This window comes from Scatophagus argus, chromosome 23, assembly GCF_020382885.2.
Source record: "Scatophagus argus isolate fScaArg1 chromosome 23, fScaArg1.pri, whole genome shotgun sequence".
Taxonomy (NCBI): Eukaryota; Metazoa; Chordata; class Actinopteri; family Scatophagidae; genus Scatophagus; species Scatophagus argus.
Window position 1 is genome coordinate 13,362,297 of NC_058515.1, and position 109,185 is coordinate 13,471,481.

Consider the following 109,185-nt stretch of genomic DNA (forward strand, 5'->3'; position numbering starts at 1 on the left):
TATGCATGCCAATGACAAGATGGTCAGGACCGAGTGGCACCCAACAACCTGTTGGGCTGTTTCAGAAGCACATACAGCACCGCAGATTCACCAATAATGCTCAAATTTCCCCTCACATAAAGGATAAAATAAAGATAAAAACAAACAGTAAGTCAGACTAAACTAGCAGGAGAAAAGACAAATGAGACAACATTTAGGCTAATGTTATACAGTCAACCCACACATGACACATGACTCACCGATGCCATTTTCATCCAGCGGTTGTCAGTTTGAATCCAATCTGGCAAAAATGACATGAAATCCGCAGTAGCCTACATAAACGTGATCATCATCCGGGTAGCTTCCCTGCGTATTGACCTGCTAGCTGCGTGCTCCTTGCTAACATTTCACTTTGCTAGCAGCAGGACACTTGACAGACATGTTGAGGGTTGAGTTGCTCAGAGTGAGAAGTTAATGAGCAAAACACAAGGCCAGAAGATTCTTCCTCTGTTCTTCAGTGTCAAACAACGGAATTCCCCCCCTATTTTAGCTAACACTGATCGCAAACCGAACCCGCCCGACCCGCAGTTAGTGTCGCGCATCACTGACTATAGCGGCTCGATTGTTCGAACGCAGCTGTCCAATCAACACGGAGGTAAATATCGCGCGCCAATCAAAGAATGTAAGCACTCATACTCCGAGAATCTAGGGTTACGTAGGTAACCAGCGTTCCTTTGGTTTCTATATCAGCGTTTTGACCATAACAAATGAATAAATCTCACAAATTTTTTGTCGAAAATGTGTAAATTAGAGCAGTAAACCAAACTATTTAAATTATCATGCAGTGTTTTGTGCTTGTTGACAGGACAGGTGACCTTCTCCTAACCAAACCTCACCTGAAAGGTCAGCAGAAGAGTCTTGTTAGATTGGTTTTCGCTGGTGATGCTGAGCAGCTCCCAGGTGTGACGGGAGAGAAAAAGAGAAAATCAATTAAGCAGACAAATAAAGCGTACAGAGACGAGAAACCAAAAGGCTGCGCTTCACGAGCATGAGGCCCAGACGGTTAAAAATAGTCCAGAATAATATTATTCTGCTCATGAGAGAGGATCAGCAGGGAGCTCGCATGGTGATAAAATGTCTGAGCTAGCAGAGAGCGCAAGGCTGTTTACACAACTCTGTGTTCAAATCCCTCAATGGACTTCATGTTTAAGTTTATGTTTTTATTAAATGTATAAATAACATGGAGGCATTAAGGCATTCAGAGAGCTGAGACCTTTCTGATCAGACTACTGTTTTTCACTTATCAAACGCTAACGAAAAACAAGCAAGGTAATAAACGATTCAGTAAGAGACTCACAGGCACTAATTCACAGAAAAGAAATAACGGAGGACACAAAACAACATTTAAGTCAGTGAAATAATTTAGTGAGACAAACGATTTTTACATTTACATAAATTAATTTGCGTGTTATGATTCTTTCTTCTCGTCATTGGTAGCCCTTCGGCAGCAGCCTTCGATAAGGCGTGACAGGGTTTATTCAGCACTGTCGTTATGTGTGTATGATTTCTGTATGAGAATATAACTGTTCATGTCGCCAACAGGAGGGCCCATATGGCAAGACAACACTGCATAGTTCCCAGGCTGGAGTCTCCCGCCGTATTACAAATCTCAAGAGTCTATGTGACAAAAAACACATTTCTGCAGAGTTCCCAGGCTGTCATGAAGTCTTTATGGAGTGTAAGTGTGTGTATTAGATCCTCTTCTCACACTCCTGTATGCTTCACCCCAGGGGCTACAGGAAACCTCACAGAAGGAGGGATGGAAGTGGAGGAGGGTGGGGGTTTGGCTGGGCATCCATCAGCTCGTCTCACAGTGCTCTGCTCAGTCTGGGCTCGCCATGAGGGGCTGGAGGGCAGGCACGGAGCTCCCCAAACCTCCCCTTCATCTTCCCTGATGTCATTATTTCTCCTCCCGTCCTCCTGTCAGTATCCATAACAGAGGATTACCGCTTCCCACCTCCTCCTAAAATGTTTTTCTCTTAGGTGTAACGGAGAAGCCAAAGGAGAATGGAAAAAAGCCAATAGAGGCCGTTGTGAAATAGTCCTTTGACTTAATTCTCATCTCTACGTCCATCTGAGCCTCGCTTCTAAAGCATGAAGTTGCTGTGTCAGTCAAGATGAGTCACTGTTACTGAGAGCCTCCCCATTGTTCTCTTGTCACCTGTGCAACTGGAGCTCAACATACTTGGCTTTCACGTTGGAGTCTTTTAAAGTAAAAGAGGTAAAGGCGCATGTCGTTCGACTGTGCGAGCTGGTGTCTTTTCCTGTCCCCTCGTCTACAGAGGAGCGAAGGAAGGATGGGGAAGGACGGAGGCGTTCAGTTGAAGAGGATGGAGTCAGGGTCTCTGTTGGCTATCTGCGCCATGTGTTTCAGTATGTCTTTTTTGGTGATGATTCCCAGCAGCCTCCTAATGACACAAGAGAGGGAGAGAGAAAAGAGAGCTACTTCAGAATTCTTATGTCATGGAAAGTCACTGACAGAAAGCAGACACACACGCAGAGTGGAGGCCTATCCTCCTGTCTTGAAATAGCAGCTACGTTCAGTTTTATTGCAGTCGAGGAGGAAAACCGGCTCGCAGCACAAGATCCAAGTAAACAGAGCGAAAGAGGCCCTCCATGTTCACACTCTGGGAGGTTAGAGGCAAGAGCAAAACACTAAGTCTAACTCTTCAATATGTCCACTGCTGTGCTACCATCAGGACTGTCGGACCACATTGCCAGGAAGTCTGGCAGAGCATTGGACCTGTGTGCAAAGGTTTGTTTGTTTTCATACATGAATAATAATTAAACTAAATATTTCTACAAAATGTACAGCTTCTTGTACAGAATATGACCAATGAGAGACCTTGAGGTCCCCTTGGAAGCATCTGTTGCTGAGCAGACATCACACAAAAACAAATGTTCTGTCAGGACTTATTCATTGGCCCAAACCTGCAAATATGAGCACGAATGGGATAACAATAACACAGAGGAAAAACATGAAACCACACAAAATAACCACACTCTTCAGAAATTTCAAGGCTGTAAGAATGTTTTCATAATCTCTGTCATAATCAAGTGTCCCATTTGTGAGGAAAGCTCTCTAACAGGCCTGTTTTGCAAAATACATTTTAACTAAATTTAAGCTGACAAAAGAAAAGAAACAAACCCGGATGACAAGTGTTTTTAAGTTACGACTCCTGCCAGTGAGGCAGCCTTGAACTAACGATACTAATCAAAGATAGCCTGGGAAAATACCACTGTTGCCAGTCAGAGTGTTAAAATTAACAGCATCCCACAAGACGACCTCAGAGATCATATGCCTCAAGGTCTTTTGGTTTTTTTTTTTAAATAAATGTGTCAAAGTTATCTTCAGTCCCAAATGATGAGTGATTCTCAGGATCTAAAACCTCACATGAAAACACAAATTCTACCCGGTCGTGCAGAGCTGGCAACAACATCCTTCAGATGTATCAGTTCCTTCTTCTCGCCTGAAGCCCAGAGCTTCCCTTCACTGCCTCCTGCCTCCTTTTGTTCCCATTTAGCCGCCGTCCTGTAAAGCAGCTGCGATTCAACAGGAAAAAAAGTTCCACGTGGACCTGCTCTGGTCTGAGCCTCATTCTGCTCTCATTGGACAATAAGCAGCCCATCTGAAGCAAATATGTGCAGAAGTCACTGTGCCTGTCAGCAGCTGCATGCGATGCCAAACATGTCCACGGGCAAGGCGGCGAGTGAGCCTCAAACGGCCCATTGGTAATAAGATGTTCTGGTTGGGAGTGGTGGCCGAATGTGGAGAAGTAAACATGTCGAACTCAATTCAACAGCGCTTGTTAGAGTTGATTTTTTTTATTGTCTTTTTTAGGATCTATTCCCTCTGGGATCTTAGTTTCTACTCCTCTCAGATGTGGTTCGGATTACAGTCGATCCAACCACCTCATTTCACCTTTGGAGCTTTCTCAAAGATCCTCTATAACACAACAGGACCCATTACTGCACAGGTGGTTTTACGCCTCTTCTCTCCTGAGTGGGCCCAATCACGTCTTTCCCCTCATCCTCATTGGACATTTTCAACATGTCAACGTCTAAACAATAAAATGCGAGATACAGTACAAAGTGAATGTTTGAGCCTCATTTTGCTGCTATGGAGTTGCATTGTGGGAAGTGTAGGCTCCGGTGTTGGAACCTGTGCTGTAATACAGAATGAAAGTTAAGATGTTTTGCCGCCTTCAGCCTTTAACTTTCAATCTGGATCTCACGAGTCAAAACCCACAATGTGTTAAATTCCTCTTCCTGTAATCTCTTACCTCCCTGATCAGTATCTCTCTGCTTTCTGCTCTGTCATCATTTTCTTTCCTCAGCATTCACCCCATTTCAACAACAGCTCGATCTACATATCCATCCACGACGGTCCAATGACAGCTTAGTTTAAGACTTAAGACAAAAGTCTGACAAAGAATAAAGAGTCAATAGCCGCCACAGATGAAGGATTGGACTCCTGCGGGAAAATGAATACAGTTTATCTCAGCAGCAGAAAGTGACCAAGAGAAACCACAGGATATACTGTTACATGAGTGTGCAAGCTACTATAATCCAGTGTTTGACAGCATTGGTTAGATATGAAAATATATATAATTCCACTCCCAAATCCCTGAGAGCTGCGTGTCTGAACCTGTCAGAGTGTATGTGTGTGTGTGCATGAGAGACAGCGAGGAAAAATGAATGAAACACTGATTAAGTTTACTCTCGCTGGGAGTATCTTCTGCTCTGCCCTGTCTGGATGTAATCCTCCACACCAACGATGTACTTCTGCCATCAGAAAGACAGTTTTAAGGCTAACAGACTGTGAAATGCTGGCCTCTGTGGAGCCACTAATGATTTTTGTGGATGGAGATGACTTCGAACTGAAGTTGAAAAGGTGAAGTTTGGTGGAAAATATCTCAAAGACATTAAAGCATTGTTTTCAAATGACTGAACGCAGCCGTTTTAGTCTCAGCTTCTAAATGACTTGTGGTTGTAAATTAAATCTGTTCAAGGTTTCGTGCTGTTGGATGGACAAAACAAGACATCTGAAAACGTCAACTTCACCCTGGGAAATTAAAATGAGCAGTTTTTACTATTTTCTGACATTTTATGGACAAAAAGCTAATCGACAAACAAGTAGAAATAAGGAAATAAATAAAGCAACTTCAAAGGAAACATCTGCAGCGCTCTCTAACTTCCTTTCTCCTTTAATAGATGCTCACAGCAAATGGCAGGGCTTTAGAAGAGAAAAAAAATACATCAATAAGCAGAACACACACTCGTTCTCTGCTCAGTTTCCCAAACACGCCATAAATCACGCCTTGATCACAGACATGACTTTGAAGCAGTGGATTTAACTCTGAAGACAGACTTTTTACGAGCTACATGATATACCAAAAATGGCATAAATTTGGTCCGGCGCCTCAATTTTAGAACTGTTCTTCTTCTTCCTGTGTTGCCTCGTCATGTGGGCCTGATGCCAAACACCCTGCAAGCTTGTTTTCCCATCAGAGAGACCCACATATGTGAAAAGCCCGAAAGCTGTTACGTCAACGCATGGATGAACCCAACACCACATCTGAGAGGTTTACGAAGAGGTCAGTGGCAGCGAAGATTTATGCAAATACACCTGAACAACTTTCTTTCATCCCTCTCTCCTCCCTCCATTACCCATTCACGTCTTCCTCCCCAAACTCCCGCGCCTCCTTGCTTTTCCTTTAATGCATGACCCGACAGCAGAACGACACAAAGAGCTCCCGCACATCCATCTGTCTCACCTCCCGTCCGTCCAAAAGAACAATTTCCTCACGATATCTCGGTTTAACACCTGAGGACGTGGGAGTGTGCTCAGTTTATGTATCCATCCGTCTTTCTTCCCATCTATCACCTGCTTCTCCCCTGTTCTGTTCTCGTCCTTAAGGCTTGCGCCACAGCAGAATTTCACGAATGGTCTTTCCAAGGATTTAAAGGATTTTTGGAGTAAATCCACCTTAAAAAAAACAAAAAAAACATGTTTGTTCTCACCCGTTATGTGTAACCAGACACTGGCGTAGCCCCAGCTTCCTGAATATGTCCACAGTGATGTCCATAGGGGTGTGGTCGGTGACCGTGAAGGGGCTCAGGTCCATGATGCCTCTGAGGCGGAGGGGTGACGGGGCGTCGGGAGGCTGAGGTGGAGCATGCTCAGTGAACACCACCTGAGAAGCGCTGACGACGCCCTCCTGACGCTTCCTGGCGTTGTCTGAAGGTGAGACAAATTACACGGGAAAACAAATTAGGATGTCACAAGATTAGCAGCACTTTGAAAATAAAGGAGGGACACCAGCTGTTGGCTCCACCCCTGCTTTCCATGTGTGCACACACAGCTCTGACCTATTGATATGAGCAGGTCTCTTCTGAGCACAAATCCCACAAGCCTCTGGGACTCCTGGGAGACGACCACAGGGAAGCCGCTGTAGTGAGTGCTTTCCACCAAGGCCTGAGGACAAATAACATGTCAACAACACGTAAGTCCTGTGCAGTATGGCCAGCAACAAGCAGAATTCTTGGGATTTTTCATTTTATCCCCTTGTCTTGACAGCATTAGGACTTGTAATATTTATCTGTATCCACATCCACGCACATTTTGCTTGAATCTACCACACGTGTTTCCACATTACTCTGCATTTTTATGCCTTTTCTGCATTCCTGTTGCCATGCCATCGTGTGTGTGTGTGTGCATGCGTTGTACCTCCACCTCCCCTACGGTCATGCCCTCCTGCGTGAGCACAGCCAGCGTGGGGTCCGACCTCCTGGGCCTCATCACGTCCACGGCCAGGCTGCTGTGCTCAAACTCCTCCTTAGGCTCCAGGAACGGGTATCCATTCAGTCTGATGTGAGCCTGCACAACCGGTGAAATGTGAGCCTCTTAAACTGGATGCACGCTGCAGTGTGTTTGCGTGAGTGTTTATCAGACTTTGACACACACACACACACACACACAGATAAATCACCTCATAGATTCCCTCTCTTCCGAAAGCATCTGCCACCCATTTGCTGGTCATGGTTGCAGCCATGAGGGGGACGATGTACTCCAGACCGCCGGTCAGCTCAAACATGATGACTACCAGCGACACCGTCATACGGGTCACCCCACCTGGAAGGAGACAGGAGGGGGTAAAATGTTAAAAAAATACAGTGGAGTAAGGCATCTGAAGGCCACAAGTCATTTCCCTCGATGAATCAGTGTCTGAAACGTCTCGACTTTGAGGCTGGAAGGATACGTTTCCTGCTTGGGAAAAAACAAAGGATAAACACTGCACTTATGTCATCCTGTAGCCATTTAAAGTTTGTCTGGTTAGACAAAACAGCTCCAGCGTTTTGACACTGCTTTATCTGAAATCTGAGCTCTTCACGCAGCCTCATCTTCACATAGAAATGTGGCAATTTGGGCCTGCAGTTTCACTCTGAATCCAATTATAATCACACTGAGGGGTGTGGCCAGAAAATTCAATTCTTCTTCTTCTGTGGTTTCATTCTTCTAAACAACTAACTAAAGTGAACCAGACAGTGTTATCCATTAACCACTGTGCATCAGTTTTCTAGAAATATCAAAACAAGCTCTCTTTTGTTATTTGTTCAGCACCTCAAAAACGCTGGAGTCACTCTCCAGTTTACATTCCTGTCTGTTGTTCCCAGTGTGAAGTGCCACAACTAGAAAAAGCACAGAGCATCTTCTGAGCAAAACATGAGCCAAGTCAAGATGTGCTCTGAGGGCACAGAAAATAAAACATCACACATCGAAGCGAATCATCATCACCCAAGTTAGACGACATGAGGTCGTGGGTACTTCCTCTGACTGGACCTCTTTTAATTTGCCTGTGAAGCTCTTTACATCCGTGCCTTCTGTCACTTTCATTTGCTCTATACACATTCTTGTGTATACAATCGCATACATGCCATTAGAGTGCCATAAGGACAAGAGCTAAAACAGCACGGTTTTAATTTAGGGGTGAAGAACACAAACGGCCTTGGGGTAACTGCCTTTTTGAAATCCTAATGAGTGAAATATGACACAGTAGTAAAGAGAATGCGATCTTTGGCGTCGATATCAGCTCATTGCTGGAGGTAATTCTTGGCTGCTTGCATTAAGTGCCCCTTAACGAGAATTATTACAAAGTACAGAGCGTACTAAAATGGGTACAAAGCAACATAAAAATAAACCCTAAACTTCGTCCCAGATCTAATAATCCAAACGAACATGGCCCATTACCCCGAACGCTCCGAGTAGCTCAAACTCTCTCCTCATGGTAAGAGTTTAACACCCATCTGTTTTTTATAGAAAACATTTCCTGAGTGTGACGAAGTGCGCCAGTAATCTGTTGACCGTACTTGACTGTGTACTCAGGCTCTGATGAAGGACTTCATCACTAAGGGCCCAAGAAACCCTCAAACTTAATCCAGCCACAGGCTTTATAATAACGTGAATGCGTTTCCAGTGCGTCGTATGGAGAACTGATGGGATGAATCCACACGAAAAAAACACTAATACTAGCTACTCCTAAGAGTCCATAATAAATAAATCTTCTGTTGAAAATCTTACACCACTTATCTGGTCCAGACCTCCTTCTCCTCACCTCCATCCAGCTGCTCGTTGACCATCTCGAGATGTTCCCGAGTCAGGCCGAACATGTAATCCCCCTGGCATATTGCCATCTGTAAACAAAGCAGCGTCTCACCTAAACATGCGGCGGCTCCCACCATAGCGTAGAGCCCGGGGGTGATGCAATCTGCTCCGGGGGAGCACCACCCTTTGAAGATGAACCAGTCGTGGTTGTAGTAGGCCAGCTGCTCCATGCCGACACCCAGCAGCCGGCCAGCTATGGCCCCGACTGCCATACTGGGGATGAAGAGCCCAGAGGGAACCTGCGCAGATGGAGATCGAGTATTAGCCAGTGCTGCTCAGCAAATGAATTTGTTTTTGTGTGCTTGTAAAAGACTTTTTCCTCCACAGTTTGCACAAGCTGAGGTTCAGGTATGATGTAAGGAGTTTTACTGACTGTCACAAGGTGATTGGGTTGATGCAAAACAGGACACACGGAATTGAAGATTAAAAGCAGCAGAACGGAAAGAAAGATAGAAAAGGGGGACTGTTCTTTAGTCCACTGAACTGCCTTTGTGTTTAAAGACAATACACAGAACGATTGGATCTGATGATTTTAGAGAGGCGAGTTAAAGACAAATACGTCCATTTTCAGCCTTATGAAGTGCACCGTCACTCAGCTTAAGGCTTCTGTAATAAAACCCCGTCTAGACAGCAATCTTTCTTCATAAGCATGTCAACCCCACACTCACTAACTCAATCCCCCCCAGAGAACCACGACACTGAGTCACGCTGCCCTGACTCGGCATATAAACTATGCGAAAAGGCTCCAGAGGATCGATTTCACTTCATCCAAACGGCAAAAAAAACAGGCCAGATGAGCAATTTCAGTGAATGAAACTGTGAGGGTGGTTCAAAATCTGGTTCCAGACAAATCAGAGACAGCTGTCTCCATGGCATTTTCACACGCAACGTTACACATAAGAATCCAGCATCGGTCAAAGGCGCCTCATCGGTAACGGACTCCAGAGGAGGGTGGCGACGCTTACTGTGTCACATTTGTAATGTTTCTGTGCGGCGGGACCAACCTTCATGCCAAAGGTTATGACAGTGATCAACATTTTGAAGATTAAGGCCAAGGCCAGCTGCCACAGAGCGGTGTACAGGCCCTCTCCGGCAGGCCGGTCCGCCAGGCTGTTACCCACACCTGTTTCTGATGTGTTGGCTGGCTGGAAAGTATGAGACACACAGAGAGAGACACAAAACAAAAAGGGAGTCAGACTGACACGGAGGCAGAAAACACATTTGAAAGACAATTTATCTAGTAGTCCTCTTCCCTCCACGCAAACAGATGATTCAACCTCTAAACATGAAGATTCAAACAAAGAATCCTTGTCACACACACACACACACACACACACACACTCAGCTGGTGAGAGCTGACCTGCATGTAGCCACAGAGCTGAGACGAGTCGAGCAGGGAGCAGTCGTTGAACAGCTCGGAGATGAGCTCGGCGCCGCTCATCCTGGTGTAGCTGTTGGGGTAGGCGAGCAGCGCGGTCAAAGCCGTCACCGCCAGCACCTCGATGACGGGGTAGTGACCCAGAAGAGTGGTTTTACCTTTTGGAGAGACGGATTAATGGGAGCTCAGAATGGGGAAAAAAGGGCTTCATTTAAATCAATGAGAGCACACAGATGTTCTGCATAACTTCTCCACTCACGTATCCTGCACCAGGCGATGTTGGCCTTGATGAACAGCGCCCCCCAGAGGCCTCCAAATATACCCAGCAGGATGAAGGGGGCCAGCTCCACCAGGTGCCAAGGGGCATGAAACTCCACGTAGAACAGCACCAGGCGGCTGTTCCCAAACGGGTTGATGGAGCGCAGGGTGAAGGCAGCGACCAGGGCGGCGAAGAACGACCGCCACAGGGTCTTCAGAGGGAAGTAATAACTCACCTGAAGGAGAGAGAGACAGCGAAGGACACAAAATACAAACACAGACAACCATAAGGATTCTGTTTTAGTAAAGGCAACAAACCCGGTTGGTGTATGAATGACAATGAATTTAAAACTACAAAAGCCGAGTATCTGCCTCAAGAATAATAATGTGTAGTCATATCAACAAGGTTTACTACATTAATGAAACAAAAATGCAGTGAAATAATCTTTCTTGCAATAAAGCCTACATTTCCCATCATGCCATGCCGGACTGAGTAACCTGGATTCTTTTTATTATGCTCCAAAATCCAAAAGCTTCTATACAGGACATGGTGGTTTATTCTGGTAATTGTCAATTATGTGCTGTTTATCCTCGACTGAGCGATATCAAATTGCAGACGACTGCCCAACCCTGCTCCGAATAACCGTAACTCACCTCCTCCAGGCTGAACAAAACTCCTCCAATGGGAGCGCCGAAGGCCACGGAGACACCGACCGCCGCCGCTGCCGATAACACCTGCACGCACCAAAACAAACATCTGGATGAAGCTGAGTCGTATCGCAGCACAACTGAGACAACGTTAAACTGAGATACCGATCTGTGACAAGAGTTCAGTGTTTGCTTGCTTCAGTTTTAATCAACTCAGGATTTAAGTTACCACACTATTCATCAGAAAGAGCCTGATCCGATTCTCGGTTTACCAGAGCCGAGTCAGAGTGGGTTGTCTGATCGAAATCAGAGTGCATCAAAGCTGTGCGCCAAAGCTGTGATTCTAATCTAAAAAATTAAATAAGACTGAATATTTGAGGATTAACTTTCTTGAGCTGCTTGTTTTTTCTAGGATTTCACATAATAAACTCAAAGACTATGAGACGCCAACAGCCCGTTTGGTTCGACATTTCATTTAACAAATTCACCAAGCATTTTCCACCCAGCTTTTTGAGTCTATTGGTAGCTGCACAACCTACACAACAAAGAGAATACAAAAATAATAAGACATCAATTTCCTGCTGAACTGTCTGAAACTATAACACTCAAAACATAAACAGCAATAAAATCCCCTAACTGTTTGTCACTTGAGCCCAGCCTCCCCTACCTCTCGCCGTTTGGCCTCGTTCTTGCGGTACTTGGTGAACAGATGACACAATATATTAGCACAGCAGCAGGCCACGTGGACCAGAGGGCCCTCCTTTCCTAAGCTGAGCCCTGAGGAGACGGCTAAAACCAGGGTGATGGTCTTGACGATCAGGGTCCACTTCCCCAAGTAGCCGCGGATGATGAAGCCGCTGAGGATGGTTTTAATCTACAGAGAAAAAGAGAGAAAGAGTGAGTCTGTGTGGATCTGTTTACGCTGGGGAGGAGCAGTTTAGACATGTGAGCGTTTCAACTGAGCGATTGTAAGATTGTAAACACCGATGGAAGGGAAGGAGAAAAAATGGGAGTTTGTGCCGTAGATGTTTGTCTTTCAAATAAGCAATTAATCTGGTGTGCGTGGGCCTGCTGACCACCGGCTGACCTTTCAGTGACGAAGAACAGGATTCAAGTTCCACGAAACCCAAGACGAGCGCGGGAGCGAGAGGGGAAGAGTTTATGTGTGCAGGCTAGAGTTGTGTTTGTGTGTTTTTGTACTGCATATATGAAAACGGGTGAATCAGCTTGCATGCATTTGTCCTCAGTTAGGTTTTCCACTTGTATGAACAAAGACGAGGAGAAAGTAAACACCGACGGCAGGAGAGCAGAGAGGATCCGGAGACGAGTCCGGCTTTCAGGTTTAGTTTTGCTCTATAAAAAAGTGCCCGTATTTGTAAAATCCCAGCATTTGTGACCAAAGTATACACCAGATGTCACTGAGCATTTATACTGTTTAAGTCTGAATGTGAAAAAGGGATAAACTAAAAGGCAGCAGGAAAAGGCAAGAACACACAAGTAACAGGACTCATCTACCAGAAAGCTAAAGGAAAAAAATGTGTGTATATTAGAGAGCTTTTTTGAGTTACTGTCCAAACACTCCGTTTTTTCCTGCAGCGATGCTTCATTGCCAGACACACAAAATAGAAAACAATAAAACCCGCAAGAATAATTGCATGTAATCGTGTGCAGTTGGAAATCCAGCTCACCCTGTTGAAATCCTGTCCATGAACAAACATGCAGTACTAAAGCAAACAACAATGAATTGAACTGGAAAAACTCAAAAGAAAGAAGAATGTGAGAAAGTCATAAGACACTGTCCACATGCTGATTAATGTGTCAGGCGTTGAAGAAACGGTCGTTTTAAATCGATAATCACCAGAGTGCGGTTTTACCTCAGGTATTCCTGAGCCACACGCATACGGAGCGAAGGCCCTGACCAGCGTGACGGCCAGGAAGGAGAAGAGTAAAGCCCAGAACATGTACATCAGGTAATTCATTACGTAGGCAAATGCACCCTGCAAGGACACACAAAGACACACACATGTATAAAATTGAATTACAAGAGCAGAAACCTTTAAGTTACAAATTCTATTGTTTAAAAAAAAGCTGTTATTTCATTCATTTAGCGTCCCGGCTCAGCTGTGCTGTCATCCCGTGTCATGACAGCTTCCAACCAGCAGATGGAACCAGAGCACCGTTGCAACTATTGTTACTGGCACAGGAGACTGCTGAGTGCATTTTAGTTGTTTTTAATGTATGAATTGATGATTGAGGGGCAGCATGGCTGCACATGATTTTGCTTGCTGGTGAAGATGCAATTGGTCCCTCTGACGACAAGTTCGTTTCCAGGTAAGAGTGACATCGTAAAGTAGGTCAAAGTGCATAGATAAAGATGTGGAATTCATTCATTCAGGTTTGGACTACAGTACAGAACTACAGTATGTAAACTTCATGAGTGCCACGTTATTTCAACTCTGGATTCAATTCCCTGCACCGTAGCAAAGCTTTTGCAATGTTCTCCTACCTCTGACTTCCCCGTTATGAGCTCGCCCCAGCTCTGCCACTGCGGACAGTGGTCCCTCTCCTGAAACGTCGTCTCGTTGGACGTCCAGCAGCAGTGCTCGTGATTGAACCAGAAGCCATTGAGACAAACGCCGTCCTTCATGTCTGTCAGCCAGTGAGCTGCGATGTCGATGCCGCCGGCTAGAGCGCCTGGCTCGAAGAGAAGGGGGAGATCAGGGCAAAAGGGAAGACGGAGAAACAAGCAGATTTTTTTTTTTTTTTGCTCTGTCAAAACAGAATCTTCTGTTTCAGGTTAGTTCTGCCCCTGTGCCGTGTCTAAACTTAACTTTTTGGCTTGCCAGGTGGAACAGAACAAAATCATCTGCCATGGATTCTAGTCAACGCAATAAATATTCACTTCCTTTAGAAATGTCACCCTGCCTATATCCAGCTCCACACCTGTCACCATATGGGAATTCCCTTTCAGCTGATGCAGACAGCACAGACACAAGGGGAAAGGGATGAACAGGTATCTGTATTTTTGTAAGACCATTTATGTTTATAAAGATTAGCGGCCTAACTGACTAAAACTTTCATGCTGTTGCAGTGGCATAAATTTTTAACCACACATGAAGTGCAAAACGGACAAAGTGCAACTCAATGTGCTATCAGTTTTGGAGAGAAAAATCTCACTGGGCAGATGTGAACTCTACCTTGAAAGGATACTGAAGTATGTGCGGATGAGGAGTACCTGCCATGAGTCCCACGAGCAGCATGAGCAGCCATCCTGAGAAGGCGTCGCTGACGCTGTGCAGCAGGGCTACGGTCGACTGTCTGCTGTTCTTGGTGATCTGCATGGGCACACAGATTAAGTTTTCATAACTCTGATCATGACGCAGGCTGTCAGTCAGTGATGCTTCATGTTGCTGTTTCAGTGCTGAAACAGAAGTCATTATATTGCTTTGCTCAGATTACAATCATGTTCTCTGATCCCACATTATGCACTTCTACTTCATACTGACTCTCCAACTTTTTTGTGTCACTTTAACACTTGCATCTCCCACTGAAGATCATAGACAGATCGCAACTTGCCTTGCAGTGGTTGTAAAAACAAAACAAACAAAACTTCAATGAACCATGTAGAAAAGTTTAAAATCACTTCAGCTCAAAAACAAAGTTCGCGACCTCAGTTTCCCAGTTTCAGTGAGTGAATCTGTGTAAGTATAAACATAAACTCTCAGCAGGGCGTGAAGAGCAGGACGATAAGTGATGATACAAGGTGGTTGTTTTCTGTTGGAGTGATGACAAACTGGCCATACATCCTGCTAAAGACTGAGTGAGTGCTGACCACAGCTATGACACCCAGAAAGGATTCCTCACTTCATTACAGGTGCTCTCTGTGATCTGGTTGAGGTTTCTACACTCTTTCCCTTCTGCACACCTCTCTGTGTCTGTCCCGGTCCTTGCTCTTCTCCCTGACCCAGTCGATGGTGTTGAAGTCTTCGTAGGTGCCCAATCCAGGCACCGGGTCCTCCAGTGGGTCCACAAGTTTGCTGGGGCCATTGCCGTTCATACCGCCGGCTCTGCTGCTGTACTCCTCATAGTATCCTGGGAGGGGGAGAGGGATCAAGAAGGAAATATGAGACACAAAACACTGGCTTCTTGCTTGCTATCAGACTGCTGATGCCTCTTGTTTGCTCTGTTGTTTTCTGCCAACATGTTGTCTTTTGGAGTTATTCACATGTTTTGTTTGAGACTTGGACATCAGTTGTGCTTGCATCAGGCTCATGAGCAGGGTTTCCATCCGCAAACTGCATGTCAGATCATTCAGCTGACGATAATTCTTGTATAAAAGTGGAAAAAAGCTCAGCAGAAGCTTTAATTCTCTATGGACAGTGGATATGAACATCGGTGCTGGATGTGAGCTCATTCTGGGCCACACCTAAATCGTAGGAAAGCATCATGTAGAAACTCTACTCTGTAAGGGCTACAAGGATTATTTTTGTGACTGATTAATGTGCCTCTTTTTATCACAACAAACCAATTAATCATTAAGTCTGTAGCAGGTAAAAAGAAAAAAAAACTGCCCACTTTAAAACTGAGCACACAAACACTATTCTTAACCACACTGTATTAATAAGACACACAAAGCTCACAGCAGAAAAGCCTGACTACGTGGCAAAGCCTGAGCTGCAGCCTGCAACAATTACCAGAAAGCAGCAGCCAATCAAAAACAGCCCCTGGCGGAAGCAGGAAACATCACAGGAAGTCATGCCTCTTCTAAATCACGCTGTATCCATGCAACCGACAACAGATCTGAGCCGAGTCGTTATGGGAATGAAACAATCGTCTGAGCTGAAATAAAAGCGTGTTTTCACTGGAGCATTGATGGAAGGCATAAGACACATGTATGACTTATTGTGCCTTATTAAAGGTTTGCAGGAAGATGCACAGACACGTTTCAGCGAGACAATAGCGTTCAAACCCAACCAGACACTGAGCATTCCTTCACACTTCCCATTATGTAATGCTAAAATCTTTGCCTCACCGGCAGCAGCCACATTTCTAAAGGTGACAGCGAGGGAGGGGAACACTGGCATCCATTCAGGAGCATTTGTGCCCAGAGCTAACAAGTCAGGCCGGTTTTAGACAGCAAGAATCCTGCGTGACACGTCTCTCTGACCGAGATGTCAGCGAACGAGGACACCTGTCAAACACAAGCTAACCACTCCTGATACAGCTAAAGTGAATGCTTTTTGTACATTAGCTGAAAAAAACAAAACAAAAACAGTTACTGTGAATACATCTGTACATAAAAACTGTATATATATATATATATATATATATATGTACATATATTGTCATAAACAAATCTCCCCCAGTACAACCTCAGCCATGTACCCGGAGCAGCTGAAGAGGTCATCCGACCTTTCTTACAAAACTACTTATCTACCACTTGTCTACTTATGCAACACATCACCATCTACAGGTTTACAAGGCAGGAATCAGCTGACGGTAATGAAAGCTAACATGTAAATGGAGGCAGGCGACAGCCAGAACGCAGTGGAGGCATTTTGTGGTGCTGCTGGCACATTAACAGCTGCTATATACCTGCCCATCTCAAATCAGTGAGCTCTACTGTAAAATGCATGCAGAGGCGTTCAAACGTTCAATTCAACAAATGAATGAATGCATGGAACACGTCCAGCTTGTTCTGGCTGCCATTGGACATACAAACACCTTAAGACCATTTAAAAAAATCAGCCACTGCAGCCAGATTTTCCCAGTCTGGTTAGAGTTCTCTGTTCTCCAGCTTTGGATGACAGAAGTGCATGTGACGAATAGAGTAAACAACTTAAACAGAAGGAGTTTGCTTTAAAGCTTTCAGCACAATGTCTTTAATCACTGCTAATCTCATAATTATTCCTCTGTAAATCCCAGACATTTACTACCTCACAGTAAAGAAAGAAATAACTAAGCTCAATAAGCGATCATGTGCTGTTACGTTTTCAGTCTGCTATACTTAAATATAATAAAACTACCACACATGATATCTAATTCTGAGTGATCAATAATACAAGATTAAGCCCAGTTAAAAACACAACACCTGTGCACCTTGCAGTCACATAACCCAAACACACGAGTACAAGAACTTGTCATTTTCAGAAATTAAAGTCACATCAGACACAAGGACACACAGATAAACTAGACACTTACACTGTGTGTAAAGTGGAATAAAAAGCAAAGGACAACACTGTCTGACCTCAAACATTACGTCAGGACCTCGAAGAAAGGGACAAAATGGCCTCTGGGACCCCAAACATGCAAGTAGGAAACAGACACCCACACACAGATAAGACTGTTTGGAGTCCATTATGTGTCTGTTGCTGTAGACCTCTGTGTCAAACATGCTGGCTTACACAGCTGTATACACACACACACACACACACAGCAAGCACCAAAAAGACCCATTTTTCTCATGCTAGCTGCAGTACAAAAACATTAGCCACATGACTCAGAGAGTCAGCTGACTGGTTGTAAATGGTCTTAATGATTAAAGTCCTCTGTGCTAGGGTTAAAGGCATCAGCAGAAGCAGAGAAAAGCCTGAATGCATGTAAAAGCGAGACACAGGCGCACATGGAAGCTGCACTGAAGTGTTGAAGAAACGCACATAACTTGTTATACGAGCGACCTGAGTCAGCAGTCCAACAGGACGTGATGACAGCCTCAACCACATTTAAAGCCCTCTCATGTTTACGACAGCCGGAGAGCTGAGTGCACACTTCATCAAGGAGCCAAAAGAAGAAAGAAAAGAAACTGCCAAGCTCACCATCTTCAACCAGAACCTCCTCATCCAGCTGCTTAGTCCAGAACTCCCAGTCCATCTTTCATTCTTGTCCCCCCCCTACCCAACTGAGCACCCACAGTCAGTGCAACAACTCAAACTGGAAATCTCTTCCCTCTTCTGAACTCCACTAGGAAGTGGACTCCAGCAGAGCACTCCCTCACTGGACAGAAAGCTCTGAAAATGGGCAGCGGTTGGCTTGTCTGACCAGGAAGGAGTGGACGATTTGCTGAGCTGTTGGGAACTGGTTTTTAAAGGTCCTGTGTGTTTGTGAGCTCTCTCTGATTGGCTGAGAGAGCTTGCTGCATTTAAATAAAGTCATTTGTGTTTATAAGGTCTTGACCTTTTGAATCCTGTGGGACCCTGATAGTTTTCAGGAAGAAAGGCTGTGTGATACAAACATGTGTGACAGGGTCAGTCTGCGGGTCTATTTACTTTCAATTCAGTCCATTCTGGGAAAAATGAATGTAAAATGACTGACTTACGAAAGAAAAAGGAAGAATACATGATGCAATGGGGAGTAGAAGAGACATTAAGTTCACTGAGCAGAATTTAAAAAAACCAAACTGCAATTAAAAGCCGTCGTTTAAGCCATGAACTTCTGATAACAGTCTGGTTGCTATTTCAGAGACTCCAAAATGAAAACTACACTCATCCTAACCCTGGTACGACCTCAGGGGAAGTGTGTTTCCTTATTTCCTCTCACACAAAAGGTCTGACTTAGACCTCGGTACAGGTGAGGGCTTGGTATAATACAGAGCTCTGTATTTAAAGTAGATAGCACTAAACCACAGTGAAATTCTTGGCCGTGCTGACTCATTGAAAGGGTGGGACTGGACCGTGGCAACCATATTACTCTTTATTTCCTGTCTGCTGGCTCGATTTACTTGGAAAAGTCTGTCTACTTGGTCCTTGATGCACATAAAATAGTGAAACAAGTTCTTTCAGCTCAGGCGGAGTTTCTGGTTCAGCTTCCCCGACTTGCAATTTGCACAGAGAAGGAAAAAAACAGTCTTAAAGGGTCACATGTCCAGCAGCAGTCGTCGTACTGAAATGTCGCCAGCACAAAGCGAGAGGCGGGACACAACCAGGACAGGTCGCCAGTCCACCACGGACTAACGCTGGCCCGTGGCACGAGCACAAGAATCTGGTCTACGACTTCAAATGCCAAAAGCAAAACAGTCCCAAGTACTTTCCAGTGTGTACAGTGCAAACCTGAACCAGTATTAGTGCTCCTCAGAAAATGGGTCAGCAACACTCGGCGCCTGAAGCAACTCTGCTCGTTTTCCAGCAAGGGATGTCATGCTTAGCTCAGCACTCACTCTGTGTGTGTGTGTGTGTGTGTGTGTGTGTGTGTGTGTGTCTAGAACAGACAGAACAGACTATAATCTTACATTTTCACATAATACTGACACTCACCTTCCCATCCTCCTGCAAAGAAAACTGGAAAATTCGACTCGCGCTCTTTGTCACATGAGTACGCCTTGGTGTGCCAAAACCTCCACAGTATTTTATCTGTCTCTAAGAGATTTGCGCACACACACTGTGACCAGTGAGGATCTGAACCTTGAACCCCTCAGGTCTTGTTGCCGTGGAGGCTTGCGTCTCATGTGACCCCCGTGAACTACATGAACGTGCTGCTGTCGTGGAGCGTCACGACCCCGTCAAGCCCAGGATCTTAGGTCATATTTGGGTGGGTTGAAGTTGAAATTAAGTAAAGAAGAAATGTACGTCTATGCAGTTTATTCATTTTGTTTTCATGTCCTCATGCTGGAAAGAAACTTAAAATATGAGGACGTGACTGTCCGGAAAACATCACCACAAAATGCACTCAAACTTTTGATTTCTCCAGAAAATAACCAGCAGCTTACCAGACCGTAACACACAAACGACGCTTCACCCAGAAGCGTGAAGTTTTATTTATCTCAGACAAAACTTTTCAGTGACTCATTCTGTGTTTGAGTCACACCTTTTCATGACCACAGAGCTGCCACATGGCCGTCTGACTTTGACACTGTCTTTCTATAAAGAGCCGTCACTGGGGATTATGCACATTAGGAGCATTTAATCTCTAATACAACCACTGGATCAATTTGGGGCTTACCAGCAAATCTGTGTTTCTACTGGTGGCATCTAACTGTATGAATGTGAAGAAGGGGCTTTGCTGTGAATGTGAGCAAATCAGCTAATCCCTTCTTCTTAAAGTAGATAGCACTAAACCACAGTGGGTGTAAGGAAGCACCCCTGGTCATCACAGGTCGGCCCCGTCTTTAAACTCTCCGCTCTTGGCATTTTATTCATCTAACCAGTCAAATCGACTCCCCTCTTTCCTGTTTCACACAGTTGCCACATGTCGTCAAGCGGCGCAAACAGTGTGGCATTACAAAAAAGGCAAAGACACACTGTGTACCCTGAGCTGTGACTCACTCCCTGTCAATCATTACATCCTGTTGACACTCCACTGCCAGCAACAGCAGCAGCGACAGGCTAAAATGGCCATATAACTCGTAATAAAAACACGATTAGCAGAATAATCTCAAATAATAATAATCTGTGCAAAGTTGGTGGTAAAGCTACAGGAATGGTTTTAACCAAATGAAACATCCCACACTAAAAAAGGAGCCAAATAAGCAAACCACAAAACATAAAAAAGAAACATTTTCCAGGGTTGTTTATACATGACACTGGTGTTTAGCTGGACTGTTTTGCTTTTGTGCTTTATCATCTTGGTGGGAAACTCCTTCTCGTCCATGTTTTTCCTTCGTGGTGTTTGTGGGAGTTTGTTCCCAGCCTTTTAAAAGTTGCTTGGTTTCTTCACCATATGAGGCTTGTCACAGGACAAACATTAAAGAAAGAGAAACTTCCATCTTGCTCAAACCAGGAGCTGAAAAAAAGAATCTGTATTATGGCTACTTGTTTCAAAAGGCTGCAGCTTCCTTTGCGTCTCTTCCTCTTTAGAAAACATAATCACAATTCCAGAAGTCAAGAGTCGACAGAGCAGAAAGTCAGCACATGTTGAGATTTAGGTGCATTAATAAATTACCAAATTATGTATGAGGCAGTATCAGCAGCAGCAGTCAGACGCTTCGTATGTCAACAGAGCAGTTTTAGCCTGAATGCATTTTTGCTGTTATCAAGCCCTGCTATCAGCCACTTCCTGACTTTTTGTTCAGGTCTTTTTGGACATGCAGTAACATGCTCACTTTCCCTACATCGCAAAGAATTTCCTGGAAATGTGCTTTTTACTTTGATAAAACACAAAACACCACACGCTCCATTCATCCCTAAACCTTAGCCAATTCAGAGCACCTTGATAAAGAGCACCTTCCTTGTACACTAGTGGCTGACCAATCAGAGCAGCTGGATTTTAATCCCAAGCCATTATTTGGACCGGCAACACCTCCTAGGGCCAAACTCTCCTCTCCAAACACTGGAGGCCAATGAGTCGCTGAGCAACAGTTTACACAAGGCTAAACGATTAAGAGCGGCTTTGAAGCAGACTTGCTTGGCAACAAGTTCAAGTGCGTGCTAATGAGCAGTTAGGGAACCCAAGAGCACTCTCCTCAAACAGGAAGTGTGAGCTGAAATACTAAACAGGCCGGACATAAAACGAAAGGCGAGATGATCTGCATCGAAAAGCTTGGAGAAGACGGTTTACTGCTTTGGCCTGGAGTTCATTCATTTATATCTGCGCTCTTCTGTCCTCATAGTCAAAACCACCGTCATCCCAAACATTCATGATGACTTGCAACCGAAAGCCTCCTCTGTTCCCCAGAGCCTGACAAACACGAGGCCGAGCAGCAAAGCACTTCTGTCAGACGTAAAACCTCGCAGCTGCGGTTTTTGCTGATTCTGGTGTTTCTACTAGAACTGAATCACCACACACACACACACACACACACACACTCTGGGTTATGATTTTCCTTCAAAAACCACCGTGTAATTTTAAAAAATACACGGCTGTCATTTCAAAAATGAGGCTGTGCGTTTCTTGACTCGCCGAGAAAAGCTGACAGAGTGGAAACACACACACAACTCAAACTCCACAGAAGCTCCATCCACTGAGAGAAAATCTCGTCTCCAGACTTCCTTCCTGTTGGCACAGTTTCATCTCTTGACTTTTAGCAGTGGGCGTGACGATGGGCGATGTCACAGTGACATCAGCAGTAACCAGGCAGCTGATATGACTGTCTGTCAGTGAAATCCAGATAATTAGCAGTCATATTTTTAATGCCTTGTCATATCTTTAAAGTTGGGAGTAATGCTCTTTTTGATCATACATTTTCCAATACATGAAGGTTCCTCAAGTTGCTTTTAATGTGCTGTGAAAAATGCTGTGGCTTTTTTAAGTGTGTAAAAGGGAAATCAGCCGGAGCCTTGAAAGCACCAACGTGTTTCCTTGACTAATTTGAAACATCTCCTCTGTGAGCCGCTGAGGTCCTGCGGTGACGTCTGGCTGACACAAGCAGAGCAGCCGTCAGTTATTAATGCAAGACAAATCGCTCGTCTGTGTGTTCGGAGTCATGTCCGAGAGTCACTGACGTTAACGTGACATCATCTGTAACCGGGAAGCCCTTTCGCAGATGTCACAACTACTCCCACAAACACTGCTGGCGCTGTAACTCACTTTAATGGTTGTCCATGTGTCCTGATGTGAAGTCACACCAAAATACATCAAGTCAAGTTGAGATGGTATGTTTCTGTGTGTGTGTGTGTGTGTGTGTGTGTGTGTGTGTAGAAAGAAAACAGAGAAGCTGGTATGGCTCCCTAGAATTGAATTCAAGAATTATTCAAGCAAGTGGGCCATTACTGAGCTTCATGTAGATAATAAAATGGCAAAGTAAGATAGATGACTTATGTTTATGATTTCACTTGTCTGACTTTCTGCTGTACAAGCACGACTTCCTTCCTCCTTCCCCTGTGCCCTATTAATGCTCTGCTGGTGTACAACTCTTACAACAATGTGCGCAAATGAATGAAAACTACTGTGTACTGTCACAGTAAGCCTGTCATGTGCTCACCTGTGCACTGCAAAATAAATGACACCACTGGGCGTGAGGTTTGACTTTTTAAGAAGGGATTTACAGCCTTTATAAGTGGGTAGAAGAAAGCATGCATAACTGGATATAAATAAGACCTATGACAAGCAACAGAGCTGGAGCCGAACAGGAGTGTTATCCACTCTGTGCTTTGAGCTTTAGGTGACCCCTGAATTGACTTTTAGATAACTTAGTTTATGGATTTTCCTGGTGTCTGAGGGGCTTGGAGACACTCCTAATATCCTCAAGGGGTTTCACTGTGTCTGCTTGAGCGGTTTAAACATTTGAACAAACACATATTAACTTTTCACAAGGTCTTGAAGCACAGTGTGTGATGTTTTAAACCCCATACGTTGCGTGCAACAAAAACCACAGAAATATTTTCCACTTCTGTCCTGAATTACCTCTTCGTGCCAATCGCGGGTAAATCATTCATTTGGACCGTGTCTTCCAACAATAACCGGCACAGTTACCTGAGCTGAGAGGGGGGACGTCGTCCGTGCTGGAAAAGTCCAATGTGGCTCCTGCGATGTCCACCAAATCATCGTCATCATCGTCACTCGGGCGATGAAGGCCATCAAAGCTCCCGGTGGAGTAGTTGGGGTTCGCCATCATTTTAAAGCCTGTTTGCGAGACAAGAGGAAGGTTTATCACACGGCGACAGCTTCTGGGGTTCAGCCCCGTACAGCCGCGGGATGAATATCAGCTTTACCTCTGCTCGCCCATGAGTGAGACATTATCGCCGAGAACACACAGCAAAGCCGGGCTGGGCTTCTTTAACAGCGGCTAAAACCTTCACTCTCCTTATTTTCCCGAGGGCTGCATTTCATAAAATACAATTCTTGGAAGTGTTTGTGAGCTCCACAGAAACGGGCGGACTGGGACACCCACCGCTGCTTCATCATGAACCGTAGTGACAGCGCATCTCCAGTTACAGTGCAGTTTTCGCAATTATTTCCACTCTTGTTCTGCGCGTAACCGTGTTGGTTTGAGCTGTAAACCCGCAAAACAAGCGCCTCACTGGAGGAAAGTGCACTGCGGTCGACGGGAAAACAGCTTATTAGCCTAGCTAATGCGTTTAGCCGTCACTCTTGCGAAGAGGACCAACCAGTCTAACCGACACACTACATATAACCTTTGAGCTAACTTATTCAACTGCGCCCCGCGCTTTAGCCCACTTCCATTTGGGCGTAGTTTTCTAAATGAGGAAGGAAGGTGACTTAAGGCCCGACTGTACCTGGTGGAGAAAACAGCCGCCCAGTTCGGTGAAGAAGTCTTGTGACTCGGATTTGCCCCGCCGCCGTCTACTACTGTAGGCTGCTTATGTCAACAGTAGGCAGTGTAAACTTAAAGCTCCGCAGCGGCTGCTCCGCGCAAATCCTGCGTCATTCTCCGTCCCAGAAAACGGCTGTTTTAAATGAGGGAGACCCACTAAAAGAGCGCATAGGAGACTGTTGCCAAGACTAGTCACTCAAAGTAATAAAATAGTGTGAAATTATCCGCATTGCGCGTTGTTTTGCTACTTACAGCGGGAAACTGCCAAGTTAGCGTCACGTTTGCCATAATTAGCTACAACTTCCGTTTGGGCAGTTGTAAAGCTACGGGGCTTGGTCTTGTAACGTGGCACATTTAACGGTTTTAGTCGGAGTTTAGTCACTTCTTCATTTTACATAATCCAACTTCTACATCTGTGTTCTTTATATTACAATAAACTGTTACTCCTTTTGCAATACATTGAATTCTGTACTTTTTAATTTGAAGGGCACATCACTCCATTTCCGTTTTAACTGCCTCGTTACGGTTGCCTTGACGTCATCACGTGTGCGCTAGGAAGATCAATCGAGTCAAGAGCTATCGCCGCTTCTCTAACTGGGTCAGTGGAGCAGTTCGACTAATCGGTTATCAATATTCAATCGCTCCTCAGTTGAGAGAATAATAATCCAAAAAAAGTTGAATCACACATGAACATCATATATTAGATATATTAATTCTTTCTTTTTTATTTTACAGGGTTAGATGTAATAAATGTAAGAATAAAAATTTGTTCTGTATTTGTTTTTGAGATCAATAGATTTGAACTTTGACAAAATACACAGAGGGTTTATTCCAAAGTGGTTTTAGTGCTAAATAAAATGTCTGGATGTAACACTCATGAAGGAAAAGGTCTCTGTGTGTCCGTGTGGCGTGTGGTGTGCTAACCACAACATCTGGAAAGCAGACACGATGCTGAAGTACAAAACAGGCTTTGACAGCGTGTGGGTTAAATTAAAAAGAAAAAAGACGACGTAATGAATCAAGTTTACGACGCAGACATTTTTCTGTGTGCACGTTAACTGGGAACAAACTTCCCTATAAGATGCTTTTATATTGTGTTACTGTTCCGTCGTGCTTCTGTGTAAAATATTTTTATTTTGCTCTCACTATGTGTTCAGCAGTAATGATTCCTTTATATTTGGTACATGAATATCAAATTTATATCATTGTGCCATGCGATGTCATGCTGACTGGACCACTTTAACGGGATTTAAACCAGTGAAAGGGAGACACCTTGTGGCCAAGTGCGAAAATCAACAACAGCGAAAAAGGACCTTGAATACATTTAATCCCACGTATTTGTATTCCTCATTTTACTCCACTACATCTCAGAGGCAAATATTGTACCCCCCAACCCACTTCATATATCTGATACCTTTATTTACTTTGCACATTCAGCTTCATCGTGCAAACTGTAATCAATAAATTAGGATAATGGCTGAAGTCACTGTGGATCCACAATGTCTTGACACAACGACAGCACGTATTGTACATATTTCTACACTTGTGGTATTGCTAAGTAGAAGATCTGAGTACTTCCTCCACTGCTGTCACAGAGTGGTATTACTACATTTACCCAAGTATCTTTTACCACCCTTAACAAAGTGTCACAATATTCTGGTTTCTGTTTCCAGCTCTGAATTAACTATCGCTACACCTCCCACTCATTCAGCTTCTTCTTTCTCTCCACCCCGCTGCTTGACTCCCTCCAGCCCAACGTAAAACATTCCTCCACCCGTCCTCCACACGGCCTCCACATGGCGTTTCTCCTCTCAAATCCCCCAGTGTTTCATCTTTCGGCCTCCTCTTCCTGTTCCCGTTTTATTTGTGTGTGTGTGTGTGTGAAATAAGAAGTATTGATTTAAAACTTTTCTGTCTCCATCCACCGCTGCTGTTGGGGCTTTCAGTGGCTCTCCGGCCTCCTGCTGATCAGTCCTCACACCACAAGGTCATCAGTGTGTTTTTAAAGACCATAAGATACACCCTCTCACCACCCCGCAGCACATTAATGACACAAGCACAAACTTCCCTTAAACGAGTCTCTTCGGGATGTCTCTCTGCTGAGTACCTCCACCCTCGGCATCCCACCCATCATCCGTCAGCCTCCGTTTGCCCTCGGCCATATTTACCCAACAGTTTCCTCTTCCTCCAGAAGAGGATGGATTTTGGCACCAGACACTGAAGTGGCATAAAGAGACTTGTTCACCCGGGAGCGTATGAATCACAACAGGAGACGTAAAGCTAGTTTAAAATACTATTATTCTTATTATTTATGGTTCTTCTTTTTCCTCGCTGGCGTGTTTTTGCAGTTACAAAATCTGTAATGCATTTTACCAAAAAAAAAAGAAAAAAAAAGAAAAGAAAAAGGGTTTTGCAATAAATCAGAATTACATAGGAAAACACAAACATGAGGAATATGCACTCCTGCTGGTCCTCTGTCGTCAGTAGGTGTCCAGTCGCATTAGGAAATCCAGCACAAGAGTAAGCGTATTTTCCACAGAACAAAGCGGGAATATGTGGACTTTATAAGTTCAGTTGTTTGGCATTAAAACAGCAGGAACGTGTGGGAACAAACTTAAGAACATGAACAAAAACTGTCATTTTTAATACACTCTAAGCTGCAGGTTTACCAGACCACAGTTTAATTGATCAACAGCTAACCAGTGAAACACTTAAGTTCAGCAAGTCCACCTCTCAACAGCCAAAACAACCCCAAAAGACATTTTGGGCCGATCTTCTCATCTGACCCTCAACAATGAAGTGTTCTTTAAACAACGGGCTCCAGTAAATATTAACTGCATAAACCGAAGGTCAGCCGGAAGCAGCATGAGACCAAGTGGGGGGGAGGGGGGGCAAATATCTGAAGGAGCTCCAGAGCAAAAACTGCAGCCGCTTCAGAGACAAACCAAACGCTGCTCGGGTTTCAAAAGAAATAAACAGTAAACGTCGACTCTTCCCGGACTTCTCGTTCATCTTTTACAACCAATTTTTCTTCTTCTTCTTTTTTTTTTTTTTTTTTTTTTACAACCATGTCCAGTCATTTCACAAATCAGAATCACTATATACACATCGTATACATTATAAACACACGTGTCTTCTGTACAGTTAATATGTGACAGTTAAACGAGCCGGTGGAGTGTCAAACTCCACGCAGTAAAACATGTTACAGCCGCAGACATTACAGTAATGGGAGTACAAAGGGATATGATAGTAGTACTACGGAAGATAATACAGTATATGTACTGCTGAATGCGGGTGTCAGCCAGCAACAAACGTGAAAACAAAAAGAGAAAAGACTTTTCTTCCCAATGGCAGTTAATAATGCAGCAAACGGCATCTCACGACACTGACTTTAGTGTTGCTAACGGAAACACAGTCTCTTAGTGTGAAGCACCGCACCTCGATTCTCTGAACCGGGAGATTTAAATACAAAAGAAAACACACACACACACACACACACACACACACACACACAAAAGCAGCGTCTCGGCGACACATTCATCAAGAGAAAACATCTTTGGCAACATGGTGTGATGCTGGTTAGATTTAAGTGTAGTGTCGTTAGTTTTACAGTACACGTAATGTGAAGCAGTCCTTTCTGTGGCCTCGGAAACTAAACATGTGGTTAACAGGCAGTGTTTTATTTATTTATTTATTTTCTTTAGTATAGGGTTTTGAAAAATGATGTGACGACCTCAACTTGAATCTTTGCTCCCGTTTCATCTTTTCACTTGGGTGAAATCTGAGAAAACATCCCCTTTTCTTTCCATCTGAACATCATCCAGATCCTGTCATCCTCTTTTCAAAGCACCAACGAGCTCTCCGCTCTCCAATCACAGTTCTGGGGGGATGAGTTGTAAATAACGTCTCTGGCGTGTTTGCAGATTTATCTGATTTCTGAAGTCTTTTGTGAGTCCACGCTCTGTTTTCTTCTTCTTCTTCTTCTTGGTCTTTTTTTGCTTTTGGGAAGTGGCGCTTATGTCCAGTATTTTTTTTTGACACCTCCTGTGTTGGTCTTGGCCTTCACTGGGTGTTGGAGTCAAGTTTTCCCCACCTACCTAAAAACTCTTGTGGGTGTTTGAGTTGTTGAGTTGCAGACCGGGACCAAATCCAGATATCAGGTGTTAACTCTTTCACATCTTACACTGGACTCGGCCCCCGCTTCTTCTTCTTCTTCTTCTTCATTTCTTTAGCTTCTCTTTTCAGTAATGTCCGTATCCCATGGACATTCCCATACCGATCCCCAGCCCCAGGCCCAGGCTCTCCCTCAGCCCCCTCAGCTGCTCCTCTCCCAGCCGGATCTTGTCCTCCAGCTGCCTCTGCTCCACCAGCAGGGCGGCCTTCATCTTCACAAAGTGGCTACCGAGACAAAAACAGAGACAAACACATTTTAAGTACATTTTTATCCGTGTTGGCTGTTTTACGCCATGTAAGTAATATTTATAGCACATTTATGTTTTTAATGATGATTTTTGCCAATAAAACATCCGCTGAGATCTTTGTGGTAATAAAATGAAAACGAGATGCTGGCGTACCTGTAGTCTCTGTGCTGCTCGGGGGAGAGGCAGCGGGCCAGCACCCGGCTGACGGCCTGCTCTCTGCGGTCGACGTGGTCCTTCAGGTCCTGGGCCTCCGACAGCTGCCTCATGAGCTGATGCTTCTTCTCCAGCAGGGGGAGCTAGAGGACAAGAAGACAGCAATAAAGAGAGAGAGAGAGAGAGAGAGTTTTGTTTGTTTAAAAGCATCCCAGGAGGGGATTTTAAAGTGTTATTAGTAGTATTATCGTTTAAAATCCCCATTCCTTGTGCTGTGTTTAACCCGTTTTTCCTTCCCGTTTTTCCCTCCCCTCCTCACCCTCTCGTGGTGCTCCGTCTCGGGGTCCAGCGTATCCAGCGTGGTCTCCACTCTCAGCAGCCTCCCGGACAGCGACAGCAGCAGGCTGACCACCTTGTCCAGGTCGCCGATGAACATGCGGAACTTGTCCACCTCGTTGGGCTTGCACACGGCCACCACCATGCTCTCCACCTGAGGACACGCACACAGAGACACGCGAAGTCAACAACGTGGTTTGGCTTATCAGCTGCTTCCTCCATGGCTGAATGATGGTGTGAAGTTTGTTCCCCACCTCCTCTCCCAGCTGTGCGTTGGCTCTGATGTCGTCCTGCAGTCCCCTCTGAGCTTCTCTCAGCACCCCCAGCTTCTTACGGAGGCTCTCCATCAGCTGTTTCTGCACGACAGAAGGGGGACGTGTTCAAACGCCTCGGCAGCGACAGGCAACGCGCCTCGCGTCATCATCGCGTTAATTTTGGCGGGAGGATACTAAAAACACAGCACACGTAAAGGACTTTCCAGCTAAGTGGCGAGACAGTAGCTGCGTGTGTTACCTTGTAGGTGAGCTCATCGTCGCCGTCGTCATCCCTCTCTCTGTTATCAGCGAAGTCCTTCATCTGCGACAGGAGCTGAGCTTTGGCGGCCGACGTGCTGTAATAGGACGAACAGCTGGAGCTCGCGCCGGACCGCCTGAGGGGGGCACCGAGAGGAGAGGGGAGTTTGTTTTATTTACACAGTGATAAAGTACGGAGGCTAAGCAGTAAAACAGACACACACACACACACACACACAGATTAGAAAAGTACATAAATAATCAACGCAATCAGTTATCTGGGTCAGACAAAAGAAAAACAAAGGAGCAATGATGGAAAACATCTAGCAGTCCAAACAGGCAAATAAAGCAACAAAAATGATGAGAAGCTGCAGAAGCTGACGGAGCAGACGATGCCAGACAAACAAACAAACAATCTGTGAAAGTATGAATGAGGTGAAATAATTCAAATCTACTGCATAGCAAGGTCAGTGCAGACTGCTCGTATACACGTATATTTACTTTTAATGGCTCGCAGGGTGCACTTATAATACATCCTAAGTTTAATGTATGTATCTGGCTTTCTTTATACTTTTAGATTTCCTGTGAACACTGCTATATAAGCTCACACGATAGCAGATATTCAGAGGCAGGCTGATCGATTGATATCAGCAGAGCCTCAACAGCGGCTGATGGCTGCGCAGCTTGAACCAGCTTCAACCGCTTCACCTTCACCTGCTTTCACTTTCACACAAACGTCTGCTGACACTTCGACTGTGTTCGGCTACTTTCAGCTCTCGCCGACACCTCGGCTGCCAACGGGGCTTAAAGTTCCCGTACAGCATTTTTGCCCCTGTAATTTTCAGCACACGCTTTAAATTCTCGTCAGGAGCTGCAGTTTCTTGTTCTAGTATCAAATGTGTCTCTCACACCTACACAGACACAATGAAAGGAATGAAGGACGGCGTTAAAAAGCAAAACGAATAGAGAGGGCGGCGTCACTTTAAATTCCTAGGAAATAAAACTACCTTAATTCACTGTCAGATACATTTTCCTGCGACAGTTTCTTAACTCTCTGTCATATGTGGTAACGATTACCCATCTGGCACCTGTTTCTGAGAAACAAAGCGAGTGTGAATGTAACCAGGAGAGGAAAAAAGAGGAAATCTGGCTGCAGCGAGGTGCTTTGGAAAGGTTGTGGGAAAGAGGGAATGAGCTTAGTGACAAGAACAGTTAAGTCTTGTACAAATCAAATGGTCTGTGTAATTAATGCGCAACACACACACACACACACACACACACACATTCAGACTTAAGCCTCGTAGTTCCCTCCCCTCCCTGCCTCGTGTTACCTATCCAAGCTGTCTGTGTTGTGCTCTGAGGGGTGGTAGGCTCCTCTCCAGCTCTCTGTGCCCGACTCTCCCTCACTGCTGTGGGGGAAGAGCTCCTCCGGGCTCAGCCTCTCCCTGCTGCTCTCCCCGGTCTCCTCCTCCAGAGAGCTGCTCTCCACTCTCATCCTGCCCGACGGCGAGGCATCGGAGTCCGGCGAGGTGTCGATGTCCGTCTCCAAGACCGTGACCGGCAGCGCGAAGCAAGGGAGCTCGCTGGTGATCGGCTCGTGGTCTGCTGGAAGAACCTCGTCCTCCTGGAAATCATCGATGTCTGTTTCCATAGGGATGTCCAGGTCTGCGTCCAGGCTGTGGGCAGGACTCGGGCTGAGGGTCGTCTCTGATTCTGTTCCTGGTTCAGGCATCTTCTGCGGATCAATGCTCTGAAAGCCTCTGCTCATGAGGAGCTGCTGCTGCTGCTGCTCACAGTCAACTTCGAAGAAGGACCGAGGAGGCAAAACCGCACCAACGCCTCCATTTTCTAAGACAGGTGGACATGTTGTATGAACTCTGGGAGATGAAGCCCTCGCCCACTCGGCTCCTGGTCTCAAGCCGGACTGCTGTTTATGAGGTTTCAACGTTACTCTGTCCTGGTCGGGGCTGCGGCTGAAGTTGGCTTCAGATAAACTGCAGAGACACAAAGGAATTTTATTATTACAAAAATAAAAAACCTGAGGATCTGAAAATTGACCTTTCTGATCTCCAGACTGTAAACACTTCATTACTGAACATTTATATCCTGCCCAGCTCACCTGCCTACACTGTTCTCTGTCGGTGGTGGAGGAGGAGGAGGAGGCAGAGATGAGAAAAGCTCCGCCCTCTCCTGCTGTCCACCATACGTGCTCCTCATGTCCCTCTCTCTCTGGGGCGGAGCCACCGGTCTGAAGGCCCTCCTGGAGAACATCGGACTGGGAGGGGCAACGGTAAAGGGCTGTTCCTGAAGTTGAGCTTGATTCTGATTGGACGGAGTGTGGGAGAATGGGTGTTCCTGGATCTGCAGCTGATTCTGATTGGTTGAGGCGTGGGAGAACGCGTGCTCTCGGGTTTGAGTTTGGCTGCAGCTGCAGCTGCAGCGTGGGCAGCTCTCTGACACTTCCTGCCTCTCTGGAGGAAGGCTGTAGGACCTCTGTCTGGACATCTCAGCCGGAGGGACGTATGAGGAGGAGTGTGTTGAATAGTGTCCCTCTGCAGCGTTGATAGAAGGAGGGATGGAGTGAGGAGCAGTGGAGGAAGAGGAAGAGAACAGGGTGTGATGAGAAGCTCGCCTGCGGTGGAACTGCTCCCACTTCGGTGGCGGTGGTCTCGGGGGAGGCGGCGTCTTCTTCCTGTTAGTCTGGTCATCCTTGGCGGCTACTCCGACTCTGACGCCACCAGCTCCTTCCTCCACCTCGCTCAGAGTCTGGCTGGTGGCTATGGATATCGACGGAGACCAGCGGTGGCTGCTGTCAAAGCGGAGGTCGTTTTCGGACATGGCTCGTCCTCGGTGCGAGAGAGGAGCCGGCGGGGGGGCAAACGAATATCCGTTGCGGTCATCGTTGCTGCTGTCAGCCTGTCTGGGGCCCCATCGAGCCTGGTGGGGGTGCTGATGATACTGATTAAGGCTCTCTGGAGGTCTGGACTCCCGTCTCCAGCTTGAGTAGTCCCTGAGATGTGGAATCACAGGAAAATAAACTGATTTCTTTGTCAACAAACAAATACAGAGTTAAAGGGGGCACATTATTTACAATAGCAAAGAATATTTAAAGGTTTCGTTTTCTTTTCAAGGGGAACACGAGAACATTAACATCATTCTCATGTCCGTGAATGGAGTCAGAGGAAGGTCTAAGTGCACTTTCTTATCTACCTCATTTTGTATTTTGTATTTTATATTTTTATATTTTTGTGTGCAATTTTAATTTTCTGTTGACTATTTATAAGTGTGTTTTTAAGCCGAGAATCTGCACAAAATTTTGTTATGCTTGCATAATGACAATAAAGACTCTTGAATCTTGAATCTGGAATCTCGAGTCATGGTTTGCCTAGCTTAGCATCAGGACTTGGAAGCTTTAAAACAAAAATGTGTGGTTTTAGGTAGTAAAAACTTAAAAACTTAATATAAACAGTAAAAAAGGTTTTTCAGGGAACTGAAGGTAAATCAGGACGCGTGGCTGACATGTTTGCAGGAAAAATCTCCCCGTGAAATATTACCAAACCTCATCATTCAGATGAAAAAAGTGGTTAAATTACAGTAAACGTTTCCGTTGTGCATTCCAGACTCATTCAGCTATTTCTGTCGCAGGTCAGAAAGTTATTTTCGCAAGTCATGCACGTTCTAAGTGCCCCCTCATATGTCCTAACACACAGGAATCATCATCCAACCACATATCATTATGGCCACATTTTAAGCATGGATGATTGCTCAGCTCACTTAGAGCTCATTACAGTCAAATCACAGCCAGGCATGACTGAGTAGGACTTCCGCCCGTCGGTCCACAATGGACCGACCCCACCTAAAGTCTCCAGAGACGCACTTAGAGACAATCAGACCGGAGCAAATGTGTGTGTGCACTGCTGTGTCACAAAAGCAGAACCAATCAAGCCAGAAGAAAGAAGGATCACTTCTTTGTATGAATGCATGTGTCTGTGTTCACACTGTTGCCGCAGGAAGTGTCTCACCTCTCAGTCAGGCTGTACTTCCTGTTCAGCTTGGCCGTTTCCTGTCGCCGGGCGGGATACGTCTGCGGAAGAGATTTAAAGCCGGTTAATAACACTGAAGGAATGAAGGAAGGCTTCAATCTGGTGCTAAGCGCTGGTGAGCACAGGTCTCTGCTGAAGGGAAGTGGGTGTGTCACCCCACCCTCCATATACTTCAATGGTGATAAGGTTAATTTGGGTGGAGGTAATTTCTGCTGCATTCAGGACATTTTTTACGACAAAAACCTGCCTGGCAAGGTATAAAGGTTTATTTTTGCTTTGAAATGGTTTAAGCTTCTCCTTCTATGACAGCATCTAAAACAAAAAAGTCTACAAAATGTCTGTAGAATAAATAGTGAAAAACTCCTTTTGTCTCACCATCGGTCAAAAACAAAAGCATATTTAGCTGACTATCATAAAAGACTAATAAATCCGTTTACTACCCTGTGAGTGGAATGCTGAACAAACAAAGATAAGCTGCACAAACACACCAGTGGGGTGCAGGTGTTTCTCTGAGCGTCTACTATTTAAAATCTGAACATTCAGACGGCGTCTTTGTTGGAATGGTGGGAAGTGAATTTGACATATTTAGCTATCAATTGCTGTTAACGTAGTGTAAAATAATTCTGTGATAATTAACTCGAAAACACGCTGCATTCTCTGGGTCATCTGGCCTCGGCTGGTGAATAACTGGGATTAAATCTGATTTTTAAGGCTGGATGCAATGACTGTTCAGGGTCTTGTCTAATCCTTTAAGCACACATCTACATTTAAGACAAGCTTTTAGTTTAAAATTCATATTCTTTCAGTTGTACAACATATACAGCATCATAATGTTCCTGAACAGGGAAAATTACAGTCAGTCCAGTTTCAACACACTGAAAACCACAGAGGAGCACCAAGTGTCACATAAACCAGCAATCAATAACCAATTATTCAATTAAATACACAATGTGTTTTACTTTGAGTATCATGTGCATTAGTCACGCATTATTCATGTTTAATAGCCTTTAAAAAATGAATGTCCTCTGAGAAAAGAGCAAATTGCATCAAAGTGTAGATTTAATGTTCATATAATGAGGTGGGATGTAAAGAATAATAAAATCTAATAGTTTAATTTTGCCAGCAACAATTGAACTCAACTATTTCTTAACACAGCTGGGCTTCTCAAATGGGACTTCACTGAGTGAGTGACTGACCATCAATAATATGACAGCAGCCAGTTACTTTTCTATGTTTTCACATTCAGATTCCTGCCTCTGTCCAAAACACACACGCACACACACACACACAGGAACATTAAAGTGCATTAAAGCACACAACTTTATTTAAAAAGCGTGTGTGCTTGACCATTAAAGTGGACTTAATGGATTTACATGCATGTATATGTCTGTGCTTACATGTACACTTTAATACATGTGTTTCTCATTGCACGAGTGAATTTTCCTGTGTGTGTGTGTGTGTGTGTGTGTGCCTGTAGAATATCTTATCACAGCCTTCTAGTCCATCCAGCACATCTGTTACCCTTAAAGATGTTGGACGTCGTCAGATATGAAACAAGAATTCAACGCATGGGGTTATCGTCGTGGCATCAAACCAACAACCTTACATTTGAAAAGGATCCCAGCGCGGAGGAAGCGAGGGGGGATCAAAGCTCCCCCGAGGCCTCAGCATGGCAAAACCACACGAAAACATCAAAACAGTGTCAGCTTGGACCAACTATCTGCTGAACTGAAGATACATTTAGTCCAAAATAAATGTCAGTTCAGCTTTGCTCAGTATCTAATGATGAGGTTACTGATATGTTGAAGTTCACAGGACTTTCGAAAGTTCAGACGAGGGGCTGCACCCCCTGCCAAGACACTCGAATCAGTTTGTGGTAAAGATGTAACCCAACGCTGCTATTATCGCTGACACAAATGTACGGCGCTGTTGCCCAATCTCCCTCAGTTCCACGAGCTATTTCAATGATTCTCTGAATTTTCAGTGAGGATTTCAGAGTTTGACCACATGCAGGATGCAAGGCTCAACTTCAAACCAACCATTCAACCGCGGAGCACTTGGACCAAGCGGCCACTTCAGCTCCGACATCCAAGTGCGGCCACTCGATCCCTTTCTGGTGCTGGTTTTAAAAGAACCAAGATAGTTTTCAGTCTCCAGCGTTCCCTTCAGCTCAGTCCAAACCTGCGGTCTGATTTCAGCGAGCTGCAAAGTTTATCTTTCACTGTGAAACGCGTTACTTGGTTTCAGTGCTGTTGGGACACAGGCTGTTATTTAGCTCAGAAAGCCGGAAATTAATTTTGATGCCAGCAGGCTCGTAAACGCGCCTGTTAATGTTGATGCAATTATAACTGCAGACATCCTTATGAAATGAGTGTTAGTTACCTTTAGGCACACCTGTAGCAAGCACTTCATGCTTAGCCCAACTCTCGGCGAGCTGACCGGCACTTCAACTCAGTTCAGATCACCATCACCTAATCTTTCAGCCAACATCTCACTTGCTGTCTTTCTTCGTCTATTAACCTGACAAAAGCAAGTTTATAATCGAGACCCCAGCAGAACAGACTCCACTAACCTGGCAACCCCTGACTTTTTCCTCCCCATATAAACACAGTGTGTGTGTGTCTTGCTGTGTGTTCATGTGTGAGTGGCTCTGCACTATTCAGAAAATGCGTGGAGATGCCCACACAGTCTGCACGCCCAGGACGTATTGCTTTGCACTTTACAACACATGCACAACACGTGTATGAGCACATGTTCATTAATACATCTAACTTGTGAGTATTGCTGAGCGACAGCAGCAGTCTCACCTCTGTAGGTGTGCAGCTCCTCGCTGTGTGAAGAGGTTGCCAGTTCTCCAGGGGCTGGGAAGGGGCGTTTACAGGATAAAAAGCGGATCGTGAGGCTTGATTCTGGGTTTGGGCATGGGGGAAAGCCTGAGGCTGAGGCTGGAGGCTGTGGAAGTTGTCCTCACGCTGGAAGTCTTGATCTTCTTCTGTGATGCCACGACCGCCATAAAAGTCTCGATGTGATGCGAGCTGAGCATCGTCTTCCCTCAGCTTCTCTCTTTCTCTCTCAAGCTCTCTCTCTCTTTCTTTTTTGAGACGTTCCTTCTCTCTGGCCCTCTCCATCTCTTTCTCTCTCTCAAACTCAAGCTCCCTCTCCCTCTCCCACTGCCTCACCCTCTCCTCTCGTTCCCTCTCCAGCTGAATCTCCCTCAGCCTTGCCCTCTCCATTTCTAATTCCCTCTCCTGCTGCCTCTCCCTTTCTCTCAACCTCTCTTCCATCTCCCTTGCCCTCTCCTCCCTTTCTCTCGCTTGTTCCCTCTCCTTCTCTTTCTGCCTCTCCCTGCTGGTACTCACAGACAGCCTCCGGGGTTCTACAGTATTTGGAAGCAGGGCTTCCTGCTGAAGTCCCCCCTGGTATGAGTATCTTCTTTGTGTTGGGTGCTGACCGTGCTCCCCTCCCTGAAACTCTGGATGGACGGGGGGCTTCTTCTGCCTGCGACTCGACAGGCTTGAGACATTTAACCCAGACCCGCCCTTGCTTGTCTCCTCGAAAAACTTCATTCTGTCTGCAAATGGGAGTATATCTGACTCCTCCATCCGAGAACAGGAAGAGGAGCGACTGTATGAGGAAGTGGATGAGGAGGTGAAGGTGCAAACCCCATGCCGTGACGCCGTGACTCCCAACACCCTCTCACCCACAACCACACACCGTCTGTCTGGATCAGGTTCGGGCTGCAGTTTATGCTCTGGGGTCCAACGCCAGCGTCGAGCTTTGCCAGCAGGAGCTTGTTCCTCCACAACACGGATGCCGACACCAAAATTGGGCACTCCTGGGTCCAGAATCTGAACAGACCTAGACAGGGTGTTGTTTTCACTGTAGGCTGTTGTTTGAGGCTGAGTCTGCAAGGCATCGTGGTTTGATTCACTCGAGGTGTTTGATTTCTCAACCGGTTCCGTGGTGCTGGCATCTTGGGGACTAACAGACGAGGCAGATACAACTTTGGTGCTCTTTTCCTGAGCAGGCAGGTCTGGTTCTGTCCCCTCCTCACTGGGATCTGGACCCTCTTCCTCCTGGACAGTTTCTCCACTACAGAGCAGCCCTCCTGGACCGCGGCTCCTCTGAAGCTGGGCCTTTTTCCTCTGGATCTCATTGCGCAGGTTGGTAGCAAATCTTTCATTACGACGACGGTTGCGACGATGGTTCTTGGATGAGTTTGTCTTCTTCGTGTTTGTCTCTCCTTCAACATTCTCTTTTTTACCATCCCTTTTTTCTCTGTCCACTGCTTTCTGCTCTTCTAGTAAGGTGTCCACACTGGCAGCAGCACTAAGAGGCTGAAAATCTCTCTCTAGCATCTGGTCAGAGCCCAACCTTCCCACGTCTGACGATTCAGTGGGGTCCCCCGGTACGCTCACAGAGCGACCGCAAGGGCGGTGATGCTCATTTGCAGCTAAGCAAACTCTATTTACACTCATCCCTTCCAGCCTATCACTTGAACCTCCAACATCATCATCCCCTTCCAAGAACACAGATCCTGGGGTTGAGCAACGGCTGCCTTCACATTTGTTTGTTTGGGCATGGAGATGGTTGTGAGAACTTTCCTGGTCTTCCCTCTGGTGTGATGAATGGGACCACTGACTGCTACAAGGGGACAAGGAACGATCAGAAGGGTTCAAATGACTGTAAAGGTCCAGCGAAGAACTGTCACTATTAAACTGCAATAACTGAAGTTGCGTGGCAAGGAGCTTCTCGGGGGCACTGTGCCGATGCAGCCCCGTAGCGGAGTTCTTGGTCTGGGAGTGCATGGTGCGAGACTTCCCTTGAACCTCTATGGAAGATTCTGCAGGTAAAGAGCCAGGAGGAGAGGAGGTGCTGAGGGCTAGGGAGTCTGTCATTGGGTCTGAGAGGGTTTCTGAGGTGGTTTGTGAATTGCACTCTTTAGTAGCACTAGTATCACATCTGTTATGTCTAATGTCTTCAGTCTGTCTTTGGAGATAATGTGAGTCTAAAGTATCCTCTTTGAAATTCCCAGTTTTGTCACCCTCTTCCGGTGCAGGGAAGCCGTTTTGGATTGCTGATTCAACATTTAGAGAGGACTTGTTTTCATCGTAGTAACTAGAAACACTGGAAATTTCAAGAGGAGCAGAAACACAACGTTTGTTGGCGACATTAGGGCGACTCCGGGTTGCCCTAAAGCTGTCCTTCCTGGTTGGAGGCTGAGGTGGGTTTGACTTTCTCTCAGAGCCCCTTTCTCCATTTCTTAGAATCTCAAAGTCTCCACCTCTCCGCTCCTCCTCATAACAGCAGGAGGAAGGTCTCTCTTTTATCTCAACAGGCCTTGGTCTTGGCCTGGTCAGTGACCTGGATTTGTGCATGATAAGCTGCGCCTCATGTGGGGTCTCGCCAGATGAGGTCGCCAGGGTTGAGGCATCGCCACCGGGGTAGCCTCGACAAGCCGGCCCCAGACTCTGGAGGAGGTTATCCATGGAGCAGGCTTCTCCGGGCCTCAGTGGCACCGTCGCGTAGTCTGAAGTGTTTGAGCTGGCAGAGAATGAGCTGTAGGCAGAGTCTCTCTTGTTGTTGAAGAGGGTGGGGTCCACGGGTGAATTATGGGAGTCAGAGTACGGCTGTGTGGTAGGTGTTGGCGTGTCCAAGCTCTCCATGGAGCCCAGAGAACTGCTTCGGTCGGTGGAGGAGTAAGGTCTGGACAGCTGACCCCACTGCAAGGACAAGTCACTGCAGAGACATGGAGACAAAGAAGATCAACTTGAGTGTTTGAAAAACAGGCAACAGTCATCCCATTAGCATGTTTAGCTAATCTAAAATAAGTAAATGTCAAATGGTCTTTGGGAACTTGCAATGGGCATTTGTCATTGTTCTCTGACAAGTTATGGCATATTAACTTAAGACGGCATCTCATTTAAGCAAAGTCACAGTAACATTTATTTATTTTCATGTCCCTGGGGTGAAATTCATGTGGCTTCTTTCTGAACAGTATCATGTCAATCCCTGATTGACAAAACGCTTTTAGAACACACATACAATAAATCATCTTTAATTTTCAAGTGGCAAGTTGCATTTTTCCCTTGAGACACATACAGTACATCACACTGGAGTACAACTTTAGAACTGTACAGCTGGGGAATCTGTTTTCTATCAGTCTTGAGCTGAAGATCCACGGCAGGCCCGTGTGTTTTTAAAGACCCTCGGAGGAAGCCTCTTAAGGCGGAGAGGAATTTCCTCCTCATCAACTCCCACTGCCTGGAGTCAACATCCCCAAATCATCCCTTGATTCCTCTCTTCCTATTTCATTCCTTTATTCCTCTTATGGATTCCTCCTGTCCCATCTTCTTTACGTCAAATGTGGAGTCGTTCCAAAATGTTAACCACTTTCTGAAAACAATCTGAAACGCATTTCTTCAAATCTCATTGCCATCGTAACATGAAAACAAATTTGTTTCCTTTTACTGCAGTAGGTTGGTTAAGCTTTGCACTGACTACATGGCATGCTGACAGAAGAGGCAGCTCATGTTTTAGTCAACTGATACTTGAAAGAATTACAGCAATTCTGAAGTCAAATCAATTTAATTGATGCAGCCCAATATCACAAATTTGCCTCAGAGGGCTTCACAATGGCACCCGCTGTCCTCACACACTTCAGCCACATGACGGAAGACACCACAAAAACTCTTTAAGTTCAAAACAGGGAAAACCTTCAAACCTCAAGCGGGGAACCAGAGGAGGGATCCCTCTTCCACAACAGACAGACATGCAATAAATGGCAAACATACATCAAATAGTGCGGTCGCCAACAGGCTGAACTGCACGCCACGCAACCACAACGTCCCTGGTTTGAATCTGGCCTGCGGCCTCCTGTCGCACATCACCGCGTCTTCTTTCTGTTTCCTTCTCCTTCGAACTGCCTAATAAGAGGCCAAAACATCCCAGGAAAAAAACAAACAAAAACAAAACAACAACAACAAAAAAAAAGAATTTCCCAACAATCTCAACTCCTCTGAGAAAACCACATACGATAAAATGACAGAGTTGTTTTTCAGCACAAAGAGAGCTTAGGGAATAGAAAAATGGGTTTTACACATATTGCTATGAGCGCTGGCTCCAGGAGATAACTGCACCCAGTGCTTTTGTGTTTAGTTGAAATTCAAACTATAAAGGATATACAAGAGAAATTTCTAAAGGTCTTTAATCTGAAAGCAGTATGGGGGAAACAGAAGACGATCTTCAGGCCGCTTCTGGGGTGCTTGTGGTTTACAATTCGTGAAACCGAAAACCTGAGGGGTTTTGTTCCTCTCGTACCTTATCTCAAATGTTTTGGTGGACTACAGGATGCGGTTTTGCACTTTTACACTTTGGGAGCCGTTGGTTTTCATTTATTTCAGCTCCTTTTTGGAAACCGTTTAGTATATGGCACATCATACAGCTGCCATGTGTAGCCTGTGCTGCTGTTAGCGGGAACTTAAAGGCGACAGGTTACAGAATCTTGTACATTTAGTGCTTTAGCGAGTTTCAAGAGTCATTTCATTTATTTTCACAGCATAAGGACAACGCAGCAAAACTACGGCTGCATGGAACATATTACAACACAAACCGTTTTGTGTCATATTTAGAACAAAGAAAGAATACAGTGTGGGAAGAAAGTCTCGCTATCTGCATGAGAAAATCATCTCTGGAGGAAGTGGACAATGAATGAGAAAGCAGAGGCTGCCGTATAGATTTGACCTGGGTGACAGCGAGAGGAAGAGGGGAAATGAGACAGAAGCTGGACAGGAAATGACAGTCACTCCCGCCCAGTCATGTGGAACATGTGAGTGTGAGGGTTGACAGATAAAACACACATGCACACCCATACACAGATCCTGTACGGGATTGTGGGGCATGTGTGCATTCGGACCGACACGATTAATTCTCAGTGTGTCAGTTCATACAACACACACACATTTTATCAGCTGATTGCTCTTGTGCAGCTGAACTCAGAAATGTTTGGTTTCAGTACTTACATGAAAACGCACTTGCACAGTGTATAAATTAACACACACACACAGATGCAGACTGTACAAAAGGTTCCTCTCTTTCACACAAACACAGTTTATTGAATGTCTTCCTCTCTTTGTCCACATGTTCTGGGAGTCACATGCCATTGTCCAGAGTTATGCCAGGAGCTGCCTCCTCATCAGACGCTGAGTGTGTGTGTGTGTGTGTGTGTGTTTGTCTGATGAGATCAGGCAGGAGAAACTGTGGGAATAAGAGGCCCACACATGCGCTAACACACTGCTATCTAATCCACGTGGGACTATTAAATCCAATAGTGGTGCATTATATCACTGATTCATATCAAAAGCAGAACAGTACAAGGCGCTGACGCACCACTGGGCTGACAAAGACAGAAAGGCTATTTTTGCCGTGAGTCAACATACACACCGTGGCAACTTCCCTTTACAGGATTACAGTTTAGCTTTATGAGATCATACGACTTGTAAGGCTTTACAAGGCTCATTAGCTCAGACTGCGACCTCACAAATAACCTTATCACAACTAAAAAATAAAAAAACTACCTGAACCCTAAAGACAGACGAATGAAGAACAAGTCCTGCTTATCACTTTAGAATGTTTGAACAGAAACCAAAAATAGACCAATGGGCTTCCTACGTGGGCCGTGTTGACATTAAAGCACGGTGATGTCACCTGTTTCCTGGCGACTGTTGGCTTTCAGGGGCGAGTCACACGGACCAAAATCCCCAGACGACGTGGACTTAGAGCCAGCGTCTTCTGACGTCACAGGCTCAGTGTGTATGATTCAAACTGTGCCTTCACAGCCGAACGTTAGGAAAGTTTCTTTTTTGTCAACCTGAAACAGCTTTTTAAGTTAGAAGTTTGCTTCAGAGATGCCAGTCGTGACGACTTCGTAACCAGCAGGATATAATCACTTAAGTGTGAAGGATAGGAAATGTTTTCATGTTGTCACTTTCCCTGGTATCAGATCTTTTCTGCGTTAGGTAATGAAACTTGAATAGATAAAAATTAATAAAGATGTAATAAAAAACAGTTATTACATAGATAGGGAGGGGAGGGGAAACAAATCTCCCACTTTACCTGAGATCAAGGTAATCACTCACAATGCAACACAAAGCCTGTTCTGATAACCCACTTCTCACCTGTTGTCAGATGTGTGCCAGGGTAGTGTGTAAGGCCCGGGGTGGAGCTGCATGGCAGACAGAGGGGGAGGAGGGGGGAGAGGAGGGGAGTCGGCAGGTGGGAGGCAGGGCGGAGGAGGAGGAGGAGACGGAGGAGGAGGAGGCGGAGGGAGGGGCGGCTCCGATAGCTTTGCCAGGTGCCAGGAGTGAGGCCTGATGAGAGGAACGCTGCGCCTGCGGACACGAGAGGGAGAGGAGTCAGGTGAGGATGAAGGGCAACGGCGAAACATCACAGGTGCACACGGAGGTCAGAGATTCAAAGGTCTGCACCCGCGCTATGAAAATGAAGTCTCCCCTCAGTGACAGAAACGGTGTGGGCAAAATATTAAGAGACATTAGAGAGATTTCTGACAGGATCAGGATTTTGTTTGTTGGTCGTCATCAAACTGGATCTTTTCTCACAGTCCACTGACACTGAAAGTCTAGATATACATCAATAAACAGCGACACTTTGCACTAATGAAGGTGGTGTTGTATTTGCAGCTTGTACCAGCTAATGTTAGAGGAAAAGGATAACGACAGCAGCTAGTGTAATTTCCTTTTTCCACTTTGCAACCTCCTCTTGTTTGCCTACACTACGCTCCCAGTCTGTTCTCTCTGTCCAAACACGATGATTTACCCAGACTAGATGGCTAACAATACATCTTTATCTGCAACCACAGCTGTAAGTGTCTTGGAAGATCAGGGCTCACATAAAACTTGCAGCACTGACACCTTGCCAACCCGAATTCTGTGGAAACAGCTTCACCAAAGTGTTGTTTGGCCTACTATTGGGCTGCCATTAAAAACTCATCTAACATGTACAGCAAGTTCTTCAGTCTGATCTGAAGCCAGACATTCCAGCGTATCCCACGATATTCACTAATTCCCTTATACAGACTTCCGATCCCATATGTTGGACAGATTCAATTCAACCCCACACTGACAGTCTGTCTGTCTGTGTGTGTGTGTGTGTGTGTGTGTGTGTGTGTGTGAGAGAGAGAGAGAGAGAGACAGAAAGAGAAACAGAAAGAGTGTCTGAATGGACCGTTATGTGGATATCTCTCAGACTGATTCACAGTTGGGAATATTACTGCTGGAACCAAATAACGTACAGAACAGAAAAACAACAGAAACTGCTGACCTGTCATTACTCAAACTTGACAGACTGACTCGAGACTTGTGCTGGACTTTATAAAGACCTGAACTTTATTTGGACCTGCCTCGATGAGACTTGATACTTTAGTGGACTTGGACTTGTCTTGATGACACGGGCTTGTTTCAGTTGACCAAAGACTTGGCTTGGACTCATCTCAATTGACCTGGGACTTAAACTTGAAACTGATTTGGACTTGAGACCTGACGAAACCCAAACATGACTTTGACTTGTCTTGTTGGACTTGACACTTTACTAGTCTCAAACCTAGCTTGGACCTTGACACTTGACAAACTTGACAAGACGGGAAACTGCCTCATCTGACTTGAGACTCAACTTGAGCCGTTCTCGACTGACTTGAGACTCGAACATCTGCTGACTGGGCAGAACGTCCGACTTCCATGAAAAGGTTTAATCCCCCAACGTGTCTGTGGTTAAGATTCTCAAAACGAAAGTACAAACATGTAAAATGAAACCATTCTGGGTATTTCAGACAAACATTCGAACGGAGAGGAATGCAGATCCTGGCCATGTGAGGGAAAAGGAAAGGACCATTTCTTAATATTATTGTTTATGATAAAGCAGGAGCAGGAGAACCATTTCCAAAATAAACACTCTTGTTTCCTGGTTCTGGCTCCTTAAGAGGGATTTCTATCTGAGCCCGCTGATTGTTCGACTCCGCTGACAATGTCCTTAAATTATCCCCTGAGAAAGTTTATGTAGGGCTTCTGTATGTGTGCCTATAACTGTGTGTGTGTGTGTGCATGAATATGTGTGGGAACTATGCAAAGTCGACCAGACAAAATACCATTATCGAACCTACTACAAACATCAGCCCCCCCTCCCCATCTTCTCTACGTTTAGCTTTCAGAGATTGATGACTGAGAAAATCAAAACAAACTATGCAACGCCAAAGTGAGACGCAGACGGTATGCATAGCAATAAAGGCAGAAAAACGCAAGAAATGACAAATGTGCACTTTTGCAACTTGAGAATGTAATAAAGTGAGCTGCTGTGCTGTTTTGTAGTCATGCAGGGGACAAGGGGAAAGTTCTTCCAAAACCACATAACCCAAAGCTGTTTTTCCACAATGTTCAGTCCAGTTCTTGCAGTTCTTGGGGGGTTTAGCAATCACGTATCCCACAAATGTGGGGATTTACAGCCAGAAGAATCATCTTCCACATTAGAGTCCAAAGCTGTGATACTGAAAGGTGGTGAAAATGTGATATATCACAGTGAAAAACATCTTGTCTAAGAAGCACCGTTTTTTACAACTACTACTACTAAGAAGAGCGAGTGAACAACATGTAACACAGACTGTTTTTAGGTTCCACCGAGACGTCATTGTGGTTATCTCAAGCACTTGAGTCAGAAAACATGCAGCAACCGTGCAGTGTAAGCAAAAACAAAACGTGAAGGAATGAAAAAAAATGTTCCCTCAGAGATTCTTGTTCAAAAGGCTTACAAAATGTTTGTCAGAGCTGCATTAACTGACAGCTATGGAGGCCCCATGAAGTCTGTGGCCCTGACCCAGTTTGAGAAAGCACTCACCAAGGCTACTCGTGACTCTACAAGATAATAAAAACATAACCTAAAAGAAGTCCCCTTTTCCTGTTTCTGACACTGAAACCCAGCTGGCTACCTGTCTCAGATAGGAACAACACGCAAACAGGAATCACATGAATCACGTTCTTTGAAGAATTCGCTGGCAAATGTGAGGCAACAGGGTGTCCTTGACGTGGAAACAGAGTAAATCCGGTGCTGTTGTGCTGAAATCCAATCAAAACATGGCAGGGACAGAGTCAAAGAAGAGCTGGAGAGGCCGCACAGCAGTCAAAAGTCGAGAAATTATGAATCCTCCGTCTTGCAGCTCTGAATGAGCCTCTATGAAAGGATCTGCTGGAATGTCCCACTTAATGGTCAGAAACAGCTGACTGATACCGCAAAGGTCAACACACATAATCTGAGTCACACACACAGTCTGAATACAGTACAGAACGAATTCCAGACAAGCAGCCAGACAAATAGATTTGGACTCTAAACAGTCTCAGTGACAAGGACAGAAAGCTCAGTGACTCTGAGAGGAGAGGAAGGACTCAGACGAAGGAAAAGGACGATTAAAAGACTGTAAAGGTGCCGACGAAAGGTTTGCATTGCAGGGTGTGTGCGAGTAAAAACGCATCATGTGTTCAAACAGCCCCTCCCTGGGAAGATTAGATATGGCTACCGCTGACTATACAAGAAGCCAAACGTAAGCGATGCAAGCTACAGATTTTTAAGGTTTAATGTCAAGTTATTTGTCATGTACAACAGAGGGCTGCACACAACAAAACGTAAGCTGTAATCCCTCAAAGTCTAAGTTGTGGTCTTTCAAAGTAATCGGGCTAAAGATAAGACGAGCAATTAAACCTAACCTCAACAGGGATTAGCTATGAGGGAGTTTCCAACCTACCTGAAGCATCCGCTGTCAAACTGATCCCAGACCAGGTCCCAGCATCCCCGATACCCACAGCTCAAAGAATCCACTTGGGAAGCCTGCGAATACGCTCAGACTTCTGTAAGTGCTCCTCCTCACAAGTCCTCATAAAAATGTCAAGACTCTTCTCTTCGCCCTCAGGCCGGCTGAGGTCTGGCGAGAGACAAAAGGTCGTGTCCCGTAACGTCCGAGACTAACGTCCACGAGCTGATGTCCATCTGAAGGAGTAAAGTGGCTGGCAAAGACCGACCGACAATCCTCACATCCCCTCTCCCTCCTTTTCCTCTCTTCCTCCTCCCTCGCTCCTCTCACTGGAAGACAAAACATGGCTGCTACCCCCCACCCACCCCACCCGACCCTGCACTCTCAGTTTCTCTCTCTCTCTCACCCCCCCACCCTCCCGCCCTCCCTCCCTCTCTCTCCCCCTCTCTCTCCCTCTCCTCATCTCATTCTCTCCCTGCCTCTCTCGCCCCCTCTCAGGCAGGATGTGTGAGTCAGTGAGAGAGGAAGTATTGTGGAGAGCAGATAAAGTGGTGGACGGCTGCTAAAATAATACCCAGAGTTCCACACTGTTATTGTTTGACCGGGGGGGAGAAAAAATGCAGAGGTACTTCCTCCTTGTGTGTGTGTGTGTGTGTTAGCGTGCACGTGTGTTTGCAGAGCACGAAAAAAGAGATCGAAAGAGTAAAGAAAGCAGAGACTGTTGGAGAGACGAGGGGGCTTTTTCAGCTCGGCAAAGACGAGAAAAACAAAATGTGGTGACAGAAGGGGAATGTTAGGGATGATGGGAGGCCTGCAGGAGAAAACAGGAGGAAGAACAATGAGCAGACGCGATGGACGGACAGAGCAGAGGCACTAAATATCCAACTCTTATCGCTCTGACCTGTATTTCTTATTGTCGGCAAAGTTTGACCATCACACCCCATGCGAATGATGAGTAACTTTGGACAGATGATGGGAGAAGGACATCCGCCTCGGCTGCTGTTCCCACCAACAAGTTGTTTTATGTTGCAGGCCCGTAAAACTGAGGTAAAAATCCAGTGAAAAGCAATTAACCCACACTTTACTGTGCAGCTCCTGAAGCTTTCTGTATATACAATAAATATGAACTGCAGTTTAATATCAGCGGTGTTTGGGTCTACCTGCCCAGCGAAATACAGGGGATCTATCTTATGTGCTCCTTTTGTACATGACAAATAAATAATAATAATAATAAAAAAATACATTTAATTGAAGAAATAAATTCATAAAGAATAACGGCAATGAAGTAAAGCGTCCCCATGGCCTGCACAGAACCGCAGCGTGCCTGTTTGAGTCCGTTACTTCCTGTCAGCCCTCAACTGTTCAGTACGTCACCTGTAAAAAGCAAGAAATGCTTTAGAAATATATCATATTACATATATACTATATGTATATATAATATAAAATTCCAGAAACCATTCTGAGAATTGTTTCTATGTTATTTATATTCTAATTAACATTTTAAAAACTACACGCAAAGAGTCAGAAGACGGATGGGCTCTTAACTCGGTTACTTTGTCCAATTAATCGTTTAGCCTATAAAATGTATTAAAACAAAAGCTCAAGGTGACATATGTTGTCAAACAATCAAAAGCTCAGAGACATTTAATTCGCAGTGACGCGAAACAAAGAAAAGGTTTTTGCTTTTCTCAACAAACGACTGCAACAGTTCACTGATTAATTTTCTGTCTACTCGTTTATCGCTTACTTCACTAACTGTTTCTAAATCTGATGACTGTAAGGCACCAAACTGAAGTAAAACATTAATGTACGTTTAACAGCCAAGCGTTCATGTCCAGCTGATAAAATGTGCATGCGAGCCGCCGACGTCTAAACGTGGGACGCCAGTATCGGCTCCCTCGTTATTTTGACTGGACATGTTGAGCAAACATCGAGAGGTGCGAGTGTCCGACATTAACTGTGCTGAAGTTTAACCAGCCGCACAACAGCAGACACTTAATAACATGAGGCCCTCGGCCGGCTTCAAAGGATTTCCTGGAGACTGCATGAAGGTGCGTGTGTGTGTGTGTGTGTGTGTGTGTGTGTGTGTGTGTGTGAGTGTGTGTGTGTGAGAGATCTGCATGCATGTGAGCAGATTCCTTACATTCCCTGTCTTCCCTTCATAAGGGTGAGGGGTTAACTATGCTAGAAAGCCAAAACAACCTCACCTCCTCCCCTCCATCCCTTTGTGTTCGCCTGCAATCAGGACTTATTTGTTTGCTTTATGGGTCTGAGCCCTGCTCTCTCTCTCTCTCTCTCTCTCTCTCTCTCTCTCTCTCTCTCTCTCTCTCTCTGTGTGTGTGTGTGTGTGTGTGTGTGTGTGTGTTTGCAATCACACTGCCTTATGGGCCCTCATCACCCTTGATTAAGGATTTATGAATGACAAACAGACACTGATAGACATGAATTAACTGCTTAAGACCCACACTATATGTACATGTAGATTCTCTCTCTCTCTCTCTCTGTCACACACACACACACACAGTGTTTAAGTACCAGGTAATCAGTACAGTGAGACTGGGCTCGTGCCAGCAGTCGATGGCAGGAAGGGTGAAGTCCACTTTAGCATCTGCAGCACAATGCGCTGTTTGTTTCCCCGATCCCCCTCTGTGGTTTATGTGAGTTCTTTTTTTAAAAAATGTTGCCATAAACTTAAATTTGAATCACACGCTGTTCCATCATCGTGCACGATATTCACCAGGAGAGAAGGTCGGTGTGCTTTAAACACATTAGAAAAGTCTGAACGTTCTGTACAAAGCGCAGAAAGTGTGCGCCACTTTGAAACCGGACACATAAATTAGTGCTTCCTGATAAAATAGAAAGAAGAGAAAGAAAGAAATGACTGAAGAAGAAATGATTTTGAATGTGAATAATAGCTGATCCTGAGGCACTTTAAGAAAATTAATTTCAAGTGCCGAAAGCAGCTGAGGAGTCAGTTTAAACGAAAGTGCTTGAAGCTTACATCAAACAACCGGTGACAGAGCTAAGTACAGTTTACTGCACTGTAAGAGCTGAATGTGAGCACAATTATTTGGTTCTTGTTACTTTATGCTTCCATTCCACTACATTGTGGAGGGGAAGTGAGTGAGGTTACAGGGTTAAAGGGAAAATCCTCCCGCTCTCCACCACTGATTTAGTATGATGACACTTAATGTCCTGGTTCCTCTTGCATTACACAGAAACATCTTTTTAACATGTGTGTGTGTGTGTCCAATTTGGCCTCTAGGAACTCATGTGTGTCTGAAGCGACCAGTGCATGTGTGTGTGTGTGTGTGTGTGTGTGTATGTGTGTGTGTGTGCAGTTGGGACAGTGTCGTGTATCATGGAGTCGCAGTTTAATGGGCCGGTTAATAAAAACCAGGCCAGAGGAGACAGATAAACTGTAGCAGACCACACGCGTAGAGGACAAACTCGCCCAGACACACACACACACACACACACTCTCTCTTCTCGGGCTGCAACTCTGCATTAACATTATCTGCAGAATATGCAGACTAACTGATTGCTCTTCTGGTCTGTAAAAGGTCAGAAAATGGTGACACAAAAGACAAAGAAAAGCTGGAAATCGTCTCATTTAAGAGGCTGGAACCAGGAGGTTTTAATTTGTTTTGTCTTGACAAATAGCTACAAATCAGTGAACAGAACCGATGCAGCAAAAAAATGAAACCAAAAGAAACAAGTTAAGCTTCACTGATTTAAACACAGAAACACATATACTTCATGACTTTTCTGTCCACGCCGATCAATAATTCATCACAAGCAAAGTCATTTAAAGTCAAAGCCCTAATCAGACCCAGAACAGTGTGTGTGTGTGTGTGTGTGAGTGTGTATAAAAGTGTGTGCGAGTGTGTGTTTGTGTGAGGAATGCCAGGAATGTCTATTGTTCAGTTTGGGGAAGAGTGATGGGGGGCAGACTATTGTGTTTCATGGTTCTTGGCACCGCAGACCTCAGTCTTGCCCCTGTCTCCAGAGACCCAGCGGTACAAAAATCTAAACAACGGGATGTGTATGTGTGTGTGTGTGTGTGTGTGTGTGCGTGTGTGTGTGTCTGGGCCCACAGGCCTCCTTCCAACAGTCTGGAACGAGCGTCTACCATCGAGCTAAACAAAACTAAACTAAAAGAGCGAGTCAGCACGGGGAAGATCCGCAGTGCCGGAGGATGAACTCGTCCGGGGAAAACAGATGAAAAAAACCCAAATGTTTCAAATGAACAAGAACAAACAAACTGTGAAAGTGAGCGACGCTCGCGAAGCAGCTCGCCGGTCAAAGCTTCAGGACAGATTACAGACGTGGGGGGAAAACGGTCAAGTGGAACATTTCCGAGGAAGGCAAGAAAGAAGAAGCCTTGATTTTGGTTTTGGTTGGATGCTAAAATCTGAAAATCACCCAGAAGTGATTGGACAGCCGAGCAGGTGATATGTCCAATCAGCTATGAGGTCACTTGACGCCACACACGCTAATACGAGTTCATCTGAGGAACAGAACGTGACAAAACCCATCAGATTTTATTCACACCTAAAGCTCCCCCCGACTCTTCTCTCTTCCACCCACTTTCCCCGATTTCCAGTCTTTCATCTCCTCCTCCTCCTCCTCCTCCTCCTCATCCACCCTTCGGGCAAAAGAAATGTTTGGTTAATGTGTGGCAGGGATGAAAGAGCGAGCTCAGATGAAAGGGCTTCGTCACAAAGTACCTGTTTACCCTGTCAGACCATCAAACATGATATGAGCCTCTCTTGTAATTATCATTTTAATTTCCCGATGTTCGCTCCTCCTGCTGCTGCTGCCACGTAACTCCGGCCTGCCTCTCAGTCTGTGGGACATTTCCTGCTTTGCCGCCCTGTAATCTCACAGCTTTTTTCTTCTGTTTTGATTTGCCGCTGGATTTCAGAGAGATTTCCTTCCAAAGGAGAGATTTACGCTGTTTGTAGAAAGTGACATGAAGAGATCAGCATCGGCAAAAAATAAAACAAACTGGGCTTCTCAGTGTGAATTCTGCTTGGCAAGACTGAACATGAAAGCAGTGATGTATGCATCAAGAGGAATAAAACTGGACTGGTGTGAATTAACTGGGTGATGCAGGGCTCGAAAACTGAAACGGCCTGGATGAACACGACTGGTGCCGCCATATTTGGGACGCAAACCCAACACGTGGGTGTAATTTTCGGCTATTTCTCTTCCCACAGCGCATTGCATAACCGCTTGCAACACTTGACATGCACGGCCACACAGCCAGACAGCTAAAAAGAGAAATTTCTTCATATTTGAAAATGACTAAAGCCAGAGTTTATGGGACAAACAGGCCGAAACTGCGCACAGCTTCTGAATCCACTCTCATGTTCAAGGATATTGCTGTCCGGGCTTGGCGAAATCAGCTGCTTGAAATATCTTTGCTGGGTATTTTAAACATATTCCAAACTGGATGTGGGAAAAGGAAAAGGAAACGTTCTGGGAAATTCATTTATGGATTTTGTTGATGAGATGATTGATACCTCACTAATTCCTCTGTCAACATAAAGCTGGAGCCAGCAGCCGGTTAGCTTAGCTTAGCATAAACACGAGGAAATCGCTGGTCTGCTTCTGTCCAAAACTGACACGTTAACACATAATATCTTGTTTGCTTGAATTGCATAGAAAAAAACAAAGCGTAAAGGCAATAATTTGAAACCTTACGGGGGACTGTGGTGGTCTATTTCTTCTCTCACACCAGAAACTTCCTGCTTGTCTGGCAACTTATTCTCGCTATGAAATCTCCAAGGAAAACATTTCGCCAAACGTCAAACTATTCCTTCAGGAATAAATGTTCTTTTATTCCTCTTTTATTTTGGCTCCACATAGTATAAAGTAACGCCATCAAGCTGAGCCGATGAACATGAGCTGGTTTGTCAACCATTTACCATTCAGAAACACCACAGAGAATAAATGCATGCAGTGATATACGTGCACACCTGCGCCCGAGGAGCTGCTTCCTGTTCCATCAGCAGCTGTAAATAAACTGTTTGGTCTTCGTCCATTTCCCACTGAAGCTGCCTCTTTTCACGCTAACATAAACACAAATTTCACCAACACATTAAATCCAAGGTGGACAGGAAGTGTGTGTGCGTGTGTGCGCATGTGTGTGTGGGGTTGGGGTGGGGGGCAGCTTTGGAAAGAACAGGAAATGATGCGAAAGTTGAAGAATGTCCTCCTGCCTCTTCCATGGCTGCCCACAGAGAGACAACACACACACACACACACACACACACACAGTACAGTTGGCTCTAACAAAAGGTCGGTGAAAACAGGAAGTACTATAGGAGAAACATTTCCGGGTCGAGCCAACAAAACATCCTCCACATTTCTTCCTTTCCAGAAATACACTGGAAAAATCATCATCACCCCAAAAGATGTGAAGAGACAAAAAAAAATGCTCCCGCTGTTTAAGTGGCGGCGACGCGGCTTTGAAAACGAGGGTGGAGGGCTGGAAGGTGGTGGTGGTTCCTGTGGAAAATAACGAGTCACTAAATGCTCAGAATTACAGCTCGATTTCAGCAGACAACAACGTATGCAGGTAGAAAACAAACGCACCTTCTCACAGACTTCAACCATAATTCAGATGTTATGGCGTGCAAATGTGGCTCTAACCCGCCTTAAAGACCATATTTGTGGCGCCTGCTTTACCCATCGCACCACAAAGTCCACTCAGGAACCAGCACTTCTGCAGATTAATGTTATATCAGCACAATGCATAGCAACTGGGAAAACTCCATCTGCAAACAGCTGGCAGGGGGCTCGTGTTGTGCTTTGTGACTGAAAACTCACCAGTGAGTATCACTGATGTCTGAATAATCACTTACAAAGCATTTATCAGGAAAACATGACAAACATTTGGTGGGTCTGAAATGTGAGGATTTGCTGCGTTTTTTTAATCTCTGGGCTGTTGGTCAAACGAACGAGTTATGAGTTTGTTAAGACTTTCCGCGTCGTACGGCCAAAACAATCACACTGCAGTGGAAATAATCTGTAGACGCAGACCTGAATCACAAATAATGCATGAAATCCAAATCAAAACCGTCATAACTGTGTAGTACACAAATATGAAAGTTCTCTTCTTATTATTTTTGTGGCATTTCTGGGTGAGTCTTAAGTCTAAAAGCCTAAACATTCTCCCAATGTCAAGTGAAATTTTAACTAAAAAACCTGTTTTAAATTGACTCTTTTTTTATGTTTTTGTGTTTGAGCAAACTGCATTCTTTAAGATAACGGGATGCCTTAATTAGGAGAGAAATAAAACACTGGTTAACAGCAGTGTGGGCCCTTTTCACCATCAGTTGGCCTGTTAAAATGTCTGTAAAGCATCACTCCTGAAATAAAACTAAAACACTGTTTTCTCATCCCTCCACCGAACTGTTGGGCAGGCCAGTAAATTCCTTTGGTTTGCCAGATTTAGCCTGTGGGCCTGCTCTTCTTTCAGCAGGACGGGACAACACAGCGAGTCTGAATTGAATATATTTTATTTAAAGAACGAACAATGGTGTGAAGGACGGAGGGGAAAAGCTCAAACAATCGCTGCTGAACAGAAAGAGTTCATGTCCGTGCGGCAAGAATTAAATTACGAAAAGTTTTCAACATCCTTTTACGAGTCTCAGAAACACGAGAATCAAATGTTTTTCATTTCCGCTGTTACCCAACTCCGTATTATCGATGAAACCTGACAGATACAATACACCGGTTTATTAATCCAAAACAAGCCTTCAAAGCTTCCCGTCCAGACTTTAATAGAAAAGTTGCACAAAAGCACCATTTTCCAACTCTTTGCTAAAGTTGAGCAAATCATCATCTCTCCTCGCCAACTCCACATTCCCTTCCTCTGCATTCACATCATATAATTACATCCACTATGGACATTTTCCTTGCCTGCCCCCTGAGTGAAAAAGCCCATTTATTCACAAAATGCTCCGACATTAAAATACTGTACAGGGGGAACCCCAGCGTGTAATTTCCTGATGTTTCTGAGACAAGCGTATTGGGTTTAAGGAACCCATGTAGCTGCTCTCCGCCTCGCGTCAGGTTAAGAGAGTTTTAATTGAGCTTAGAATAACAGAAGAGGCACACACACACACGAGTTTCTCACACTCACTAAAATACATGCAGACACATGTGCACGCACATATGGAAACACACATGATGGGAGCCCTGACGGTTTGGCAGAAAACTGCTTGGCTGGCAGCCATCTTGGAAGAGCAGGTAGGAGAAAGAGGGGGGCGACTCGAGACGACACTTCAAAACTTTGTGCCATGTTCAAGTTTCTGCTTTTTCTGAGGAGAAACGCTCTTTCTCCCAAAACACATTCTTACACGCTCGTCACACGCTGACGTTTAACCCAATGGGGTTATTTCTTCACGCCTAACACTGGCCCACTGAGTCAGAAAAAGAAATGTCCATCAATTCACACGTCATCTCTGTAGCAACAGTCCCCTCGTGTCGTTAAAAGAGGTGCTAACGAGTTCTGGCTTTTGACTAAGGGCCCGTTTCCACTGTTAAAACTATACAAGAAGATCCAAGTGTGCAAATGTGAGTATTTCATCATCCCAGAGCTGGCAGTGTGTGTGTGTGTGTGTGTGTGTGTGTGTGTGTGTGTGTGTAGCCTGGCCACAGACTCCTGCGGTGCCGTTCAGAGGGTTCCTTGTTTCTACAGTAATGAGGAAAACCCGACGGGCGAAGGCCGTGACGTGATTGGCAGAGAGTCGAGGTCAAAGAGTCACAGGGTCCCGCCCCAATATTAAAGCAGAGACTGGCTATTAGCGTCAGTAACCTGCCGATCAAAACGAGTGGAAAACGCGCGCGGGTTACACGCTCAAATCACATAAAAAAGTCCATTCACGCAAACTCACCAGCAGATTACATCTAATTATGATGCTGAGGGGCTTATTCTTGGAGGCGCCAGGCTGAGAAACCTTTCAAACCTCTAGAGCCTTTAAAAATCAGCAGGACTAAATGCCCGAGGTTAACTTCACAGGTTTAAATCTGCAATTGTACTAACTGATCGGTCCGTATTTAAAAGCAAAAACGCCAAATGAAGTAATTACGGCTTCTTCTCAAATGTAAATGTTTTGCTCTTCTTCTATGATAGCAAACTGAATATTTTCAGGTTTTAGACTGCTGGTCGGAACAAAACGAACCAACTGAACAATCTGTGTGTTAATCAAGAGGTAGAATCAGTTTGTTGATGGTGACATTGTTGAGTTAATTACATTTACTATAATCATTTTGTGTTCAGAAGGGACACTTTGTAATGTGCCTTTTTTTGGGGGGGGGACGCTTGAAAATAACAAAATCACCAGAGAGGAACGACTGCTGCTGTTACATGTGCAGCACATATGGACACACACACACATGCACACACACACACACACACACAGTGTTGGGAAATCCCCTACCAGTCAGACACGCAGCACATACCAGACACTGACACACACACAGTGGGTTCCAACGGGTGGCACACTCATAACCAGCAGCATTCCCAAAGACACGTACGTCCGTCCACTGGTCCAGTCCGTCTGAGTCTGTGCGAACATGCAGTGATTCTGGATGTGTGTGCATGGGGGGGGGTTCTGCAGAAACCGGAGCAGAAACCTCAGCAATGTTCGGCCTGCTGGACGACTGATCCGGTTTCAAAGCCAGAACACGACGCGTTGCTGCCAAACAGCTGCCTGAAGCTCTCCGGAAAGACAAAGTAACAGTTCAAACACCAGTGAAATCGTCCACGCTGGTTTTAAGTCCGAGTCCAGGAGAGATTTAGGAGGAGAGTCAACCTCAGGGGTGGTGGAAAAATTGAGGACAGCTGAGAAGACGCATGGAAAAAGTTTGGTTTGTCATTTAAAATTTACAGCAAACTTTATAAACGTGCGCTGCATTTCCGCCTGCATCCACTGAGTGGCACCAACACAAGGTAAATAAGGTTTGTTTTGATAAGGATCAACAAATATTTATAATACAAGTTGAAGTAAAGGAAAGTCCAGCAGAAAAGGAAAAGAAATAAACAAGAAAATGTGAAAGCGTTCTTCAGGTCTGTGAAAACAGAGAGGCGAGAGTAAAAGAAACATCTGTGTGATGAGAAAGTGCTAAACTGAAAACATTTCCTTGAGATTAGCAGCAGAATTTAAACTTGATCCAACATGGCGTTAGAGCTGACCTCAGATCTGCAGGGCAGTTTCACCCAGCACTCTTAAGACACCAGCTTTACTTAAGTTCACACAGTGGAAATATTACTGCCATTAGTTCTGCTTTCTGAGCCAAAATACCAGCGCTGAGCTGGGAGGAGAACAGTGGGAACCAGAATCAAGAAAACACTCCTGTACCAGCAAGTGTCAGGGGGCGGCACATAGGCACTAAAACTGCTCATATTAACAACCGACCTGACTCAAGGTATGGATGTGCGCCTCGACGAGTTCTCAACATAAATCTTTTCCGCGAATCATAATCTGAATGTTGTTATTTAAAACGTAAGCCAGTAAGATCGCACTGCTGTTAGCTGCGATCGCTAACCCAGCAAGCTAATTTTCTGGCTAAACACGAGCCCACAGTGAAGAGAATAAGACTCTGACTGGCTGAAAAATACTGGAATTTTCCTTTAATTCCCTTAAGAAGTCTGCACAGGAAAACCGAATGATGATTTAGCACACACAATCCCGGACACCCGCTCCTCCCCTGCTCATCGGTCAGCTTTCCTTCTGACACCCTGGAGGTCAAAGGTCACTTCCTGTGCAACATTCTCTATCTGTGCAGCACCGCCTTGATGTGCGATGTCTGGAAGACAACTTCAGCGTAGGGAAGAAGAAGAAGAAGAAGAAGCAGAAGAAAAACGACAGGCGCTGACACACATCCGCTTTTGGAAGACAAATACTCACATTTTTACTTTGAAGTCGTGAAAGTATTTGTGTGGGAAAACACGTGTGCGTGCAGATACGTGATGGCGTGTCCGAGTGCGTCTGCGTGTGTCGCATGTTTACCTCCTGACTGTGAGCTTCAGTATCCTGTACGATCCCTTGATGAGGATGAGCGCTTCCTGCCTGCTGCCGTACAGGGCGGATCCGTTTATGTTGATGAGCTCGTCGCCGACCTTCAGCTTGTCGCACAGGGCGGCCTTCCCTCCGTCCTCGATCTGGGGGGGGGGGGGACAAAGACACCGATTGGTGTGAGATAAAACAGACAAGCTGGAAGGCGAACAGAAGCACATTCAGATTAAGAAAAAGAGAGAAGACGGAGGAATAAAAAAAGTCACTGAAGAACCCTTCGAAGCTGCCAAGACGACTCTTTTAAAAGCCGTTTTTGGGAGACATTTTTGTGAAGCCGTCTCTGTCCTTATGGCAACGGCGCCCTGAGGAGCATCTCCAAAACAGTCCGAAACACACATCCCACAGAAACCCATCACATTCCTCTGTCTGGGTGTGTGTGTGTGTGTGTGTGTGTGTGTGTTAGCCGCAGTGCAGGCTGAGGGTCACACAGTGGTGAAGCCTGTGTTGTTAATGCATTGCTGGGATGTTTCAGTGCATCTCTTCTTTTTTTTTTTTCCGGCAGCAGAGGGACGAGACATTGACGAGTGTGTGGCACAGTGTGGTGTGAGGGTTGAGTTCAGCCATAAATCACATCAACAGACACGAAAGGATGAAAGTGGGACACACAGACGGGAACACACACATACTCACACAGATGAACGAGGCAACTGACCGACTCACTGACTGGACCAAACGCAGGAACAGACGTGGGCCAACAGCGACCGCACAAAATTGGTTACAGGATATCTTGGAATACATCACTTTCCAGTTTATTCAAACGTATTAAAACTATATTACTAACTATAGCATAGTATTGATTGATATTGTCTTTATATATTCTGATGAGAAAAGTGTTGTATTTTCCTGGTTTTGAAGGCTGCACTGCATGAAAGGGATGTAATGTTTATTCAGCTGTATTTATTTTGAAATAAATTTGGCAAAATGCACAAAACATACCCTTAATGCTGATTTGCAGTGAGAACATGAAACATATCCATGCAAAATATCCATGACCAGCAAGACGTTATGCAGGCTTAACCCTGTGCTGTTTGGTAGGCATCTAACTGGAGCAGCAAAAACTTACTGGAGTACCTTGGATTAAAATTGTCTCTTTTTGGAATGGGGTTTGGTGCGATTATGAAGTCTATGCAACATTTAATTTACCTTCAGGAGAAGCTTGGATGAAAAGATTACTGTGGCTTTTCCAGAAGCTTTCTCCCTGTGTCAGAGTCAGAGCCTCTCTTTTCTCCCGCTCTCTCAGGCATCACTGGGCAGGTCAGAATTTGTTTCCCATTCAGATATCAAAGCCAGGTGAATTCCACCTTCGGCCCATATAGAAGCTGTTTAAGGATGCTTCAGGGTCAAATATACAGGAACAAATTCCTGATTATGCAGTGTGAAAATGGAGAGCAGACAGTCTCCCTCCCTCCATCATTCATTTACTCACTCATTCTCCTGCAGAAATCAAAGGAGTGCATGACATGGAAACACCGGTCCGATTTTACGGTATAGGATTTTGCAGACACGCAGCGGGGAGCTTTGCCTTGCGAGCCAAATTAAACATAAATCGAGAGCTTTCACGTATCCACTCATGCCTTCTGCAGTGTTCTCTTGGGCCCAATGCTGTCACGAATTCTGGCTTCAAAGGTTGATATCTGAAAATTTGATCCCGCTATAATCCCCCTCCAAAACACGGAAAAAACCCCGGAGCGGCAACCACATTTGAACTGGCCAGCTTTGGCACAACTTTTGGTTTTCAAGTCGTGTGATGCCTGCTTTTGCAGAAAACCCAAACACTTTCATACTTGGCTTCTCTTGACATTTTAGACCAGTTTAGGTGGGCTTAAAACCAGTTGTGTTGTGCAGCGGATCTGGACCCTCTGACTCCCATATGAATGAATGGAGAAGAGAATTTGCTCATGGGGGGGGGGACAACAAAAGCTCCTGAACATCACATTGAATTGTGCTGTTTCTCAGCTTCCTCCTACAATGAATAAAGGGACTGTTGGTTATTTGCTGTGAAAATGAAGCATTTTTTTTCCACACACATTCCACAGAGAACGCACACACACACACACACACACATAGACATAGCGAGCCCCCCGGCATGAGCTGAATGCATTTGACACGGTGTTTATGTTCATTTGTGTCTAATGAGTTTTTCATTATGAAAACAAACCAGAGGCAAAAATTGCTTCAGTGATGGAACGTTTAACACGGCTTACACTGTTCACACACACACACACACAGTGTATCGTCGATCAGTGCACCGTTTAGCTCAAAAAGCATCTGTCGTTTTCCCATGGATAAGAGTGGGAAGGAGGGGAGGAAGAGGAGGAGAGAAAGGGAAGGGAAAAAGAGGTGAAGATGAAGCGAGGAAAGAGGAGGAAACAAAGGAAGGGGGGACACACAAATTTAAGAAGAAAAGGGAGGGTGATGAAGGGAGGGGAGGTGATGATGACAATAAAGGGAGATAAGGAATAAAGAGGAGGACAGGAAGGAGGAAAAAAAAGAGGTGAAAATGAAGGGTGTAAGGAAAGAAGATGAGTACAAAAGAAGGGCAGAGTGGAAGAAAAAGATGGGATGAAGGCAGAAAGAACAGAGGAATACGGGAGGAAGGTGATGAGGAAAAAGACGAGCCAATCGTCGTGTGTTAAGTCACGCTGTGCAGTTTTTAGAAGCGAGCAAAATTATTGTGCAAGAAAACCAGAGCAGCTCAAGAGATAAACTCTGAACAAGAGGAGGAAAACAACCCTGTGTGTGTGTGTGTGTGTGTGTGAGTGTGTGTGTGTGTGTGTGTGTGTGTGCCATGCTGCTGTGGGATGTCCAGACAGGGTGAAGTCAGCCAAGCACTGTGGAGAAGGAGAAGAAAGCCTCCTCTGTGTGCTGCAACACACACAATCACACACACACACACACACACACACACAGGTCAGACACACCCTTTTATTTTTAGATTCGAGGAGTGACTTCATTGGCTCGGGTGTGTGTGTGTGTGTGTGTTCAGTGGCACGCTGCCAGTCATTGTGCCCTCAAACAAATAAATAAATAAATAAAAACCGGGAATCCCCGTGCTGGTCACAGGTTGTCATCACTCAGCCATCACCTGACACACACACACACACACACACACACACACACACACACACACACACACACACACACACACCAAGCTGCAGTGAACAACAGCTTCTTTCAAAAGCTCAAACGATCAACTCCGTCCTGAAGATCATAAACAAAACTTTCCTGCAGCAGAGTGTGTATTTGTGCACAGATGATTAACACTGCAAATATCTGCACTTCAGTATTAAACAGCAGGAGATTCGTTTTAGTACACATCTGTGTGTGTGTGTGTGTGTGTGTGAGTGTGTGTGTGTGTCTGTCTACCATTGCAAGGCGGAGTCCAAACATGTGCATCTAAGACCTCACATTAGTGAAAGACGGAGAGAGAGAAAATTAGTAGCTCTTTGGATAACACAGCTGTAAGAAGGTCTGGAAGCAAACCATATGTATACAGCACACACACACACACACACACAAGGAATGATGCTCAAAACCTCAGGCAGCAAGTTGGGGAAAAGTTGTGTCATTTCTGTGACTGTGAAGACGCACAACACAGTTTAAATCTGCATTAACACACATGCACCATTCGTACGACACACACAAATACACAAAGTCTGGCAAGAAGCAAAGCAGAGGAAACTGTTTTGTTTACACGAAGACATCCAGAGGATGAAAGAGGATCTGCGCAGGCCTCGGAAAAGTATGTACACTCACAGATTGGAATTAATGTGTCATAGGCCTGCAAGAGACGAGCTTAAAGAACACGACACACGCACACACACACACACCATCGCTTTGTTCCTCACATATTTACAACATCTTTAAAAAGTACTTCTTCAGTCTGTAGAGATCAACAGCTGACACGATAAACAAACACGTGTGGAGTAAATATTGATTATCAAAGAAGCGTCTTGTCCAATCTGAGGTGGACGAACTCATCTTTCGCTTGTCGTTAAATGTTCTCCTCACGCCGCGTTGCTTCCTGTTTGAGCCTTTTAGATAATCTCAGTGTATACTTTTAGGTCCCATGACTCACAGTCTGAACGGAGCCATCGACCTGACAGGTCCCCACACGCTCCCGTGCCCTGTGGGGACCCTCTCGGCTCTGCGTGCCCCCCCACCCACAGGACAAAGACCCTCAGGGGGAGGGAGGTGGAGGAGCTCCCAAGACCCCCTGCTGCACACCAGCTTCATGCTCCTGCTAATGTCTGCAAACATCATGTCCCAACTGAGAATTAAATTCAGAAACGGCGGTTTGAGACGCGGAAATATGGCCGGAGCCCCGGGAGTCAGAGGCTGGCGCTGCCGGGTTCTTTTTGCGGAGCCCAGTGTCTACCACATTTCCTGTTTTGATAGCGTTTTAAGTCACCTTAATTTCTACTGTTGGTAGGGAACTGCTCATAACAAGTCTGAGTCACACAAGGCCTGCGAACGCCAGACTCACAGCATAAACCCAAACTCGTGTGCAGGGAGAGAAAAGACACCACCAAGCACCTGGATCAGGGATCTGATCCGAACCAGGGCTAAAAGACGTTTAAAAGTCATCCAATCTAAGACAGGAGGGTGGCTAATTAAAGTAACACCTTGCACTTCGAGTTAATCTCCTGCCTCACCTGAAGCCTGGTCCTGGTCTTTGAGACTTTATCAGGTGTATATAGAAAACACTGACGAAGACGAACTGTGGATTCAGCTGCAAACTCGGACAGAGAAAGTGACGGACAAATGAGTCAGGGGTCATCATATTGTATACCATACTTAAAGAAGACGGCGGTTGACCCAAATATCACATAATAAAATCCATTTAGTAGCAACATTAATTTCTAATGTCCTTTATTTAGTTTGGTCATTTTTGAAGAAATTATTGCAAAAAATATTCCCAAATCCCAGCTTCTCAATTAATCTTTGAATTCGGGGCTCTTCGTCCGGTTTGATTATGTCATTATGGAAACAGCGATGAGTATTTACGCTCTTGACTTTTTATAGACCAAATGATTAATCAAGCAATCAACAGAATAACTGACAGGCTAACAGCATCCAGTGTTTCACAAGACAGGGTGACAACTAGAGAAAAGCGAGGACAAAAACACCACATTTACGGCAGAATTGTTTTTCTTTGTCTCTTTAATCGTCTCACGATGCCTTTCATCTTTTTCTCGAGGACTTTTTCTTGCAGTTATGACTTTTTTGAAGCCAACAGCTGTTTCTACCATGTTTATATTCAGGTAAAGAAAGTCACTTTTTAATCTCCAAATTCTTCCACACTGTGAGCTGCTGTTCTCCATCTGGGAGATGCACATGCACACACACACGACAAGTAAGCTCTCCTGAAAGCTCCAGGGAACGCACACACCCACACACACACACACACACACACACACCCTCCGTCAACCTCTGCCCTCCAGTCTGAGCCTTGTGAGCTTCTCCTCCCTTCCTCACACCCACGCTCACACAAGGCCTTCTTTATCAGGATGGGAGGAGGGGAACGGCAGGGATGGAAAAAGACGAAAGCTCCCACGCTCACACCAAAAGCACCAGCAGCGAGATGTGTGAGTGTGTGTGTTTGCATGTATACTGCCGTCGTCCAGCTCCACTGATCCATGATGTTGCAACTGGGCTGTGCTGTCCTCAAACAGCCTTTCCATGGTATCATTAAAGGGAAACAACAAAAACAATGATGCCCCAGAAGGTGAAGCTCTTTCTGGGTGAAGCTGCAGCCTCGTGGCCCCCTTAGAAAGGTGGACATCCTGCGGTCACTGAGGACAGTGCCATCAGCAGGAAGCAGTAAAAATAAAGAAGAGGACAAGGGAAGGGAAGGGAAAGGATCACATATCCACCGACATGTTGAATTTCGAACAGGAAATGGCAGAAACATCTCGTGGTTCGGCCACATGGACCAACACCAACATGTGAATACACACTCGCTCTCGCTCTCTCTCAGGTTAACAGTGTGTGTTTTGTTTCAGCTCCTCCATGTTTTTACATCCCCCACTGATCTGTTTGCCTCTCGTGGCTTCATCTCACACACACACACACACACACTGAGATGGTGCTGTGGTCTCCTGACGTTCTTCCTTTAGTCAAACTGCTTTCCATCAATTATTAATAACTAATAAAGGTGAATAACTACATTTCTGGTCAGAAGTGAGGCTCTGTTGTGCTAATTTCTGTGAGAACTGCTTTATAAATTCACAATAAGAAAAACAAAACAAAACAAAACAATTTGTCTATCAAGTTTAGTGGCCTCCTGTTTTGCCAAACAGGAAACGATAAAACAGCACTGAAACCAGTCTGGACGGTTACATAATGGACGTCGTTTAAATCTTTGGTCTTAAACTGGTTAAACTCAGCTCACATCTGGAAAGTACATAATGAGGAACAATACTTGTCTTAGTAAAGACAATTCAAGCATCCCTCCAAACACATGCAAGCCTACACATCTGAGCACTCGGCCGACTCTGCGTTTTCTCCTGTTTGTTTTTAGTACCGAATATTTTCAGCGATTATTCAAAACGTGCTGCAGCCACTTTGTGGTGGGTCTCCTCGCTCGTATATTTTCATTAGCCGCACTCCCAGGAAGAGACTAAATATTTTAAATCCAAATTAAAAGGTCTCCTCCTCCTCTTCGTCTTATTCTTCTTGCTTGAAGAGGAGCCGAGGGACGTAGCGTCAATCGTTTTGGCTCGAACACGCAGTCCTGCAAGCCAGGCGCCGCGAACATTCAGGACGACAAACCCAAGTGGCAAATTGTTTGGAATAAACAGCCTAAAAAGCAACCGCAAAAGCAGTAAACTTGTCTTCAATTCCTGTCTTAAAAGGGTAAATTGTGGAAGAAAAGGCAAACAAAGAAAACAAGATTTGGTGCTCAGTATCATTTATAAGTAGCCAGCATAACCAGAGTCTGCCGGCAAAGGTTAAAAGACAGGAAACAGAAAACAGACGTCACTGTGCCGCCCACAGTGTTTGACTGACAGGTGATCTTTGGGAAATCCAGTGCAGAATCCCGGCTGCTTTACACCAAAGATGTTCTTACCACCATAAGCTCCACTTAATACCATCAAAATCTTCCTTAATCTGTGAAAACAAGCCTCTCATTACAGACTCGGCTGTCGGCCACATCAAAGCTCTGCTACCCAGAATCCTTAGCGGTGGAGCACAGCAGCGCCGGCACTCAAGAAACGCCAGCCTGTTGAACTTTGCCCCCCCAGCCGTCACCCAGGTCAATACGTCATAAAACACACACTCCAACTCCCATAATCCACCGCAGCAAACCCCCAACACCCGCACACTCATAACCAGGTCTCTCTAATCACACATAAGCCTAGTGACACTTAACCTCACTCACACACACACAGACACACACTCACACAAAGGAAACAATACACACTTTCTGGCTCTCGGGGTTGACGTGGAGATGACAGAAATACACAAATGAAAACAGTTCAGTTCCGAGAGGTTTAACGAGGACACTTTGAATGAGGACTGCTTGCTTTGACATGTCATAATCGCCACATCACAAGAGGCAGAGCTGGCATGACCCCAAACCAGGGTGAAAAACACCTGAACCTTCCTTTAAAAGTAAAGTACAGCTGAGAGTGTATCACCGTATTCATTTTAGGTCGTATAGTTCCTCATACTCTGACGCTTTAGTTCATCTTTCATCCTGTGTGACAGTTGTAATACACACACACACACACATACATACACACACACACACACACACACACACACCCCTGACTGAGTGTTTCTGGTGGAGTATGGAAGCCATTAGATCCGGCAACCAGCACTGACAATAGCAAAGGTTAAAAGGTGAGAGGCCTGGTGGGACCTGAGATGGACTGGATTGATCCATCAATGTCATACATGTGTGTGTGTTTATCTCACACACACACACACACACTTAAATGGGGTGAAACATTAACTTCTTAATGTGCACTAAATGACCTTGCCCTCTCAACTAAAATCCCCCAGGTCTTCCTCGGTCTCTGCTTGTGTGTTTACGAGGGACACAGAAAGAGCTTGTTGTGTGTAGTTTTATTCTCTCAGTTTTGTTTATTCCTATCTGGGCTTAAAGGTTTTTTTTATGAGAGTCATAAGTTATCACATTGGAAAAGTTGAGGCTAAATATGAAATATTATTAGCAACATTTAGATGAAAAGGAAGACGCTCAGTCCCTGGAGGCAAAGGCTCACTTTCAGGGATGAAAATGTTAAATTCAGCCTTTTTAAAATGGTGGTTTGCTGTTTTCAACATCCTGAAGACCCGCAGGTCAGCTGAGTTTCAAAGTCTCAATAAATAATATAAATAATAAGGAGTGTTTTTTAGAAGAGGAAAACTTTAAAGCAGCAGGACAGAATAAAGTTACTGAGAGCCAAATTGTTTGTACCTCATCAACCGCCGGCTGAAAATCTGCTTAAAAATATGCAATTTAATGTGCGTTTCCGTCCATTATGAGATAAATGGCTGGTGGAGCGAATTCTGTGCTATTAAATCACTGCAGAAGAAGCAGGCACAAAGAGATGACCAACAACAACAACAACAAAGAAAAACTGAAGAGGTTGTTCTTACATTTTGGATTCGATTTAGAGGAAACACGAGAAGGACAAACCCAAAAGGCAGCCAAAAGAGGCAGGAGAGCGTCAGTCTGGCAGCTGTGTCCAGATATCTGAAACCTTTTACTCTTCCCCCACCTCTTCTGTCTTTTGATCTGTACTCTCTCTCCGTCCATCTCTTATCCAACTATCAGCACACAGCGAAAAGAGCTGAGGACAAACCCCTCCTAACCCTGCTTCCATTTTCATCCAACTGTCCCGTCACTTTTCGTTTTCCCCACATCCTCTCTTTTCTCTTCAGTCCCGTTTCTGTCCTCCTCACTCCACCATCTTCCTCCCTCCCTCTGTCTGTCCCACTTCACTTCCCCCTACATCCATCATTATCACACCCTGTGACCGTTTCTCATTCATCTTTATCCAATCTGTGAACATGATGCATCTGAACTTTTAGGCAGTACATTTCTCCCACTGTAGTGTGCTGACTAAAGTGAGGGTTGGCCGTCCTGTCGCTAAGAGGTACTACAGGCTTCGGCACAGTTTTTGCACACGACGACGGTGGCAAAAACTCTGCTTCAGTTCACAGAAATCAAGCAGTGCTTATGAGCGCATCTTTAATCGGCTTCCAAAAACCCCAAATCCAATTGAAATGACTTTAACCAAAGAAATTCCCAGCAAACAAGAATGCAACACACCCAGTGTCCTCCTCCTCCCTGCACCCGCAAATGTTGGTTCCCCTCTCAGAAGTTCCATTCGGCCAACGAGAAGCGAATGTGAGGGAAGTTATGACTGAATGTGCATCGTCTCACAGGGACGGGGGAGACGGGGGAGACGGGGACGGGGCACTGAGGGCAGACAGGAGGGACGACGACCAGAGAAGATCCAGTAAACAAAGAGAGTTTTGTGTCATTTCAGACCTCAAACTGGAGTCGACTTGCCAGGGTAGCCATGAGAGTGGGCTGCACTGCATGGTGGAATGTGTGTGTGAGTGTGCGTCTGTGTCTGTGTGTGTGTGTGTTGTTCGGGGCATGGGTACGATGCAATAAACTGCAAACTTACAAAGTGACGCACAGAAAACACACGGGACGTGGCTGTGACGTGGCCTCCTTAATCCAGCACAAACTGTCCCTGATGTCAGGGCTGCAGTGCGGTCAGTGGAACAAGAGGAACCGAAACCAGGACCAGAAACCAGAAACAAGGTGGGATTAAAAGATGTTATCACTGTGTATAACCCTGCAGCTGTCGCTCAGGGTTTTCAAAACGATTTACCGCAAGAAAAAGTGATGCTGAGCGATCAGCTGTTTCCCCAGAAGGCCGACTGTTGGGTCTGTTTAATGTCGGATCATAGCGACAAGCAGCTCTTGTGGTTTCCTACAGAACGACATATTGATTAACATGTGCCTGTAAAAATAAGCTCATTATCAAGAGGTTCAGATTAAATTTCTGTCAGTCTGACCGATCACTAATCATTAAACATGAGCAGTAGAAGACTCGACTGACTGAACGCAGGGCTTTCACTCGCAGTGGAGCATTTTATTCTCTCCACTAGCTGATGTTTGGAGCTGCGAATCAGCAGAGATTTCAACAACTGCACTCCATCTTATCAAAAGGCAGTTCTGTTGTAACATGGCTGAGGTGTGTGCGTGTGTGTGTGTGTGTGTGTGTGTTTGAGGATGGGGGGGCCTTTGAAAATGCAAGGAGTCGGACAAAAACAATAAGAACTGCAGCAGCCTCGGGTCAGGACTTTTACACCCTCCTCCAACACACACAGTGAGTGTGTGTGTGTGTGTGTGTGTGCCGTCAGACGTAGAAGAGACAGCTAAAGGCTCCACAGATCAGAGATAGAGACATTCCAACCCCACCTAAACACTCACACACACAGTTTATCTGTTTTTTTCTGACAATTTATAGGACCGATAACAAGAAATATCCTTAGCACATCATCGCTTAAGCTGACAGCTCCCTGAAAGTCACATATATTTAACACATTTAACACCATCCAGGCTGCACTTTATTCCCACAAATAAAAATCCTCAAGCAAGGCTGCGAGTAACAAATATTTTCACTGCTACTAACCTGCGTGTTAAGTTTAAATTGTGAAAAATAACCACATGTTTCTTACAAGTACAAGCAACTTATTCATATTGTTTGCTCTGGCCAACAATCCAAAACCCAAAGATATCTACTTTTCTATGGCACACATTCACATTTAGGAGGCAAAGAACGAGCGGATTCCCGTCCTCGTGATTAAATGATGATGAAAATTAACCCGAGTTTTGCTTTTCCGTCCTCCTCTTTAATGCAAAAGTCAGCACAACCTGCTGGAAACATGAGCACACTCCTCTTCTCTCTCATCAGTATGCTCTACTGTGTGCTATGTAGCTGCACGGCATATGTTTCTGCTTAGTTAGGACAGTCAGCGAAGCAAGTCAGGGCAGAGGACAAGGAATCACACACACACACACACACACACACACAGTAGAGACAATAGCATCTCTATCTGATGGCATCCTCATCTACCCCCCGCTGAGCAGATTGCTACTGGAGGCTACCTTTGCTGGAATGTAGGGAATAACACACACACACACACACACAGTTTACTGACCTAAGACATTTGGCCGCATGCCTTCGACCACATGTCAAAACATTCTTTTGTAAAATCCCTGGATTTCTGTTACCACCAACAGCAGGACGACAGCGACAGATTATCGTCTCCATCTTTTCGGCGAATCCAATTCCAGACTGCTCGCAATGTTTTCAAACACGCTCTGCTGGAACGCTCCCCGCAAGAAACATAGCCCGATTTTGAAGAAGAAGAAGAAAAATCCCCTTCGGCCACTAGCAGAACACAACAAACTCTTACTAACCTAGCCTTAAAACCCACATGCAGCAGCTCTCAGTTTGGGTTCAGCTGAAGTGAACTTCAAAATCCTGCAGCAAATGAGACCACCATATATTAAGCAAGTTAGTTTGCATCAGACATCAGTAGATTACCGACTGGCACAAATTATAATCATCTGAAGTGGTCTTCTGGCAGTTTTTTTAGCCAGGAAAAACCCACTGAATCCACACACCTGATGAGTCCAACACCGAGGCAAGATAACAAGAGTCCCCAATAAGATGTTCAGAACGTCAAACGTGATAAAAAAAAATACACTGAGCTGTGGTGACAACTTCTGTTCAATTTCAAGAGAAATTCAACCCCAAATCAAAGACATTCAATGCCAACTGAATGCTCATAAAGCTCGGTCCGTTTGCATCCCCATTCCGGATATAAATGACACAAGAAGAAGAAGAAGAAGAAGAAGAAGAATTTATCCGTGGGAAAACTACAACACCAAAGAAATGACCCAAAATTCAAAGTTATACAAATCAGACCCCCACAGTTCATTAAGCCCAGCACAAAGTCCACAGCTCAACACAAACTGACCTCCTGCTGTGGGTCGGTGGTCCACTGCTGGTTTCAGGTGCTGGACAGCCTGGGCTGACTGCTGGCTGGCGGCTCACTCGCAGGACAACGAACGAAGACGCTGATGAATCCGGGTTTGAATGCACACCATACTGGTTTGAATCTCTGACAGGCAGTTGACATGCATGATAGTTTTTGGTATAAAATGACACAAAATCTCTTAGAAGACACAACCGCAAGCAAACCGCATGTGATATTAACTCCCTAATCTCTGCACACACGATGACAGCAGTGAGGCCCCTCAGACGGACTCTTGTACCACATGCAGAGCTTGATGTTCACCGAGACGGCAGACATGTCTTGGTGGGAGAAACACTCCAGTCCACACAACTGGGATCCATCAGAACAACCTCGCCGGACACAGCAACACGACTAATTTCATCGGCCACGGAAACGTCGCCTCAAAGTCAGGGACCCGAGTCCAGCCTAAACCCGCTGAGGAGACACAAGCTCCCAGAGACGTGTCCCCAGAGGGCCCACAGCACATCATAAAGCCACATATGAAAGAGAGCTGACAGCTCAGCAGCAGCTGCTCTGTCGAACACTGCAATGGAAGGAACTCGCCGCTTAGTCATCACAACCACATCTGACGAAGGACGCAGAAAAAAAGAAAGAAAAAAACCTGTCGGAAAGCGAGTTCAGGATGACGAACGACGCTAAAGCATTTCTGTACGGCTTCTGGTCTGGAAACGCGCTCGGCGTTCGAACACAGGAACGACCACAGATCAACAAACACGCACATGAGGTCCACGTGCAATTCAACCCACTCCTGTTCAATGTTATTATTTCTTTGTTTGGGGGGGAAATGTAACACTTGGATTAAAACAGGTCCTCTGACGTGTGCTGATAAAAGTTTTTTCCATGCCAGAACGTAAACAAAGAAAAAAAGTCAGAATGAAAACCTGTTTTTCACTTGAGAGGATAAAGCAAATAAATAAAACAAAACTGGAAAACTAACAAACCAACAGCACTTCTGAGTCCGCTGCTCAACCAATCAAAAATGTGCAGAACGTGGATGTGCAGAACGTGGATGTGCAGAACGTGGATGTGCAGAACATGGCCGCCGTGCGCGTCGGTCTGACCAGCAAAGCTAACGGCTGACAGGCCGACCTGTGGAGCAGATAAAACCTCAAGCTTACCGCATCGTCACACAGCTGAACGTTGGCTCCGAGCAAAACGAGCAGCCGGAGTCGGAAACTAATGTGCACACATTCGTGTACAAACACACACACACACATGCACACACACACACACACACACACACACGGTGGTAATTTGTTATGCTCCTGGAGGAATGTTGACCAAATGGCTTATATCCCTCTGCTGTCTCAGACTTGGGAAAGCACCCCCACACACACACCCAGCAGCGGTCAACACACACCCCTCAAACACGCACAACCCGATAGGACAACTGACACATTTTTAAGCACTTTGTGTTTCATGCACATGTCCACGAATACCCCAAACAACCACAGACTCAGGCTCTGGAAGATGAAAGATAAACCGCCTATGACAAGTACAGGGCTGCGACTCACAGCTCTTTACATCATGCACTCAACATTGCTTTGGTTAACTGTTTAAAAACTGAACGTATTAAAGTCACTTCAGAGTGGAAAGAGGCCCTCAAACAGACACAAAACCCACTGGGGAAAGTCTACTGCATATCCAGTCTGATGTGGGAAAGATTCCCCGGGGATGGCAGGGAGAATGGGGTCCAGGCTGCTTAGCTCAGCCTGCTGGTACTACAACCCAAGGCTGGATAAGAGGCAGAAAATGGATGGAGGGATACATGAATTTGTATTTAAACTTCAAGCTCTCAGGGATGTTTTCTGACCAACAGTCCAAAACCCAAAGGCTAATGCTGCACAGCGACGCAACAGAGCGAAAACACGAGCGAAAGGCAGCAAATCCAGCAAATTTGCTTGATTTTTTTGGCTAATCGGTTGTTCGACCACCTGTTTCATCAACAGCCCTCCCAAAAATGACACTGTGACAGTCCCCTGGCTTAAATCTCAGCATGCTGAAGGTCCAAACTGAGCCGACTCAACGAGCAGGCTGACAGAGCAGCGGGAACAGCTAAGAGGTGGAGTTAACATGAATTTGTCAAAGAGACAAAAACCTGTGTAAATTATACACGATTTTAATATATATATATACTGTATATATATTAGGACGTAGCTGTTTTAGCTCTGAATTTGAAAATGCATAAACTGAAGCTTTCCGGTGGTGTGAAGACGGACACATTGGAGGGCTTATTATCGAGAAGGCTATCAGCCGCTACGAGCATCTGAGGGCATTTTATAAAACAGGATGGTCCCAAGAGTTTATGTAGCTGACTCCTTTAGTTCTCTCTTACTCTCACACCGATTCCCCCTCACACACACACACACACACATTTACTCGTCCTCCTCTCTCTCTCGGAAGTGAGAGGATTAAGACTGTATTCAGCTGTGGCCCATACAGACACAGTAAACCTCTGTGTGGTGTGGAGGCTGATGGAAACTCTCTGGCCCTCACTAAACCTTAAACACATTATACACCCATGTCTTTCTCACACTCACACACACACACACACACACACACACACACCTTCTCTTTCTGTTCCTGTCTTTCTCCTCAACAACACTTAATCATTAAACACTTTTCTGCCCTGTCCAGCACTCACCGCCTCGGCTACTTTATTGTCTGCGCATTTGTGTGTGTGTGTGTGTGTGTGTGTGTGTGTGTGTGCGTGTGTGTGTGCATGTTCTAACTAGCCACTGGACACAAAACAGCCATAGAGCACAGTCTGATTTTTATCTCCTTTAGCAGTCCCAGTCACGTTTTCCCAGGGGCTGTGTTACTTTGTGTGACACTGTGTGTGTGTGTGTTTCCAGATGACTGAGCCAGGCTTTTCCATTCCCTGCTGTGGTGCTGTGGTGACTATCGAAGCACACCAGCCAACATTTACACCACCGCCGCTGCAACTTTTCAACAGAGTCAGTGAGGGAAAGACGGAGAGAGAGAGCAGAGGTTGCATTTCAGACGGCCTACTTATGCACTGGACTGAACACACACACACACACTCAGACCACCCCCAGCAGAACACACACCAATAATTACTTGCAGTAATTCAAAGACACCCTGCTTATTTCCAGCAGCTCGCCGCCCGCGGCGTGACACAGTGAGGAAAAGCCCGAGAGGAAACTTCATTGCACAAGACAAATCTGAAGCACACACTAAATCTCTTACAAACCCCTAAAACTGCCCAAAAACACACCTGAGGCGACACTGCATGTCATTCCGCATAAGCCGTGAAGATGCTGGTGTCGATGAGAGCCGTCATGTAAGGCGCAACGACCGTGAAGCTACTGGACAAACAAGCATAAAGCAATTCCGGCAATTTCTCAGAGCACCACAGTCTTTCTTTTCACGGATTTCCCACATTTCTGCCACAGTCCCAGCCATGTGATGTGGTTCTAGTCGTCTGTCAACACTTTGGCGTTCAGGCTTCCTGTGACAGAAGTGACAGGCGGATGAACAGAGTCTCGTGTCGCCTTGGGAACCCCTTTGTTGCACCCCTGGCGGAACCCTCTGACCTCCAGGTTTGAGAACCCAACCGCTGCATTACATTATATAGAGCTTTTCATTCAGACAGTGGCAGCTGACAAACATCAACCCACCCGGATATTTGCTTGAGCTGCGGACAATAACTTTTTATTCTCTGCAGAAGAGGAGGACAAGGAGGAAGAGGAGGAGGAGGAGGAGGAGGAGGTGGAGGAGTGGAACTTCAAATCTGACTGTGCAGCAGTCTCAATACAAAACAAAGGCTGCAGGAGAAGCGGTTTGTAGAGTTTTTCAGACTTTTTGCACTGGGTTGAAAAGTTTAAACCAAAGGACCAGCAGCCAAGCGGGCTGAAAAGCACATATGCATGAGAGGGCAGTCACACAAGCATGCAAAACTGACCACAACTGCTGTTTTGGTGGAGCTGGAACGTTGCAGCAGCCACATACTGACGAGATACAATCCCTACAGTCAGTTTCAGTGTGACGATGCTACAGCTACACACAGAAAAGTTGAGAAAATGTCACCCTGAAGCAGTTTTAGGTCGTGGAATCGTACACGTCTGGCACACTCATCGGTGTCAGTAACGTCAGTCGCTGTGGTCAGCTTACTTTGGTGATGATGAGCGGCTCGCCGTGCTCCAGCCCTCCTTTCAGCGTGAACCCCCAGGGCGCGCCCCCGCTCAACTGGACCTGAATGTGGTGGAAAGAGACGAGCTGCTCTACCGTCTCCATTCTCTGTCTCCCTCCGCTCCGCTGTATCCGTCTTTCCTTCCTCTCTCTCTCTCTCTCTCTCTCTCTCTCTGACGGTTTGGTAGCCTGGCCCGAACTGCTGCTAGCTAGCGGCGCCGGTAGCGGTCCCGCGGCTTCTCCATCACCGCTCGCACAACAACAACGAATGGATGGAGGATGGAAGGAAGGAGTGAGTGGGAGAGGGGGGAGGGAAGAAAGTTAGTTTTAGTTGGTGTCAAGTTCGTCGAAGTTAGGCCCACTATGTCGTTTGAAACTTCCGGTCAAGATGTTTAAAAAGTAGACGTTAGTCTGTCTTACAGCTGAAATGTCGCTCGATATCGCTTCACACAATTCTACCGATTGCTGTATTCCATATCTTAAGCCAATCCTACGTATTTCCGTGTGTTAAAAAAAAAGATATATTTGTTTTATTTTTACATTTATACCGAATACTTCCGGTTACTTTGTCTAGCTTGACGGAGCTGCAAACTTTGGGAAAACTTTGGGACAAGTGGGAGGCGGCTCCTCCTACTTTTTGAACGGTCGAATGTGATTGATAGACAAGTCCACCAATGACAGGAGGAGTCGGCTGAATGTATCCAATCAGGAGCGAGGAGAGGGAGGGGCTACAAGCGCAACAACCGCTGTATTGTAATAACATCAGACAGGCTCATGGTGATATCGCCTACCAAAAAACAGTGTCAGAAGTGATTTGCTGGCCTTCACTTCGAAACATGAAACCCGACACTTTGTCATCGACCCCCTCAGAAACCTTCAGCAGCTAATTTGATTGCAACATACCCAATTTATGGCAGCAAAACATCGTACTAACATAGAATATCACAGGAAATATCTCGAATCACCACAGTTTTGAGGTACTTGCACTTGTGTTAGTATTATTTCTTGGTATATTCAATTTATACTACTTGATAAATCCACTATGCTACATTTGTGTGATGGTTTACTATCAAGCAAGCAGTGGGGTAACACAATTAAAGTACATTTACTGAAATATTGCCCAGATACTTCATCTCTCATCTAAACTGCAAGGAGTTTGTTTTGCTCAGATCAGACAATCGCTTCTTTATTTATTTTTTTTTAACTTCTAACTTTTCAGTCCTGTTTTCTGTTCTCAGAAAATCTGAACTGTAATATTTGGTTTGGTGGTGAGTGCTGTTTTCAAGTGAGATCAAGTTTAAAAGACAAAAAAAAAAACAAGTTTTCTCCAGCATGTGTTTCTTCTTAGCAAAAGAGTCATAAAAACCTTTCACTTAAGTGTCTGAGAATTACTGACAGCAACCCACCACCCCTGGCACTAACACCTAAATAAAGTCCAATATTACTATTGGGATCATTAAAAATGAGCTTGAATTTGTTTGTTCGTCAATACTCCTGCCAGAATAACAGGAGGATATGGTGTTTTCTGACATCGCCTGAATGCAGCATTGACAGAAACATTCATATCCATCTTCTTCTCATATTTCTGAAAATGCTGAACTGTTCCTTTAAAAAGATGGCAGACGAGGTTGGCGTTCAAGTGTCCCTTTTCAAACAAACCTCCTTACATGGTGATTAAAGCTGTGTTATTCTGTACAGAAATAATACACACATTTATTCAGCCATAATCTCCGAGCGGAGTTTTCCGAGATGTTGAAGTCGAGCTCGGCTCTGCCTCTTTTGGTAAGTTTCTCTCCCTCAGAAGCCATTTGCAACATTTCCCCCATAGTTTGAAGTTTTCCCACACTCTCCCTCTGCACGCTGAAACGATTGGGATTGCAGATAATCACTGTTGTGGAATGCCACCACGCCGCAGTGCCACTCAGCTGAGAGTGTGTGTGTGTGTGAGTGTGTGTGAGTGTGTGTCAAGAGAAAGAACAAGTGATGAAGAGAAGACAGAGAGAAACAAAGAGAAAGGGATGCTGACATGCCCAGACATCTCACCTCTCATCCAGACCACGAGGAGTTTGTTTTGGTCGGATCAATCCCCGTTCTTCTTTCTCCTTCTCAGAATCTCTTACTGTAATATTTGCTTTGGTGGTGAGTCCTGCTTTCAAGTGAGGTCAAGTTTAAAGGACAAAAAAAATGTTTTCTCTTCTTCTACTTTTCTTTGTTTTGTTTTGTTTTTTATTTTGGGCAGGTTTTACAGCATCCACTCAGCACTTCCCCTCTGAGAACAATTAATTTACCGGAAGATCTCAAAGCTCTCAGGCTTCAGAGTGTGCAAGAAGGAACAAACAACATATAATTGAATCAGAGTGTGCAAACATAACCGAGAAGTCAGGGAGGAGTCTCAATCCAACAACCAAACCACAATGCAAAACCAAAGAGAGTAGCTGTACTTACCGCTTGTACTGCTGGGAGAAGTACTCAGCTCTTTTACTTAAAGAAGTACACCTCACTGGTGCAGTTTGTACTGCAGGATTCTGCCACCTGGTGGCGCTAAAGCGAAGCAAATCCCACAAACTGAAATCCTTAAAGTCACTTGCATCCTTTCTGTTCAGAGTTATGGTGAACTGTATTACTTTATATACTGCACAGGGAAAATGGAAATACATATGAAAATATAAAAACAAAATTCTTTGATGGCAACTAAGCAAATCAAAGTTCTGCTCATCTGGGTCACAATGGATTTACTTTATTTATAAACGTGATGTAATGAGATTTTAAAAATAAAGGTGTTCAGTACATAACATTTGTGAAAACAAAAACATCAGTATGTGTAAATCAACAATTGTGAGTCCTGTTACATGTAGAAAAAATGTTTGAAAAGTTGCTTAGAAGACCAGAAGGGTCGATCTTACCACTTTTACGCACCTTTACGCACATCACGTGGCTTCCATACGTCAATATTGGCAGCTCACGCACACCCGAGGGGTTAATTGGGGTCACAGCCAATTTGAGGAAGTTGATTGTCATGTCGGCCAGTGATCAGCTGAGCCTGTAAATCACGTCCTCGGCCGTGCGGAGGATGGTTGCCAACTGCAGCCTCGAAGGTGGAGCTCGCTAGCACCAGAGGCTTTTCGAAACATGAGGGCGACTGGCTCCAAACGCAGCTTCCTGCGTGTCTGCGTCCTGGTCTTCCTGTTGTGCTCCACCTGCACCGGAGTCGTGTCCGGGCGGAAAATGTCCTCTCATCACCAAACCACGCTGAAGCGCAGCCGTCGAAGTCAGCAGAGCGCAAGGCACAAAGGCGCGCACCACCGGCCGCTGACGGACGAGCAGAAAGCGGACCAGAACCTGCAGTTCATGTTGAGTTTGTACCAGAGCGCAGCCGAACCGGACGGCAGGCCCAAACAGCACCGGAAGTTCGGCTCCAACACGGTGCGTCTGCTGAGGCCGTCGGCGTCGTCGGTGCACTACCTGCCAGCGTCCAGAGGTGAGATTCGCACTCGGATTCGCGTCTAATTTGACTAGAACGTTTTATTTGGGCACCAAAACGTTCCACGATAACAAAAGTGCGTAATGAACGACGATCCTCAGGTGAAGAGGATGTGATTAACGCTTCCTGACGCTGATCAGAATTCAGTTTCATGTCAGGTGAGCAGGTGAGCCATAAAGTGGTGTGTTTTAACGTGTGATTCACTTCATCCTGCCTCTGACTGACAGATTCCCAGAGGCAGACGGCTGATGTTCTTGCTGTATTTTTATTTTTTTTAGAAACTTTCAAATCAGATTTGCACGCAGTTTGGATGAGTCGTCATTCCAGGATATATTTAATATTTACAAATTTAAAATGCCTAAAACCGACTCGACTTTTGTTGTACCGACGTCCCAAATGCTTCCAACCAGAAATTAATAATGAAGTGTGGGAGTTACTTTTGAAAAGACTTTCTGTTCTTGAGATTTTCTGTTAAAAATCTTATCTGTATTTCAGCTTGGTTTTAATAATGTTGCATTTTTCTGTTGATAAAACAAAAAAACAAACAATAAACCCAAAGCATCTTGGGTAAAAAGTGTGAATTGCTGATGTCCCCTCTTCTGTTCCTGTGTCCCTCCCTCAGACCACCACTACAGCTTCACAGTGCAGTACAACCTGGACACTCTTCCCTCGGAGCAGCTGATCAGAGCCTCCTTCATCCACCTCCGCTCTTCATCCACTTCCTCCTCAAGCGCCGCCCAGGCCCCTGAGCCCCCCCTCTGCAGGGCTCAGATCACCTCACTGGGCAAAGAGAGTCTGGTCACCCTGGAGCCCCACGAGCGGTGGACGGAGACGGATATCACCGCGCACGTCCAGCAGGGGAAGACCCGGGGCCCGGGCAGCCACTTGACCCTCACTGCCCTGTACTGGTGCACGGAGCTCGGGCACGCCGAAGAGGACAGCAGTCTCTCGCGGTGGTGGACTCGTCTTCGAGGAAAGAAGAGGTGGAGAGGTGAGCCTCACCTCCAAGTCCCGTCTCTTCTTTTATATGTGGAGGAGGAGAGGGAAGTGAAGGACTGGATGGGGGACTTGCTGGGGACTGAAGGGGAGGACATCATGAGGCGAGTGGGGCAGTGGCATTCTTCAGCTCGCCTCCGCCGCTCCAAGGACCTTTCAAATTCAGAGCCCAAAGATCCTTCGCTGGATGTTCTGAAAAACGCCCCTACTTCCTCCTCGTCCTCCTCCTCCTCTTCTTCCTCCTCCTCCTCTTCTCTTTCCAACTCGCCCGCTGCCTCCATCATCTCCGAGATCCCCAACTACAAACGCAAAACCAGCACGCCCAAGAACCGCTGCAAGCTCCACTCGTTCCGCCTGTCCTTCGACGAGCTCGGCTGGGGTCACTACTTCATCGCGCCGCCCGTGTACAACCCTCGCTTCTGCCAGGGCAACTGCCCGCGGGTTCTCCACTACGGATACCACTCCCCCAACCACGCCATCATCCAGACGGTCATCAACGACCTCGGCGTCGGGGACGTTCCTCCTCCGTCCTGCGTGCCTTACAAGTACATGCCCATGAGCGTGCTGGTCGTGCACAAGAAGAAGGTGGAGTACAGGGAGCTGGAGGACATGGTGGCCGAGTCGTGCACGTGTCGCTAAGCTCTGTGGAGGAGGCTCAATTGACTCTAATATGCTCAGCACTGAGAAAAGAGACTAAAGGGGGCGGGTCCGATGGGTCGTTCGCTTGGCGGCTCACCACGACGAGCTCGGGATTGGAAGGAGGAGGTTGTTGTGGATTCAGGTCTTCTCCTTCCCTGTTGGAGCACTTTAAAAAGCAGCTGCTGGATTTAACTCTGGCCTGTGAAGAACTTTGGGTTGTGCAGACTGTTCATGTATTTACTATTGAGTCATTGTCCTGGGAGCTGTTTAAAGCGCTGTGCTAAGCTAAATCGAACTTTCGGGGTAACTTCAACATTTGATAAAACATCGGGTACCTTTTTTAAGAAAACTGCTCTAACTCAATAACTGTAAACAAATAAATGTAGAACCCGTCTTCAGTATTCAGCTACCTGATGGAGTTTTTCTTTCTTGCGCCTTTCTGTGTATTCATTTTTGTTTTTCCTTTTTGTTTTGTTTTAAGAAAAAAACTGATCAGTGTTTCACATCGGGGGCTGCCATCGTCATGAGAAATGTGTAAAAAAAAAAAAAAAAAAAAAAAAAAAAAGAGAGAGAGAGAAAAGGAAAAAAAAGCTGGTATTTGTGTGTAAAAAGAAAAAAAAACATCTTTGGATAACATGTTGGCACAGCTTGAGGGTGCGTTCTTCTATAGGAAATTAGACACTCCTAAAAGACATCATTTTAATGGACGAGAGGTTGACCGTGTTGGATGTTAATTGTAAAAGCCTTCTAACGTCACAATTTTGCTGTTTAAAATCTGAAATTTTTGCATTTTGTACGTATTTATAAGGGGAGGGGTCTCCGAAAACTTGAAAAAAGCGCTGCTACTGGCCTGTCTTGAGGAAAAGAAATTACAAAATGAAAAATGGGTTAAGAAGAGGTGCAACAGTGCTGAATGTTAAAGAAAACGAGCAGGATTGTTGTAGTGGAAACGAATGCAATTTTTATTACAAGTGACAATGAATAATAAAATAAAATGCATGTTTTCTAAAACCTAATATTTGTGTCATTTTTCTTGAAGGAGAAAAAAGACTACAGCATATAAATAAGCTAAATTTTAAGGTTTAGTATAGAAGATTACTGCACAGTTTTAGCATCAAATACAGAGAATGATCTCATTCTCATTCCAGGAAGCGGACAGTGCATTGCTGCATTTAGTCCAACAGATGGCGCTCCTCACTAAGTCAGAAACCCACACAGCGTTTCCAAAAGCAAAAACGAATCCAAATCCAGTTTGGGGAACCTGCTTTGTTTTCTGAGTCCCTTTCCTTCACAGAAAAGTAAAAGTCTGAGCAATTAAGACACTCAAATTGTTCCTTAAGATGAATGTAATGGACAGTGGATTCATTTTGGCTCCCATTTCCCCTTGACCTCACGATCAGGGGAAGCCTTGGACGAAGGCTGTGTGGGAATATACGTTAAGGCAAAAGGTCAAAGTGGACACAAACAAACAATCAACCTTTGTTATACGTATGTAGATAAGTGTTTCTGCCAGCAAGGAGAGGTTTAATGAATAACTTCCTGACACAGAAACAAAAAAAGGATGAAAAACAAACTGGGTTTGTCATTTGTGGTCCCTTTTCGGCCTTGGCATTGTGAATCTGGAACAGGATGACTGAGTATAAACAGGTGACATGCTGGAGAATTAAGCGTAAACAGAAGACCACGACTTTGCATATTTACACTGCTGTTTGTGTTGTTGGTGCATGATATGAAGTGGTTTGACCCAGTCACAGCTGAAGCACACAACGTAGTCTGCCATTTAAAGATGTGCTGTGCTACAGGAAGGCTAAAGGTGGTGCGATGTGATGCCTTTATTGTGCCTCCCAGAGACCAAACAGCTGTTGTGTTGCCACTCAGCGCTTGCCACAAGAGTCCATATCAGTGTCAGAGTTTACATCGACTGGGTTGACTGGAGGTCCTTGTCTGTTTTCTGGGTCAGAGGGTCCACACTGACCCCAACCCTTCATGCAAATGAGGCACAAGGACGCATGTAATCATGTTAAGCGGCAACCGATTTGCATGGATTATGTTTTCTTATCATACACTATGCAGACAAAAGTGTTGGGACACCTGACCATCACACCAACAGGGACTTTAATGACGTCTCATTCTAAACACACAGACAGCTTTGCAGCTCTAACAGCTTCCACTCTTCTGTGAAGGCTTTCCACAACATGTTGGAGTGTTTCTGTGGGAATTTGTGCCCATTCATGCAGCAGAGCATTTGTGAGGTCACACACTGATGTTGGACCAAAAGGCCTGGCTCACAATCTCCGTTCCAGTTCATCCCAAAGGTGTTGGATGGGGTTGAGGTCAGGGCTCTGTGTGGGCCAGTCAAGTTCTTCCACACCAAACTCATCCAACCATGTCTTTATGGATTATTTATAGCTCCAGACAACGTAGCAGAAAGCAGGTTTCTCCTTCCCAGATCTCACAGCGGAACAACATCATAACTGGGAAACAACTAGGATTTGAACTTCCCTGAGGTGCAGCGTGACCTTGATCGTGTCTTTAGGAGGTTAATAAAAGCCAGTGCGACTCTGACAGCGACTACACTCGTGTGCAAAGAGTTTAGACTTTGAAAACACACCTTTTTCCCCCAGTGAACACACCTCTGGACTTTTGGCTTGTTTTGAGTCGTGTATCGCAACGAAAAGTGATGCTGCTGCGTCTGCTGCAGCGACTTTGTGCAATCAAGTCGTTTCGATTTCATCGTGACCTGTAAAGTAATAACTGCAGATGCAACATCTTCGTCCTACCAGATGTTACATATGCAAACTGAGCAGCTGCTTCATTTTAGTTTGTTTTGGAATTTTAAAATGTACTGAACAGACACAAAAAAAAATCCATTTGCAAGAAAGCATCGTGAGAAAGAACTGTTTAATTCATTATCATTGTTAGTATTATTGTTGTTGTTGTTGTTCTCATGTCACCGCAGGCTCTGCCGTACTGATGTGTTACCGTAACGTTTGTCTGCAGAGTGACTGGAAATCCTCACTTTTATTGGACTTCCCCTGTCTGCTTCCTCCTGGGATTTGCTGCGTGTTCTGCTTTTGTCCTTCTCACCCTGATCTCCTTTGACAGATGTTGTAATGCTTAGAAATAACACACACACACACACAATACAGCTTAGTAAGACTGATTCCCATAAAAGCCTAACGAGGGTGTGTCACAGGAGGAAGAAGCGGCCTGTTACTAATCATTACACACAAAAAGCTTCTGTCGCTGAAAAAAAAGCGGCACACCTCGAGGCTTAAACACAACTGCTAATCTTTGCCTCAGTTTATGTATTTTTAAATTGTTGACTGGCCGACTATTCAACTAATCAATCATCAACCCGTTTCAGCACCGCGCATGTGCATTGGATGCTTTCGCACCGACATTTAGAATACGAAAATGACACCACGTTAGTTAGCATGTTAGCACGTTAGCCTTTCACAATGACGCTGCGTCCATAATCACATACTTTTCAACATACTTTTGTGTGAATGGACAGTAGTTAGTGTCTTTAGTGTCACAAAGTGAAACCTTACACTGACCTTACACCACAGCTGCCTTGATCGTCCACCTGTTTGTGACTACTGCGTTAGTTATATAATATTTAACACACCATTTTATCCATGCTAATGTTTTGAAAGGTCTCACACATGCCTTGGAAGCATTTCTCTGACACTGCAAACATGACTTTTTGTCGTTGTTGTTTACAAGAAAACTCCTTACTGAACCTTTGAAATTTAAATATGTGTTATGGTTTTGTATATTGTCTATGTGTGTGTGTGTGTGTGTGTTGAAACTGTATGTTCCTGCTAGATTCAAAATGACCTCAGATTACATTTTAAGACAGAAAGAGAGAGATTTTTAAAATATATATATATGTGCTGGCAGAGGTAAACTGTCACCACATCTGCTAGTTATTGACTGTGGCTTTCTGGGTAACCTTGAATTTCCCTCGGGATCAATAAAGTATCTATCTATCTATCTAACCCATTTCTGCTAAACCCGCCCCGCTCAGGCCACATTTGAGGACCGAGAACTGGTCAGATGAGGTCAGGTCTGTGACCTTCCTTCGATCCGTTTGTCCGGGGGAATTTACTCTCGCTTACTTCGGGCCAATCAAAGTTCAAAGTACACTGGATGGTCAAGCAGGTTTTAGTGGAGTGTGGCTGACTGGCCACGAAGGCAGCATTGAGAAGATGAACCAGGGCTACCATCAACAAGAATGGCTTTGTCACTCAAATAAAATTGCACAAGAGGCAACAAGCACACAAGAAACTTTATTTGCAAATAGTTTTCAGAGGCCAAAATTGCAAATGATTAAATATACGCACTTTAAATGGTTACTTTTATACTTTCCATGATTGGAATGATGGATGTGCATGCAGTTCTAACCTTAGCAGTTGTCCAACTCTATCGTCTTAGCTCTTCTTCTCTGAAGGTTTCTCCGTCTTCGCAGCTGCTCTGATGAGTCATGCTCGGCGATGATTTACGATGCAGATGTTTTGAGTTTATGTAATGCAGGGGTTCCTGTCAGTCTCGCGCTCGTCTGAAGGCCTTTCGGCGATGGTCGACTTTACAGGAATCAGTGCGGGAATTTTCCATTACCTCGTCTGCAATCCTCTGCGCCTCTTAATTAAATCAACTGTGCACTGTGTGCCCTCTCCCGCCTTAGTTCTTACATTTCAGAGAGTGTTTAAACATACTTTTATCATTAAGCTGCCTTTAGCGTCCAGCCTTTCTGTATTGGCCAGGAATCCCACTGGATGAAAACATCTTTGTCTCTTCCAGGCTGACTTGCATTGCCCTTGAAAAACTTGGTTTAAAAACTAGCGTTAGTATTGTTATTGTTGTTGTTGTTGTGCTTTATCATTCTGTAACTTTCACCAAAACAGAGGGACAAAAACGCATTAAAGTCTCTTCATTTACGTCTTACAGGAAGGCACATTCTGAGCTGAACTGAGACGCCTTTTGAAACTGCGTTACCATCCGGCAGGAAACAGAAGTCCGTTCTCGAATTCCCGAAGACGTCGACGCTCTCACCTTTGTCTCACTAACCCACATGACGAGATCGAGCCACGTGCACGCAGCCTCGTGTTTTTATTACCCATCTCAGGTTCAACCAACACTCTGACTCAAGCTAATTCACCCCAGAAAAATGTGCAGGTGTGTCTTATTCCCATTTTATCCAGTACAGGTGAGCATGCCTGAACCATCGCTTCATTACTGGCACAGCATAATGAGAACCCAGAAGCTAGAAAGCTTTTTTAATCATTATTACTTTAATTGAAATTAAAGATGGAATGATTACCTAATGAAAAAACACAACAAGGTGATGGCAAATGACCACATGGTCAAAACTCACGGCCAGCAGTCGCCCCACTTGTGAGCGAACCAGCGAACCAAATGTTTTCCTGCAGGATTCAGCTGCAGAGCAAAAGATGCCTGGGACAAAACCCCCACATTTAAAATCAACCTTATATTCAAATATATGGAGAACACATATGCACACCTGAGTCACGTTCCAGATTGGTTTGCACGTCTGCTTATGCAAACTGCCCTCTTATATTCCATGTGGGTTGTATAAGTGGGACTGTATGATTGCGTCAGGTCAGAGATATACTGTAGCATGGCGACTCTGCAGGTGGATAAAGCCTTATCTGTCTGCGAGTTCATTCACATTTACTGGTGGCGTTGACACACACACACACACACACACACACACACATATATATCCTGTGACCTCTTTGGCTTTTTAAACCCTTTTTTATCCCACTGTGCCTCTCTGTTGCCATACCTTTACATTCCAATCACGCGTGTGTTGTCAAGTCCACCTGTGCTCACGTTATCTGCATGTATATACACGGTAGAAGAAGAAGAGACAGGGAAAGTGTGTGTGTGTGTGTGAGACAGAGGGGGTAAAAAAAGTTTGATGGCCTCATTTAGGGAATAACTGGTTTTCTGCAAACACATAATGTCAGATTTGGGCCAGAAAAGAGAGATAAAGAAAAGGGGTGGACGGCAGAGCGTGGACTGTGTCTTCCCCCCTCCCTCCCTCCCTCCCTCTTGCTTCCTCTCTCTCTCCTGGGATCATAGTCCTGTCTATATAAAAGAGGTGCTGGTGCCACAGCTCAGTTCGCTGAGTCAGACTGTCGTCCAGCAACCCCGCACGACTAATGAAAACCTGACTGAGAGCTGACTCTGCAGACTCCCCGAAAAGTCGTACAGAAAAGTTGACTGACCTGGTCGAGTCCTCCAGAAAGAGCTCGGGTGAGATCCGATTTGCTCCAGGCGGAAGAGCTGCAGGTCCCCAAGAAGAACCTCCCTCACTGGCCAACTAGCTGCAAAGATGCAGGAGAAAGTGTTGTTCGCCCAGAGGAGAGCAGCAGTAGCTCTGTGCTTTGTGCTGCTCGTGCTGGCTCAGCAGGTGAGTGGACCGACCCGTTACGGCCTGGTGTTTGATCAAAGAGGCAGATTTCTTCTCTTCTGTTGGCACAAACCAGACCTTTTGTCAGTGTTTGACATATTGGAAGTACACGCTTGGCCTGGCAACAGTAGTTTGACTTAAGGTTCACTTTGCAGCTGATGTGAGCTGATGTGGTGAAAAGCTTTTCTTTGGTGCACATTTTGACTTGTTGCCGCGTTGTTGCAAGTTTTACAGCGAAGTGGGCTGGTTCACTTACGCTGTGAACTTCTAAATTTAGTCAGTATACTCATGAGAAAATTTAAGCTTTTCCTTGAATCAAACAAACCTTTCTGTACCTTCTGGTGTCCCAGGTGTGTGCAGGTCCGCTGGTCCCACAAGCCCAGTCCACCCCAGAGCGGGGGGCACATTCAGGTGGGCTCCACACCCTGAGGAGGATAGCCCGGATGACCCCGCTGTGGAGGATCATGAACAGCAAACCATTTGGAGCTTACTGCCAGAACCACTACGAATGCTCCACAGGACTCTGCCGGTGAGTGAGAAGGAAACAGAGAACAACACGAGTCAAACACTTTCAACGAAACCAGAGGACTGCAGTGTGTTCACGCCTCTGAAACTCTGAGTTTTGACAGTCAGGCCCACTTTCAGCTTTTGTTCAAGAAGTGTGAATAGCCTCATGCTAATTATTGCTAATTATTAAGGAGAGAAGCAGCCTTTTTGAGCAGCGAGCTTTTGTTTTCGGGATGATGGGCCACAGGTTAGACACTCGGCAAACCGAATTCTTTTGAATTTACATTTACGTTCATCTTCCATATAAAAATGCTTATGGAGATGAATAAAATGACCCGGTTTGCCTCGCGGATGTGATTGTGGGGTAGCAGTGAAGGTGCTCAGTAGCCAGTGTGTGAGGAAGTTAGCAGGTTTCACCATGTGTGACGCTTTTCAAAATTCTGTAAAGCTTTATTTTTGGTGTCCAAAGTTTCTTAATAGGCAGAATCAATTTGCAATGAAAATTTGAGAAATAATATGTAACTTGGCACGTCGTTTTTTAAGCGGATTTTATTATAAGCTGTTGCTAAAAATTCATTTCTTGTTCATTTATTGCTGGAAAAGTTATTTCTCACATCTGATGAACTCATTGCGTGCCTGCAGCTAAATTTCCTGTTGTGTTGCACCGCAATCGATGAACTGTGCTCAGGTTTCCCGGAAACTTCTTTCTCTGAATTTTCTTCTTCTTGATTCTTTTGTCGTCACCTTTCCAGGGCGGGTCACTGCTCCACCAGCCACCGCGTCCCCTCAGAGACCGTCAACTACTAGACGTCCCGGGACACGAGCGGCGTGTTTACATGAGAGTTCAGTCGTGATCCTTCTCGGAGGTTCGTGCTTGGATGTGACGCACTTATCCAGGCTGAAATAAGTTTTGTATTTATGTGCCTCAACACGTTTCTGAGGTTATCTAAATGTTTTTATAAATCACTCAGCAGGTATCCAACAAAAGGCGAAGGTTCAACAGAGACAAAAAGAAAAATATAACTTAAATTAACATGAACGCGTGGAAGTTAGAGGAGTCATTTAGCCTTTCATACTTTGTTTTCCACATTAGCATATCACTTCAGACTTTTTTTGGTTTTCAGCAACTGAAAGTACTTGCAGCCTTGATCTCAAAGCGGAGGCTTTCTGATTCAAAATGGAAAAAGGCGACTGAGCTTTCATTGTCATCACAACAAACCCGACGGTGAGATAATGTTTTAAACACTGTTACTCACACAGTTTTAAAGATGGACGGAGCCGTCCCTTTAAAAAGCTCCTGACCTTCACATTTTTCAGATCTCATCATGGCCGTCTCATGTTGTGTCTGATAACTTATCGCTCCAGTGCATCCTTAGGGCGACTAATAATCCCACTGCTAAGAGGAATAATTTGGTTTGGTTTGCTGCCATCAGCTGACCTTTGAACGCCACATGTGGTTTGGGAATGTACAGCACATGGTGTGTTTAGACTTCCAGAAACTTCAGTAATTGCTGAGTTATTGGTAGGCTTTAGAAACCCCAAACAACTCCAGGCAAAAATAAAACATGCACTTGTTTTCCCCGCAACAAAGCAACCAGAAATGACTGAAACTGAAGAAGATTAGACCTGCTGAGATCACAGTCGACTGTCAGAGACAAAAAGTGTTCAAAAGAGGAAAAGCAAAGTTGGAAAAGCTTGTAAAAAAACATGGAGAAAAGAAAACGAGCCGAGGTTACAAACTATGGATTCTTCATAAAAGATCTGAAGCAAGCAGAGCGTCTTGTCAAAACTTCCAAGAATGAGATTCAACTGCAAACAAATCACATTTTTCATCATGCATGCAGCACTTTTCTGATATTTATTTTATCCTTTGTCAAAAAGTGTACCCATTGCCATCATTTTATTTAGTTTTTTTTTCTAAACATATATATATACATGTGTTTATATTTTAATGGTTTGGTTTAGAGCAATAAATCAACCTGGCTGGACTTCATGTCAGCTTTTCCAGAGGGAGATTTTGAGTGTCTGCTTGCTCAGTCAATCTTAAAAATAAATTTAAAAAATATTTCAGCTCAGCGTGCAAATGTTAGGAACAGATTTATAATCACAAGCTGCACAGCCTTGCTTTGTTTTGTTTTGGTTTGGTTTTTTTGCACATCCATCTCCTTGAACGGATAAGCGACTGTGGATTTGGACTCGGACTCGGACTCGTCTGCGTAGTTTTGCTTGGTGCACAGAGCAGGCGGTTGCTAATATTTTGCACGCTCAGCATGTTTGAGAAATGTTCGAGTAGGATTGCACTTTCAGACCCAAAGTATCTTTGTACTGTGTACTGTCCACTGTATGTACTGTATTACTCACATGTGAACGAGTGGAATAAATCTTTGGAAAAACAAATGTCAGTGAAGCACATAACTTAAGTGGTTTCAGTAAGAACTTCCACAGTCCTACGCTGTACGACATCCTCGCTGCTTGAAGGTTCACGTCCCACCTGATAGACATGACCTTTCCTCTTCTTCTGCTTCTTAATCTCCTTCACGGAGATCCTTGCACTGTTTTCTGGGAACTCACAAATGCCTGGACACAAGACTTGTGTAAACACACTCAGCAGCTCTCAGCTGCATGTTCACATGTTGGGTGGATGTTCACATGTTGGGTGGATGACATATTGATTCCTGCAGTAAAGTAAAGTAAGTCGACTCGGATTTGAGATACCGTTTCGTGTTACTTCATACTTCTACTCCACTACATTTCTGTGACGGCCACAGTTTCCTTTCAGATTTTTACATGGCGACAAACAGAATAAGCACAACACATTTTGTTGGGGGTTTTCAAACTTGTGCCTTGAAACCTCTCACGACAAAGCAGCACAAAGTTGAGTCCCGTCTTGTCACGTTTGACGTCCATGAGCTTTTAGCAGTTCAGCCGGAGACGTTTTCCCCTCTAAGCCTCCCACATGATCCACTGCCTGAAGAGCTAAAAATATTCTTCATTTCCCAAAACAAAGCAAAACTCCCATCCACAAAAATACAAACTGTGTTGCTTGTCCCTCCCAGATTTATCTTGTGGCCCTGTGGAGGGTCCCCGACCCCCAGATTGGGATTCAGTGGACTAATGTCACGATCTACCTGTGACCATTTGCACTGTTTACCTCACCCACTTCCACTCTGTACTACCTCACTTTTGTACTACCTCCAGAACCATATTTATTTTACTTCTCTTATTTTGTTTTACCTTGTTCTATTTTATCTAATTCTATTATTATATGTTACTCGTTCTTAGGTTATGTGTATGCACCTATCACTAAGACAAATTCCTACTAATGTGAAACCTCTTCACTTACACGGCAATAAAGACAGTTCTGATTCTGATTCTGATTGTGAAGCAGCCCACCATGACCGGCTACAGCAGCAACTCACTGACTCACTCACAGATGTGTCACTGAATAATGCCATAAATAAAACTGAGACAAAGACAAGTTTACTGTACCACTTTGAGTACATTTTGCTTTTGGTGCTTTTCTTGATGTAAGGTGTGTGTAATACTTCTTCCACGAGTCTGTCTGTGCCAGAACTGATCTGAAACCCTGCAGAAGCTGGCACACGACGCCGTTGACTCATGTGCTCTGACTCATCTGCTTTAATGCTCTGAATTTTTCATGGGCTAACTTGAGGCCAGAATCTGCTGCCGAGCTGTCAAAAGTCATGCAACGGTTTGACTGGCGTTCGGACGTGATTTGTCCCCCCGAGGACGGAGACGAGCCAAGCATGGAACAAACGGTGAGGGAGGGTTGGAAGTTATGTGGACGCAAAAACAGATAATGTCTCCTCAAGGATTTTTCAGCTTCGTGTGAGAATGTGCAGAGTCATCATTAAAGTGTTTCCCCTGTGTGTGTGTGTGTGTGTTACATACACGGGAGACAGAAAAATAAAGGTTAAACAAAGGAGATGAGAGGACAAAGTGAGGTGAAAGTGAGAAGAGGATTTTGAAAATAACTTTTTGGAACTTTATGTCCAACAGTGTCTGTTTTTCATGCTTGGCTCCACTTGGTTTCAGTGAAGTAAATCTTTGCTTCAGTTCAGTTTTACACAGTAACCGTCCGTCCCCCACAGAAGCCAGGCCCATGAAGAAATTGTGTTTTTCCAGCCTATGTTTCTTTATATTACGTCCATATTGGACATTTATGCAGGTTCGGGTGGTGGATGGAGCATCTCTGACTTTCATGTCCCATCACAATCGGATGACCGTGTTTTGGATGCTGCTGGGCCAACCAGGCCCTGGATAAGCAGCAGAAAACTGACGGATGGTCGAATGGACCCATGGAGGGACGGATGCTCTAAGCATAAGCTGTCCTGTGCAGGAGGACAGAATTTGAGCAAGGTGACCACTGGATGTAACATAACGCGTTATTCGGCATATTCTCTGGCTGTCTGTTTTGGTTAAAGATTAAAAGTCCTGACCTCGACTCAGTCCAGCACTTTTGGGACCAGTCAAAAACCAGACCTCATTGTCCAGCGTCAGTGTTCAGCTTCACCGATGCTCCTGCGGCTGAATGGGAGCCCAGCATCAACCATCCAGGCGTTCGCTCCGGGTCGCCTGGTGTCAGATCAGTGCTGTTTAAAAATGTGTTTACTGTTCCTTCCTGACATGTTGTGAAAGGTTCGAGCCTCCGCGACCTGATGTCGAACTTTGCCGCTTCCTCCAAATCGCTGTCCATCAAACGTTGTCTGGGCAGGAGTCATCTGGCACTGTCTCCGTGCACACAGTGTTCTCCACGCAAGCTGTACCAGCCAGATGTATGTGTGGTCAGACAGCGACAGATTGGGTTTGCACTCACATTTCGTCCACTTTTGTTTTAAATTTTGTACTGAGGACATAAACCAGATTCCATTATGAAATAGCTCAACCTTTCCTCTGCTTTCGCGTCTATTTTCAAAACTTTGTTTTTAGTTTTCTTTTCTCACACTGGGTTCTCAACAGGCTCGAACTGTATCTGATTTAACTTGCACTTAATGAAATTATAAACATTATAACTATAAACACTTTTGGGTTTTTTTCCCCCCACAAGTTAAAGTAAAAGACTTAAGACATTTTTTTATGTACATTAAGACTTCTTTGTCTTTTAAAATGTGCACTTTTATCAACACAACACAATGCAAGTCAGCGGGCTGCCTGCAGGAAGTGTCCACCAGAGCTGTTTCCTGTGACCTGAATACTCATTTCACCACCACATGCCTTTTCAAATGTCCAACCAGCCTCACACCTGTGCGAGCAGCCATCCGGACTGCTGATGCACCTGTTGGGCTGCACAATCAAAGAACTTGTGCACAAATTCTTGAATATTCATCTCAGGAAAGCTCATCTGGATTGCTCATTGCATTTTGTTGTCGTAACCAGCTCGAGGGTGCAAATACTCACCTTCTACGGCACCTGGCACTTTGGAGAAGTCTTCTCTTTACAGGTGAATCCCTGTTTTCAGTGTAAATTACGTGTATAGGGGAGTTTGCTAATAGGGCTGCAACTAATGATTATTTTCATTATCAGCTTTCAAGATCATCATCCCAGCTTCCCAAAGTTACGTCTTCAAATTGTTTCTTTTTTCCCTGACCAGCCCAGGCACACCTGTGCAATGTTGTTTAATCAGCATCTTGATGTGACACACCTGTCAGGTGTCAGATTTTAACAAATTTGTGCTTAAGATCTGAGGGGAATTTAGTCTTTTGTATGCATAAAAGGTCTTAAATCTTTCACCTCAGCATTTAAAAAATTGCAAGAATAAAGTTTTGGATTTATATTTTGGCTGAGTATTTTGGCTGAGTATTAATTAAGTATTAGTTTGCTTTTACTTGAACTTGTTCTGCTGACTGCTGCAAACCGGGTCATATGTTTTACATTTGAATCACTCGATCCCACAGCTGAAGAAGACTTATTTAACTTGTTATTTAACTGGATCCGATCAGGCAGATGAGTCACTGGACAGGATGATTATTTAAGAGGCTACAGCAGGAGAGTTTTAGTTAATGCCATGCGTGCGTGCATGTGGTCACATACTGTGTGTTCAGTACAATCAATAATTTCAGGTCTGTGCAGTGTGTCTGTTTTTAGTTCTGTCTGTTTGCTTTCTCACATGGACTGTATATAGCCCAGGTCAGCGGTTTTTATCTGTGTTTGACACAAGTAAACTAAACACCACCTTTCAAAATTTAACATGATATATATTTACTTTTTCTGACTGGTGTGTCTTTTGAAGCTGTGCTGAGTTTTATTTATATATTTATTTCTCAAATCGCTTCATACAAGAGAAGGACAAAATTTGGCAAAAAAGTTTTGCATTATCATTAAATAACTGCAAAACTAAATTCCCACCAACCTCAATTGCACTTTGTGTGTAGTAGAAAATTTGCAAATGTTAGCTAGCTATGCTGAAGGTGTGATTTGGTTTAGGCACAAAACCACTTGGTTAGGGTTAGGAGACGACCGAGTTTTGGCTTTAACACAAGGACAACTGCAAAATGTCCCAGCACGTCCTTACAAACAGACTGCGGTCTCTCACTTGGCAGCCATCTTGACAAGGTGTTGTGCCACCACCAACGCTCAACACCAACATTTTGTTCTGATGACAGAGCTATAGCTTACATGCTAAAGTAAGATGGTTAACATGTTCAGTTACACTATACCAAATAATACACCTTCTTAACGTTAGCATGTTAGCATTGTCAATGTAAGCATGCTGGTAGCATGTAGCTAAAACCATTTCCGTGCCCAATAGCTACAGCTAGCGTGGCTATAGTCACGTGCTATCTTTTGTTCATTAAATGCTAAAAACTCTTCACACTGTTTTATAGGTTTACTATTAATTTGTAGAAGGAATTATGAAGACATTCATCACAAAAAATAAAACGTCTCAACATTTATATTTACAGTTATATTTATACCAATTAACTGACACAGACTTGCTCAGAATCTGGTAATAATGTTTATGGGAAAGCATAGGGTAGGCTGTTCTCCACAACAAATTCAAAACAGCAGAATATAACAAAGCTAAGCCACAATGGAAAGCTTTCCAAATGTCACTAACATCTCCACACAGATCGTCAAACTGTTGCAAAAGCTCTTCAACCAGAAGATTAAAGTTATGAGGACTGAATTTAGTGTGTGCACACATACTGCCACCTGCTGGATGCACTGAAATACCTGCAAACAAAACGATTTAATCTCTGAACAGTCTTCATTTTATTTGATGAAAGAGTCGCTGATATTTTGAGTCATAAAGAGGGGTTAAAGACATCCAAAATGACTCACTGACAAATAAGTGATTGTGACATGTTTTTGTTTATCTGAAGCATAAAATGTTTGCTGTTGACCTTAAAAACAACAACTTGACAAAACAGTCCAAACTCAAAGTCCACCTAATGGCTTTTTTTTTTCCTAGCTCTCAACCATTTCACTCATTCACTTTTAGGCCACTGAATACCCAGCAGATGTTGTGCACAAACTTCAAGTTGGATAAGAAATGCTCAGAAACGATGTGCTTTCTCGGTTTTATTACAGAATTAGTTTCCAAAACAACAAAAACACCCAAGGGCGGTCTTCAGACATGGACACACTCTCATTCTGCCGTGACTCTTTGCAGTTCGCATGGAGTGCAGAGTTCACACATTCAAATATGACAAGTTACAGCATGTATGTTGCTGAATTGCCTTCATTTCCCTGTGACATCTTTTATTTTTCTCACAATGCTCCTTTAAACTAAAATGACAGATGTGCATGAATGGCCATAAGTTTCAAGTCAAGAAAAAGCAAAACTCAAACAAAATTACAGTTTAGCTGCTGTAGATTAAGGCATTAAGTCTGAATTGCACTTACTAAGCTGAAGTCACTGAATTCAAAACTAAGTTCACTGCATTCGGCAAAACAATCTCACACAGTCTGCTTTTGTTTTTGTTTGCATGCTTAATAATCAAACATGCAAGCGCAGCAAAGTTAAGGCATCTCCCACACAGCCCCCCTGGACGTCTATCTTAGCTTCCTTTTATTATCAGTATTTTTAGAACTATAAAATAAATAGCAGATAGGTTATCTAATATTTATTACATCATACAGGGGACTGGTGGTAAAGTGACGTGAGTTTTAGCAAAGCACACGTGGCAGGATCAATAAAAGTAACTATTTTGATCTTGTAAAACAAGGGTTTGTTTGTGTGTGAAGTTAATGATGAACTCAGAGCGATGAGATGTGGGGTGAAAAAAGGTTTGAAAAAAGACAACAAACTATGATGGTGTATAAGGACCACTGGGTGAAAAAAAAATATAAATAAAAATTAGGGAGCAGGGAAGGGGGGGGTAACAGAGAAAAAACTTCTGAGATTGTAAATCTGTGACTTTTAATCTCTGAGAATTTGTGAGATTTCTCTCTCTAATTTAGGACTTTAAAATCTCATAAGAAGTTTTTTTTTCCTTGTCACTCTTTCTATCCCTAAAGGCCCTAATACACCATCATAAACATTAATCCCCTGTGATCAAATGAATACATCAGTCTCCCATAAAAATGGCAAAAATGAATCTTTGTCAATTTAAGAACTGGTCTGGCCAAGAGAAAACAGTCCCCAACAAAGGCACTATTTACTCTGAATATACTGCTGCTTTTGTCTTTTCCTCTAAGCCACACAGTGAGAGGTTAATGTGCTGAGTAATGTGGTTTACTGGTGTCAACAGTCCTTTAACACATACAGTTTTAAGGGATTTAGACAGTTCATGTGAGTTTGTTTGTTTTTATTATTTCAAGGTGAGAAATGTCCTAAATTTAAGCTTTTCCACGAGTGGTTTCACCCCTCCTCTGGCTTCATGGGTCGACCCTTCACTGTACCGCACACGACCCGCCGGGCAGGAAGTCCTGCACGTACACCGCCACGGCCTTGGTGAGGTAGGTCATGCTCCCAAAGCGGCCACTGGGGGCGCTGTCGTACAGCAGCCTGCACACTCCGGTGGACGGGTCCTTCTCGAGGATGGTCTCCTCTGCTCCCAGGTCCCTCTGGAGGGGAAAGCAAACAGTAAAGTCCCGCCTTGCTCGCCCGCAATACCTTGTACGAGTTTTTTTTAAATGTCGCTGCTCACCTGATCCTTGTAGAACATGTCGTTGGCCAGGTGGACGATCTTCCCCACGTGGATGATGGAGCCGATGCTGGGGATCTCCACGTCGGCCAGCATGGTGAGCACCAGGATGGCCTCCACCAGCAGCTGTCGGTACTCAGGCTGAGGGACGCGGTTCAAAACCGTCTCCACGTGGACAGAGAACTTGATCTCTCCTGGTGTCATCTGGAGAAGATAAGGAAGGAAAGAACTCAGAGAGGAAGATCTTTAGTTTGACAGAATGATCATACTTTGACCAGGAACTCATTATTTTTTAGAGGAAACATAAATGATTTTACAATTTTAAAATAAATGATTGATAAAATGCCACTGAACACAAACTTAGTGTATGGCTTTTCTCTCATCATCTCATCTCTCACCTCTCTGGTGGTCGAGGACGGAAGGACGAATCCCTCTATGGACAAACCGTGACACTGGAAGACAACGAATTTGTATGAACTGTACGAATTTTATTTATCCTGGATTTGCTCTACAAGTTAGAAACTATTTAGAAATGTGAATTCAATGTGAAAAAGCAGTTTATCTGAACTGAGGACGACTGGGAGTGTGCTTAGATCACACATGGGTACACCAGTTTATCTTGGTTTTGGTCTTATCTGGGATCGGATGTTTACACTCGACACGACAAAGCTGTTTCTGATCATCTTGGTTTCTGGAGCATCCTGGTGATTTATTAGTGCACATTGACATCATATCCTGGTGTCACAAACTGTGATGAGACAATCTGGACAATTTTTGGAAACCTGGATTTACCGCCAGCAGCACTCATGTAAGCACCTTATCCTGGTTTCTGAACCGCCTCTGTTGGCCCATGTGTCTACACGGACACGTATGAGCAGGTTTTTCACGTTAACATCATATCCCAAGGATGAAACAGGACACGCGTTCTGTGTGCGCCCACCAACCTTCTGCAGGATCTTCCAGACCTTCTGGTAGAAGCCAACAGGGACTCGGTTCAGCGCTCCGTCCAGACGCCTCCTGCGCAGCCATTGGCCGTGTCTGGTATCTTTAACACTCGGAAAGCTCTCAGGAATATCCAGAGACTCTATGGACGGCAGCCTGTACCTCTGAACGCAAAAAAGGAAAAGAAATCAAAGATCTGTTTGTTCTTGGAAGATCGAGCGGAATCTCCAGCGAACAAAACTGGCAACTCAAAATGTCGGGAAAAATTGGAAATCTTTACCCCAGATTCAATGTTTTCTATTTCCAGAGACTGAGATCGCAAGCTCTGAGAGGCAGAAGAAAAGAACAGAAGAGGAGGGGAGGGGAAACAAAACAACAACAAAAAAAGAAGCACAAATGAAAAACACAAAAACAAAGCAGGCGAGGCGAGTGTGAGGCAAACAGGCATGAGACAAAACAGCTGGTGGATTCCGGCTTCCAAAATGCTGATGAACAGAAAAATCATGTATGAAGCATAAACGCATGCTGCTCTTCTGACACTTGAATTATAATATAAAAGGACACACTCGGGTTCTGGACAAATTGGGGACCATTTTCTTCTTGACCAAACAAATTACTGAAGGAAATAACCGGCAGACTGACACTGAAACAATCACAAGTTGCAGCCTTGTTAGACTGAAGAAGAGGCGTCGGAGTGTTAATGGCTCCAGCTCAGGATCACGTTAATCATTTCAGATGAATTAACACCCACAAGTTTAAATGTTATTATCATCATCGTCACCTTGCGAGGAGAAGTCAGTGACTGTTCGAGCTGAAATGGAGACAAAGACGGACTTTAACTTCCTGTGAACCCGTTTAAACCAAACTCCAAGAGCAATAACTGATTTTTCTTATGAGAGATGTTTTCAGTTAAGCTGATCTGATCGCTGACACCACCACCATCACCATCATCATCATCATCATCATCACCATCACTTCGATCAAAGACAGCCTGTGGGCTCTCTGCATCAGCATTTAAAACTTCATTATTACACCCTTTTATTTCACCACAATCAGATCACCCGAATCTTCCTCGCCCCTGATTTAAGAATGTCATCATCATCATCATCACCTTAGAACAATCAGTTAAAGACACCCTGCGGTCCATCTGCAACAGAGGAAACACAATGAATTGCACTGTTCAAACGCTAAAGTGCCAAGTCATGTTTGTTTTCCACAGCAGAGCCAAAAATAAAGTCGTTCTCAACGTCGCTGAAATCAGGAATTCATTTCCCATAACTCCACAGCCAGGTGAATTAACTCCTCCTAACATCATCATCATCATCATCACCTCCGCAACGGGATCGGTCAGAGACAACCTGGGCTCCTGGATCAAAACAAAGACAAGACAAGAAGCGTTACGACCTCTGAAAGAGCAACACAATGTCAACACAAAGTCCTCTCTGCTCACAACAAGCTGAACGTTTCCTTTACTCTTCAACCTGCCGAATTCAAAGTTTAGCTTCAAGGAATAAGAGCAATGAAGTTAGCATCGACTTGAGATTGCTTTGTTGACTGCTGTCCACTGTGGACAGGACGAACTGAGCATGCTCCATCTGATGATTTGGAACTGACAGAATGAGAAAAGCTATGAGAAAGTCACTGATCTGATCGGTGACGTTTCACAAGGTGAATCAACAGCTACAGCATCTGGATTCTCATTCGTTCATTTTTTAAATAAGTGAGTGGAAAAAAAGGGGAAAGAGGAAGCAGATGTAATACTGTGATAGTTAATATTCCTTCATGTAATCATCACCTTAAATGGATCCGTCAAAGACAACCTGTGCTCGGCCTGCAACACAAAAACCAAGTTATGAATGAATTACAGTCAACAAGCCGTCGACTTCACCAGTGAATTAATGAAAAATTAAACGAATCTCGACCCCCTCAATTCATCAACTATCAGCTTCTCGCTTTTTCTAAATTATTTCCTCAATCGTCTTGGAGTGCAGCTCGGCCTTTCATTGCTCCGCTATCAGCCAGGTGAATTAGCACCTGATGTGATTCAGCGCGTGCACTCATCATCATCATCATCACCTTACTCGGATCCGTCAGAGACAACCTGTGCTCCAGCTGCAAAAAGACAAAGGTCAGTTTGCCAAGAAAAAGCACAATATTTTCAAAATAAGATCCTCCTCTTCCTCATCATCAGCACTTTGAGTGGCACAGCGGAGAACAAATTAGTACCAAAACTCTGAACCGTGCTTTTCTGTTTGGCGATAAACAGTTAATAATAACAGATAATAATGTTTGATTTAATAGTTTCAGTCCTACCATCTTCATGTCGCTCTTCAGTTTGCTGATGCCGGCTCTCTCGCTCTTGGTGGCGCCCACGTTGCCCAGATGATGGATGGAGATGGCAGGACTGATGCCGGCATCTACCTCTCTAACTGCGGAGGGGAGAAAACTGGACTTACGGCAACAGCAGCAGAGGAAACATGAATTTGCAGAAGTGAACCTGATTGGCCAGGATTTGAATGGTGGGTATGACGGAGGGTTTGGATTGGTGGACTGACCGCTGCGCTGCACTCCAAACTCTTTCCCGCTGAGGATGTGGTGGAGGAGATTCTTCAGTTCTGATGGACTGAGACTCATCAGAGTCTCTGTGGCCTCCTCTCCTACACACACACACACACACACACACACACACAGCATTCCCAGTTCTGGAAAAACTTGGTCTGGAAATGAAACTACGCTGATCATTGAGGTTACAGCCTACAGACAGTTTAGCTTACCTGAGCAGTTGAGCGACTGGGCCAGTTCGGTGGCCATGACCTGGATGATGAGACCAATACGGAGCCTGAACATCTCGCTGAACAGGCTGGGCTGAGCCCTTATGCTCATAGCCAGGTACACCATGATCTCCTGGGGGAGGGAGACGGATTAAAGACGAACACAGGAGTACGAATTCCCCGGTGACGGGCGGGAAACGTGACTCACCTGAGTGAGTATGGCCACGCTGATGTTGTTGTCGCTGGCCTCGTCGATGAGGGCAGCCAGCTGGTCCGCGGGGATGGGAGCGGAGATGGTTTTCTCCCTCGGCTCAGGAGGCAGACCGACCGTCAGATGCTTCTGGTGCGCCAGCAAATCAGAGCAGGCCTACATGCGGATCACAACCAATCAGAAAAAGACTGCTGTAAAATATGAGATGTCGCAAAATGTGTAAGGCAGAAGGAAAAACCGTTGAGTGAAACGTCACCCGGTTTTATTTGCGTCCGTGTCGTACCGAGTCGAGCTCCTCCACCTTCTTCCTCAGCATGCCGGAGGTCATCCTGATGAGGCTCCAGTGTTTCAGTTCACCTGCCTTTTCGTAAAGGTCAGTCAGCAGAGATCTCACCGTGGTGCCTTTACCGTGCAGACGGGTGTCCCACTCCATGCCCCTGTGACGAAAACAAACGCACACACAACAAATGCAGAGTCCGGTCAGGGCGACACACAAAGCGGGCAAGAAAAAGTCTGATTTTGTGCAGTTTGGATACTTTTCTAAAGCCACTGCTGTCCCTGAGATGATCACACGCAGGGCTGTGACAGCTGCAAATGAAGATCAGGCAGACCAGTGTGTATCTCACTTGTCTTTGAAGAGGATGTAGAGTATATCCGCCTGGTCCTGGAGACTCTGCATGTCCTTCAGCAGCTGGGCCAAAGCGTTGTAGTCGATGGCGCCGCTGGCATCTCTGGGGATGCCGCTCTCTGTGATGGCCGACGCCCCCGGAGCCTGGAGGACAGGGGTGGAAACTTAAATCTGTAGCCACACGATCACAACGAATGCAGTTTAAAATGTCTGAACTCTGTCGAGGTTTAGACATTAAAACACACTTGAGTTTCCTGTGGCGCAGAGGCGTCCGGGAGGTTCAGGTTGAGCGAAGGCTGAGGGGAGCGAAACAGCTTGTTCGACAGGTACATGTTGACATCTGCGCACAAAAGGAAGCAAGAAAACAAAGAGTGGTTTGGTGTCAGCGAGGGTCAGTATCTGCAGGACGTTGATAACAATGTCCACACGGTGCATCAGCTCACTCTGCACGTTCAGGTTCTGAGCCTTGTGCTTCAGAGCCACCATCTCCTTGGTTTTGGTGGCCACAGCCTTGAACCTCCCCAGACCCCCTCCGACCTGCTGCTTAGGCTTCTTGGGGGCAGCATGAGCCAGCAGGTGGTCCAGGTACTGGGCGAGGTCATCAGCCTCTGGAGAGGACGCAGGCAGGGAGACAGAGAACAGAGAAGGGAGGGAAGAGGGAGGAGAAAAAAGGAGAAAGAGCACAAAAAACAAGCTTCATCAGGTTTGATCATCCAGTGGTGCTGATAGTCTCAAGTCTCATCTCTAAAATGCAGGATTTGTCAGACTGCAAACAGCAGCCTGTTTCTGTTCTACATGGTGCTTTCAATAAAAATAAATAAAGTGCTGCATTGTCTTCCATTCACTTTTAACATTTTAAGGACTTTTTGCTGCACTTTGTCAGCAGACTGGTCCTAAGGGAAGTGTTGAGTATTTATCTCAGCTGATTTATTTAGCTGATTCGTGTGCAATTATCTAAATTTAGGGAACAAATTAACAGTTAACATGCAGTTTTTAAAAGGTTCGTTCACTTAAATCCCTGTGCTCACCTGGTGATATCTGTCCATGCACGTAGCTGAGCAGCTGTTTGCTTCAGGTTAAAATATTGTTAAATCTGCTGTTAATTTTTTTTTAAAGGTTAATTTGCACAATTCCATTCGCTGTCAGGGTTAAGTGGTGGCAGCATTAGTTAATATTTAAAGAAAAGGCCATTAATAAAAATCAACATTACCAGCATGGACAGATCTGTAAGTGTGAGAGATTTTTTACGTGAACTGACCCTTTAAACTGTGCGCATGCTTTTATCATCCACACACACATTCAGTGATGTGCACCGACCGCAACCAAACCTGTCAAAACATGCATGCGTGTTTCTGACTGCTGTTAACGTTCGACAGCCTGCACAGAGAGGATGGGGACATGGGGACATGGGGACATGGGGACGAATCAGTGATCATGTGACGGCGGGGAAAAAGCAGGAAGTGGTGATTAATGAATGAAAACCTGCAGCAGGTTACTTAATTTTGAGTCAAGTTTTTAATTCACGGGTAAGAAATTTTAATGATCAACTACCGTAATTTCCAGACTATAAGCTGCTACTTTTTTCACACCTGAACCCTGCGGCTTAAACAATGACGCGGCTAATTTATGGATTTTGCCTCAAGACGAAAGTGACATTGAGAGCAACCACGAAAGAGAGATTGACAACATCTGTGGCTTACAGACAATTGCGGCTTAAATGTGTACAAGTTTTTTTTTCTTTTTTAAATTTAGTGGGTGTGGCTTATATTCAGGTGCGCTCAATAGTCTGGAAATTACGGTAATTTCAAAAGTAAAGAGGTTTAAACGTGCATGTTAACATATATGTACTGTGTGTTCAGAAGTCAATAAGTACTTTGATTGTATGTACCTCTGTGTACAACTGCTACAGTCAAATCAGCCACCCTGCCACTGTAAACTGCATATAAAAACCTGAATCCATCTTTCCATCTCTGGTGTCAACGTTCCTCCCCATCCATCCACCCATCCGTCAAGCTGTTTTTTATTCTTACCATCATCACAACGTAACTCATGCACGTATCCATCGCCGTCACGCTCATCATCATACTCTTCGTCGTGGCGGCTCATGCTGCCAGAACCCTTACCGTCCAGGAAGCTCAGGTGAGCGAAACAGGAAGTGGTCAAGAACTCCGACAGCTTCCCCGTCTGGATCCTGGAGAGGAGCAGGAGGAGGAAATCAATCATGAAGAGATGCATGAAACCATTAAAGGGGAATTCCAGTATTTTTAAACTTGGGCCCTTTGTTTGCATGTCTGGTTATACACCCAAATCTCACGAGATTTCAGAGCGAGACGTGACCTCCGTGTCCTCAGTAACATTCACCTTGCTCCTCCGTAATATCCATCCTGCAGCTTCTTCAGTGTGGCCAAGACTGCAGGGTCCAGGTTTGTGTGGTCTTCAGCTGAAACACACACAAACATGTAACAAGCATACTCAACTAAACACACACATTTCACACAATATTCACAGGTGCAGATTCTGTGTGTGTTTTGTACTTACTCAACATGGTCTGTGAAATGGGAAAAGTGACGGTGGGCCGTCCGGTCATCCTCCACCTGGACGACAGGTAAGCGATTTCAGTCCTCAGCATCTCCACGATCATCTTGTTGTCCAACGCCAAATAGAACTGATGGTGGTCGAGGAACTGCAGGGAGGTTTTTGGTTTTGTTTTGTTACAATATTTTCAAGTCATAATTATTTTCATTTGGAAATTAAATCCCACAAAACTCCATTCAACAGTCTGTCTGATTTTCATACATTAAACCTCAAAACCTTTTAACACTTGACGCAGCCGTTATGACAGTAAGCCGAGTGAGGGCAACTGCAGAAATCTGTTTTCAACATTCACTGCTGTGCTTTCTTATCAACCTGAGGTGTGAATGAGAACATGGTGTTCCTGATGATGTAGAACTTGGAGGTTCCCAGCACTCCTATTCTCCTGTATGGTCGTCCCGTCAGACCCAACCTCGGGTTACGACCTGCAACACAGCAGGAAAACTAAGTTCAACGTTGAACCTAAGAGAGTCTAAATTCTACTTTTTGGCAAGCGATTCAGGTGTCATGTTTTCTCAGATTTACATCGTCTAGATGTGTAAAAAAAATGGACCAAAAATCACTAAAACTGCACTGCATTTCCGTGACATAGTGGACTCAGCTGTACCTAGTCTGGCGTAGATGTGGCTAAGGACTCTGGAGGGCTGCACGTGGATGGGGTGGATGTCGGCGACAGTCTCCACAACGATGCCGTTCTTCAGCAGCAGCTCTTTGATCTCCTCAGTCTCTGCCAGGACTGACACTGCAAGAGGGAAGAGAAGCTTTGAACAAACAAACATCATGTATTGCTGAGGCTGCGTCCACTGGCCAGAAGACGCATTTCAGGAGCAGAATTTCCCCAACACAAGCGTGGGGTTAAAACAACACTGATATCTCATCAAATGTCCCGTGAACTCACCCTGCACGACCACATCGGGCTTTGGGATGGTGGAGAAACGTCTGTTGAGAGGGTCGACCTCTCCGGGGGCAAGAAATCCCTGAAAAATGTGACGTGGCCCGTTCATGGGACGTGACAGTGAGATGTGAGAGCTACCAGAACACTGAAGAATCACAAGGTTGAATACATGTGCCTCACGCAAGATTATTCCAAGCGACAGCTCACCTCGGACAAAAGGTTTCCCAGGATGTAGAGAGACTGTCCCCACTTCAGAGGACATTTGCCCATCGGGATCCTCTCCACAGAGTGTGGGTTCATATACTCCTCCTCTACCTGTTTTATAGTAAAATAAACAACAGATACAAAACTCCCCCAAAAAAATTTCATTAACATATTCTTGGACTAAACGGCTGCAGAAACACGAGTAACAAACATCACAGAAAAGTTGCAACAGAACTCTCATCAACATTCCCAGTGCGTTACCTTATCCGGGGGGACACTGTAGAGCTCCGGCAGCAGTCGTATCCCGTCTTTCTGCTTGATCAGGATGCCCTCCAGAGCCTCCTGGTACTCCTGAACCTGGATGAACCAGCAGAGGCCGCGTCTAACATTTGCATACACGCTTGTCAAATGGCGACGCCTGGATGCAAATTACCTGCTCGGGGCTGTTGATAAAAATGCCATCCAGTATGAGGTAGGTCCAGAAGAGCGGCCACTCGCACTCGATGTTTTCAAACAGCTTCAGCTCTGCGGACTCGTAATACAGACGGTTTGGATCCTGGAGAAGACATGGAATCAGGGACTTTTGAAACTTTTTGAAACTTGTGCTTGATGTGCAGCTCTGCCTGGCTGCAGAGAGAAACCTTTACCTCATGAAAAGAGGAGTTTGAGCAAAAATCAAAACAAAGATGCCTTGGAATAACATTTTCGTTCACTGCTTATTAAAACACAGTGAAATGAATTAATTATCGGAGGAGGGTGGGGCAGCACCTTTCTTCACAGACTGGTTACCTCTTTAGGGGTTTTGTGTCCGTCTCTGAGGAACCTGCAGCAACCATATCGACCCTGAACGAGCACAGAGAGGAGGTCAGCAAGGACAAATTCATCTGAAACTTGTACAGCGTGAACGTTTCATATTTCAAAACAACGACAGACGGTCTCCTGTTACACTGCACTTCTCTGCACCTGCAGCTTAGAAATGATCTCCTCCTTGGTCATGTTGACGATGCTCATGTCGTCCACGGCGAAGGCGGGATAGGAGATGATCGCCAGGACTCCGGCGTCCACCTCTTTGGAGATGGACGCTCTGGGCAACATCGACGTCAGGATGGACTGATGGTGGGGCACAAAGAAAGAGACGAAGGGAAGGAAAGTAAGGGGCCGGATAAATTTATGGTTAAATTAAAATGAACAGTTAACATCAGATGTAACTGTATCTGCGTCCGTGTACCTGGCAGTGCTGTATGTCGTCAGCCAAGGCGTGGACCACGGATCCAGGACCCCCTTTGGCCCCAAACAGGTTGAGTTCGTCCAAAGCCTCCAGAGCTGCCTGAAGGACATACGGCAGTCATGTGTCATGTTTGTTATAACATAATGAAGGTTATAATATAGAATTCGTTTCAAAATTAATAAACCATTCCAGCCCGGCAAAGTTTGGAAAGGATCCTTCAAACGAATACAAAACAAACAAAATATGCCATTGTGAATATATGTGTGATTAGTCAGTACTGCACAGTCATATCGGCAAACTTCCAGCATAGTTTTTGGTGTATTTTCTTTTCATTTTAAAAATGGGTTAATGCAGTCCGATCAAATATTATCCATCACAGTACGAAAAGCAAGGAATACAGTGTGGTATCACAGCACAATGTATACACACAGCAGTACTGCATCATACTACAGTACATTTAAACACACATTACAATCAATTCATGCTGTTATGAATACTAATAACCACATGAAATTAATGGAGCAGAGAGCGTCCTGCAGCGGCGCCTGTAAGTCTTAAATTAAACTCTGTGTGTGTGTGTACTGGGTATTGCGAGTACTGTGTTATTTCTGAGTGAGAAGCCATTCTTGGAAGACCACAGAGAACCTGATACCTCCTGTGCACCGCCGGCAAAGGACAGCACTGGGTCACAGGGACAGACAGCGAGAGTCCCGCTGTGTTTTCTTTCACTTCAAGTGAAATATGAAGCGAAACGAGACTTTTTAATGTCAGAAAACTCGACCAGTTTGCCTCGAAAATGAGGCGTTGGGAAACGCCGGTGCCGCCGTGTGCACACCAAAACAGAAGCCTCCCATCCGTCGGCTCGGCTCCCCTAAAGGTCAGCGTAAAGACCATCGCGGTGACAGGACACCTTCCATCCTGCCAGAGATTTTTAAACTGGAGCACCTGTTCTGCTCTCGCTCAGCACTCAGGAGAAGTTTTCTCCTCCATCTACCTGCTGTTGTCCTCGTTCTTATATTGCAGTCAGGATCAGGAAAGACGAGTCGAACTGTGTGTGTGTGTGTGTGTGTGTGTGTGTGTGTTTTAACCTTGGCCATCCCTATGGAGCTGGCGTTAATCTCAGTGATGCCCTGGTTGGTTTTGTCTCCTCTCTCCCACATCCCGTAATCCTGTGGGGAAGCAGAGAAGGAGAGGACAGTGTAAATGTGCCAGAAAATCATGAAAATGGCTGACTCTGACTCTTAAAATGCACCCGGGAATTGAAAGTTAAAAGCACAGCTCACCCCCAAATCAAAAATACACATCAAAATCAGTAGCACTGAAGGGACAGGAACACTTACAGCCACTTTGTAAGCCGCCTCGATGTAGAACATGAGATTCTGAACCACGTCCACCTCATCTTGGGTGTAGACGATATGCAGACCTTGTGCACAAATGCAGAAAGGACAGTTAGGACAGAACACAGGTCTCTGCTTCCTATCGTTAAAAAGGAAAACGTTTCCCCTCCAACCATCCTGAGCAGGCTCTTCGTCGCATACTTACCGGATGCGGTCATCTGAGCGAGGAAGAGCAGGAAGAGCGAGGTGGCGTCCACCTGTAGGTGACCCCACTGGTCGTCCCCAACAACAGGAGCGCAGGTCTTGGTGTTGTACTTGGCGTGCAGCGAGTCAGAGGTACTTCTGCTGTATTTAAACTTTTCCACCTTATCCAGCTGGAGGGGAGCAACGGGGGAAGCATGTGGTTCAATGACCAGGACTACTTTATGGTAAAACAGGTTTTGAAGCATTCTTAGTACACTATATAGACAAAAGTATTGGGACATATTATTGAATTCAGGTGTGGCATTTTCGGTTGTTTGGGCTCGGCCACTGACCTACAATGAAGAGAAATCTTAATGCTTCAGCACACCAAGACATTTTGGACAATGCTATGCTTCCAACTTTGTGACAACAGTTTGTTGAAGGCCCTTTTCTATTCCAGCATGACTGTGCCCCAGTGCACAAAGCAAAGCTCCATAAAGACATGGTTGGATGAGTTTGGTGTGGAAGAACTTGACTGGCCCACACAGAGCCCTGACCTCAACCCCATCCAACACCTTTGGGATGAACTGGAACGGAGATTGTGAGCCAGGCCTTTTGGTCCAACATCAGTGTGTGACCTCACAAATGCTCTACTGCATGAATGGGCACAAATTCCCACAGAAACACTCCAACATGTTGTGGAAAGCCTTCACAGAAGAGTGGAAGCTGTTAGAGCTGCAAAGCTGTCTGTGTGTTTAGGATGAGATGTCATTAAAGTCCCTGTTGGTGTGATGGACACATGTCCCAATACTTTTGTCTATATAGTGTATCTTGACTTTTCAGTGTATCAAAAACATATATGACACATATTTTAGACAAGAGCGAATCAGAAAGAGAAAGCACGTGTCTGTCTGAGTTCTGGGACCACATACCTGCCTCATTATGCACTGAAGGATACCTCTCATTAGCTTCACCACACTCTAAAGACAGAGAGAGAGAGAGAGAGACGTGGTTGAATGTCAACAGCTCCAGCACATCACCCCTCAAGTCCGGGCAGAGAAACATGAGACCCAGATGGGGCCCCTTCACCAGCCAACAGAAAGGAGCTGCATGCCCACCTGCTCCAGTTCGTAGGCCTTGGCTTTGTCTTCGTCCCTGTCGGCGTTCTTCCTGTAGGCCAGGCTGAGGGCCCACACGGACAGGATGCTGTACACATTGTCTCTGACCCAGGAGTGCGGCTGATCTGGGCTGCCTGGCAGAAGACCCGTCACTGGATCCTGAGGTCAGAGATCAGCAGGTAACACTAATCTTTAACTTAGAGTGGCTGTGGATGTTTTTGTTTTTAAACTTTTAATAAAATCTTGAATTTCCCTTGGGATCAATAAAGTATCTATCTATCTATTTTTATGTCAGAATGGGATTTTACCATCAAATAATTTAGTTTAGAGGAGTTTGTGTGGTGTAAAGCCACTGTGGGGCTTTTTAAATAAAACTGACCAGATGTGAGTTGACCTAAAAGCTGCTGACTGTATTTGTTGCTGAGTTTTCCTGCCAGAGGACTTCATTTACTACAAAGGGTGATAAACATGTCATGTTGGAGCATAAAATATGTGCACGTATCTGTCAAGAGTCGTCTGCTCCTTTCAAAAGTAAAGAACATAGTTTTTATTTCTCTGAAATCTATAGAAAAAAGAAGAAATTATCTCAAACGTAAATAAATAAATCAAGACTACATTTCCCATAAGCCTCACTGCTTCCTGTTGAAAAAAGAGGATGTGTAGAGCCCTTGATGAGAGCAGAAAACACATGCAGATGAGGCAGTTAGGGAGTTTAAACTACGCTGAGTTGAGGAAGTGGAATAAAAGTTGCACACGTATGAACCTCCTGATGTTTAAGTTACACATTCTCACTTTAAGTCACTTTAACTCTTTCAACACACAGTTAGGTTTCATCACAAACAGAGAGACAGAAATGTCACACAAAGTGGCTTCTGGGTAAGTTGCACAAATACACAGAGAGAGAAAGTCAGTGCAGCCAGGTTGCTTTATGTCACTAATAGAACAGATTGTCGCAGACACGTATTAACCCCCCGAGAAATCACCGCCAACAGATTTACTGTCAGTAGATTCAGCGCTCTTAACCCGCTGCACAACCCACAGCATTTGGCTCGCGGCAGCAGAAACCTCCTGCTCCCACTGTCACAGTTGTTAGAGCAGTGATCCATCTGAGCAGTGAGCTGTGTACAACCGCAGGCTGGCAGGGAGCCATTGGGGTCAGATTCAAAAGGTGACTTCACACGGTCCACTCTCATGATCCACCCGAAGCTGCTTCTTGCTTTAGCAGAGGCCAGACAGCTGAAAAGTCAGATCCAAAAACCTCTGGATCACCTCCTCTTCTCCTTCTTGGTGTCTTCGTCGACTTTACAGCGACAGAAAACCCAAAACGCAGCCAACACAAGGAGCACGAGTTGAGGGTGTACTTTCTGTGCCTTCTCAAAGCAGTTTGTGTGTTTAACTTGTGTCTTCGGCTTCCTGTTTGGTGTTTTAAGGAAAACATCGATCAGAGGAGGGGAGGATGCAGAAGATATGTGAGGTGTTCATGTGCAGATCTGCACTACCTGGGTACACCAGGGCTGAAGAGTGGCTTATGCTATGTGGCCAAAAGTATGTGGACTTTTAATGGGACTGTGTGGGGGAGTTTTTCAAAGCTTGGGGTCTGCTTCTTAGTGAAGATGAAGGGAAATGTTGTTGCTGCTTTATAAAACAATGAGCATCCAACTGTGTGTGAACACTCTGTGCTGTTTCTGAATGACAATGAACCCCTCATGCGGTGCACCAAGACTTGTCCGGAAAGGAATTCTTTCCCAGCTTGGTGCTGAAGAACTTGAAGGGTCTGCACGGAGTCCTGACCTCAACCCCCATGCAACATCTTTGGGATGAAGTGGAAGGCAAACCACCAGCCAGACCTCACTGTTTAACATCACTAATGAAATCCAAATCCCTGCTGGCTCTTAAATCCTGTGGCTTCCCAGAATACTTACATTAACTCCCTTGGTTTTATAAAAGCATGTCAAACAATCACAGTGTGTGATCCGCTTCATTAGGCTACGTTCAATTGAAGACACATTCACAAGTAACGTGTGTGTACTGATGTGTTGCGCAATATCAGTTTACCCCACCTACTGCATGCATGAAAATATTTGAGTTTGGGCTCTCACTGGACAAGCTAATGTTACCTGCCCTCAGGTATGTAGCAGTTACTGTTTCCGTTCACAAACGTGCCTTTATTTAA

General features: G+C 45.0%; 5 protein-coding genes across 23 annotated transcripts in view; 2 read left to right on the forward strand and 3 right to left on the reverse strand.

The window, feature by feature from the left end:
* Positions 1-1,382: 1,382 nt before the first annotated feature.
* Positions 1,383-24,407, reverse strand: clcn5b (chloride channel, voltage-sensitive 5b). Of its 3 annotated transcripts, none has more exons than XM_046381148.1 (17): positions 24,095-24,407; positions 23,331-23,480; positions 14,914-15,080; positions 14,224-14,323; positions 13,495-13,682; positions 12,863-12,985; positions 11,656-11,862; positions 10,995-11,075; positions 10,342-10,576; positions 10,065-10,240; positions 9,709-9,849; positions 8,757-8,943; positions 7,032-7,174; positions 6,770-6,919; positions 6,412-6,517; positions 6,064-6,280; positions 1,383-2,447 (listed from the first exon to the last, which is right to left on the reverse strand). In XM_046381148.1, the coding sequence occupies exons 2-17, from the start codon at positions 23,470-23,472 to the stop codon at positions 2,357-2,359; spliced, it is 2,454 nt and encodes an 817-aa protein (XP_046237104.1). In that variant the 5' UTR covers positions 23,473-23,480; positions 24,095-24,407; the 3' UTR covers positions 1,383-2,356. The 3 variants fall into 3 exon arrangements, with proteins under 3 accessions (XP_046237104.1, XP_046237103.1, XP_046237105.1); XM_046381147.1 differs by lacking the exon at positions 24,095-24,407 and adding an exon at positions 23,570-24,045; XM_046381149.1 differs by lacking the exons at positions 23,331-23,480; positions 24,095-24,407 and adding an exon at positions 17,804-18,361.
* A 2,005-nt stretch (positions 24,408-26,412) lies between these two features.
* shroom4 (shroom family member 4) lies at positions 26,413-76,776 on the reverse strand. 4 transcript variants are annotated; one of them, XM_046381143.1, is made up of 12 exons: positions 76,645-76,776; positions 57,433-57,584; positions 42,774-42,986; positions 36,405-39,336; positions 33,577-33,638; positions 31,674-32,564; positions 30,886-31,548; positions 29,556-29,691; positions 29,297-29,398; positions 29,026-29,196; positions 28,707-28,849; positions 26,413-28,530 (listed from the first exon to the last, which is right to left on the reverse strand). In XM_046381143.1, the coding sequence occupies exons 1-12, from the start codon at positions 76,744-76,746 to the stop codon at positions 28,374-28,376; spliced, it is 5,724 nt and encodes a 1,907-aa protein (XP_046237099.1). In that variant the 5' UTR covers positions 76,747-76,776; the 3' UTR covers positions 26,413-28,373. The 4 variants fall into 4 exon arrangements, with proteins under 4 accessions (XP_046237099.1, XP_046237098.1, XP_046237100.1 ...); XM_046381142.1 differs by lacking the exon at positions 76,645-76,776 and adding an exon at positions 73,711-74,557; XM_046381144.1 differs by lacking the exons at positions 42,774-42,986; positions 76,645-76,776 and adding an exon at positions 73,711-74,557.
* Positions 76,718-79,860, forward strand: bmp15 (bone morphogenetic protein 15). Its single transcript, XM_046381150.1, has 2 exons — positions 76,718-77,206; positions 77,832-79,860. The coding sequence occupies exons 1-2, from the start codon at positions 76,858-76,860 to the stop codon at positions 78,842-78,844; spliced, it is 1,362 nt and encodes a 453-aa protein (XP_046237106.1). The 5' UTR covers positions 76,718-76,857; the 3' UTR covers positions 78,845-79,860.
* A 5,123-nt stretch (positions 79,861-84,983) lies between these two features.
* On the forward strand, positions 84,984-88,190 carry leap2 (liver-expressed antimicrobial peptide 2). The gene is made up of 3 exons (XM_046381484.1): positions 84,984-85,286; positions 85,637-85,815; positions 86,546-88,190. Exons 1-3 carry the CDS (start codon positions 85,209-85,211, stop codon positions 86,598-86,600), a joined length of 312 nt encoding a protein of 103 aa, XP_046237440.1. The 5' UTR covers positions 84,984-85,208; the 3' UTR covers positions 86,601-88,190.
* Positions 88,191-93,322: 5,132 nt separating this feature from the next.
* phka1a (phosphorylase kinase, alpha 1a (muscle)) overlaps positions 93,323-109,185 on the reverse strand; it is a 16,225-nt gene continuing 362 nt past the window's right edge. The window contains exons 2-36 of one of the 14 annotated variants that reach the window (XM_046380525.1): positions 107,013-107,171; positions 106,827-106,874; positions 105,917-106,085; positions 105,715-105,797; positions 105,463-105,543; positions 104,375-104,473; positions 104,110-104,256; positions 103,936-103,989; positions 103,580-103,702; positions 103,408-103,503; positions 103,150-103,257; positions 102,946-103,024; positions 102,655-102,789; positions 102,363-102,472; positions 101,994-102,138; positions 101,817-101,895; positions 101,579-101,646; positions 99,899-100,063; positions 99,701-99,795; positions 99,454-99,599; positions 99,111-99,264; positions 98,825-98,983; positions 98,620-98,749; positions 98,401-98,502; positions 98,159-98,274; positions 97,922-97,957; positions 97,641-97,676; positions 97,176-97,211; positions 96,957-96,992; positions 96,627-96,656; positions 96,126-96,170; positions 95,848-96,009; positions 95,302-95,355; positions 94,907-95,107; positions 93,323-94,823 (exon numbers count right to left, since the gene is read on the reverse strand). In XM_046380525.1, the coding sequence (XP_046236481.1) occupies positions 94,650-94,823; positions 94,907-95,107; positions 95,302-95,355; positions 95,848-96,009; positions 96,126-96,170; positions 96,627-96,656; positions 96,957-96,992; positions 97,176-97,211; positions 97,641-97,676; positions 97,922-97,957; positions 98,159-98,274; positions 98,401-98,502; positions 98,620-98,749; positions 98,825-98,983; positions 99,111-99,264; positions 99,454-99,599; positions 99,701-99,795; positions 99,899-100,063; positions 101,579-101,646; positions 101,817-101,895; positions 101,994-102,138; positions 102,363-102,472; positions 102,655-102,789; positions 102,946-103,024; positions 103,150-103,257; positions 103,408-103,503; positions 103,580-103,702; positions 103,936-103,989; positions 104,110-104,256; positions 104,375-104,473; positions 105,463-105,543; positions 105,715-105,797; positions 105,917-106,085; positions 106,827-106,874; positions 107,013-107,171 (3,660 nt within the window). In that variant the 3' untranslated portion in view covers positions 93,323-94,649. Of the gene's footprint in view, positions 94,824-94,906; positions 95,108-95,301; positions 95,356-95,847; positions 96,010-96,125; positions 96,171-96,626; positions 96,657-96,956; positions 96,993-97,175; positions 97,212-97,640; positions 97,677-97,921; positions 97,958-98,158; positions 98,275-98,400; positions 98,503-98,619; positions 98,750-98,824; positions 98,984-99,110; positions 99,265-99,453; positions 99,600-99,700; positions 99,796-99,898; positions 100,064-101,485; positions 101,647-101,816; positions 101,896-101,993; positions 102,139-102,362; positions 102,473-102,654; positions 102,790-102,945; positions 103,025-103,149; positions 103,258-103,407; positions 103,504-103,579; positions 103,703-103,935; positions 103,990-104,109; positions 104,257-104,374; positions 104,474-105,462; positions 105,544-105,714; positions 105,798-105,916; positions 106,086-106,826; positions 106,875-107,012; positions 107,172-109,185 lie in introns of all 14 variants that reach the window. The other 13 variants (XM_046380518.1, XM_046380521.1, XM_046380519.1 and 10 more) reach the window with 13 other exon arrangements.

What these genes read in the sequence shown, in the direction of transcription:
- leap2 (XM_046381484.1), top strand. Translation starts at nt 85,209, where the DNA reads ATGCAGGAGAAAGTGTTGTTCGCCCAGAGGAGAGCAGCAGTAGCTCTG. An exon ending in TGCTCGTGCTGGCTCAGCAG is followed by an intron (nt 85,287 to 85,636) that starts GTGAGTGGACCG and finishes CTGGTGTCCCAG; the next exon opens with GTGTGTGCAGGTCCGCTGGT. An exon ending in TGCTCCACAGGACTCTGCCG is followed by an intron (nt 85,816 to 86,545) that starts GTGAGTGAGAAG and finishes TCACCTTTCCAG; the next exon opens with GGCGGGTCACTGCTCCACCA.
- shroom4 (XM_046381142.1), bottom strand. Translation starts at nt 73,833, where the DNA reads ATGGAGACGGTAGAGCAGCTCGTCTCTTTCCACCACATTCAGGTCCAG. An exon ending in ACAGAGAACAGTGTAGGCAG is followed by an intron (nt 31,549 to 31,673) that starts GTGAGCTGGGCA and finishes GTGTCTCTGCAG; the next exon opens with TTTATCTGAAGCCAACTTCA. An exon ending in ACGCACAGCTGGGAGAGGAG is followed by an intron (nt 29,197 to 29,296) that starts GTGGGGAACAAA and finishes GCGTGTCCTCAG; the next exon opens with GTGGAGAGCATGGTGGTGGC.
- clcn5b (XM_046381147.1), bottom strand. Translation starts at nt 23,594, where the DNA reads ATGTCTCACTCATGGGCGAGCAGAG. An exon ending in GTGGCTCAGGAATACCTGAG is followed by an intron (nt 11,863 to 12,862) that starts GTAAAACCGCAC and finishes TTTTCTCTGTAG; the next exon opens with ATTAAAACCATCCTCAGCGG. An exon ending in ACGAGGCCAAACGGCGAGAG is followed by an intron (nt 11,076 to 11,655) that starts GTAGGGGAGGCT and finishes TGGTGCGTGCAG; the next exon opens with GTGTTATCGGCAGCGGCGGC.
- bmp15 (XM_046381150.1), top strand. Translation starts at nt 76,858, where the DNA reads ATGAGGGCGACTGGCTCCAAACGCAGCTTCCTGCGTGTCTGCGTCCTG. An exon ending in CTACCTGCCAGCGTCCAGAG is followed by an intron (nt 77,207 to 77,831) that starts GTGAGATTCGCA and finishes TCCCTCCCTCAG; the next exon opens with ACCACCACTACAGCTTCACA.